Source organism: Equus przewalskii, chromosome 32, assembly GCF_037783145.1.
Source record: "Equus przewalskii isolate Varuska chromosome 32, EquPr2, whole genome shotgun sequence".
In the NCBI taxonomy this organism is placed as follows: Eukaryota; Metazoa; Chordata; class Mammalia; order Perissodactyla; family Equidae; genus Equus; species Equus przewalskii.
Window position 1 is genome coordinate 8,417,753 of NC_091862.1, and position 141,528 is coordinate 8,559,280.

Here is a 141,528-nt window from a genome sequence, read left to right on the forward strand (position 1 = left end):
CTCCAGCTCACTTTGATTTCCCATAAACATTCAAGCGTACTCAACCAAAGCTGATGAGGCCGAAGGATTTTTAACGATGTTTCGTTGTGCCGTTATTTTGTTTTATGTGTTTTAAGGAACGTTTTTGGCTTTCGACGTTTGCCTAAGAGTAAACCATTCTGAAGGGTACGCTTTGCTCAAAAGCATACATCAGTAAGTCAGTGTGATAATGACATTTGCGTTAATAGCATCCTGAAATATTTATCCCACAACTCGGAACAAGGGTTATGTTCGTTATTTAGGATGGTGATGGTACAAAGCTTGCAAGTGCTAATCGATCCAATATTAGGAATGTTCTGGTTTTTAATGTGTTAGCAATTAGAGTTTATTTGTGCTGTACCCAAAAGCCATATGTGAGATCTTTATCCTTCTAAAAACCCAAGAAGAATTCTTTTTTTTTTATGTATTCTCTCTTATTTTTTTTTTTAAGATTTTATTTTTTCCTTTTTCTCCCCAAAGCCCCCCAGCACATAATTGTATATTCTTCGTTGTGGGTCCTTCTAGTTGTGGCATGTGGGACGCTGCCTCAGCGCGGCCTGATGAGCAGTGCCCTGTCCACACCCAGGATTCAAACCAACGAAACACTGGGCCGCCTGCAGCGGAGCGCTTGAACTTAACCACTCAGTCATGGGGCCAGCCCCCCAACAAGAATTCTTATGCATGAACATTTCGTTCCCGGTCTCTGAGCAACTCCAATAATTCCCTCTGAATGCACAGAATATAGTTTGGTATGATTGAATAAAACGGTCCCCGAGAGCATAGAACTGGAATTATATTTATAGACAAGTTAGCTACCACAGAAAATCTCTCTCTCTTTTTCTAGTGTCACCTTAGGATTTGCCAAAAACAGAATTCCTCAGCTTTCCACAAGTCTCCTCCATCAGATTTGAGTTAGGACGTCTGCTGCTCCTTTTGCAAAGTCAGATCCCTAGGAAACAATGAAGATTTGTCACTGCAGAGGTCAGGACTGTAAGTGGATGTGTTGTGGCCACATGGAAGGCAATTCCAGAAGAAGGATTCCCAAAATACTCTAGGCCAGGGGTGGCAAAGTAGCTGCCACCAAAGCTAGCCCCTGCTTGTTTTTGTGCAGCTACAAGCTAAGAATAACTTTTCACATTTTTTAACGTTTGAGGAAAAACAATGGACAATTTTTACAACGTGAAAATTACATGAGATTTAATTTTTAGTGTCTGTAAATAAAGCTTTATTGGAACACACCCGTGCTCGTTCATTTACATATTTCTACAGCTGCTTTCACACAGAAACAGCAGAGTCGAGTCATTGCAATACAGACTAGATGGCCCGAAAAGCTGAAAATGGTTACCTTCTGGCCCCCTGCAGTGGCTTCATTGAGACTGTGTGGGGCAGCTTTCGAGGAGATTACACTCATTCGAAAATACAGATTCTGGGATGTGTTATTTCATTGCCCTCCTGTCTTTGGGCTCTCCCTGGAGAGAGTGTCAGCTCCACATCCCCCAGAGCGACAGAGGAAGTTTGTCTTCATTCTTTGTCATCAACACTGTTGGCTTGGTGCCCATCACTGGGCCAGATGCTGTCAAGCATGCTGAGAAGCATGGCTAGGGTCTTGAAAGACTAAGAACTAATGTTTTTTTCCTTAAGATTGGCCCTGAGCTAACATCTGTTGCCAATCTTTTTTTTTCTTCTTCTTCTCCCCAAAGTCCCCCAGTACATAGTTGTATATTCTAGTTGTAGGTCCTTCTAGTTCTGCTATGTGGGATGCGGCCTCAGCATAGCCTGATGAGCGGTGCTAGGTCTGTGCCCAGGATCCAAACCAGTGAAACCCTGGGCCGCCAAAGTGGAGCGTGTGGACTTAACCACTCGACCACAGGGCCAGCCCCAGAACTAATTGTTTTTATTGCGGTTAAATATATATATAACATAAAATTTACCACTTTAACCATTTGTTTTTTTTAAGATTTTATTTTTTTCCTTTTCCTCCCCAAAGCCCCCCCAGTACATAGTTGTATATTCTTTGTTGTGGGTCCTTCTAGTTGTGGCATGTGGGACGCTGCCTCAGTGTGGTCTGACGAGCAGTGCCATGTCCGCGCCCAGGATTCGAACCAACGAAACACTGGGCCGCCTGCAGCGGAGCGCGTGAACTTAACCACTCGGCCACGGGGCCAGCCCCCCCACTTTAACCATTTTTAAGTGTACGGTTCAGTGGCATTAAGCACATTCACATTGCTGTGCACCCCTCACCACCATCTACCGCCAGAAATTTTTCATCTTCCCAAACTGAAACTCTGTACCTGCGAAGCACTAGCTCCCAATTTCCCCCTCCCTTCAGCCCTTGGCAACCACCCTTCCACTTTCTGTCTCTATGAACTTGACCACTCTAGGAACGTCATGTAAGCAGAATCATACAGTATTTGTCCTTTTGTGCCTGGCTTATTTCGCTTAGCATGATGGCCTCAAGGAATAGCTAACTTTTGATTGGTGTCTCCTAGTTTACAGAGTTTCACATCCTTGATCTCACTTACTTGGCACAGCTACTTTGGGAGGCAGGTTATTTTTATTCCCAGAGAGTGGATGCTGTCAGTCAGCCCCGAGGCCACCTTGAGGTCACCTGCAGGCACGCCCTGCACCTGCCCACAGCTCCCTGACCCACTCTGCCTCAAGGTGTGCTCACCATGGGCTGTGCTGCACCTGAGCACAGGGCACACCCAGAAGAGCTGGAGGGCGTCACTCTAAGAGTGACCTTCACCTATGAGCCAGGAGGTGGTGGCTCAGTGCCGCCTTCGTTCCTCCAGGAGGGCAGTTCAGAGGCGGGTTACATGAGTCTCTCAGAGGATCCCCACTGCCCTGGGCCCCTATGTTCGTCCTATTTTGGCATCTTCCCTTTCCTATCTGAATTCCCCCCTCCTCCTATATAAATTACTTGCACCAAATCCTTGCCTCAAGATCTGCTTTGGGGGGAACTCCAACTAAGTCATCATTTACGTAGACAAATAAGGGTCAGAGAGATTAACACTTGACTCTTGCACAGCTAGTAAGTAGAGAGTCAGGCTTTTAGTCCTAAGTGCAGTATCCTTCCCACTGCTCTCCTTCTGGAAAGATGAGGTCTCTGCCTCAAGCACGTACAGTCAGGCATGGGCGGAGGTTTTCGAAAGGGAGTGTTTGCCTGTAACTCACTCCTTCTCTACAGGGAGCACCCTGGGGAGTGAATGACCTCAACCAGAACTCCTTGCAAAGATGCTAACGTCAATCAGACTGCCTTGTAAAAATGTTCCACTCAGGGAACTAGTCCTATTTTCAGCGGGATATACCTGATCTGTCAAGATTGGTAATGTAACTAAATTTGGAATTTTTAGACTTATGGGGCACAGAAGATTGGAGAAGCAGGAATAGTCATGTACACAATTTCGATCTGTGTAACTAACAGAATACAAAATGTAAGGGCCCCAAAACTAAATACCTTCCTTCAAGGGCAATGTCTACATCGAGACCCTGTCGACGTTGCTCAAAATTCGTCGGTTGATCTGAAACTAAAATATGTTCTCATTGAGGAGAAGGGGGCATTTTGGGAACTGCATCTCAGTTTTGGGATCCTCCAGAAAAGAATGTTCCATTGGTGCCTGTACTTGCCTATATTACTTGAATCATTGGTTTTCTGTTGGGTAAGATCTATGATTCACGTTGAATCTGCTTTGGCAGCTTAATCCTTTGTGTTAACACTATGTACACATTTAAAAATAATAATTAGTGCAAGAGAAACTCGTTGTCCAAGGATGACTAGTTTTAGTAAAAGTTCATTAAAAGGGAATCTTAAAATGAGGACCAAAATTTCATAGTAAATCTTGAAAAAAAAAGCTTAGTATATTATTTTGAAAGGTGAAATTAAAATTATGAAAAAATTCTTTTATTTTGCCTTTATCAAAACTTATTGCAATTTTGACAGCATGCTAACTCTTTTAAACAATAGGAAATCAAGAGTTGGTTTTGGGCCTCTCAGAAAAGCTCATTGTCAGGAGGGTTCCTCTCAGGGCACAGCTGCCATGTTGTAAGAAACTCTAGCCACATCAAGAGGCCGTGAGGAGGCGCTCTGGACACCTCTCCAGCTGAGCCCACAGTTGCTGGTCAATCAACCACGTGAGTCCGCCATCTTGGTGCCCCGCCCAGTCCAGCCTTCAGATCATTGTGGTGTCAGCCAACATCTGACTGTGATTGCAAAAGACCCCAAATGAGAAACCCCCAGCTGAGCTCAATCATCCCACAGAACCTTGAGAAGTGACAATACCTTGTTGTTTTAAGTCACAGAAATGAGTTAATTTTTGGCATAATTTTTTTGTCAAAATTGTACAATACCATGACATGATATCCTTTATTTCACCATTAACTTTTTGGATATCAAAAAATAGATAATTTTGGGGAAAATGCCTGTAGACTTCATCAGTTTTCTCAAGAGCGTTCCTCACACATTTGACATGAAAACTCCTTTTCTTGGAAGCTCTTGTCTCATCGCCATCCTTGTTGATTTTCCTCTGATTCAACCACTAACTGGCCTAACTCTGCCCAGTGCTCTTTTGTCAATAGTTTGGAGTGTTATTTCAGTAGTTCAACACCTCTCTTACCAACTTCACGGAACCTAGAATATTTTGCAAGGTTGCCAGTTGAAATTTGCTGTCAGTTTGCATTGTGTTTGCACTGACTTTCAAACGTTGCAAGAGTGACCCACAAAAATGTTGGTGAGACAGGAAAAGAGAACTTAGTGCTAAGCAGAGAGGGAGACGTGGTGGGACCAGTTTTATAAGTGATCTATTTGGTAATTAATGTTTTCTTGTTTGGGGGATTTTTATCCCCCATACAACCTTGCAATGTTAGGGAGTCAAACGTGGAAGAAAAAGAAAGGAAGCTTCTTGTGTGTGGCACCAAGTGATCTAGTACTTTGTGGCCCTGCCTCCTCCTTTCCACACCCCAGCCACCCGCTCCCCGTCCCTTGATTCAGCAGCCTTCGTGCCTGGGTGTCCAGTCTTGGAATGCTCCTCTCTGTGAGGAAAAGCACAGGACGGGTTATGTACAACTTGGTATGTTATCCCTCGGTAAACTATCCCCAGAGGTGGTTGGTAATTGAACAAGGGGTTAAGTGAAAAGTCAAAATTTAACCTAAAGGAATTATTTCACTAGTGGTGAAATTGTAGGAATCCCATAATGCATCTGACAGATGTTCTTTACAGAACCTCATAAAGGAAACTAACTAGTTCGAGTCAGTCCACATGGGGCCCAGGGAAGGGGAGGGGTCAGGTAGACTGCTGGGCTCTCCTCTTGTTATCAGCGCGCAGTGTCGTCTACAGAGAAACAACTGGCACGTGTGGTAGGGGCCATGAGGTCCCCCTCAGGCCAGTGAGGCAGTTCACCAACCGTCCCCCATCCTGCTTCCTGAAAATCTGTCCTCTGTTGGCCTGGACTGAAACTGATGATGTAGGACAAAGCGGGCAGAATTGCTGGAGCCATGGCCTTGAGCAGGCAGTAGGAGGAGGGAGCTGTGCGTGGACGTGGGGTTCACCTTAGCCAGGAGCACAGCGGGCTCCCCCAGAAGGAGGAGGGGAGAAGCCCACGTGCAGAGAGATGCAGCTAGATCAGTACACACGAAGATGTAAGGTGTGGAAGATTCTTCTGGTTGCCTCTATTCTTGTGAAAAGGGAAGCAAGCCATCAGCTGAGAGTGAGGATGGGAAAGAGATATTGAAAGACTGGGAAAGAGAAGGTGTGAAACGGTCCTCCAGGAACGCAGGGTCCAGGAAGATGCTCTTGAGTGGCTGATGCCTGAGCTGGATGTAGATGGATAAATGGAGTTTGCTAGATGAAAAAGAAAGAAAGGCAATCTATGTCAAGGGAACAGCATCCCTTGGGTGACAGGTGACTAATAGTGTCATCCACTGAGAAAGGACTATAGGAGGAATGGTGGGGAACTGGACAGGCTGCATTTGAAGTGTTGGCGGGGCATCAGGTCCAAATGCCTTTTAGGTGGTTGGATATACAGGGCTGGAGCCGAGCAGAGAGTTCTGTCAGTCAATGTAGATTTGAGGGTCGTTAATTTGTAAGCGATTATGGATCAGGATGCCCAGGGAGAGTGTGCAGGAGAGAGCAGAGGCCCAGGCACTGCATCATGGAAAACACGGTCATTTAATGGAAGAGCAGGGAAGAGCGCTGGAAGAGATGAAAAGACTCCGAATAGGTAGAATGGGATTAAAAATGAAATCCAGAGGGAAAAGTGACTAACTAGAAGTCAAGAAAAGAGATATTTTCAAGAAGAGTATGGTCAGCCATGTCAAATACCCCAAAAGATATAGGTGGAAAGCCCATCAGACATGGCAATGTGGAAGTCACTCATGTTCCTAGCTGGGCCAACCTCAAAGTGGTGATAAGGTCGCAAGACAGCCAGCCAGGTGTGGAGGGTGAATCATAGTGGACAGTGAGAGTGGGAGAGCCTTTCCAGAAGGTTGTCTGTGACGGGAGGGAGAGAAGGGCTCGGAGCTGAACAGTACTGTGGGGAAGGTCTTTCACTTTTTTTTAAGATTTTTTATTTTTCCTTTTTCTCCCAACGCCCCCTGGTACATAGTTGTGTATTTTTAGTTGTGGGTCCTTCTAGTTCTGGTATGTGGGACGCCGCCTCAGCATGGCTTGATGAATGGTGCCATGTTCACACCCAGGATTTGAACTGGTGAAATCCTGGGCCACTGAAGCAGAGTGCTCAAACTTAACCACTCAGCCACTGGGCCAGCCTGTGTCTTTCACTTTTCGACTGTATTAAGATGGGAACATCTGAGCCTGTGTACGTGTGGAAGAGAAATCTCCCAGAGACGGGAGTGGTGGTTCCACCACCACAGCAAACAAGGAGCCCCTGCTCTTCCAGGTGCTGGGGCCGCAGCCCTGACACAGGAGAGGCCCCAGCCTCCAGGAGCCATCCTCCAGAAGGGACCAACAAGCAGATGGATATGCAACATGGTAATGGCGACGAGCGCTGCAGAGAAACTGAGCCAAGCAGGGAGGGGAGGAGAGGAGGGTGGTGACTGAGTGTGTTGGGGGGACAGAGAGAGCTTCCCATTGCAGTGACATCTGCCCAGAAGCCTGAGGGAAGAGGGGAGGTGAGCAGAGTCCCGGAGGGAAGCCGTCCAGGTAGAAGAAACATCAGGAGTAGGCGTGTATTTGGCATTTTCACAGAATTGTGAGGCAGAGGTTGTGGCTGGAGGAGGGAGCCGTGCTAAGCCTGGAGAGTCAGAGGGGCCGAGAGGCAGACAGGGGCCCGATCACGGAGAACCTTGTAGATCGCTGTAAGGACTTAGTTTTTCACTTTATAAAACCCCGCGACTTTGGTTGCTAATACAGGAGTAAGATTATTGTCTGGGAAGCCAGTGGACAGGAAATTTGGAAGAGGAGGAAAATCCTCAGGCAGGAGAAAAGCAGGAAAGGAGCGGTGTGGATGAGGTCATCCGAGATGGCGGGGGGATCTCAGAGCTGTTCCTAATGGTTTAGTTTTGTTCAGGGGTCTAAGAAGCAAGGTAGTGAGGACAGAGGAACAGTGAGGGAAAAGGTACCAGGGAGGGAGTTGGAGGAGACAAAGGGAGTTTGGAAGAACTGTCCATAGGATGGAGGATGAGGTTCACTGGGCCATGAGGGGGCACCAGTCTGTCAGGACCACGACTGTGCAGAAGCCCTGATCTGACCACCGTGGGAGTTCTCTGCGCTGCTCAGCAGCCTGGTTGGGGGAGGAGGCAACAGGGGCCAAAGAGCTAGATGAGAGAGTAAGGACAGCACAGAGCAGGTGACCAGACCAGGGACACTAGGGCTCTGCTTGCACAGGGACAGAGAAGACGCTGAGGGGACTTGACACCCTACAAACTCAATGGTCAGGCAAGAGGTCTCAGTGGCGTAGAAACCCAGGGCCAGTGGGAGTAAGAAAGCGCATGATGTAAAAGACAGGACAGCCTGGTCCGAGGGTTGGACTGCGGGATTTCAGTCTTCAGAAGTAGATTGGGTTGAGTTGCAATAAGGTTCAGAGCGGAGAGGAGCTGAGGGTCACTTGAGATGATACAGAGATGGAGGGCAGTGGGGGACTTGTGGAGATAAGAAATTAGAATGGCCACACGTGGCATGGCTGGATGATGGTGAGAGTGGTTGCGGAGAGGAGGCCTGAGGGCCATATTCCAAGAAACTTGAAGAGTGTGGTGCCAGAAAGCCAAAGATAACAGCAACAAGAGAGAGGAGGGGGTTGACGAGCTGGACCACACGAGTCTCCAGGGACCACTTCGCCAGCCAATCTGCAGACGTGAGAGAAACTGGACTTGCTTCTCCTGCACTGTGTGTCCTTGCCTTCACTGGTGCCTGCCCTCTGCCTGAGTCCCCTCCCTCCTTAGTCTTTTGAAATTCTACCTGCCTTCAGGCAACCCAAAGGGCACCTGCATGAAACATCCTTTTTTACTACAAAAGATGAGATTTCGCCTTTCTGTTGGCTCCCACACCACTTTGTTTAGAACACTCTAGTGACATTGATGTGTGTGCAGCTTGGAGCCGTAGATGGCTGTGTACGTCTCCCTCTCCCACTCTAGACCACAGGGGCTTCCACTCGCTCATCTGGGCCTTGTTCACATCACGGAGTTTGGCAGAAAAGGCCACCCATGAACATTTGTGGCATGAATACTACAAATCCTCCCCCTTCGTCAAGGACAGGTCTTATACTGGAACAAACTCGTCCCCATGCCCAGGGAATTCTCAGAAATGGCACCTCCTAACCTGGAATGACTTAGGCAAATTGTCGAAATGCCCAGTGGGTATCAATCATCAAGTCTACTCTGCCTATTTGCCTATTTACTTAAATCTTCCTATTTTCGTTTTAACCTTATATTTCACTTTGGGGGATGGGATTAGGTGAATAAAGAGAAGAATTTGTCCCGACAATACTGTCACGTTGAATGCTACCTCGCTGCAAGGCATGACTCTTTACGAGGTCAGGAGAATTTCTCTATTCATTACCACATTCGATTTCCCCACTTTATCTGCAGAAAGGTAATAACTGGGGCCTTCCCATTAGTTCACCATATTTTCCTTGGGTGAAGGAGTCTAAGAGTCTTTCAGAACCTCTTCAAGACCAAGATCCCTTTGAGACGAGATGAGGTTGATCCCTCTTTCACTAACCCGGAGGCCAGCGAGGCACCGGGGGAGTTGACGGTAAACAGAGGAGAGACGTTCTGATCTCCGTATTCTGTTCTTTCCCAATGATGATGCTCTGTTTTCAAGCAAAAACAAGATCGTTCTAAATGTCATTGCTCCACACCCATCTGGGCTCCTGAAAGCAAGCTGCCTTGTTTCTGAATCAGATGTCATCACCCACCAAAAAGCCGCCTGCATCCGAGTTTGGCTGGGCGGGAGACACTCGCTCACTCCCCCAGCGAAGCTGCCCTCCGGGCTGCAGGCGATTGTTTCTTTTGAAAGGAGGAGGATGGAGAGGAAACAGGCGACAACAGAGAACCATTTCATCACGGTTCCTCTGACCCTTCAGAGACACTTAAAATAAACACTAATGGGCTCATTTGTGGGTGAGAACATTTTACTCCCCATAGTGCCACAGGAAGCATTGCCATTTTTATGGGGTGTCCAGAAGGGGCAGAGGGAAACTAAACATAGTAATGTAGTCTGTGGGCCATGATGGGTTTCCCAGCTAAAACCCAGGACGTGCTGTTCAAAGATGTGGACACAAGTCACGGCAGGTGAGCAGCAGAGCGCTAAGAGGCTCAGAAAGTCCTGCAAAGGTCTGTCTGGGGAGAAACATCCAGATTGCCTCTGAGATGTGGTCACGCTCTCACTAGCCATGCCACTGAGCCTCCTTCCAGGAATGACACAAAGAAATGCTCAGGAGGAGAGGAGGCCCAGAGGTCCAGAAACTCCCCTGGCTGCAGGTGAGAACTTGGTGGCTATAAATAACCCATCACATCATGGGGGCGGGGGAAGAGGTTCCAGAAGCACGATCACTCTCATGAACTTGCAAATTAAATTCCATTCATGAAAATGTATATCAAGCAAAGGATTTCAAAAGAGACTTTCATTGCATCAAGCATTCCCACAGAGGGAAGGAAGCCGGGGGAACCTGCTTACTGGTGGTCTCTCTTCACAACCTGAAATAATGCTCTACACACAGCTGGGTGGACGCCATAACACCTGCAGATGTTTTCCATAGAGGTGACGTGCCATGAAAAGCTTTCATGCTGCGGGTAGAAAGAAGACCTTCATAAATTTACATTCCACCCTTAAAAGCATATGACACTCTTTGTACGTGACAGAGCTGTGTGTGTGTGTGTGTGTGTGTGTGTATGCTTTATAAAACAAAAATATGTATTTCTTCTTCTGCTTAAAGGAGTGAAGAGAGACCGACGTTTATTGAACACTGACATGCGCCAGGCGCTTTGCATCTCTTAACTTCCCATTTCATCTTCACAACAAACCCAGGAGGGATGGACTGGGACTGTCACCATATTATAAGTGAGGAAATGAGGCTCCAAGAGGGTAAACCATTTGCCTGAGGTCACAAGGGCAGCAAACGACAGTCAGCCTGATTCCCAAACCCATGTTCTTCCCGCTACGTTTCTCTGCCTGCTCAAGTCCCAGTAAATACTTTTGTTACCCTTTCCTGTACACAGCCTTAAACCTTCCTGCCGGGGTAATTTTTATAGTTCATGGGAAAATGCTGCCGGAAAATCAGAGGAGGAAAAGAAAGAATTTTTTTGATAGGTACGGAAATGACGGAGGTCCGACACGTATTCAGGCGTTTCCAAAAGATACAATACAACCTCGTCATTGATTAGTGTCTCATGCATATAGGGTGGGTGTCCTTCTGAATCGTGTTTAGGGGATACTTAAGTTGTCTTTCAAGCACAAACCACAAACTATCTGCGTCCCACAATTTTTGTCCACCATGTCGCCCCACCGTCCTCAGATCACAGTCTCAACTGTGGCGGTATTACCATTGTCCTCCTGGCGCCTGGGTTGCATTTCGTCTTTGAAAGCCCTGGTCAGAACCACTTTTAAGGACTCCTTGAATCGCTTCTTCTTACTGCTGCCCACAAAGAAGTAAATAAAAGGGTTGGCACTGCTGTTGATTGTGGAGAAGAGGAGAGAAATGTTGTGCAAGTTCCCGAACGTGGACCAATACTCATAGTACAGCAGGTAAAGCAGTCTCATGGGCATGGCGAAAATGAGGAAGATGATGATGGTGACCATGATGACCATGAACAGCTTCGAGGAATGGGACGTCCACGTGTTCTTTCGGATCTTAACTACGAGGATGGTGCTGGAAACCACCATGAGCGGAGTGAAGACCAAGAAGCTCAGAATGGCTATAAAGATAATCACCGCCCTGCAGTCACTTCGGGAGTGTCTCTGGCCTTCACTGTCAATGCACATGACATATTCCATGGTGGTCACTAAGCAAGAAAGCGCCCACAGGAGGGCACAGACGAAGGCCGACTGGTGCTTGGGGCGATGACATCGGTACCAGATGGGGTACAGGACGGACAGGCACCTCTCCACACTAATGGCCGTCAGCAGATAGAGACCCGTGTTGTAGCCAAACAGAAATGTCACTGATAATGTGACAATCGTGTAGTAATAGCCGGAAGAGAGCTCATAATCTAAAGCATAGTCGACAGACAGAATAAAAATACAGAAGAGTAATGAGATGTCCGCGATAGACAAATGGGTGATGTAGACTGTGAAGGGGTTTCTTCTCATCCGGAAGCAGAGGAACCAGAGGAGAATTCCATTTTCAACGAAGCCCACTGGGGAGATGCTCATAATCACCCAGTGCACGATGGGAATCTCCCGACGCAGGTCCCCGACGGAGGTGTTCCTACTAGTTGAGGTGTTCGTAGACTCCTCCACAAATGATGTCGCGTTTGACTGATCCATGAGGAGGCCTCAAGCTGGGGTTCTTCAGGGAATTTTCTGTAAATAAGTTTAAAAAAAAACATGAAAATGGATGAATTGGAAGAAAAGGGAGCATGTCCATGATGGATCATAACCTTCATGTTATACAAAAAAATGTTAAATAGACTGTACAATTCTCTTTTTAATGATGATAAAATTAGACATTTCAGCAGAAAAGAGAACTGACTTAATAACTTGCACATCCCTTAGTGCCCCTAATTCTGTATTATTATTTGCTTATGTTTCAGCGCCAAAAGGGATCCGGAAAAGTAAGTGGGTCTGAATTCCTGGTGTCCGTTACTGGTGTGGCCCAAGCTTTCAGAATGGGGTTTTGAAAATCATTTCATCTTCTGTGCCTTCATCTCCTGGCCTGAAAACCAGGTTAATCGCATTAAAATGTGATGACAAAATAGATGTTTGGGCAATGTTGTCATTTTTTTGAAGAAAAAGAAGATTGTCCCTGAGCTAACATCAGTGCCCATCTTCCTCTGCTTTATATGTGGGACGCCTGCCACAGCATGGCTTGATGAGCAGTGTGCATGTCCCATGCCCGGGATCCGAACTTGTGAACCCCAGGCCGCCAAAGAAGAACACGCAAACTTAACTGCTACGCCACCGGGCCGGCCCCTCATTTTTCAATGCATAAAGTGCCATAAGCGATGGGTAAATGAGAGAGAGTAGCTAGCAAAATTATGTTCAATAGTGTACCAATATTTTTGAAAGTGTGAACAATTAGAAGACCTTTGTTTCACGTCGTCTCAATATCTGTGACAAAGCTGGGCACCTACTCAGACTAGCTGTGCCGTGCAAACCAGGACTCCGTACCAGATGGTGAGTCTCCATAAGATGTGTTTATACATCCACATACCGTAGACCAGACTAGGCAGGAAAACACTATTGACAGACACTGAGCAAAGCGCTAACCTGAAACCCAAAAAAAGTGCTAAACGTTTGAGACTGCAAAGCAAAGATTCTCAGAAACTCTTACACATTACAAACTGCAAAATAAATACATGCCCAGCTCCCACCCTCTTCCTGTTATGTAGCAAATATATATATGCCACATCCGCCTCTGCAGAAAGGAAAAAGGAGGCAGCTGGCAGAGGTCATCGCCCTCGTCTGAACGCTAAATTGTCCTTCACTTTTTTTTCAGACGTTGTGTTTATGTGTGGTGGTAAAATACTGTTTTTTACTTTTCGGGGTGGGAGGTTTGTTGATTGTTTTTGTTTTTGTTTTGCTGAGGAAGATTCACCCTGCCAATCTTCTTATTTTTTCATGTGAGCTGCCACCCCAGCATGGCCAAGAGTGGTGTAGATCTGTGCCTGGGAACCGAACCTGGGCTGCTGAAGGGGAGCACATCGATCTTAACCACTAGGTCACTGGGGCTGGCCCTGTTTTTTGCTTTTTGATCTTCGTCCTTGCAGACCAGGGCCCCAACATGTGCAAAAAATTATTAACCTCTAGGAAGTTGACCAAAACAATATATACATGTATTTTTTTTTTTTTTTGAGGAAGATTAGCCCTGAGCTAACATCTGCTGCCAATCCTCCTCTTTTTGCTGAGGAAGACTGGCCCTGAGCTAACATCCATGCCCATCTTCCTCTACTTTATATGTGGGATGCCTACTACAGCATGGCATGCCAAGCAGTGCCATGTCCACACCCGGGATCCGAACCAGCGAACCCCGGGCTGCCAAAGCTGAATGTGCGAACATATCTGCTGTCCCACTGGCCCGACCGCAAAACAATATTTTATTAGTAGATACCTGCCTTTTCCTCACAAGCTCATCTGAAGCACCACAATATGCCGATGTGATATTTTGTGCAGCTCGAATGTCTCTGATGATGTTAGACATTTCTAGGATTGAGCCAGCAGATCGCCGGCACCGGCCAGGCTCTGAGTTTTTACTCAGTACAGCTGTGCCTGAAACCTGGACTAGCAGGCGGGCTGGTGGAAAGGGTAGTTACCTCCCCAGTGGCGTGATCCAGGAGCCCACAGAGGTCCTTGCCTCCACTGTTCCCACTAATACTTCCCTCAGCTGCTCTGAGGAGATACTGGATATTATTTTCACGGGGGAAAATTCTCCTTTCATTTCACAATTAGACAGAAGATATAGACCCCAATACCCCCAGGAGCCCAACACAAGAACCAGAATTCACAATACCATGGCATGGCCGACCACAGATCTACTCTAGAGACCAGCCTTTGTTGTAAGTTTGTAGGTAAGACAGCCATGTGCCCCCAAATCCCTCATCAAATATTTAATCAGAGCCAGCTCCACACCAGGCACTATTCTAGGCGTTGGGATACAGCAATAGATGAAACGGACAAAGCACCAACCTCTTAGCATTTATACGCCATGGAGGAGGCAGTCAATAACCAATGACAATGACAACAACAACAAAGAAATAGGTGTCAGACCATAACAAGCGCCAGAGAGAAAAGTAAAGCATGAACCACATCATGGACCGACTGTGGTGGTGGAGGCAGTAAGGCAAGGGTGGGCTCAAGAGGCTGAGTCCACCCATGATTTGCTGATGGATGAGACATATGCTATTGTACAAAGAGAGGATCTGTTTTTAGCCATTTGCTGAATGGACAAGGCACAGGTGGAGCAGGTTAGAAAGGGATATACGGAGTTTGAGAAGCCTAAGTGACAGCCAAATGGAGACGTCTAGTAGGGTGTCAGCAGGTGAAGGGACGGATGTAGGCTGGGAGTGTAAATGTGGATGTGGTATGCAAACAGGTGGAATTTAAAATCATGAGGTCAAACGAGATCACCTATGAAATATGGGTAGTCAAGAGGAGAAGGGGTCCAAGGACGGAGTCTTGGGGCATTTCAAAGTTTCGAGGGTGGGGAGATGAAGAGAAAGAAGCATCTGAGACAACTAAGGGAGAGTGGTACCCAGGAAGCAGAGAAGGTGTTTCGAGGAGAAGGGAGTGTGATCAACTGTGCTAACATCGCAGCCAGTTCAAGTCAGATGAGCCGTGGAAACTGACCATTACGGGAGAGTCATTGCTGACCTCGATGAGAGCAGTTTTGGTAGAGTGGAGAAAATGAAAACCCGATTAATCAAAGTGAATTCCAGAGAGGATGGGTGAAGACAGTGAGTATGGACAACCTTCTTGAGGATCTTGAAAGTAAATTCAAGCAGAAATGGAGCAGTAACTGGAGAGGGCTGTGGGGCTAAAGGGGAGTTGATAAGCTAAAAAGAATTATCCAGTAGAGAGGAAACAACTGATCATCCCTAAGCGTAGGGGTCTAGAGCTCAGGGGAGTTGCTGGTGTTATGTAGGAGCAGAGGATCTGGTTAAAGATGCAGCCAGGTGGGTAGAGTGATAGCAGGAGTATTAGAAGTTAGAAGTTCGGGGCTGACCCCGTGGCCGAGTGGTTAAGTCTGTGAGCCTCACTGCAGGTGGCCCAGTGTTCCGTCGGTTCGAATCCCGGGCGTGGACATGGCGCTGCCCATCAAGCCATGCTGAGGCAGCGTCCCACATGCCACAACTAGAAGGACCCACAACTAAGAACATACAACGATGTACGGGGGGCTTTGGGGAGAAAAAGGAAAACAATAAAAAAAATTTTAAAAAATAAAATAAAATAAATCCCCTAAAAAAAAAAAAAAAAGAATTAGAAGTTCCCTTCTGAACATACACTATCTCTTTTTCCAGAAAAGTAAGGAGCAAGGTCATCAGCTTAGCAGTGAGGAGAGGTTGAGGGTGTAAGGAGAGAGGGCAAGTTGTGAAATAATCAAGTGAAAGAGGGAAAGGACTAGGGAAATACGCAAAGAGCAGGACGGCCAGGCCAACCTTTGCGCAAGTCTAGGCTGGTGCTCATGAATTTAGAGAGACAATCCAGCACGATGTGGGCTTTTCTCCAGCCCTGGGTCAGCTGTCCATACGTGAGCAAGGAGAAAGAGGAGAGCTGGATTTAACCAGAGTTGGGGTTTTACCAGCCTGGTGCAACGTAGAGTCGGGGGCAAAGGAACTGGACCACATGGAAGGGAATGGTTGTGATGATGGACTGCAGAATTCAACGGGGTTAGGAGAAAAGTGAGGTCTTGCGGGAGGTGATGGACAGTGAGCAGGGGATAGGAGCCATCTATTGTAGATCTCAGTGGTGTCCAAGAACTGCTGAGGTCCCAGTACTAGAGGTAGAGAATCGGCAAATGGGAGGTTGGGGCTGGAGAACGAGATGCTTGGAAGTGGGATGGTGGCGGTGTGGTTTTGGGGTTATTGGTATTGACAAGTGTAGAGCATGACCATGGGAATGAGCGGCTGAGGGGGAGTGAAGGACAGGTCATGTGAGGGGAGAAGGACCTGGAGCCAGGGCACTGGAAGAGTTCCCTATATGGACATTGAAATATCTATATGGACATTGAAATCGCTGGGAGATAGTGTTGGAGTAGAGGAATAGCATTGGAAAAAACTGACTGTGATCCAGGGGCCAAAATCTTCAAGGAATTAGAGAAAGCGACCCACGGGTCTGTAGATAGTCAGAGCGAGGAGGGTGGTAGTTGACATAATTTGGTGGCATGTGCTTCCGAGTTGGGTTTTTCTTGTCGCTGGTGGTGGTGGTGGTGTTTTAGGGAAAGAAGAAGAAAAAAGAATAATCTGGAGTACAAAAAGGTAGAGGGTAAGAGGCGACTAGATTGGTACAGTCCAATAGAAATATAATGTTTGCCACAGGTATGATTTAAGGTTTTCTAATAGCCACACATAGAAAAGTAAAAAGAAACAGCAGAAATGAACTTTAATAACATATTTTATTTAACCCAATGTGTTCAAAATATCATTTCAACATGTAATCAATATAAAAATATTGTGAGCTATTTTACGTTCTTTTTTTCACCTCAAGTTTTCCTCTTACTGTTCCTCTCCCTTCAGACCAGCACATTCCCGTGCTTACTAGCCCCATGTGGGCAGCAGCCACCATATTGGATGGCTCAGGTTGAGAGCCATGAGAAAACCAAAATCCCTTCTACGAGGAAGTCAGATGTCTTCATCTTTTAATAACAAACCTAAATCAAAGACCAGAAATGTAAAATCAGGACCTAATCAGAATTTTTAAGAAAATTGACAACAGCATCTTTCTGACCCGGCCCACATCCTTGAACCACAACATCCTTCAGCTTTCAGCTTCTCATTGTGCACAAGAGAACTCTCATGTACTCCTCATAAAAATCAGTTGGGGGGGATGTTTCAACACACAAGATCAAATTGTATTTTCCTTTTAAAGTTAAACCGAGTAACCAAGTTCACTTTCTGAAGATAGATCATCTTTCCATTTTCCAACAAACGTTAGGTTTCAGCACCGTGCTAACGGTTAAGGAAATAAATAAGACCCAGTTCTCTGCACAGGGCGAAAGAGAGAACTAAATCTAATTCAGTATGGGAAATGGAATAAAGGAGACCTTGACCGCGAGTCAGAATAGCACACAGCAGGAAACGATGTCTCAGGGTTTCGAGGAAGGCTTTACAGGGCTGGGCATTGAAGGGTCAGTAGGAGTTTGTTAGCTGAGGAGAGGAAGAAAAGTATTTTAAGAAAAGAGAACAGATGAACAGAGGCATGGAGGCAGGAGGGCACGGGACGTTCACGGTGGGGTTTGAGGAGCCTGGTGGACCTTGGGTGGAGGAAGGACTTTGCAAAGAAATGAAGGGCTGGACTGAATTCAGCATGAACACCAGGTTACATTACGCCCTTAAATGTCACACTTATTCTACAGGCTGTGCTCATCCAACGTTAGTGCTTAAACATTACCTGGGGTCGCTTATTCCAAAGGCAGATTCCAGGGCCCCACAGTTTCAGAAAGCCCTGGAATCTGAATTTTCATAGCCCAGGGGATTCTGATGCCGATGGGGCCTGGGTCACGGTTTGCAAAGCACTGCCATTTGCACTCTGGAGCCACTAAAGCTTTTCACACAGGGCTGGGATGTGACTTGAACTGTGTTTTGGAAACGTTATCCTGGTTGAAGTCTACAGGCTGGATGAAAGGGAACAATGGATGGAGCAAAGAAGCTGGTAGGGGGCTGTTGAAATAGTCCTGGTGAGGAATAATAACTAGGATAATGGCCAAAGGAGAGCACGGATTCCAGAGGCATTTCAGAGAAGACTGGTCAGACCTCAGGCCCCAAGAAGGAGAAGGAAGAGGGAGGAGTCAGTGGACTGAGGTTTCCACCTGATGAGGCTGTGTAGATAAACTACTAATGACTGAGATCAGGAACAGGAGGGGCAGTGATAGAGAGAGTGGGAGAACAAAGAAATCGGCTTGTGGCCCATTGAGAATGAAGCATCGGGAGACAGGCATTGGGCAGATTCCAGATGCTCTCGTCTGTGAATTCCCTGTTCCTGAGGGCCTACATTTTTTAATAAGCAGGACTTCATAAAATAAAGAGTAACACACACATATGAGATCTTTAGAATATTATTCATTACTCTGCTTTTGCCTGAATGTAAATTTCAAATGGAGAAGCCACCTAGACCGCAGGCTCCTCTTCTATTTCCATGTCTGTTGCCTAGACTCTTGGGATGAGGCTCCTCATCTCCTGTTCTCCTTGTTCCCTGCACCAATCCATCCTTCCCAGCCTCTCACACTGCCATCCCTTCCTTTTCCAATACTCCGTCCACCCACTCTGGTGTTCTTCTTTAGTTATCTCCATAGCCATCACATTCCTTCTTATAGAGTTAAAATTATATCTCCCCCACTAATCTGCAAACTCCTCGAAGACAGGAATTTATCTTATTCATGTTCATGTCTGAATCTCCAGCACTTGTAGGCAGTCAATAAATACTCATTGAATTATTTAGAAGAACAAAGCCCGTCACAACGGACCTGAGACGGCACTCTGGTTACCCACGAAAGAAAACCACTACTTCAAGCCATCACAGTTAATGAAAATAGTTCTCAAAGGTTAGCGCGGAACTCATAAATCGCATAGGAGGCAGATTTTGATCACGATACGGTAAATAAAATTCCCATTCAGACTAATTCTCGTTAAAAATTAACAACTCTCCAAACTGCTTTGTTCTAGTGGGGTTTCATTTAAACAAACACATTGCTAAAAACCGCATTCCCAGTCTTACCAGACCAGACTGGCTTTCAGCTCCTCCAGTGACAGAGCCAATGGCAAGAAGAGCCTTGAACACAGCTGGTCCTACACGCTCACCACCCCCACACCCAGGCTCCTTGGTCATTTTGTATATGAGTCCTCTCGGTCGGTGGGTGACAATGATATATGAGGTTGGGAGGGTAAGGAGACTAGAAGGGTAATTGCTGCTAGCTGACAAAACAGTCTGGCTCAGAATAATTCTGTTTTGGCTCAGCACATAGTTGGGTTCTCAGAAAGCAGTGGAGACAAGGGGAAGCAGGATTAACCACAGTGAGCGACTTGTCTCCCTGTCAACCCCGTTCTAGCACTGTGGGCTCTCTGTCCAGACACGCATACCATCTCTTTTATACAGCTCTGTTTTTACACAGCAATTGCATGCGCGTGTTACCTGGCGGTGACTGTCCAGGGTGGAAGGAGAACTCATCCTAACAGTCCTCTGTGCCCCCACTGTGGTTGGTAACAGCAGGCGGCAGGGGGAATCTCAGTTGGGAACGGAGTACAAAAAGTCGAGTGGGTGCCGGCATCGTTATTGGGAAGCGCTCCTGGCAGCATCGCAGAAGCATCTTCCCACCCTGTCTGCCCTCTTCTTCCCCAGAATCCCCAGGGAGAAAGCAGTGTGTTGGAGCATGTGCATGCCACTGTGTGGGACTTTAGGATCCAAAGCACCTTCCCTTCACAGTGGCCTTGGATCCTTCCATCACCTTGGGAGGCTGAGAAGGAAGACATTGCCCCCACTTTCTCGGGGGATAAACTAAGGATTAATAAGCAGGCCAAGTTCAGAGCCACTGTGTCACATCACTACACAGAGCCCCACCACTCACCCTTCACCACGTCTGGTGCTCCCTGGACCCTGCAGGGCGTCAGGCCCTGAATGCCCACGTGGATCCTGATGGCAGAGCCGGCCAGGGCAGGGATCCAGGTGCCCTGACTTCTAACTCAAAGCTGAGCCAGCCTCCCACTTAAAAGGTCTGGAAACCACTGGTCTAACCAAACCCTCTCGTTTTATAGCCCACTAAATGGAAGCTGGAGCGACTGAGAGATGCACACATTCATAGCTAATTTGAGGAAGCTGTGCAGCTGGGAGCTTCTGGTTTCGCCCTCCTGAGCGCTTCCCATTCTGCCCTGAGGCCTGATCCTATTTTTAAGACCTTACCTTTTATAGCCCTTCTGTTAACATGTTTCCAATCTAGGCTGCCTCTAAGCCTTCCTACGTAAGGAGCTGAAGGCATCATATTCCCTGATATTATAGAGAATTGTTTTTTCCCCCAAAGACTTGTTTAATTTCTAATTATGACTTTGCCAATGTAGGACCAGGGTCACTGTGTGCTCTCCGCGTTCAGATGCCGCTGCGATGGGAACTCGCCCCGCATACAGATGAAGTGGCCCTGCTGTGCATAAGGGCTCGTCCCCCGAAAAGATGCTCGCTCACCCCAACTGGCTCATTTTACAGTCTGTGTCATCGTGACACAAAGTGGGGAGATTTTAAATCCTTTTCAAGGCCTTTTTTTCTAATTACAGAACAAGATGTGTTCATTGTAGAAAATTTGGAAAATTCAGTGGGAAAAAGTCACACATAAAAACCACTACTCAAAATTAACCTGACTTAACATTTTGGGGATATTTCCTTTTAGCCTTTTTTTCCATGTCTCACACACGCTCTTTTTTAAAATTGAAATTGCGTTTTATAATCTGCTTTGGTATCCTGCTTTTTTTCACTCAGTATCATATTGTAAATGTTTTCTCTGTCAGCATACACTTTAAAAACATGACTTTAGGGGCCAGCCCCATGGCTGAGTGGCTAAGTTCCCACACCTCGCTTCGGTGGTGCAGGGTTTCACCGGTTCGAATCCTGGGCACAGACATGGCACCCCTCGTCAGGCCATGCTGAGGTGGCGTCCCACATGCCACAAATAGAAGGATCCACAACTAAAATATACAACTATGTACTGGGGGTTTTGGGAGAAAAAGCGGAAAAACAAAAAAAAAACGTGACTTTAGGGGCCAGCCCGGTGGCACAGTGGTTAAGTTCGTGTGCTGTTCTTCAGTGGCCCTGGGTTCACAGGTTTGGATCCTGGGCAGGGACATATGTATGGCTCATCAAGCCACACTGTGGCAGCATCCCATATACAAATTAGAGGAAGGTGGGCCCTGATGCTAGCTCACCAAAAAAAAGTTTTGTAAAAAATCACATGACTTTAATAAGCACTCTTTGGATGGACCATAATTTTTTTTTTTTTTTTGAGGAAGACTGGCCCTGAGCTAACATCCATGCCCATCTTCCTCTACTTTATATGTGGGACACCTACCACAGCCATGTCTGCACCCGGGATCCGAACCAGCAAACCCCAGGCTGCCGAAGCACACTGTGTGCACTTAACCACTGTGCCACTGGGCTGGCCCCGGACCATAATTTATTTTTAATAATCCTCCAACCTTGGACATACTGGTTGCTTTTGATTTTCTACCATTATTTTTTTTTTAAATAAAGCACTGTAATGAACTTTCTTGGATGCAAATTTTATGCGCATCTTTAATTAGTTCCCTAGGACATATTTCTATAAGTGGAATTGCTGGATCAAAGGGTATAAATATTTTTCAAGATTTTAAAGCATATTAACAAAATCTTCCCAAAAAACTGTACCACTTATGCTGACATCAACAGTACACGAATGCTTTTTTTTCACAGCATATATATGCTTTTTTTCCCCTGTGACAACTCCATTTTTAAACTTTCCCAAATTTGATAGGTGATTAAAAAGTACTTTGTTTTAATTTGCATTTATTTGATTGCTCATGAGTTTGGATATTCTTTCATATTAACAGTCACTTGTATTTCTTCTTTGATGGATTGTGTTTTCACGTTCTTTCCCCATTTCTTTTATTGAGTTGCAAGAGTTCTTCATAAATGTAACAATTTTGTCATATATGCTACAAATTCTTTTCGCCCAGAAACTGGGGTATGTGAAAGAAGATGTAAGGGGATGCCGCTTGGACTTTTCTCAAAAACCTTTCCTTACTGTCACAAGTCTGCCTGTCCTCTGTGGATCATTGAGGCTCAGAAGTGGAAGGAATCATGCAGATAACACAAACCACCCTTTATTTTACAAATGAGGAAGCTGATCCGTGATGAGCCCAAGATACTTAGTTAGCAGCAAAGCCAGAGTCAGAGCTTAGATTAATGAGGTCCAAGTGGGCACTATTTCTACCCCTCATATAAGTCCTTTGTTAACAGTTCATTTACGTGTGAAGTCCACTCACCCAGATATGTGGCTAGTACAACTTTTGGGACATTTAACAATGGCCTTAATGTCACCAGAAGTGATCACCACAATCAACTTGATTGTCAGTAATGATTTTTATTAAAAGCCTCAAAGGATGGGCTTTTTGTTTATTAAAGGGTGGATATTATTTATTAGAGAGTGGATTTTGACTTATGAAGGCCCCATCTACCTAGGGCCAAACCCCTAACAACAATAAAAACCAACAGGGACGAATTGTTTTATCAGTTTCTTCTGATCCCACTTTCTTCTGTAAAATGGAGTGAGCCATAGACATCACCACTATCAGCAAACACTCCTATTGAAACATAATTAAAGCGAGTTGGTCCACTCATCAGCATCATGCTTTTGGACAAGTCCTCTGAAAGGGAGTAAGATGTGATCCTGTTCTCATCTCCCCACATACCACATACAAAGTGTGCTATGGCGTCCTGCTCCGTGTCTCCTTGCTGGGGTCTCTGAGATGACACCATGGCCTAGACGTGCTTTCTTCCCTTGGCTCTCCCCCTGCCTTCCTGCAGTTTCTTCTCTGTCTCCTTTCCTGGATCTCTTCTTACACTGCCCTTTGGGCCTCAGGGCTCCATTCCTGGCCCTCCTCCCTTCTCAGTCTACAGACTCTCCCTGAGTGGCCTCACCCAACCCCTCATTTCAACTCTGACCACACGGACATGAAATCCAGACCCATGGCTCTAACTCAGACATCTCCCAGAACATCAGACCCCTAACCAACAGCCCTGATATCTCCAGCTGGGCCTCATATGGCGGCACAGCAGCCTCAGCTGATCCGAAGCAGAAATCAGGCCTTCCCTGCTGTTCCATGCTCCCTCCCGGACTCCCAGCCTCTCCAGGCAAACAACTGGATATTTTCCCAGGTGCTACTCATCTTGTATGTTCCCTGCACCAGTCACTAGAATCAACCATCTCCCCAAGGAGCCCTGGTTCCTTTAAGTAGAGAAGGGTATTTAGAAGCCAAGATCTGGGTGATGGGGGTACCCCTTGCCACTGGGGTGTCACTGCTCCCAGGCCCTCTCAGTGGGCAGAGCTGAGGAATATCTGTGTATGAATACACATGCACAGTCATACATACATACACTGACATCTATACTTCTATATCTTTCTGTATATATTGAATACCAATAATTCACACCAACATTTCCAATTTTGATTCAACACCACTGAGTTCAGTTTAGTTTTCTTCCTCTCTGTATTTGTAATTCTCTTCTCTCATGGTAAGACACCTGGCTCCCATTATCTGTGATATATTTGCTTATTTGATCAATCCACCTGTAGATAAACAATGTTCTGGTCCACCATGCCTGTCCTCGCCCCTGCACAGAGGCCCTCCTCACTTTGCTGGGGTCTTTTGCCTTGTGAGAGGCCATCACTGCCCCTTTCCCCTGCCCTGGGACACACTCCTCACCCAGCAGAAGCTCTGAACCAGGTACCAGGTCCCCTCCGCCCCGCTCCTCGCAGAGGGCAGGCACCCTCCTTGCCCTGCCATGTCACCACCACCAGCCCTCAGCTGGGCTGCCCCCACGTGGGTGCTCCTTCCCTCCTCAGGCTCCAATGCCTCGCACCAGCCCTGGCCAGCCAGGCTGACTATAGTGGAGGGTACACTTGACACTCACCACCTTCCCACAAAAATCAAAAGAATTGTAGGCAGTATGGCATCTGCATGCAAAAGAGATATTTGAGGGGCCGGCCCCATGGTGTTAAGTTCTGCACGCACCACTTTGGCAGCCTGGATTTGCGAGTTTGGATCCCAGGCATGGACCTACACCACTCGTCAGCCATGCTGTGGCGGTGACCCACATACAAAATAGAGGAAGATTGGCACAGGTGTTAGCTCAGGGCAAATCTTCCTAAGCAAAAAAAAAAAGAGGAAGATTGGCAACAGATGTTAGCTCGGGGCAAATCTTCCTTAGCAACAACAACAAAAAAGACAGAGAGATTTTGAGAAGAGAGGTTTGACATTGTTCAAATCTCATTGCAGAGGTGACTGCCTATTCGGCCTGTGGCTAAGGCTGCTTTGCCTCTGAGTCATGCTTTCAATCAAACTGACCACGAGATGCGAGTCCTCAGCAAAGCAGCTTAGCCCCTCTAAACCTCAGCTCCTTCACACAGTTGGCAGTTTAATGTATTTCAGGAAGGCTGGGGTGTAAGAAAAGCCAGAGATTGAAAAACACTTTGCCAATACCAGTCTCTTGGAAGTGCCAACCTGAGCTAAAGAGTGGGCAAGTGGGGAACACCAGCAGGGGGTCTCCACAGATGTTCAAGGAGGTGGGCTTTGCAGAGCCTGAGTCCTGGCAGGTCAACTTGAAATTGCCCCCTGTATTTACCTCTCAATGAAAGTGAGAGGAGCTGATGGACGATGGGGCTGACCAAAAAGCAAGGAGAATCAAAGAAAGAGAGAGTTGTGGGTGTTCAGCTTTACTGAGGTACAGGCAGAGCTTCCAGAGCTGTAAGGCTGTGCTCGCTGAAGTCTTCTCTGGAGAGCGAAGAAGCAGACAGCCCCGGCCATGTTCTCATTCAGTTGGCCGCAGTCCTCCCCCGGTCCTGGGTTCTCAGTCTTAGAAGAAAGGAATGAAGGAAGGAAGGGAGGGAAGAAGGAAGGAAGCAGGAAGGAAGGAAGCAGGAAAGAGGAAAGGAGGAAGAAGGAAGGAAGCAGGAAAGAGGAAAGGAGGAGGGAGGAAGGAAGGAAAGAAGGAGAAAGGAAGGAAGGAGGAAGAAAGAAAGGAAGGAGGAGGAAAGGAAAGAAAAGAAAAGAGAAGAGAAGCCAACAAAACTAGCGTTCCTGGGTGGGCCATCTGAAGCCTTGTCCTGTTCCTAGGCTGCCCAAAAGAGAGCCCGGACCCTGGGCTGGACCACCCAGGTGTGCAGCTCGGGAGAAAAGGACAAACCCTTCCCTCTGCATGTGTGCAGTGGCCTGGACAAACGGAAGCCCACCTGTGAGATGGAATTTCCGAGGCAGGTAGGGGCCTGCTGGGAAGGCGCAGGGCCAGGACGCCTGTCCCGGTGTTCCACGCCTCGTTCCCAGCTTCCTAACATGTGAGTCATCTGCGTGCAGAAGCGGAAACTTCTCGCTGCCTTTCCAAGGGTACAGCAGCATCAGCTCAGAGCACTGGTCTCAAAAAGGGGAAGGGAGGCTGATTTTGGCCCCTAGGGGATATTTGGCACGTCTGGGGATTTTGGTTGTCACACCTGAAAGGAAGGGGCTATTGACATCTAGTGGGTGGAGGCCAGGGATGCTGCCGAACAGCCTATAATGCACAAAACAGCCCCACTATAGAGAATTATCTGGCCCCAAATGTCACTGGTCCCGAGGTTGAGAAACCCTACTCCAGAGGCAGGCTCATTATCTCCTTCTGATTGCTGTCTGCAGAGCAATTGAACAACATTCTATACTTTCCCCCACCGATTTACACTGCCCCCCCCCCAACCCTGCCTGGGAAATATTGTCAAGATATTCACATCAAACATCAAGACTGAGCAGGAGAGCCCTCTTAACAGACACCTTGCCACCCATGGGCGGCACATCTGGCTTTATAGGCAACAGGAGCCAGTACTAATGTTGCTGCCACTGAGAAAAGGCACAGAAAAATCCATCCGGCTCACCTCTGGCCCTGTCCCGCTGCTTCCAGCCCAGTGACTTCCCCAGAGGACTCAACTATGGTAACATCTTTTCAAACCTGACTCCTTTACCATTCGCAGCATCTAGTTAAATAACCTTGAACACCTCCGAGTCCACCAGCAGATCCACGAACTGATCCTAAGATTCTTGCCCCGGTATCACGAGTCAAAAAGACAAAGCGAACGCAGAAGTTTCAACCCCGAAGTTGAAAAACAGTGTTTGAAGACAGTTAACCCAGCAGAGAAGCAAATTTTCCGAAACGAAGGCAGGAGGAGACCGAGTTTTTTGCCAACACACACCAAACATCGAACACACCGTGAAAACAACCAGCACAGAAAGAGTTCCCAGGGAATAGCTTTCTGAAGAGGGAAAATCTTACTCTGATTGTCAAGGACGGCTGAACAGTGAAAAACTCTGCAGACTCACTAGGTCGACGCGCTCAGGGAGGGTCAGAGGTGGCAGCGGGGAGGCAGCCCCTTCGCATCCCGCGGCACCGCCGGCCCGCCAGCCTGCAGGGTCTCCGGTCCCAACATCTCCTCCAAGGATGCCCGCAGCCTCCCTTTGCTGAAGAAATCAGAGCCGCTTTCCCACTGCCGAGAATATTTGAGATGTGCCAAGCAGATGGTCCCACGCTTATCAGCAGAAGCCGCGCTTCAAATGGCATCATTCGGTGACACACTCAAGTGAAAATCTTCCCGCTGATCCAGAGTGGGAACAGGCTGATGATAACGCGAGGTGGTTGACCCCCTTGAACCATTAGGGCCAGCCAGGACTAAGGAGAAAGACGACCCCGAGAAACGCTACATGGAAGGGCAAAGCCACCAGTGTAGTGAAAGATAGACCAACTCAAATTCCTGAGTCAGCCGTAACTAGCCATGTGATCTCCGCTAAGCTCCTTAAGACTCAGTTTTCTCACCTGTAAAATGGAGCTAATCGTGTTACCACAAAAGGTTGCGACGATTAAATGAGACGTATGTACACACTTGCACAGGGCGGGCCACATGGCTCGACAATTATATATCCGTTCCTTTCCTACCTACCACCCAACTTCAGAGAATCTCGTGCCCACTTGACTGTGTGAGTACGATGTACTGGAGGAGAGAGAGCCCAGGAGCTGGGTTCCAGGACATCCAGGCTCAGATTGCTTCTCAGCCTGGTTTGGAGACCATTCCTGGGAGAAGCTGTCTCTGTTACATGCAGATTCTCACCAATGCAGTCAGGTTACTTTTTCCCCTGAGCCCTGGGCCCCTTTTCAAAGACCCACTGTAAAGGCACCAAGGCCACGCAGGAGAATTCTGGATGGTTTGAGCAGCCAAGCCCTGCGGTGAAGACCCACCCCCCATTCATGGCAGTATTTCTTCTTTTTTGAAAGTTTTCCCTCACGGTTACTGTGTCAAAGCAGTGACGGACCCCTGGGACTGATTAGATCAAAACGGGGCGAGAAGGCAGTTGCAGATTCTGTGGGAAAGCAGACTTAGGAAACCATATATGAAGCTTTCCTCAGACTGTTTTCACAAGCAGCGAGACCAAAGGCGAGCCCAGCTGCTCTTGTGGGAAGCCGGACCCGCGCTCTGTCCTCCGGTAGGGAGAAGAAAGGGGAGACCAGGGGACTTCTCCTAAAGACCTTCAAGCCACAGGCAAAATAAGGTGAGGGTCAGGGCAACTACCGGGTGGGTGGGTGCTGAGCAGCGAGTCGAGGTGAACTCAGTCCTGAGAAGCCGTGTGGGAAGTGTGTTTTCATTACCTGGTTTTTGACGTTCCAACGGAAGAGAAGGCCAGCTTTCTGCAGAGCTTTACATTTCCCGGAGGATAACCAGAAACGGAAAAATAAACCAGGACTGTCTAAGGCCAACTGCAAGGCAGAATACAAGGGGATCAGACACACGGAAGCAAATCCAGTTAGGAGAGAAGTAACAGGCTGCCCGGGAAGGATCCAGAGTCACGGTCGGGCAGGAAGAGACCCCCGAAGGAAAAGGGGAATGAAGGAGGACCAGTGGGAAGGAAGGGTCTGCTCTGCTCCTCTGCTCCACATTCGCTGCTTCCCAGAAGCTCAGGGACTGTCCAGATTTTATGAACGTTTCACCCTGTCCCTATGGGGGCTGTGAAACCCTGAGCAAAGTGACCAACTGGAAGGAAGGCTCCAACGTCATTATTTAAGTCAACAGAACAGAGAGCCTCACCAGTTCGCTTTTTCCGGCTCCTATCAGAACAGAGACGTCTGTCCATCCTGACAGAGAACAACAGGTTGCCCAATTTGGAAATTGCTAACAGTCACAAGGTGGATGAGGAGCAAGCCACCAGGAAGCTGGAGGGGCCAGATGGTACATAGGTAGGGAGACAGGACCCAGGGGGCTGGGGGCTAGTCAGGGGGAGCCTGGAAGAGATGGCGCTCTCTCCCCCAGATTGAGTGGGTGCTAGAAGGTGCCAATTGTTTTGTGACTAATTGGCACCACTAACCAAAGCAGGAACTATTGCAGATGGAGCTGGAGTTTCATTTGTGGTAGATAATGATTTAGACTTAGAGAAAATACAGCAACTCTTTGTAAAAATAAAACTGCTTGCATTTAAGCCACAAATAGGTTGGCTATTTCGGTGCCTGGCTTGTCTTTGTGAGTAATCATCCTCCTCTTGAGAGGTAGGGAGATTTTGGGGGGGAGGGAGGTGTAGAGAGAATGGGTAACGGAGTCAGTGGAGGCTGGGGAGATGAAGAGTCTGTGGTCCCCAACGTCCAGTGCGGAAGGAAGTGCTAGCTTTTACCTCCACGAGTCAAGTCAATACCTTCCGAAGCTCCCCAGAGAAACAACATCCTCTTTCTCCCACCAAACAATAGGGAAGCATGGTGGAGGGGGCCTGGGGAGGGGCTTGAGGGGAACAAGGAAGGAGGAAGCTTAGTAAACCAGAAGGCCGAAGAGTGGACCCATTAGTGGTAGACCCGTCAGGGGGTAGACCCCATAAGTGGTAGGACCCATTACTGGTAGACCCGTCAGGGGGTAGACCCCATAAGTGGTAGATCCATTAGTGGTAGAAACTATGAGTGGTAGAACCCATAAGTGGGAGACTCATCAGGTGGTAGATCCCACAAGTTGACCTGTAACTGGTAGAATTCCTTTCTCCTATCAGGAGTTTACTCTTAAGCTCCAAACTTTCTGAATGCTATGGGGGCTTTGCTCAGTGCTAAACCCAGAGACACCCAGTGAATTCCAGTCGCATCCTAGAATGCATTCCTCATCTAGAAGGAATTCTGCTTTACTAGTTGTTGAGCCCATGAGTATGGAGAGAGAGCCATCAAGCGCTTCCCCAAAGCCCAGCAGCCCCCTCAACATTAGAGAGATCCCAGGGCTGGAATGGCAAGGGGGTGGGATGCTCATGCCCAGAGAATGGCGGTGGCTGCGGCAGGTCCGAGTGCCCATTTTCATAGCAAGAGGACAGGCCTCAGAGTCAGGGCTGGAAGCTACAGATCCTCAGAATGGCAGACAACTAATTTAGTACAAACTGTCTTGGTTCATCATTTGGGAGCAGAACGACTTCAGGTCTGCTGGAAATTTGGACTTGCAAACTCGACTGGAGTGATGATGGATTCTTTATCCCATCCATTTGATTGACAGGGTCTAGGAGCAGGGTGGGCCCCGCCCTCTGCCCTCCAGTCCTGCAAAAGGGATTTCAGATCTCACTGGCCAGATAAAAGTCCAAGATAAAACCCTGAGAACAGAACTCTCCCAGGCTAATGTGAATCCCGCCAGCCTCTGGGAATCTTCTTCAGGCTTCTCCCAGCCTACCCTGTCCCAGGATTGGTTGAGGATCTCTCAAGTAATGATCTTTACTTGCCGGGTACATTTCTTAAACACTAAATCTTGAAGAGAAACGGCATTTTCTCCCCCTTGTGGTTTGCTATCTTCCAGCTCGACAGGTCCACATGGCGGGGCAGAAACGGTAGCAGGTACAACAGGGGGAAGGAAACCGACAGCGGGGTGAGGGAAGCAGCCCTCCTGAATAAACCCTGGGAAGGGTCCCAACAGAATGAGGCTGCAGATTGGACCCAGCTGTGGGAGGCCAGGTCCCCAGCCCCGTGTCTCCTCTGACCTCCCCACATCCCCAACTTGCATTTGGAATCTGCCAGAAAGATGACTTTTCCGGCCCAGCACAAGTGCCTTTGTAGAGTGATGAGGAGGATATGAAGTGATACAAAATAAGGTGAGCAGTCCTTGAGCAAAGACAGCTCTGTGCCCGAGGGGCAGTGGGAACACTCACCGTGTGGTGTGGTGGCTGTCCATATAGACACAAGTATTGGGCAGGTGCCTTAATTTTAATAAGAATGTCTCCTTGTCTTGCAATTAAGCACCTGATCGGCTTTACAGCCACCCTGCCCTCCAGATTCTTTACCTAGATTGTAACCATGTGCTCTCCCTTGCCCAAACATCGTGAAAAAATCCAGTTGTGAGAAAAGACTATTTTTGGAGTGTTGCCTTGGGACATGGAGTCTATCTGTCCCTCTAGATGTTCTAAATATTACCCTGTGCTCAGCCCTGCATACTTGGCCAGCATTGTCTTGGCCCTTCACAAAACTGTAATTTCTAAATTTTCCTTTGGAGATATTCATCAGCTAGCCTTTAGAGGCTCTATAAAAAAAGAGACATAAAAAATATCAAAACTGTGCTCCTGTCGCATGGCTAGCACCCTCCCCACTATACCTACAGTCTCTTCTTGGAGAATTCTGCATCAGGAGTAGCTCAGTTTCTCCTGAGGGGCAGCCAATTTGTCTATGTCAATGGAAGACCATAAAGTGTGTAACTGGGGTTTTTTATTTTCCTGCTGGGACGCCTGAAGACACGTACTTGACCTGCCTTTGGAAATGGACCGCATGGCTCCTTAAAAGAAAAATGTTTGAAAGGACTAATTTAGTCAAAGGTCCAAACTGGACACCATTAAACTTGTATCCATTGTCCTTTTTCTGCCAATAGCTGTGGATTTTGGCAAACAATATTTTTTCACCTGCAATATCCTTAAGCAGACTGAAAAACATAAGTCACCTTCAAATGATAGCAACTTACACAGGAGGGCTACTTCAAATAGCTCACTTAAATAGCAGTCACTCTGGATCCATGCGGAAAAGAGTCTTGAAATTCTATGATAAGCACCTACTAAGTCATATGATTAGAATTACTTGTTTATATGTCTGTTTTCCCCATTAAAAAAAAAACGCCTTACTCATTTAGCACTGGAGGAGCAAAAGAGGAAGTTGAATAAATCCACTGTGCTTAGAACTGGTACCACAGTTTTAAATATTGGTTGTTTTATAATTGCTTCAAGAGTGTTAAGTCTAATTTCCCCAATTAAACTGAAAATCGTTGGGGAAGGAACCACACCTACACCTCCTTGTGTGGCCTCATATGGTGCTGAGAACGTTGGGGTGGACACAGATAGATGACAAGTCTGTGGCTCCGTGTAACTGACAGGAAACATGCGAGAGCCCAAGGCTGATATTCGGCTGAACCAACCTGTCTCTACCAATCGTAACCAGCACCCAGAAAACCCTTCGTCTGAATGTAACACCACGTTGTACTAGTGACTCGTGTTGGTTTAGGGGACCTCTCTGTCGTTACTGCCTGTCATGTTTCAGAGGGTAAGGCCTTGCTAACTCTCTTTTGTAAAACCAGAGTGCCTTATCACGGTCTCACATGCACTTACTGGACGATTTTGGTGGCAGATTACAAAGCGGACAGTGTATGCCCCGGCTGGCTTCAGTTGTCTGAAAACAGCTTGTCCAACACCCAAATTCCACACCATTCACGGGGCTCATTGTTGGTAAGTCCATGTCCATATGTTGCCCTAAGGAGGAACACTCAGATCTGCAGGCAAGAAAATAATAGTTAAATATTTCTGGCAACTGTAGCTCCTTTAGAGCTGCCCACCTACTCTACGCTTAGATACAAAAATTGTATCAGGGGCCAGCCCGGTGGTACAGCGGTTAAGTTCACACGTTCCACTTTGGCGGCCTGGGGTTCACCAGCTCAGATCCCAGGTGAGGACACGGCACCACTTGGCAAGCCATGCTGTGGTGGGCGTTCCACATATAAAGTAGAGGAAGACGGGCACGGATGTGAGCTCAGGGCCAGTCTTCCTCAGCAAAAAGACGAGGATTGGCAGCAGATGTTAGCTCAGGGCTAATCTTCCTCAAAAAAAAAATTGTGTCAGACAAAAGCAAAAATGTCCAGCCTACAACAGTGTAAATTAGGCAAAATAAATAAAATCAACCTTGTTAATTTTGTCCCAATTTTAGTCACCGCTCAGGGTAAAGAGGAATGTACAGTCAACTTCCAGGGGTTCAGACTTGACCACTTGGGGTGTGGCTCTCCAAGTCTGTGACCTGTCAAGGTCAAGTCCTTCTGTCAATCTTGGCTCTTTCCTCATTTCCGCAGACCCCTCACCACGTAAAGATGAGCCAGAGAACCAAGATAGGGGTAAGCCCTCCACACTCGTGTTCTTCTTATAAGAATGTGCTAGAGAAGGAGGTTGTACTATTGGCCAAAAAGAGATTAAGGGATTTTCAGTATTTTCCAGGGAACATTCTCTCCCTGTGCTCTGCTGATGAGGATGGTTCTGGTCACCTCAGGTCACCATCCCTGAGTCAGAAGATGCTGGCCTTTACACGTCCTCCAAGCCCTGAGGCAGGAATGGAGGGAGGGAGTGGTACAGAAGGTTCCTAAGTGCTGAGAAGAAAGGAGTGGATGATGAAGAAAGCAGGCCTCCACACACAAGCACAAATTAATGACCCCTGGGAAGTCCACTTCCACCCCTCAGGGAATTCCTGGAATCCATGGGGAGAGGTCAGGGATAGTGGGCAGACCTATTGATACAGGTCAAGCCAAGTCCAACCTAAAGCAATGTCATCATTGATCAGAGTTACATGCAAATCCCTCAAATAGTTCTGATACCCTGGAATTGCAAAAGGAATAACCTGAGGTGAAGGTTCTAGAAAGTTCTAGAACAGGGAAGTTCTAGGATCAGAAGCCTTTCCTGACCAACTCCACAGGCACGGATCCTCCCACCCTGCCCTCTCCTTGCGTCTGGATGCACAGTCTCCACGAGAGACCATGTCATCCACATCATTGCTTCCCCAGCAGAGGTGTCCCCTCCCCGGTAGCTGCCTTGCCACAGACTAAATCTGAGGGGTTTTCACTATTAGCCTTGGAGCAGGTGACACCTGACTGCCTGCTATTACTGGAAAGTGGGTCTTTAGATGCCGCACTCCTGAAATTGACTCGTTCGTGCTGTTTATACCTGCATCAAGAGACAATCCATTACTTGCACAGGGAAGCCTCGTTTCCTGTATCCACCTCCAACCAGACCTCAACAGCATCAGTTCCTGTGGACAAGGTGAGGACTCAGTCAACATTGCACAGAGTAAGGGAAAGACGGCAGCTAGCGGGACGAGGGGCCCACATAACACCACAGGCTATGTGCTCACACCATCCAGGGTTTCAACACCAATCCCATTTCCCCACTGTCGACCTTGAGCGAGCTACTCAAGTTCCATCAGGTCCTTCCTCGGTGAAGTGGGGCCAACGCCGAGCTGCCGAGGCTGTGTGAGGGAGACGCAGGAAGGTCTCGTAGTGACCTTAGTAGCGGCTCCTACATCTTCGCCCCTGTTTTGTTGCTGTTGCTTCTGCTGCTGTTGTGGGGTACGCCAGTGTAGCCCAGGGAACGTGTCATTTGAAATTCAATCTAAATTGTCAATAAGTCAGTTCGTTGTTTATAAAATACAAACTGTAAAACCTAGGTCTCAGCCAAGTCTCCTTGGCTGGTGGATGGAGACAGCAGGGTGGGACAGCATGGTGGCTGGCGTGGTGTGTGCACCGTATCGGTTGCCTGCGGCCACTGTGACAAAGTACCACAAACTGAGGGGCTTAAAACAACAGAGACTGATTCTCTCACGGTTCTGGAGGCCAGACGTCAAAATCAAGGTGTCGGCAGGGCCGCGCTCTGAGACTCTGGGGTAGAGTCCTTCCGTGCCTCCTCTTAGCCTCTGGTGGTGGCTGGCCACTCTTGGCGTTCCTCAGCTTGCAGCTGCCTGACTCCGTCTCCGCCTCCACCGTCACAGGGCATTGTCTTCACGTGGCCGCCTGCTTATTAAGACGCCAGTTACAGAGCATTCCTCCAACGTGACTTCACTCTGGTCCAACCTGACCTCATCTTAACTAACTACATCTACACTGACCCTATTTCCAAATAAGGTGACATTCTGAGGTTCCAGGGGTTAGGACTTTAACGTATTTTGGGGGGATGCAACTCGGCTCATAACAACTGCTTTACAAAGTTGAATTTTATTGCTCTGCCAGGTGCTGGATGATACTGGAAAGTGTCCTTCAGCCACTGCTCAGGTAACGCTAGGGGAGCAACACCCCCATACGGGTGGCGTGGGGCGACCTGTGTGCCCTCTGAACCCCAACCCAGCCTTCTGTTGGCATGTGCTCAGGGGGAAAAAGGCATTTCAACATTAATGAAAAATCTCATGTGTCTGTTGAGGGGTGGTGACTAGGGAGAAAAGTGATTTGTAAAGAAAGAAAGAAAACAGGCTTCTTTTGCTGCCATCCTTTTAAACTGTCTGCTTCCATGGAAACAAGCTAAGTGCCCATTAATGGATGAATGGATAAAGAAAATGTGGTCTATATATATGCAATGGAATATTATTCAGTCATAAAAAAGGAAATCATGCCATTTGCATCAACATGGATGGAACTTGAGGGTATTATCTAAGTGCAATAAATCAGAGAAACACAAATATCATACGATCTCACTTACCTGTGGAATCAAAAAAAAACCCAAACTCATAGATACAGAGAACAGATTGGTGGTTCAGAGGCCGGGGGGTCGTGGAAATGGGTGAAGGTTGTCAAAAGGTACAAACTTCCAGTTATAAGATAAATAAGTTCTGGGCATGTGATATATAACATGGTGACTATAGTGAACAATATTATATTGTATATTTGAAAGTTGCTAAGAGAGTAGATCTTAAAAGTTCTCATCACAAGAAAAAAGTTTGTAACTTTGTGAGGTGATGGATGTTAACCAAACTTATTGTGGTGATCATTTTACATTGTATACATATTTCAAATCATTATGTTGTACACCTGAAACTAATAGAATGTTATATGTCAATTATATCTCAGTAAAAAATGTCTGCTTCTGTATCTTGAAGAGGGTGATGGTTATATAGGTGTGTATAGTTATCAATAGTCATCAACCTGTACACTTAAAGTATGTTAATTTTTTGTATGTAATTTATATATCTATAAAAGTGATTTTTAAGAAACTAACACACAAACAAAATGTGCTGTAAAGAGAAAGCGTGAGAAGATATAAAGCTTAGGCTTCATGTTGCCCTTTGGGCATTTCCAGTGGATGCCTTTGCAAACAGCGAACATGTCATTGGTATCTGAATTGAACAGTCACAGAGAGGCACTATTTTGTCCCCCTCAAGCAGGGCTAGGAGTTTTCCCTGCTTGCCTTTATTAGTCCAAAGATGTCCCAGTTTCCCACTCTGTGCTGGAGGGCTGTGGAGCAGAGAGCCACCCACTTAGCAAGCGGGTGGCAGAGCTGGGCAGTGTCCTGGGCACTGGTAGATGAGTGGCTCGCAGTGCTATGGACAACAAGCTGACCTCAGGGACAAGACAAGACAAGAGCATGGCTCGGAGCGGAGTCTTGCCCAAGCAGCCCCCGACACCCCCCAGCACATGCCCCCCGCCTCTCTGGTCCACAGGGTTCTCCTTCTTCCCAGTCTGGCAACATTTATCCTGTCAATGTCAGGGGGAATATTGCTCTGCAGATGTGTGCCTGAGTTTTCCATCTTGGGCAAACTGCAGCCTCTTTTTTTTTCCCCCTGTAACTACAGTAGAGGACGATGCTGAGCAATGCAGCCTGAGGCTGGGGAGGTGCCCTCAGGGGACAATGGGGAGAAGGAATATCAGAAAATCTGCGCGTCTTATCCCAGGTTTCTCCCAACCAGAGAGAAGCTGGGAGTCTGTCCCCAGCCTGTTCCTCCAGCAAGGTGTTGTTCTAGGCCCCCTCACAAATCAGCAACAGGCTGTGTGCATGACCTCTTCAACTGTGCCCCGCGCCCCATGCCCACCCCTGAGGCCAAGGACTCTTAGTCCTGCCCTTTGCCTGCATGGGCTCTGGCTCCACTTCCTGAGGCAAGGGTGAGACCCCCCCTAGGCGTGCTTTGTCCCCACTGCCCCCAGTCTCCCATCCAGACTCCCCAAGGAGGGGCAGAAGACTTGACCTCCCAGGAAAGCTGTCAGGATCTCTGTCTGGCCAACCCTGTCTACACTGGCAAGCACTAGGGATGCTCCCTAATGGGCAATAGGCTTTTTCATGTGGATTATGATACCTTGCCTTATTTCATTCTCCTCCCCTACTTTACACATGGGTATATTGGTTTGATAGGGCAGCCATAACAAAATACTAGAGACTGGGTGGCTCAAACAACAGAAATTTACTTTCTCACAGTCCTGGAGGCTGGAAGTCTGACACAAGGTGTTGGCAGGGTTGGTTCCTTCTGACCCTCTCTCCTTGGTGAGTAGATGGCCACCTTCTCCCCTGTCCACATGGTCATCCCTCTGTGTGTCTGTGTCCTCATCTCCTCTTCTTATAAGGACAACTGTCATATTGGATGAGGGCCCACCCAGATGGCCTCATTTAACGTAATCACCTCTTTAAAGACCCTCTCTCCAAATACAGTCACATTCTGAGGTACTAGGGGTTATGGCTTTGACATACGAATTTGGGGGAGCGCAGTCCAGCCCACAACAATGGCCAATTACAGTAAGGTCCTAAACTGTCTCGGGACAAGAAGGAGAGGGGCTTCAGCAGTCGGCCATTTTGTCCCTGTCCTGCAGCTTCTGGCTCCAGCATCCAGCCATTGCCTATTCCAGTCTGAGGTGCTCTAAGACATGTCAGTGGCTCCTCACGGCAGTTCTTGGGTTTGGGCCTGAAAGCAGCTGCCACTGGATTAGGTTTCCTGTGTCTCGACTCTTCCCAGAGAGACATGGGCAGCTTAGGTTCCCCCTCATGTTCCCCGATGTGAGAAATCTGTGGCATTCCTCCCAGAGACATGAGGGACCTGCTGACGTCCAACATCTTTACAAGTTCAGTTAAATCTCCCTAGCTGAGGCCTCCTTGGGAGTGGCTGGTGGACAGTTCTGGATTTCCGCCCTTCCCCACCTAAGGTACATGCCGTATGCATCATCCTGACATGAGAGGATTCTAGCAGGGGGCCCATGCCTGTCTGAATTGATGGAATTCCAGCCCAGGGTGGCCTCCACTCACGCACTATGGGTGACCTGGCAGACACACCAGGCTCACGCTCCCGAGTTCCCAGGACAAATGGTTTGGGGACATTAATGCCCATAATGTGTTGCTTTGAAGAGTCTACAGCCAAGTAGCCTGGAGGTCAATCGTGCTCCTCTGGATACAGCAGGCCCCAGGCACTCAAATAGAGTTGCCACATCCTGCCATCTGGGACCAAAAATGTGCCTTCCCAGAAGTCCATGCTCATCATTTGATGCCACTAGAATCATGAACATTGATCAGGAAGAAAGACTTGCTGTTTCCCACCCACCATGCTGGACACGGCTCTGAAGTGCCCAGGTCACTCTAGTTTCACTCTAGTTCAACAGGAAAACGTTGAGGCCCTTGGAGACAAAAGCTTTACTCTTCCCACGTACTAATTCCCTCAGCTCAGGACCATCTGCCTGCGTCCTCCTCCATTTCCTGCCCTAACCGAAGTGGCACAGAGCTACCAGGTGCCATGGAGTTCTGGGCTTTGGGAGGTGGGCTCTCAGCCGTGAGTCCTCAGCCAGACTTCCAACAGGAATATCTGCTGACATCTTGGAATGCCAAATCTCTTGAGCCTTCCCGGGGAAGACTTAGTGACCCACATACGGGACCTGCAGGAATGAGCATCCAGATCTTCATTGCTGTGGCTCCATCCACACTGAATCCCGAAATAATGGTTAGCAAACATGGCTGCCCACCTCAGACCACCGGCATCTGTTTTGGTCCCAGGGAGCAGTTTTGTGAGGGGGCCATTGTCCATCCTTACCACAAAGATGGCCCCACACACATACTCCTGAAACCAGTTTATAGGGGCTGCCTTGAGGACCAGTAAATCTCATTTGATGTAGGGTTCAATCTCACTGTCAGACAGCCTCTTTGGAGGACATCTCTTAAAATAATTTTTATATTAAAATATACATAACATAAAAATTTTACTGTTTTAGCCACTTTAAGTGTACCATTCAGGGTATTAAGTACATTCATTCTGCAACCATCCCCACCATCCATCTCCAGAACATTTTTCATCTTTCCAAACTGAACTCGGTCCCCATTAGACGCTAACTCCCCATTCCTCCCTCCACCAGCCTCTGGGAACCTCTCATCTGCCTTCTGTCTCTATGACTTTGACCACTCAGGCACCTGGTGTAAGTGGAATCATGCCTCATTTGTCCTTCTGTGTCCGGCTTATTTCACTCAGCATGATATCTTCCAGAGCCATCCATGTTGTAGCACGTGTCAGAACTCCCTTCCTCTGAAGGCTGAATAATATGGAAGGGGATGTGTACGCAACACATTTTGTTTATCCTTTCATCCATTGATGGACATGTGGGTTGGTGGAGGACATCCTTTTTGAGATGCTGCCCTGGGGGGACATGCCACAGATCAATGCCCAAATGCCCTTCTTTCCATCTAGTTTTCAGGAACCCCATTGAAATCAATGGTCTGGTATACTTCACCTAAAACTACATAGAAGGTCCTTTGTAGGTACTTCTGGCTCTAAACTCCACTTGTGCCAAGGGACCGGTATCAATCAGGGTTCTTAACCGCAGACAACAGAAATAGACTCCAGCTAATTTGTGTAGGGAGGGAATTTATTAAAAGGATGTCAGCTAGCTCACAGAGTCTCCAGGAGGACAGAAAAAGCCAGGCTAAGCTGGGATGCCAAAAACAATTGCACGATGCTAAAATAGTGCAGCAGAATTAGCTCCGGCAAGATGCTGCTGCTGCCCCCGCCAAGCCACGGATGCTTCCCTCGCTCCCTCGCTCCCTCACTACCACGGGGACCCAGCGCCAATGGCACATTTGGACCCTGGTATTCTGGGCCAAACAGCACTGGGCCTGCTTCCAGGGCCTGCACAGGCCTTGTCCCTGGGTCCATCCCACTGAGGGTCAACTACTCCCCTGGGGCGAAGGGTGGCCAAATTGGGCTGTTTGTAGCAGATGTACACAGAACTCGGATGTGCTGGAAGGGTACCCACACGTGTGAGCGAAGCCCCCCATGGTGAGGGACAGGGCCAAATGCAGGAGCACAAGCGGGCTGGACAGGGGACATGGGCCATCTCTCCCCATGCAGCGATGTTCCAGCACAGAACTCCAAGGAGTCCAGGACTTCTAAACTTGAACCTGGCCTTCCAACGGTTACAAAGGTGTATTTGTCAAGGTGGAAAGAGAGAAGATTTTTAACGTTTGGTAGCTTGTTTTTTAAAACATACATCAAATTTACCATGTTAGCCATTTTTAAATGTACAGTTCAGTGACATCAATTCCAACCATCCCCACCATCCATTTCCAGAACTTTGTCATCTTTGCAAACTAAAACTCTGTCCCCATTAAACATGAAGTCCCTGTTCCTCCCTCCACCAGCCTCTAGGAATCTCTCATCTGCCTTCTGTCTCTGAGGCTGACGACTCAGCTACCTCATGTACATGGAATCATACAATATTTTTCCTTCTGTGTCCGGCTTATCTCACTCAGCAGGATGTTTTCAAGGTCCACCTATGTTGTAGCATGCGTCTGAATTTCCTTTTTAAGGCTGAATAAATAACATTCACTGTATTTTTCTACCTCGTTTTGTTCATCCATTCATCAGTTAACAGACACTTTGTTGATCCCCCCTTTTGGCTAGGGTGAATAACCCCGCTATGAACACGGGGATAGAGTCCCCGCTTGCAATTCTTTTGGGTGTATACCTAGCAGTGGAATTGCTGGATCAAGCGGTAACCCCATGTTTAAGTATTTGAGGAACCACCGAAGTGTTTTCCACAGCGACGGCACCATTTCACACTCCCGCCAGCAACATACGAGAGTTCCAGTTTCTCCACATCCTTGCCAACACTTGTTTGTGTCTGTTTGATAACAGCCATGCTAGTGGGTGTAAAGGGTAGCTTGGTTTTATAACATTTAAATATTTGGACATAGTGGATGTGGGCCTCCTCTCTGAGCCCTGGAATTGCTAGGGTCGGACCCATTCTGATCACCATCATTATGTTAGAGAGCTGTGTAAGCTTCCTAGGGCTGTGGGAACACATTACTACAAACTGGGGGGCTTGAAATAGCCCAAGTTTATTCTCCCACAGTTCTGGAGGCCAGAGGGCTGAAACCAAGGTGTCAACAGGGCTGTGCTCCCTCTGAAGGGAGAATCCTTTCTTGCCTCTTCCAGCCTCTGGTGGCTCCAGGCATCCCTCAGCTCGTGGCCACATCGCTCCAATCTCTGCCTTCATGGCCTCCTCCCCCATGTCTCTGTGTGTCCTTTTGTGTCTCTTATAGGGACGGTCTCATTGGATTTAAGATCCCTAATCCAGTACAATCTCGGCTTGACCGTCAATTACACCTACAAAGACCTTATTTCCAATAAGTTCACATTCTGAGGTCCTGGGTGGATGTGAACTTCGCAGGGGGATGCTATTCAACCCACGCCAAGAGGTGATTCCCTTCCCCACGCTCCACTCCACCAGCAACACAGAGCCAGCCCACCGCTCTGGTGCCCTAGAGGTGAGAGGTCGCTCAGGTGGCACCAGATCCACAAGTCAGAGCAGCCCAGACAGGTGTATGTGCAAGATTCACTCTGACTCAGATGGTGTACAACACTATCTTTAATTTTCTAGATCTGAGCTTATACCTACTTTGTTCTAGAAACATCCTTAATCTTGGCACCCCAATATTACTCACCTCTAGTTTAAATGGTTTCTTTCAGGTGAGCAGGCAATAAGAGTTTCTCTTTTTTTTTTTAAGATTGGCACCTGAGCTAACAACTGTTGCCAATCTTTTTTTTTTTTCCCCTGCTTTTTCTACCCAAACTCCCCCAGTACGTAGTAGTATATTTTTAGTTGTGGCATGGTGGACACCACCTCAGCACGGCCTGATGAGTGGTACCATGTCCGTGCCCAGGGTCTGAACCAGTGAAACCCCAGGCCGCTGAAGCGGAGCGCGCAAACTTAACCACTTGGCCACAGGACTGGCCCCGTAAGATTTCCAATTCAGTCATTTCGAAGTCCCACTCTGAGTTGTCCCCTCCCTTCCCGCTTGCAGAGCCGCCTGCAAGGACAGCTAGGGGACCTCCTGGTATTAAGAGTTGTGTGAGCCGGGTCCTCCCAGAGGCAAACCCCAAGGCGGGAGCAATGTGCAAGGCCAATATTTGGGGAACAGCTGTGCGAGAGAAAATGGGAAGAGGGCAGCAGACCAGGAGACTTCCCAGACTGCAGTGCAAGTCTGACTATGCGGGAAGGGGAGGGAAGGATGGCTGGTGGACATGCCTCGGCCTGCCTGAGAGATGCAGGAAGGTTCAGCAAGGCCGATGGGGCACCCTGGAGCCCAAGGTGGCTGTCAGTGGGGTTCCCTTTGCTCCGGCATTCTGTAGGCAGCCTTGGCTGGGAGCGGCCCCTGAGAAGCACAGCCTGGGGCACAGGCAGAGGTGGATTCTACGCTACTGATGCAGCCCCCCTCTCCAAGCTGTCACCTGATTTGCCAGTCTGTGCAGCACCCTCCACCTGGCTCTGGGACATCTCCTTGCTCCATCCCACCTCCATCCCCAGCACTAATGTAAGTGCTTGTTCTCAGTCCCCACAGTGAGGCAGGCCGTCATCCAGGCTGCTGTGCGCCATGCCACTCCACCCGCCTTCCTCACCACGGCCCCCCCCGCTACGTGCAGGATGCCCCAGGCCCCCCACCCAGGGTCCCAGGCAGGAAGCCCACAGAAGTTGGAGCTTGCTGTCGAGTCCCACATTCTAGGCCTCTCTCCTCCCCGGGCCCCACACCCAGCTCTGCGAGGGACTTCACGGCAGGCATCAGCCCCAGAATGTCCACGGTCCGTCTTAAATTAGACGCTCCAGGTTTCAGTCCTCCAGGCCAGACCCACTGACATTTACAGCCTGGCCTTCACATCCCCCGGGAACCTCTCCTTGTTTGTCTCAGCAATCAGGTCTTAAACTCCGGCTGGGCAGTGATGTCTGTCCCAGGCACGGGAGAGGGAGTCAGGGGCAACAAGCTCTCTGGAGAACAAAAATACAGCAAAACATATTTCCAAAATAACACCCCTCCCTCACATTTGGGGGGAAATGGAGTTTTAAATGACTTCACCAGACGGCGGGGAGAAGCCCTTCTGCGTTTCTTATTTTTTGGTGCCATCAAGTGGTGATTTAGGTTTTCACAAAATGGAAATCATTCTAATGATTCCTTTTACTCTTCTGTTTCCCTGCTTCTGCAGGAAGTTGGATTTTTATCTCTTGAATTGTTACTTAAGGGGCATTTTTCCCAAAGGACAAGGGAAGATCCCTTTACCTTAGCAGACCCCAAATTAGTTATTAAAAAGTCAGTGAGGGGCCGGCCTGGTGGCAAAGTGGTTAAGTTCACGTGCTCCACTTCAGTGGCCTGGGGTTCAGAGGTTCAGATCCAGGTACGGACCTACACACCACTCATCAAGCCATGCTGTGGCAGTGCCCCACATACGAAATAGAGGAAGATTGGCACAGATGTTAGTTCAGTGACAATCTTCTCAAGCAAAAAGAGGAAGATTGGCAATGGATGTTAGCTCAGGGCCAATCATCCTCACCAAAAAAAAAAAAAAAAAAATAGTGAGGGAGATATTGCAAATTGCTAAGAGGCAGCCCTCAAAAGGGATTTAATGAAGTCCCTTCATTTTCTGCTCAAGACAACATTATGATATTCAGATATCACCCACACTGCTTCCCTCGCCCTCTCTCATCGATGTTTCTCCTTGTAACTGATCCAAAGAGCCAAGTAGAGATGGGTGCACTGCCCCTGCTTACAAGGGTGGACAAAGGCTGACCAGCCCAGCCACTGCTCCTCTCCCACCAGGTGACCTGTCTCCCTCTCTTATGCCCCAAGATGACTGACAACAGTGCCATCCAATTACAAGCGTCCCTCTCTCCTTGTGGGGCACTGAGAGGCGGGCTCGTTGTACGGCATGGATAGAGACCTGACAAAATGGCATGCACGCTGAAGTTGTCATGACGCAGAGAAAGCTCTAAAGACTGAAGAAGAGCTCCGTTCTTGTTCCGGTTCGTGATTAGAGCTCCCGAGGGTGACCTCCAGAGTACGGCACAGCCCAGGCCTTGCTGGGCCCAGCTCTCCCCGGAGGAGAGAACAAGGAGGAGGTTCTGTCCAGTGGCCCATGAAGCCCCAGCCTGCTTCTGTCCAGGGTCCCTGGAACATCCGGGGCGACGGAAAAATTCAGAATGATCCTGATTAAAATTTTCACACCCAAAAACCAAACTTCTTACATTTATCTTTATTGCATTTCTCAGGCAGAAAACACAAAAGCAGAGCATCTGGGTCAAAAGTAGCCACAGTGCAGTCTGAAAGGGGAGACCATCCCAGTTTCTTCCAGGGGTGGGGAGGCAGAGCCTTCGGGCCTGGGGCAGTCAGGACTCCACATGGCCAAACCAGCCCAGGGGCCTGGGTGGGCATGTCCATTAGTCCCCTGCCTTCTCTTCCCCCCTCATCGCAGGGACTCCCTTTGGCCCAGACCCATAGGAATCTTAGTTTCATTCCCATCACAGTTATATTACTGCAAGCAACAGAAAGGGGCAGCCAGTCAAGCCTAAAGACATGCAAGGAATGTCCTTCCATAAATATTTGTTTACTACCTTGTTTTTATCCGTCTTAATCACACAGGACATTTGGGATGACTTAAAGGAATGCTTACAATAAATGACGTAGATGAAATTAAGATCTTAGAATGTGGTCAACTAATATTTGATAAGGGAGCCAAGAACACCCAATGGGGAACGGAGAGTTTCTTCAACAAATGGTGCTGGGAAAACCGGATAAACACACGCAAAACAATGAAATTGGACCCCTATCTTATACCACTCACAAAAATTAACTTGAAATGGATCAAAGACTTAAACATAAGATCTGAACCCATAAAACTTCTAGAAAAAAACATAGGGAAGAAGCTCCTCAACATTGGTCTTGGCAACAATTTTTTGGATGTGACACTGAAAGCACAAACAACAAAAGAAAAAAATCAACAAGTGGGACTATATCAATCTTAAAAGCTTCTGCACCGCAAAAGAGACAATCAACAAAATGAAAAGGAAACCTATGGAATGGGGGAAAATATTTGCAAACTGTGTATCGAATAAGAGGTTAATGTTCAAAATATATAAAGAACTGATATAACTCAATAACAAAAACCCAAACAATTGATTAAAAAATGGGCAGAGGAATTGAATAGACATTTTTTCCAAAGAAGACATACAATGGCCAATGGTACAAGAAAAGATGCTCAATATCACTAATCATCAGGAAATGCAAATCAAAACCACAAAGAGATATCACCTCATGCCTGTTAGAATGGCTATTATCAAAAAGACAAGAGATAACAAGTGTGGGCGAGGATGTGGAGAAAAGGGAACCCTTGTGCACTGTTGATGGGAATGTAAATTGGTGCAGCCACTATGGAAACCAGCATGGAGGTTCCCCAAAGAATTAAAAATGGAACTACCCTATGATCCAGCAACTCTACTTCTGGGTATATATCCAAAGGAAATGAAAACAGGTTATTGAAGAGTTATATACACTCCCATATTTATTGCAGCATTATTCACGATAGCCAACATATGGACAACGTTAAGGGTCCATCAACGGATGAGTGGATAAAGAAGATGTGGTATATGGATACAATGGAATACTATTCAGCCATGAGAAAAAATGAAATCCTGCCATTTGCAACAACACGGATGGAGCCTGAGGACATTATGCTGAGTGAGATAAGCCAGACAGAGGAAGACAAAGACTGTGTGACATCTCTTAAATATGGAATCTAAAAAAACTGAACTGGAAAAAACAGAGAGTGGAATGGTGGTTACCAGGGGCTGGGGGCGTGGAATCGAGACATATTGTTTAAGGGGACATGCTTGCAACTAGGAGATAAATTAGTCCTGGAGATCTAACATACAGGGCACCGATTACAAACAACAAAACTGTACTGTGAACATTAAACTTGATGAGAGACTAGATCTGAACTGTTCTCACACTAGAAGAGATGATAATTATGTGATGCAATAGATGTGTTAGCTAACACTACAGTGGCAATCATAGTGCAATATAAGCGTATGAAATCAATCTTATGCACTTTAAACTTATAAAATGATATACATCAATTATATCTCAATTTTTAAAAAGATAAGTTCAGGTAAGATGAGAGATTTAGTTGAAAGGAAAAATTAAAGTGTAGATATCCAGACTGTAGTCCCACAGAAATTAATATGAATTAATATTTACATATTTTGATCTGAGCTTCCAGGTGGTCAAAGCAAAAAGGGAAATATGGTAGGGTACATGATTTGCATTCTACAAAAGAAAATATAGTAATGTTTCTTAGTTCTCCTTGCACTTGGATCTGAATAAAATTTCTCCCACGGTCTTCTTTGGAATAAGTTATGAATGATTTTGTAGCATAAAAATACTATAGTACATATTTACAAGCTACTTATCCGACAAAGGATTAATATCCATAATATACAAAGAACTCACACAGCTTAACAACAAAAAAACAAACAACCCGATCAAAAAATGGGCAGAGGACATGAACAGACATTTCTCCAAAGAAGATATAAGTATGGCCAATAAACACATGAAAAGATGCTCATCATCACTAATCATCTGGGAAATGCAAATCAAAACTACACTAAGATATCACCTTACACCTGTTAGATTGGCAAAAATATCCAAAACCAAAAGTGACAAATGTTGGAGAGGTTGTGGAGAAAAAGGAACCCTCATACACTGTTGGTGGGAATGCAAACTGGTGCGGCCACTATGGAAAACAGTATGGAGATTTCTCAAAAAGTTAAAAATAGAAATACCCTATGACCCAGCCATCCCACTCCTGGGTATCTATCCTAAGAACCTGAAATCAGCAATCCCAAGAATCCCATGCACCCCTATGTTCATCGCAGTATTATTTACAATAGCCAAGACATGGAACCAACCTAAATGCCCAGAAACTGACGACTAGATAAAGAAGATATGGTATATATACACAATGGAATACTACTCAGCCATAAAAAAGGACCAAATTGTTCCACTTGCATCAACATGGATGGACCTTGAGGGTATTATGTTAAGCGAAATAAGCCAGACAGAGAAAGACGAACTCTATATGACCCCACTTATAGGTGGAAGTTAACATATAGACATGGAGAACCGATTGGTGGTTACCAGGGAAAAGGGGGGTTGGGGGGAGGGCACAAAGGGTGAAGTGGTGTACCCACAACATGACTAACAATAATGTACAACTGAAATCTCACAAGGTTGTAATCTATCATAATCTTAATAAAAAAAAATACTATAGTACAAGAACGCAGCTTTTTAGAGGTCTATGTTGCAACATGGATAAAACCTACATTATCCAAGAACAGACTGACTGACAGCCTTCAAAATATATTCCATAAATGTAGATTTTTCCAGATGGGTTTCTGGTAAAAGTTGATCATTTTCCAGTAGACCAAGTTTCGGATGACACGAAACACAGCTTACATGAAATCTATCACCTTCTAAATTTACAATTTTAAGTTTTTGTTTCATGCTTAGAAAGGCCTTCCTCATCTTCAGACTAAATATCTTTCATTTCCTTCTATTATTTATATGGTTTATCTTTTTTCAGCCTTAAAATCTAGTGCATATCTTCAACGTACTTTGATACAAGGACTAAAGTGAGGATCGACTTTATTTTTAAATGGCTAACTCCCCCAAATTGTCCGATTCATCTTCGCCCCAGATTTAATATGCCACCATTATTGTAGCAAGTTTTCCACGTGTACTCAGTCTACCTCTGTACCAATTTCTGTCTACTACTGTGCCAGTACCGCTACGCATGAATTATAGCTTTACGATGCCGTTGTTCCATCACCTCTGACATGCAATTACAAGACGCACCACTTTGTGTACATTAAGAAAAACGCTGCCAGTTAAAGGATGACACACCATTGATTGTGAGTGTCCCCATCTTAACGTGAAGACGATAAAAAGGGCACAGCTCCCATCAACGCACTCCAATACGGCAGGGAGGGGAAGTCACCCTGGTGATTATTCTTTCTCAGAAGTTTCTGGATTATTACCCGTTTATTTTTTCCAAGTGAATTTTTTTAATTTGGCGAGTCATCACCATCAACCCCCCCCCCACCACCACCACTTGGAGGTTTTAATTAGATCGTACAGGATTTTCAGACAAACTTATGGAAAATTACACCAAGGATGCTTAATGGTTAGAAAGTAACAGGCTTTATTTTTCCCCTTGTCAGAAAGGATTTCAAAGTTTATCATCTCCACCACATTTTGCTCAAGAAAACTACTATTGCTGTCTTACCTAACGTGCTATAAAGACTACGGAGAAAGATGAAAGCTCTTCACAGACCCAATGAATGACTCTTATCTCTCGTACAGCAAAGGAAGTGTAGTTGGGGATATCAAGGGAAAGGCCGGCTCATTTTAAGATGATCATGTTAAGATTGCTATTTCCAGTCATCCTCTTTCTCACCCTCAAAATCTCATGGAAATAGTTTAAACTACAAACACGCAGCATTCAAAATTCTAAGAGCAAGGACTGGAGTCTCATCACCTCTCGATGGTCAGGACCCAGAGAGTCAGGAAGAACCGTGGGTGGGGAGATTCCCGGCTGCCACGTGTCCCTTCCCTCTGCTGCAGAGGCAGGACCACGCCAATCACGCAAAATGATGAGACTGGCCCCATCTTTCAGGTGCCTCAGTGAGCAGCACCGAAGAATTCAAACCCCAGTCCATGTAGCACTTGGTGTTCTAACAGGGGCAGGATGCCCGATCCCCGCTGGGGGCATCGGGGGGCAGTGACGATCCAGAAGCTGGAGGAGAGGCCAGGTGAACTGAATTCCAGGCGAGCGGAGTGAGTCAGGTGGAGGGAAGAAGAAGAGGAAGAGAATGGTACTCAGTATGGCCATCGTCCCGGAGCAAGCAGAAAGGGGATTTAGGTACCAAATCCACAGGAGGACCTTGGGCAGGAGAGATGACCAGATGGGCCTTACGTCCCTCTTACATCTGTGAGGACCACAGGAGAGAAGGGTAAGAAAGAGGCAGGCAGGGCCATCAGAAGGCTCTGCTCTCATCCCAGCCGGTGTGAGGGGGTTGGGACAAGGGCAGCAGTAGCGAGACGGCAAGGAGGGCTGGGTGGAGGGAGAGGTCGAGGGTGGGTGACCAGTTGGAGCTGGGGTAGTGAGCTGGGAACTCTGGGAGCTGGAGCTGCCAGGGGGGCAACTGGAGGGACAGTCACTGCCTGCCTTCATCGAGGGAGGCCACCTGGGAGCAGACACAGGTCCATTCTGCCCCCGCCAAGTCTGGGGCACAGGTGAGCTGACCCAGAGAGACGTCAGCTGGAGAACAAACTTCATCACCCCAGCCCACTGACCGTGCACAGCCCTTCAACACGGACAGAAGAGGAGCCTCGAGGGGTGTTTGGGGGGACAGGGAGGGGGCGGAGGCCAAGCTGCATGGTCTACGAGCCAGTCAACGGAGAAGGAAAACATGGCTGGAACGTGGGGAGCAGGGCCAGAGGCACCAGGGAGGGGGCAGTGAGGGGAGACGGGCAGAGGGCCCAGCTTCTCTGTCTTTTGCTTTGGTGTTTTCATGTAATGACAGGAGAACGAACTGCATGAAGAGAGCTGATGTGAAGAACGAGACCAGATGAGAGGGCAGGAGGCAGGGGCAGAAAAAGGCCAGACGAGGGACCCGGCAGCCACCAGCACCCAGGGCTCTCCCTCCAGGGACACAGGGAGCAGGGCACTGGCCCCACTCAGCACTTCCGAGTGTGCACACAGATAAAGAACCCATGGTGAATTTAGTAAACAGAGTCCCGCCTTAGCCATGGGCTTTCCGGTGCCACCGCCCTGTCATGCTTCCCCCAGGGAGGCAGTGTGGGCCGTACGGGGCCATGTGGTCAGCTGGAGTTCCCACGACAGGCGGCAAGATGTGACCAACAGCACGGACACCCCACTGAAGGCCCACACAGCAGGGGCTCGAGAAAGATAAGAGTTAAATGAACAAGGTCCGATCAAGTCCCTGCAGGCTCTCCCTCACTCAGAGCCACACAGAACGGCCTGCAGTGCTGGGGGCCTGCTCCAGCCCGGGAAGTCAAAACGGGCACTCAGCGCCCTCAGCTGGGAAGTTTGTGGTCACTTTTCAGATTTGTTAATGCAGGGCTCATCTAAGCGTGTTTGGGCCCCAAAAGCCCACTAAAGAAAAGGCATTCTTGGGCTGGCCCTGTGGCTGAGTGGTAAAGTTCGTGCCTGCTCCGCTTTGGCAGCCCAGGGTTTCGCCGGTTCAGATCCTGGGCACGGACATGGCACCGCTCATCAGGCCATGCTGAGGCAGTGTCCCACATGCCACAACTAGAAGGACCCACAAGTGAAAAAAGAAAACATAGGGGCTGGCCCGGTGGTACAGCAGTTAAGTGCGCACGTTCTGCTTCAGCTGCCCGGGGTTCGCTGGTTCGGATCCCAGAAGCAGACATGGCACCGCTTGGCAAGCCATGCTGTGGTAGGTGTCCCACATATAAAGTAGAGGAAGATGGGCAGGGATGTTAGCTCAGGGCCAGTCTTCCTCAGCAAAAAGAGGAGGATTAGCAGCAGTTAGCTCAGGGCTAATCTTCCTCAAAAAATAAAAAAAAGAAAATATACAACTATGTACTGGGGGCTTTGGGGAAAAAAAAGGAACAATAAAATCTTTAAAGAAAAGAAAAGGAATTCTCAGTGTATACAGGTACACCCAATGAAAATACAGACAGTCTCACTAGGACGCTGTTTGGGCAAACGGGTAAAACCTCCCACCCCACCACCTGAGAACCTGGTGTCACCAGTCTGACCACGAGCTGCCCCGAATCTCCTAGGGACAGCATCCCATTGGTCACTGTGCCACTCACATCCCCCAGGACAGGGATGAGACTTCCAGAATGGCAGCTCCCAAACTCTCCATCTGGATGGCTGCCACCACTAAAGCTTCTGTTTTTACAGAGAGAAAACCTCCCCACTGAACTTAAGGCTTCGCTGAATCCTTAGGCTCAAGGCTGAGCGAACAGTCAAGTTCAGCTGCCGATGAAGCCAAGTGAAGTGCGGATGCTGCAGAGGAAACGACACAATGTGATCACACCTCGGCTTTCAAGGTAGACACCTGTGGTATGGGTCATTATTTTTGTTTCTAAAGTGAATATTAATGTTTTATGGTTTATATTACTTACGGAAAACATCAGCGATGCAAAACCTCCTTCAGACTGATCTCAAGTCAAGACAATGGTTTTTTGGAATTGACACCAAAAGCACAGGCAACAAAAGCAAAAATAAGCCAATGAAACTACATTAAACTAAAAAAGTTTCTGCGCAGCAAAGGAACCAATGAAAAATACAGCAACCAACAGAAGGGAGAAAATTGCAAACTATATATCCAATAAGGGGTTAATATCCAAAATATATAAGGAACTCTTACACAACTCACTAGCAAAAAAAACCAAATAAATAGATAAATGACCTGAATTTTTTTTCCAAGAAGACAAACAAATGGCCAAGAGGTACATGAAAAGATGCTCAACATCACAAATTGTCAGGGAAATGCAAATCAAAACCACGATGAGATATCACCTCACACCTGCTGGAATGGCTGTTATCAAAAAGACAAGAGATAAGTGTCGGCGAGGACGTGGAGAAAGGGGACTTCTATGCACCGTTAGTGGGAATGTAAAATGGTGCAGCCACTCTGGAAACCAGGATGCAGGTTCCTCAAAACATTAAACATAGAAACGCCACATGATCCAGCAAGCCCACTTCTGTGTCTGTATCCAAAGGACATGAAATCACTATCTCGTCTAAGAGAGATATGCACCCATGTTCATTGCAGCATTGTTCACAACAGCCAAGACACGGAAACAACCTCAACATCCATCGCTGGAGGAGTGAACAAAGAAAATGTGATGTGTTATAAAAAAACAAAACACACGTCACCAACGCACATGCGCATTTAGCTTCCCTTTTCTCCTTTCCTAAACTTAGAAAGGCTATTTTTCAGGCCTAAATCCCTACCAGCCAATTAGCCATTAATGTCTCTCCAAGAAATGACGTGGCCTTTTGTCCACTTCGTGTCCAGATCCCATCCTAACTGTCGGTTCATAAGGCACTCCGGAAGACGAGCTGAGGTCCCCAGAGGTGGCGACTTCTCCTGTGTCATTTATAGACAGAAAAGCTTAGGCCACAAAGAAATCCTTGGATATGGTAACTTTATTATTGACAGTATTTACAGAATTTCACATTCAAGACATAACAAAAGTCCTGGTAAGGACCACACAGATCCACCTGCAAGTAGAATAGGATTCACACAAACAAAATCCAGGCTGGCCGTTGGAGAGAGATGCAGAGACGGACAGAAGGACAGAGGCTGTGGGCGGCCTGCTGCGTTCAGGGGCCAGGCCTCCCGAGGAGGAACGCGAGAAGGGCCCAGGTGGTGACCACGCCACAGACTCTGAAAGACAATGACACAGGTCAGTGGGCACGGGCGTGGGTAGGCTGCATGTGTGATTTGTGACACGGGCCAGCGGCCAGAGTGTGGGCAGGCTGGGTGTGACCTATGACATGGGTCAGCAGGCCTGGGCATGGGCAGGCTGCATGTGACCTATGACACGGGTCAGCGGGCCCGGATGCAGCAGGCTGTGTGACCCGGCAGGTCTAAAGCACTGACCCACAGGGTCGCCCTCCTATCGTCCTGGCTTTGTTCCCCCAATGTCATTTTCTTTCCCTCGTTCTCCCAGTGCCAACATGGAACTCCTGCCTCTTTGGGTTAGAATGGCTCTGGGACACAGACAAGTCATATTTCCCAGTGATCAACATCAGAAGTTGACACAAGGAAAAAGGACTGCCTAGTTGACGTTTTTCTTCAAAAATGCTGTTTTCTGTTGACATGGCTCCTAAAAAGCAAGCCAAAACCTTTATAAAGCCCGATTAATAGCAACTCCACCTTTCTCGCTGCCCAGGCCCAGAAACTCTGGCCTGCTCCAGGCTGTCAGTGATGCCACCTTGACCACCCCCACTCTGCCACCAAGGAGCCCAAGCCACAACCGAACTGTGACTGCTGACTCGCTGGCTTGCCGACTCCCCCCCTCCCCGCCCTCTGTGGCCTCCACAGCCGGCCTCACCACAGACAGGGCACACGTGGTCCCTCCTCGGCTGAAACCCCTGGACGGTCTGTGTCTCCGCGGCAGTCCTGACCCCCAGCCCTCCACTCGGGCGGGACCTGCCTGCTCCTTGAGCCTCGTCTCCGTGCTCGTTTATTCCATCAGGGGCCTTCTCTCTGTCCCTCGACACACCAGGCACCTCCCACTCGAGGGCCTCTGCCCTGCTGCCCCTCTGCCTGGACGCTGTCCCCCGATCCCTCTGCCTGGCTCACTCCCTTACCTCCTTGGGGTCTTTAACGAGGGCCCCCCATCTTCTCCTTTGGCTGGCAACCTCCCCTCAGGTCCCCCAGCTCCACCTCCTGACCTGCTCGTTTTTAATCAACACTTACCACCTAATGTATCACCCACTACACCTGTCTATTTATTGTTACCTCCCACTGGAATGGGAGCCCTGAGAGCTGGGATTTTTTTGGAAATTTTTCTTTTGGTGAGGAAGATTGGCCCTGAGCTAACATCTGTGCCAACCTTCCTCTATTTTATGTGGGATGCCGCCACAGTGTGGCCTGATGAGTGGTGCTAGGTCCATGCCTGGGATCTGAACCTGTGAACCCCGGGCCTACTGAAGCAGAGAGTGTGAACTTAACCACTACACCACTGGGCCAGCCCCCAGGGATTTTTTTTTTTAGTTACAGACGAAGCCCCAGACCCTCTGACAGTGCCCAATACAGCAGATGCTCAATAAATAGTTGAGTGTTACTGAATCAGGTTCAGTTTGCCATACATGTCAACGACTCCTTTCCAACACACACCAGCTAGTGGCCTGTGCTCGACTCAGACCAAACTGGGAGCACAGGACGGGCAGACGGACAGCCTCGGGCGGGTCACTTACTGTAACACGCAGTTGACGCTCGGGGAGTGTCTCCAGTGCCGGTAGAGGGAGACCTGCAGGGTAGGGTGGCCCCGGTACTCCCTCAAGATGGTGCGAGCGCTGCCAAAACAAGTTCTTAGGTCAGACCTGCGGCTCTGAGGCGGCTCAAGGCGGCCGCGCGCAAGGAGGCGGGGTGGCTGCAGGGAAGAGGGGACAGCTGGAAGCCAAGGCACCTACTCCTTAAACTTGTTGGTCAGCAGCAGGAACTGGCTCCGCGTGAGCCGCCGGACGTCGAATTTGCAGAGATTCTGAAACTCCCGGTAGACTTGCTGCTCGCTGAGCCCAGGCCACCTCCTGACACGGAGGATGAGGATGGGAGGGCGGATACTCGGGTAATCGGGACCAGAAAAATTCTAGAAGACAGGGAGGAGAGCAGCAGAGATTTTCCACGATTCCTACTGACAACCTACCAGTGTGAAAACTCTGAGAGAGACACTAGGAAAGGCTCTGTCTGGGGTGGAGGTAGGCAGGGGAGAAGGAAGGACCGAGCAAGTCCACATTGGTTCTGGCAGGAAGACATAAGAAAAAAAGAACAAGCTTAGTGGGGCACGAGCATCCTCTCCAAGTCTGATCTTGGTTATGGTCAGGATCCCTCTGAGATCTCCCAGAGAACCCAGCTGCTCCCCAGCCCAAGCCTCTGAATAGGAGCAAGGAACAGAAGGAAGGTACTCACAATCTTAGGGACGCCAGCTCGGATAAGATTCACCTGGTTCACATAAGGGGCCAGCACATCGAGGTACAGAGGGAAGGAGAGCTCCGGGATGGAACTGGCACTACATGGACAGAGAAAACCCCAAAGGACTCAGACACACAGGTGGTTATGCACATGTCCCCGGCCAGAGCTCAGGGCCTGGGGACAGAACAGCAGCAGCGGCTGCCTCAGACAACTCTCCCTCCCTCCCTGCACAAGTCTTGCGGCCTGTGTCTGTGTGCTTCCCCCAATTGACCCATCCCCAAGAGCTCTCTCCACGGCCCAAGCCAAAGCAGGGCTTCCAGGTGGCCACCTCTGTTGGCGAGTTTGAAGACGCCGCCGCTGAGAAATGTCAGCAGGAGGCTCAGAATCAGTGAGAGGCCACCGCTCAGAGGAAGGGCCAATCTGTCACCCCTTGACAGGACATCACTCGTGATTCTGGATGGCTGTCCCCGCTTCCATAGCCCCGCCTCCATCCAGATACTGCCACGCACCTGAGCGCAGGCCTGTGAGAAAGCACAGGCCTCTGAGTCAGGCAGGTCTGGGTCACTATGAACTTCTCTAAATCCCAGAGGGTTTTTAGATCATGAGGATTAACAGAAAGAAAGGCTTAAAGGCCCAGTCTCGGGGCATTAAGGGGCTCCCCCACTGTCAGCTGCCTTCACCATCCAGCACACGTGTACCACCCAGAGGGCACTTAAATGCTTCAAAGCACAGGAAAAATGGAGCCAGGGCGGCAGACCTCTTATTTAAGTTATAAGCCTCACATCAACATGTCACAGACTGTTTCCATGCATGACATCCAGTACCAAAATGGACAAATATAGGCAGTACCCAATTCAACAGATTACAGTCCAAAAACGTTTCCAAGTCAGCCCCAAAGAACCCACTGCAATTCTGATTAGCTCCTTCGCCTGGCTTGCTGAATCCTATTTAACAAAGTGTACACCAAGAACGGTGCTACAGAATGCACATCTCAGGTGTGGAGTTGGTGTCCAGGAGCCCAGCGCTGTCGGCATCAAGGACCATGGGGCAGTGCATTCAAGATTCCAATGTGGGGTTCTAAGAATCCGCCCCTGTGTGCCTTATTCCAAGTCACTACGCTTCTCCCCAGCCTGACTGAGGACCCCGAGGATGCATCATTTGTCCATCTGAACGCTTTATCCTCCTACCCCGCTGTTATTTACGTGGTTACGAGAAAACAAGTGGTAACACAGCATGGAAGCGGGTGGTGGAACCTAAGCCTGACTCCACTGCCTCAGCCTCCTGACACGTGAGTTCTCCCAGTGCTAAGGGGCCAGGACCAGCACAGGGCCCAGGCAGGGGCGGGAAGGAGGCTGCGGCCCCATCAGGGACCATCTTTACACACCGACACTCTGCATCCCCCCTTCTTTGGGAGAGCCGCAGGCGCCCAGAGGTCTGGGCTTACAGCAAGGACCTGACAGATCCCGGCCACAGATGGAATCACAGGACGGAAGGAGAGAACACTCACCCATGCACCCTCCACAGGAGCAAGTGTGCCACTTTCAAGAGAACTGGAAAAAAGAAGCTGGAAATGTAACAGACGTTGAGGCGCCAGCGGATCGCCTCATCAAAATACGCAAACTCATGCTTGATTTCCGTTAGGAGACACCCGCCTGGAGAAAGACGGACAGCCTAGGGATGGGGGGCGGTCATCACGAGTAAGATGTGAGTCTCCTTTCAAAGGACAGCGAGCCTCACCTGAGCCGCAGAGGAAGGCGTCGTATGCTGCTTCGTGGGGGTACTTGGTCTCAACTGAAGCATTGTTCCAGAAGCAGGAGAGAGTCAGGCAGCAATGAGAACACAGTCCTGGAAAGGAGTCTCTCCCCCTACCTGGCTCCATACCCTCTGGCCATGCCTAGACCACCATCCCGCCCCTGCTTCCACATCCGCGTCGGCTGCGTGTACACACAGCCACCAAGTATTCCTCCAGAGATGTGCTCCCTCCTCCCCACCCACACCCCATCGTCACTCGGTCCTCCCCATGGTGGCATGAGACCCCCAGGAGGAGGGAGCACAGAGCCGAGAGCTTCCCGACAGCTTCCCGACAGCCTGACCACCACGTCAAGGGGGAGCAGATGGCCCCCCGGGACCGCCAACACACGCTGGGATTACCCCTTTTGAGGGAGGGGGTACACGGAGCACGGCACAGGAAGATGATGGAGGAAACCCCCACGGTCCCCTCCCAACACCTGCCACACGGGGAGCCCAGGCCTCGGCTCTGGCACGTTGGTGCTCCGCCAGCTGAGCAGGAGTGCTCACGGGGACGTACCGTATTTTTCACACTTGCTTGCATGAATAATCACAGGCCCAGAATTCTTGCTGGGATTCAAGTCACTATCAGAGAAGAGGAACAGGATAAAGAACGTTCACGGGAAACACTCCCTTCTCATTCTCCCCTCATCCTCTTAAGTTAACACTAATAAAAATGTCCTCAGTACCACGATCCCTTAAAAAAAAAAAAAAGCCCAGATCTATGCATGGGCATATGAGGTCGTGGTGACCAGGCCATAGGACAGCTGAGAGAACAGTAGCGCAAGAAGCTCCAACCAGGCCATTTCGAACATCTATCAAACGCTGAACCTGAGCCTTGGGACCAGGATAAACTCAATGCCGGCTCTGACCTCGGAGCCTGCTGTCCAGGGGCCTGAAGGACGAACACAGAGATGCTCACGCCTGCATCCTAGACACGCAATGCCCGAGGCGTGAGCAGTGCACTCCCGGATACAGGCTGCAGGCATTTGGGAGGGAAGGCTTCCCGGAGGAGGTGGCACTACAGGCGAGTCCTGAACCACAGAACTCACTTGGCTGACATCACATGGGGTGGTGTCAGGCATTTCAAGCTGAAAGTAGAGCACGCAAAGACAGTGAGGGACAGCGAGCAAGGCTGACCCGGTGCTTCTGAGAAGCGACACGTGGCTGAAGCCCCCATGTGAAGGGCAGGGGCCGATGAAAGAGCTCGTGTGACATGTGGGGGCTTCAGGAACACCAGGAAGACTGACCAGACAAGTGGCCCAGGCAGTTCCCATTTTAAAAGACCCCTTAAGGGGCAGTAGGGAAATGAGGCGGGACAAGCCACCAGGGTACCAGGTAGGGGCTCCCACAATCACTGGCATGAAAACTTAAGGCCTGGATGAAGGCAATGATCATGGGGGTGCAGAGAAAGAACCAATTTTAAGTATATTTAGGGAGTAAAACTGACAGGACTCGGCCACCTAGAAGATGCGGGCGGCTCGGTACACGGTCCCAGCCTATGAGGGAAGCAGGAGCTGCTCTTCCTACAGGAAGGTCAAGGACTGACTGAGACATCAGGATCACTCATTCATGCAAATGTGCAGTGGACTGCTGGAGGCCCACGAGAAACCTCAGGGTCTGAAAGAATAAGACCCTGCTCCCGTGGTGGCTATCACTCCAGCAATCAGAAACAGATCCAAAGAAACCAAAATGTGTCCTGCGGAGTGAAATTGCCCTGACTGAGAAGCCCTGCTCCATAAGCAGCACCAAAGCGATGCCTGCCTTACCTGTTGAGGACTTCATACACTTCGGAGAGATTTGAAACCCTTGGGAAATTCAGTTCCTATAATTACGGGAAACAAATCAGTGACAATAAGATACTTGTGGTCGTGTGTGTTATCTGTGTCAGGTATCACCAAATGGCCATTAAAACGACCTAGAAAACGCTAACTCCTACAACCTCCCCTTTCTCTTCAAACATACAGCCTTATTCCTTAATTATGACATCAGGGTACCTAGAATCCTTGGGTTTCCAAAAAAGGACCCAATAACCCAGGCTAGAAAAAAGTGCCACAAACACAACTCATACCACCTTCCTTCAAAGGCCAGTGTTTGAAGGGTTTTGGAAATACAGGGACTCCATGGTACCAGACTGTGGCCCAGGACACATCTGCAAGTGGCCAAGCATCCTAAGGACCCAAGGGCCTTGGGCAATCCCAGGTCACGGAGTCTTAGAGCTTGTCTCGTCCTGTGAGGGAAGGAGCACACACTGGTCCCCTGGATCAGCACCGGGTCCTTCCGCTCCATCTGAGGACTCATGGAGACCAGCAGCATCACAGGATGCCATCAGAGCGAGAAACATGTGAAGTACAACAATAAAGGCGTCTCTGGACAAAGACGCACCAAGTAACCCAGTCCCACTTCTGTGCTCCCTTCTCGAATACAGTCACGCACTGCATAACAGCATCAGTCATTGACAGGCCACAGAGCTGACGGTGGTCCCATAAGATCCGTCCCATAGAGCCTGGTGTGTAGCAGGCTGTATAAGTCGTGTAAGTTCACTGTGATGGTTGCACAGTGACAAAAATCACCTAATGACGTGCTTCTCAGAACAGATCCCCCTTGCTAAGCGGCACACGACTATAATTAACTCTGAGTGATCAGCTTAAGCCTTTAAAACATTGATCCGACGCCTCTTTCTGTTCTTCAGTTTAACTTCTAAGCAGCATTTAAACCAGTTGGCTGCTTCTCTTCTCCATGTGTCGTGTACAACAGAAGTCACTGGGAGCTTTAGAAATACCACCTGTGGCCCCTTAACCAGAGGAGACGCTGCCGGGGGGAGCCCAGGGCTCAGTATTTAGCTTCCCAGGTGACTCTGATATGCTGTCTGGGTTGAAACCCCATGACTTTAAGGTTCAGGAGAAATGTTTTCAAGGTTTGTCAAGAGGGGACCCCACCCCCTACTCTCACCCCCCGCCCTAACCCTGACGCTGTAAACATTTACTAGGTATGTATCAAGCTGTGAGACAAGTTTTCTGTTGTCCCATCTACATAAAGACACGAACTACACACAAATACGTCAAAACATGGGAACTTGAACGAGGAAAAGAGAAAAAAAAAATCACATATGAGCTGATATGGTGCCCCAGGGGTGCTAAGGAAACAACAGATGCTGGTTGTAAAACATGAGAAAAGGGTTCAAGGAAGAATTTTTTTGAGAGAGAGAGAAAGCTAAGTGTCGCTGGGACAGATAAAGCATGTCTTAACCCAAAGTGATATCCACAGTACCTTCCAGATATCCTTCGTCACGTTCTTGGTATCAATGAGAACAGGAAACAGGTTGTGGACGTTCAGCTTAAACTGCTCGTAGCTTTCTGCAGGGAAAACCCAGAGCGTCAGAAGTGAGTTTGTTGGTAAAAACGGGAAGGAAAGTTCTCCAACCCAGCTTGTGACCAAAACTGGTTAACCAACAAAGCAAACAAAATAAAATGGGAATTGAAAACATCCCTACTCCTAACCATTGAGGACTTCTAAGTCTCAAACCATCCTGCCATCACCATTTGTAACAGTAAAAGCCAAATGGGGTCTCATCAAATTGAGGACACTACTGCCAATATTAGTTAATGTAGTTTGCAAAGCGCTAGCTGATAGAAAAAGGAGAAAGAGGTATTACTGGAATGGGAGATATGAAGTCACTTGTAAACGACTGCTCAGAGAAAAATCTAAGAAAAATCAACTAAATATCACTATAATGAAAGTAAAGACCTCTGACAAGGGAAAAAAATGGGAACTATTAATTGGGATGTTTATCAAAATTATGCCTGCATGTAGTTTAAAGAGGTTTATTGCAAAACCAATCAACCAACCAAAAAAAAACCCCTGTAATCCTCTTCTCACCAGCCTCCCACTTCCTACTCCCCAAAGGCAACTACTTTCAGGTGGGTTTTTTTTTTTTTGGTGTTTAATCCCATTTCTCTAAACAGTATCTTTATGTTGCTGGTGATTTCCCCAGTTTTAGGCATTTAACTCTTGACTCCTCCCAGGTAAGATGATAATCACCTCTCTCCTTCCACCTCATTGTTACAGCCACCTGCACGTCACTCACCAAGGAAGGGCTCTGCCGTGTCCTCCAATGACCTTCCTTCTTGCACAGCTTTTGTTCTCCCAGCAATTTTTGCTTTGCTGTTTTTTCAGTTTTTTGGTGAGTGATTACTATTACTTTGACCTCTAATTCTCCCCCAGTTCTCTCAATATGCTCAAACTAAGGTTTTATCAATTCATCTCTTGGGGAAATCTCTCCAGAACCTTCTCACCCCTTTTAGTCTAGACTAGTGTTCTCTGTACATTAGTTCATTTAATCCTCAAACAACTCCACATTATTGGTACCATGACCTCCCATTTTACAGGCACGGAAAATGAGAATAGGTATGTTAAAGGAACTTGCTTGTGATCACACGTATAACAAGGAGAGGAAGGAGGACCCAAGCATGGCTTTCCGGTCCATGCTCTGAACTGCTACATGACACTGCTGGACATCCAACAACGGCAAGTCATGGGAAAGACGGTACAGCCATAAGACAAGGCCACACGGCCCTTAGAATGATGTTAGGTTAATGACATAAATAAGTGCTTTCAGTAAGTGAAAAAAAGCCCACATGTAAAATGAAACACTGGGGCCAGCCTCGTGGTGTAACGGCTAAGTTTGTGAGCTCAGCTTCAGCTGCCCAGGGTTTGCAAGTTTGGACCCCAGGCACGGACCTACACACTGCTAATTAAGCCAAGCTGTGGTGACATCTCACATACAAAATAGAGGAAGACTGGCACAGATGTTAGCTCAGAAACAATCTTCCTCAAGCAAAAAGAGGAAGATAGGTAACAGATGTTAGCTCAGGGCCAATCTTCCTCAGCAAAAAAAAAACCCCAAAAAACCAAAAACGAAACATAGTGTATTCGAAGACGTAAACACAACAGAGGAAAAGCAAAAAGTGCTGCTGATTATGGCTGGGTTAAAGAAGGCTTGTCTCCTGCCCACATTTCTGATTTTGCTAAGTTTTATACAATGAAACCAAACAACTTCTACAATGGGGGAGGGGTATCAATGCAACTGTTTAAGTTTTTCTCCCTGAGAAAGTCCCCTGATCTTCCACTCCTGGAAAATGATAACAGGCACAGAGCTTCCTGATCTGTCCGGAAACATGCAGACCCTGGGGAGGGGTGTACATGGAGGGGACACCCCGGGAGCACGACCCTGGAGCAATCCCCCTGCCAGATGGCAAACCGAGGTCAGAGGAAGGAGAAGGCGGGGCTGGCCCTACCTGGGAGGGGTCTGAAGAACTTCTCATGCAGATGCAGCAGATCCATCATCATATTATGTCCCACTAAGGGCTACTTGGAGGAAACCGACAGGTGAGAGAAATGAGTTTTTAAAACTAAGAACAGACACCATTGACCCGGAGCAGGCTCTCGCCAAGCCTGCAGCTTTAGAGCCACCGCAATTCTGATGCCGCGGTAACTCCACCCCAGCCCTCGTTCCTCCCCGATGACAGCAGCCCAACTGCTGAAAGGCCAACGAAGAAGACAAGCAGTGAGCAGAGCAGGAGGGCCTTGAGGCCGGGCCCACCCTGGGACTCTCAACACTGAAGCAAATACACGTTCTCCCCCAGGAATTTCAGGTCAACTAGTACTGAAGTGCCCGTGTGCCTGAAGGAGCAAGGAAACAGTAACGATTCAGACGGATGGTCTTTCTCCAGGCTAATCTATCAGGATTTGGTGAAAGTCAGGTTAGAGCCACAAAGCCCGTTGTCAACAAGGCATCACTTATTTTAAGGCATCGTCTTACACTCTGGAAGGGGCCATCAGTATCTGTGGCCAGAAAGACAAACGACTGCTAAAGACCAAGAAGACAGAGATTTTCTCGTACCTTCTGGGCTTTCACCAGCATCTGGAAAAACACAGAGAAACCCCTGGCAGAGAGAAGAATCTTCTCCTTCCAACAGCTCTCTCGATCCCCAGACGTGTTCTCAAGGTACCAGCGATGCTGTTTACTCACTTTCTTCACTACCACCTGAAACGAGAAGTAGAGACAGGCTCCCTGAACCCTGGGCTCCTGGGATGAAGCCGAGAAGTCATTCTTCATGTCGAGAGGGAAGGAGGGTAGGAAGGAGACAGAGAAGCCATTCACAGAGGCCAGATTCAGGTGAACGCGGGAGAAATGATGGAGCTGCTGAGGATGCCCCATCCCAGGGGAGAACTCACCCCTTGGTCTCTGAGCACCGTCCAGATGTCGGGGAGGGCCTGCCTCAGCACCAGCTGGACCTCAAAGGCCTGGAAGCCTGCAGCAAGGAGAAACAGGGCTTGCATGGGACCACCGAGACCCTGGAGTGGCAGTCCACCTTCCCCTCAAGAGAAGCCCAAGAGATGGATGAACCAAATGGGAAAGCGGCTCTTGGGTGAGACTAAGCCCTCAAGGCCATGTGACAGGGATGGTATGGCCTGTCATGGCATGATCTAGGGCAGCATTCTCTTAAGTTTTTGACCTCGGGGGCCACTCTTAAATTGAGGTCCCCCAAGAGACTTTTTTTGTGTGGGTTATAGCTCTTGATGTCCATGTTAGAAATTAAAACCATAAATTAAAACTTGTAAAAGTCTCTTTTAAAATAAACTCATTATACATTAACATTTTTACCAAAACATGTTTAAAATAACATTTATGAAAAGTAACTATTTTCCAAAACAGAAAACTTCAGTGAGAAGAGTGACACTGTTTTACATTTTTGCAAATCTCTTTAATGTCTGGTTGGGATCGGATAACCGCTTCTGCATTCAATCTGTTGTGATATTTTGTTGTTGAAGCACAGGAAAAAATCCACAGTCAAACAGATAGGCAGATGGAAAGGAGAAAAGAATTACTAGCCTTATCAGATGATTCTGGATAGCTTTCTTCAAGACTATGCCGAAATTCAACGAGTGGTAGTTTCTTAAAGGTTAGTTGCAACGTGGGATCGGAAACCGTTGTTAATGAGCTTTCTTGTACCAGCACAGTAAAGTCCACTGGACTACCTTCCCCCTTTGAATGGATCTTTTGCCTGTGATTTTGTAACACCATGCCTCGGTTTTTTGGAAAACACTGGTTTGCTGGGCTAAGCAATCATCCAAATGCTCACACGTTTCATTAGACAACACCAACAAAAGACACTAGGAAATGTGGCCACTGATGTCAGCAGAAAGGTCTCAGCATTGGGAAGCTGTCAAGCTTATGGTGGCAGACACAAGTTTTCCAAAATTCCAGTCTGCGACTGAAAGCTGGAATTTGATCACTAGCAAACACTGAGTTACACTCCTTGAAGTGACAGGCTTACGTTTTTCACTTGGAAAAGATTGAAAACACCCAAGATGAAATAACCACAGTCAGTTCCTTCAGGTAAAAATGCTATTCCACGAAGGAAAAAAAAAAAAGCAGCTAATTCAGCTCTCAGCTCAAAAGCTTGCACAAGCGCTCTTCCTCAAGACACCACCAGCTTCGGTCAGCAGCAGCAACAATGTCTTATGTATGCTTATATTTTTGCATACTTATTTTGACACATCAATATTTAAAAAGATGAGCGAAGATTGAGAGTGAGCAAAATGAAGGATTACTGCTTCTTCACCAAGGAGGTTCGTAAGGAAAACTGGACTGCTTTCAACTGAGCGTAAGCGGTAACAAAGAATACGATTACCAGCGTGGCTGACCCTCCACCTTACCCTGCAATCTGTGCTGAGGTGCTGGCGGGCTCACCCACCAGTGCTTCAGTACCGGCAGTGCAAATGGCACAATGACAATGGCGAGTGGTAGCTGAGTGATAGCCTGACAATAGTTTTGAACTTGTGGATCCCTTGGAAGGGGTCCCAGAGATGCCCAGGGTCCACTGACCAGGGCTGAGAACCACTAATCTCGAGATGTTCATTGTGATGCCAGCTTGCACCATCGGGGAGCAATCCAGAGATTAACAAAAGCAACTAAGAGAGGAGTACGTGGGGCACTCAGGATTGGGACGAAAACGATGGCTTTGAATGGAACTTTGCTTCCTCAGCCTTAACATTAAAAGTAGGTTGAAAAGCCTTCAACTTCCGAATTGAGGTCAGAGCTTTATCTAACCACAAGGACCACATGTCTGTTGAGCCAATGCCCAGGATCCACAGGAAGAAGACAGTATGCCCCCACCCCCTGGGAGGGGACAGTGATCACCTCCAACACTCCCAGGTAGGGGGGCAGCCTTCTGCTTACCAGCAATACCAGGGAGAGTCATCCAGTCACCTTCGGCTGCCAGGTCCAGCCACCGCGTCACCTCATCAATCACCACCTTGATTTGGTCTTTATCCGGAGAACTGGAAATGGGCACATGAAAGCAGAAGCATTAGAGGACACCACCAGAACCGCAGGACGACGGTAACGGGGGAGGGGTTTCTGAGGCCACCAGTTTTAACACTGATCTAAGCAAGAAAAGGGACCCCAGGGGCTGGCCCGGTGGCACAGCGGTTAAGTTTGCACGTTCCACTTCGGCAGCCCGGGGTTCGCCGGTTTGGATCCCAGGTGTAGACATGGCACCGCTTCGCAAACCATGCTGCTGTGGTAGGCATCCCACATATAAAGTGGAGGAAGATGGGCACTGATGTTAGCTCAGGGCCAGTCTTCCTCAGCAAAAAGAGGAGGATTGGCAGCAGTTAGCTCAGGGCTAATCTTCCTCCAAAAAAAAAAAAAAAAAAAAGCGACCCCAAAAAGACCAGTAATTTTCCAAGTCTTGTTCTGTAATAAGAAGTCAAACACCTGGCCCATATTCTCCCACACACTCACAGGAACGCACCATCCCTTTCTGTTTCACAAGGACACTGAGGGAAGAGGTACCAGGAGCTAGCCTACACTGAGCACTACTGCCGGCCTGGCTTCTGAACTCAGCTTTCAGAGGTGATGAAGCACCAGCTGGTGAAATAAGGAAAAGACAGCACCTTGGTAAGCGTGTCTCCTCGCGTGTTAGAAACAGAAGAGCAGGATGTTATTTTGAGATAAGGAAAGACTTTTCTCCAACATTCGAAAATAACAGAAGATTAAGAATTCAAATTGCTTTTCCCTTACAAAAAGCTACATTTTTAAAGGCCAGCCTAGTGGCATAATGATTAAGTTCATGCCTTCCACTTTGGCAGCCCACGGTTTGCCAGTTCAGGTCCCGGATGTGGACCTATGCACTGCTTATCAAGCCATGTTGTGGCAGGTGTCCCACATATACAGTAGAGAAAGATGGGCACGGATGTTAGCTCAGGGCCAGTCTTCCTCAGCAAAAAGAGGAGGACTGGTGGCAGATGTTAGCTCAGGGCTAATCTTCCTCCAAAAAACAGAAACAAAACAAAGACAACTCCAATATTACATAAGATAATTATGTGGACCAGATAATTATAACATTCCAGTGTTAAAACCTGTCTCATTTAACCCCCTTCCTGATAAAGCCGAAGAATGTACAGGCCAAAGAGCTTAAATGACTTGTTCAAACGATGCAACTAGCTGACAGCAGGGACTGCCTGGCACCGGGTGGCCTGCTCCTTCCACCACACAACACTGCCACTCACTCCATCACTCCTGTCGCCAGCTCTACAGCAGTTCCAGGTTTTAAGTATGAGGACAGGCACTGGAGGGCAGAGAAAAAAGGCAGAGCCCCTGCCCTCGGGGAACACAGCAGGATCAAGCATGGGGGGCTATGTGTCCAAGCCAAGGTGTGTGACCGCACGGTCATGGTTACCCATGATTCACCCCTGAAAAACCCCTAAGATCACATTGAAAGCCAACATGACATCTCACGATAAGTCCAACAGAGCAATTTTCCTCCTCCAGCACTGGAGTGGAGTTCCTGCTTCGAGTACCTTTTCCTTTTTCCCCTCCACTTTTAAACACTAAAATCACACTCAACACAGTGATAGGCTTCTCTGCTCAGTCACAGGAATGGAATCACCAGCACTTCGAGCTACTGCCCTGGGCTGAGCGCATGCCACGGAAGCCACCCCAGCTGAAGCTGACGGCATGAGGTCACCGTGCATGCGCTCAGCCACCCCAGCTGAAGGTAACAGCATGAGGTCACCACGCTCTGGAGACAGCACGCCTACCCATGGGAAACGCAGAAAAACACCAGTGACAGAGAAACCTGCAAAGCCCCCAGAGCTATAGGCCTCACCTGTGAACGCTCCAGTTCCCAGTGAGGATGTTGTGTTTAATTTTCTTCTCCTGTTCTTCATTCATATACGGGATTCCGTTTTTGAGAAACTAAAGACGGGAACAGACAAGAAGACTAGTCAGAGGCATCCTTTGTGCTGGGTAGCAGAGTGAAAAGAAATCTTCCTTGTCTGGTTTCACGTGGACAAGGAGGAAAGGGACAGGAAAGAGGACTCAGACCAGAGGGACCAGATGAGCTCTCAGACCTCCCCGCTTCCCCGCTCCGATGCTGTACCTTGTTGTAGTCGAAGCCGTACTGATTCAAAAACTGAACACTGGAAGCCTGGAAAGAGAATTCCGAATCCAAAATCCCAAACGTTGTAGGGAAGAGAAAGAAGTTACATGAATGGGCTACATACCTATTAAAAAAAGATAACCAGAAAAAGCCAAAATCGTTTTTAAAACTCTGGCTCATACAGCAGACTTCAGCGTGGGCTCCTCCTTTCACTGGAGGAGGATGTGAACGTCGGCGTTTCCTGTACCATGATTGGCACCGGGGGCAACGAAGAAAGGCAAAGATCCCGCCCTCGGGAGCAGAGCCTACCCCCCCATCCTGAGCCCAGGAGCCTGCCTGTCGGTGTCTGGGAGATACGGCACCCTCACTGTAGCACTGTGTTAACTGCCACCCCGAAGGCAATAACAGAAATGGGGAAAAGACACCTAAGATTCAGGGCAGGGGTGTCGGGGAAGGCCCCCCAAAAGGTGCTGCTTTGAGAGAGACTTCAAGGACAAGCAGGAATCTGGGCCGGAGGGCAGCAGTGGAAGGGCACAGAAGCAGGAGAGCATAGGGAATAGCCAGGGCCAAGGGGGTCAGAATTTGGAGCCTGAAGCAGAATTCGGAAGGAAGCAGGTGGAGAAGACAAATGGGCACAAGCCGGGTGTTTTGCAAAAGGTCTTCATACATACTTGTTTGACTCTCCTTCAATACTGGAGAACACAGACAATCCTGGAAGAAAGACAGTGGAGGCAATGAAGACCAAGATTAGCTACCAGCGGTTAACTCCAAAAACAAAACATTTTAGACAGTATTTTGCATCCAAAGACAATGTGTTGGCTTTAGAATAGGATAACCTCTTTGAACAAAACAAACGAAAAAACAGAAAGAGACAGATCCGAAACATGAGCACTGTCAACTGTAATTCACACTGAAATTACTAAATTGTGGCTGTGAATGGTTCTTCAAACATAGAAATAGTGACATTTTTGTAGTTTTAAAACTAAGCCAAGGAAGTAGTAAAAACCATGAAGATTTATATATTTAATGGCTTTAAAGTGTCCGTACTGCTAAAAAGACCACACCCCAAGTGAAAAAGACTTCAGAGTAGGGGGAGAGCAACAGAAACATACCTGAGTGCTGTTTCCCATATTTTTCAAAGAGGTCTTACAATAGGAAAAATAGAAAAATAGCAAAAGACAAGGATAGAGAGTAAAACACACACACACACACACACACACTCACCATCATTCATAGGAAAAGCAAGGGTCAGTAAAATTTCTCTCACGACCTGTTTTTGGAAAGTTTTATTGGAATACAGCTATGCTCTTTCACTTATCATCTATGGCTGATTCCCTATTAACGGCAGAATTGAGTAGTTGTGGCAGAGACCACACGGCCGGCAAAACCTAAAATATTTACTGTCTAGCCCTTTACAGAAAGTTTGTTGACCTTGTATTACAGATGTAAATCAGTAATGATTAGATCGTTTTCCCTCTACCAGGTGGGCAAAAAATTTAAGACTGACTGACGACGCCCTGAGTGAGTGAAGGAGACAGGCACCTTCACGGCTGTTAGTGAGAGTCCCACAACTCTGTGGATGGTTTGTAGGGAGAGGAAGAGTTTGGCAACACAAACCACTATTGTAATGCACACCTCTTTTAACTCCACAGTTCCACTGCTAGAAGTATATCAAACACACACACTCACAAAAGGACCGTAATACATAAGTATCGAGAGAGTCAATGCAACCTTGTTTTATTACACATAGGGGTAACCAAAGAATGCATCATTAAGAGACTGAATCAACAGGTACCTTCACAGTCTGGACTACAACACAATTGTTAAAAATGAAGAAATCTGTATATGTTGATAGAGAAAGATCTCTAAACCCCATTAGTGAAAAAAAACAAGATGCAGGACAAATTGTTTATAGGATGATCTTGTTTGTATAAGTTTTCTTTAAACACAAATCACACACACGTTTCCTTGAAAGATGGTACAGGTTCCTTAAGGCGATTTATTCTGGCATAGGAACAACACTGGAAAATTGGGTTTCTGCTTGTTCCGAAGTGTTAGGCCCCATAGGCATAACATGGCCAAAACCAAACAGGCACATAAAATGACAGCCAACATCCTTGAAAGGTGTCAAGGCTGTTTTAAGAGTAAGAATCACAAAGACAATAAAAATACCTCCTTCAGTTACTGATGACAAACGGCTGAAGATTACACTCACCGATCTGGCAGATGGTGAACTGCTGAACGCTCTGGCGCGTCTTTAGATACCACTCGGATGGCAAGTCAAAAAGACTGTGGACAAACAGGCATCTCATCCTAGAGGCAATGAGACGGCACCCAGGCGCCACCCCCTCCACGCTGGATCAGGACCTTTCAACCAGGGGCAGCATTTTCCCTTGTTACAACAAGGAGGGAACCCTACCAGCATTCAGCGACAAAGGCCAGGGCCCCAGCCCCCATACAAAACGTTGTCCTGCCCGCCCGTGCTAACAGAGTGCCTGCTGAAAAGCAACGCTGGGTGGCCAGGATGCTCGGCAGAGCAGCCCCCGTGAGGGCGTCCAGCTGGGCTCAAGGCAGCCTCGCTTTACCTGATCTGCTGGGGTCGAGACAGGTTGGAACGAAGGCCGGTGAACTCTATGTCCAGACCTGTGGGGGAGGCAAAGAGGACAAGAGTCCCCTGCTGCAGACCATCGCCACTGCTCTTCAAGCTGTAAATGCTGCAGGTGGCACACGGATCCGGCTCGCCTTCTTGGTGCTCAAGAGCCCAGGGGAGGTGAGAAAGGGAAAACGCAGGCAGCCACGGCAAGGACCAGCCAGGCCACCTCGTTTCCTTCCGCCCGGCTCCACCGGCTCTTAGTGGGGTCAAAGGGGTAATTGCTGCTTAACGTCCCACGGCCCAGGCCCGGGAAGGACTGTCCCCGTCCCTCGGAGGGGCCCCCTTTGAGCCTCCCGCGGCCTGGCGACCGTCCTGCCTGGCCTCGCCCCGCCGCCCCACCCATCCCACCCGCGCCACCCCCGCCCCAGGCTCGACCGGGCCTGGGGCTCCGGCCACAGGGCCCGCGATGCCGGCGCCTCACCCACGAAGTCCGCGCCCAGGACAAGCTCCTGCAGCAGCGGCAGGCTCTGCTCGAACTCGTCGGCGCCCACGTCCATGGCCACGTCGCTCGGCCGAGGCGCCCGGTGCGGCCACGCGCTTCCGCCGCGCCGCCGCCTTAAAGGGCTCGCGCGGGAAACCGGCCGCCCCCGCGCCCGCCAGCCCCGGGGCGCGGCCACCTGCTCGCACGCCCACCCGCAGGTGCTGGATTTTACACCTTGCCCGCTGGGGCGAAGGGATGCTGAGGCTCCGGCTTTGCAGTCGGAGCCTACTGACCTTGCTTGGCACTGATTTGTTTGCAGTCCCTATATAAGATAAGAAGGTTATTTATGTAGACCTAGAATGTTAAGGTGCATGGTAAGACAAAGTAGACCGGTAAACAGCACCTGAAGGAGGCACAGCGAGGAGGATATGGAGGAAGCAAGGCCTGTTTTCTAAATCGGCACTTCCCAACTTCGCCATCATTGCCAATGTTGGTCTGTCCCCATCCCTCCCCGACAGCCCATCTTGTTCCACACTTTATCAGCATCATTGCTGTCTACACAACACTTTGTATCAAACTTGCCACACAAAGCCTCCAGAATTGCCCATCAAACTGGGAGTCCTTGGTGCACACAGCTGATCTAGCACAATCATATTCTTTGCAGAACAGATTCCTACTTACAGCATCACTTACAGGTGCATGCTGTTTTTGACAATTTCCAAAGCCACTATTCCAGTCTTCTTTATATCCTCCCTTGAATTCTAGACTTGTTTGAACAGATTTCTAGTGCCGTGGTCCTCAAAGCAAGATGCTCCAACTAATCTTTAAGATGAGGGAAGAAAACAGAACTATAATATCCATTTTTATATGTCTCCACTGGGGTATTTATTGATCAAAAGGGGATTACTACACAATTGCATTCCAAAGGCCTCTCAGAATCAATCCTACCTTTTAAAAATGTTGGTGCATACATATTTATCTTTTAAAAATAATGTATTGAATACTCAGATTGACAGTAGTGGTGTTATTTCACGTGTACGTAAATATATAATAGGGTATACATTTAAAAATGGAAGGGAAAATGCTCTGGAAGCCACCTTAACTGCTTACAGGTTCTTCCGCCCCAGATTCGTCTTAATTGCCAGAAAGAGTTAACACCTTACTTTGATTTAATCAACTCCTTTAAGAGAACTGCCCTGATTCCCACCTACCCCAGCTTCAATTTTAGATCAACTTCAATGCCCCTCAACCTCCACCTGTTATCTAAGAAATTTTCACTTCGTGGCAAATTTAGTATCCACTAACTCTGTCTGTCTCCACCTCCATTCTCAGTTCCTCACTGCTCCCTTGCAAATCTGGTTCTGTCTCGTAGGATCCAGGAGCCCAACTGAGATCAGGATTTGCCCCTTTTATCTTCACATTACTGTTTATAATAAATTGATTGATGGTGACGTTGCCTATCAAAAAACCACCTGTAACCCTGAGCAGCAACAGCTATCATTTATTGAGAGCACCCAGAACGAGGCCGACACGGTAACAAGTGCTTTGCATCAGCCTCATGCTTGTGTTACAGTGAGCTCAAAGGCGGAGAAAATTCCATGTAACCAGAAGATGAGTTCATAATGTGCCTTTATTCTCTAACTTATAAACAATGTTTAATTTGTTCTTCAAAAGTTAATTATAATTGGTGACAGCGTTTCTCAGATACATGTCTCATGTCCAAGAGAGGGGAAGAATTTAGCCCTTGATTTAAAAAAAAAACACAAGGCGAGGACGGGATAACCTTAACTACTAATAACATTCCACCATCACATTATCGTCTAAAACTTCCAAGCCGGGTGTTCCTCCAGATGCTCTCTTCCGATGGACGTAAGAGCCAACAGCTTTACAGTGACCCGTTCCCAGCACCACTTGAATTTCCTTCATAGATTCTCCGAGGCTCCTGCAGCACCACGCCGCCTTCTGTCATAGCACTCTGCAGTCGTTTCAGCTGGTTTTAAAGAGCAGGAAAAAGGAAAAGATCAAGTCAGCACCACCAGTGAGCTGCCGATCAACAGTTCACTTCCCCAGAGGAAGAAAAATAACAAGGAGCAAATGCTCCGTGGCACCACCTCAGGCTACATCAGTTTTTCAGAAAGAGATCTTAATGTCACAGATATGAAAAGAGAATGTAGAGATGTCAAGGATTAGCAGCATTTAAAAATATGATATAGACAAGACGTGAATATACGACAGCGAAGTAGAGTGGTTGACACCATGGCTATAGCATCAGTCACCCTGTGACTCTGGGCATGCCAGCCTCAGGGTACTTCCATACAGAACAGGAGAACACCAGTCCTGACCCATGGGCTGCTGTGAGGATGAAACAACAGAATGCAGGTCAGGATACTCACCTCAGGGTCTGACACACAGAAAGAACTTGATAAACAGAACTATTATTATTATGTGAGTATCTGATGTCGCAAACTCACACACCACCTTTTACACAAGTACATGAAAACTAAAATACCGAGTCTGAGGCTGCCTCCCAGGGAGTTGGTTGGTAGACCATGAAGTTGATTCCTGCCTCTAAGCATCGCTCTGCCAGCACTCGTCCTATACTCTCACAGGCCACCACATTTTTGGTTCGATAAAGGTGCTTTTTAATAGCCCATTCGCGCGTGGATGCTGAAACCACAACCTTGCCACTGCGATGCTCGACAAGTGCCTCTATGTGATGCTGAGTCTTTATGACTCGCAACCTAAAGGAGGTGAGAAAAGAATAAAATCAGAAAAGAATCCTAAAGATAAATGACCTCAGGTGAATAAGCCTAAATCTTTCTCAAGACTGTAACCTTTGGTTCATTTACTTCAACATACTTAACCTGGATTTTACAGGAAAAGGTGCTTTTCCTCTGCATTTACGAGGACATCCTCAATAATAATAAACCAAACATTTCCACCTCACCTCAAAAATCCAGGAGAAATTCGGTATTTCTGAAAGCTGAGATTTGTTTATACAGCATCTACTTCCCAAAGCATTTGAGGAGGCAGAGCTAAGTTGCTGATGCTTAGATGCGTAAGGATATGCTTACTCTATGCTTTTACTTCCCAGCTAACACCAAAATAAACATACGATGGATCAAAAGTTTAAATGTAAAAACTGAAATCGTAAGAATACGAGAAGCCGACGTGGGAGAATTTTTTGAGAGTTTCAAAGTAAGGCAAGCCTATTTAAATATGACAACAAACCATGTCATATGGCTGTTGTAAAAGAAAAGATTGACAAAGTTTTCTGCATGATACAAAACAAAAAAACCAACAGTAAAATCAAGTCAAAAGGCAAGCAATAAAACAAAAATTTTAAACATATATTGTTCAAAGGATTAATTTCCAAAATATGTAAAAAACCTCCGACAATCAATAAGAAAGTGACAAATAATAGAATAGGCAAACGATTTGAACTGACTATTCATAGAAAAGGAGAATATTAATGACACAAACCCATGAAAATATACCTAATCTTACTGATCAAATGCATGGACAACACAATTCATTGCAACACTGTTTGGAATCATAAAAGATGACCATCAATAGGGAGCCAGTTAACCAAACCATCCACGCAATGGTATTCAACAGTTTCTAAAAAGAATGAAGTAGCACTTTATGACTATGATGATGCTAACATTTATTGAGGACTTACTGTGCCAGGCACTGTCCTAACTATTTATAGGTATAGCTCATGTTTCAAAATGATCCCTTATTATTTTCAATTTTTTTTAGGCTGCAGAAACTGACAGAGAAAGGTTAAGTAACTTTAGCAAGATGACAACCAATGGTAAGTAATGGAGCTGGGATTGAAGTCCAGGGGTCTGGCTCCAGAGCCAATGTCCCTAACCAACACAAAGGACGTCCAAGACATATTTTTATGGGGGATGCAGAACAGTATACGTGTGCTAAGATTTATGATTTAAAAACTACAATTTATACTTATGTGCATAGATTATCCCTAGAAGATCATATAAGAAACAGTATTCCTTTGGATTTTATAACACGTGTATATATATCACACATTTAAAAATTAAGCTCAATTAAAAAAAACACTGGAATTAGAGATTACACTAAGATTCTTAGTGTGAAATAGGAAAAAGAGCATTAGATTTAGAAATGTGGGTTCTACTCCTGGTCTTGCCAGGATCCCTAGTAAAAATCACAATTTCTTAAACTTAAGGGATCAACAAAGTGTTTCTGTGAAGGGTCAGAGAGTAAAGATTTTGGGCTCTGTGGGCCATCTGGTCTCTGTCGCGACTGCTCCACTCAGTTACAGCAGCACTACAACAGCCAGGTGACAACGAGTGTGTTCCAGTACAACTTGCTTTGTGGATAATGAAATTTGAACTTGATGTAATTTTCACATGGCACAAAATATTATTCTTTAGATTGTTTTCAACCTTTTAAAGAAAACGTAAAAATGTTTAGCTTGCAAGCCAGCATTGGCCCATGGGCCATAGTTTGCTGATCCTTGACTTAAACCATTTGTTAAAAAAAGGGGACGGACTCATCACCTCTAAGGTCACTTGGTACTGTAAATGCCAAAATTCTATACTGATAATACTGCCAATAGGGCAGATAGGAAAAAAAAGGGGGAAATAGTTTTCTAATTATTTAAATGATTCAAATATTAGGTAAAAGTAATAGGTTAAGTGTGGGAAAGAATTTTAGACTTAAAAGCTAGATTATTTAGAACTGAACTGCCTACTCCTTTCTTTGACTCCTCTCTGTACTCACTAAGTAAACACGCATCAGAGTGACTGTCACACTTGATTATCCCTATTCCGTCTTCCACTACAAAACTGTTAAAACTTTTGCTGACGGGCTGACATGACATCTACTTCATCTTTGCATCGCTTGCATCGAGCACAATGCCCATGAGCTAATATTGGCCTAATGTTTGCTGAACAAATCTGTCACACTGTTATGATTTTTAACTCATCCTCATATGGGGAAAATTATTGTACCTGCTACATAAAGTAGTTTTAAGAATCAAATGAGAAAAAACACATAAAGCAACTAGCATAGCGCCTGGCAAATAGAAAGTGTTCAATAACGAACAGACTCCTGACTGGTCTTCCTACTTCTACTCTTGCCCCCTTAAACTTCTCCCCAAGGCAATCACAATGATCTTGCATTCAGGCTCAAACTTCAAATCCTCTCCTAAAATCCCACTGCAGTGAAAGCGAAGTCTGTAATGCTTACTTCCCTTACAGCGCTAACGATGTGTCTCCTACCTCCCCCTCCATTTCCATCTTACACCCTTCGCCACTTTGCCCACTGGGCTCCAAGTACGCAGGCCCTTTAGTTCCCAAACACAGCAAGCTCATTCCCACCCTAGCTGTTTCCTCTGCTGGGAAGGCTCTTCTTGGCAGATAGTCTGGCTTCTTCCTATCTTTCAGGGGGGCCTTAGTAGGCAACACAGTCAGCCCCCCATTCTACATCATCCCCTTTAGATTTTCTCCGTGACACCTATTTATTTCTTGCTTGCCCCCCTGCCCTCCGCAGTCGGGCTCCTGAGAGTCCCCAGCAGCACCTGGCCCGTGCGCCGAACGAACAGATGAGAACTCCGCAGGGCACCGCGCACCGCTGTCCATCACTGACAAGCAGCCTGCGTTACCTGTGCCAGAACTCGCGGGAGGGCCACACTGTCCCCCAGCCCCGCTCTTTCCTGGCTACAGCCAAGAGCTCCAGATTGCGGGGGTTCCGATTGGTGAACTCGGGGGCAACCGCTTCGTTGTCCAGAGGGTCCCTGTGAGGCTTCACGGCCGGCGTGGATCTGGTGGAGAGCGCCGCGACCCCGCACCCTGCGGACGGAAACCACCGCACGGATCTTAAGGAACGACGAATACGGACAGCGCGAGAATACGATCTACTACCCAAACCCACCCACCCCCAATCTCCGCGCCGGGAAGGGGGACAGAAGGGATGTTCGGTCACAAGCTGTAGTCCTCGCTCGCAGACCTTGGTCCTTAGCTGTCTGAGACGATCATCGTAATGCGGCTACCCCGTTTACTTTTCGGTGGGTATCCCGAACACAAAATACGACCTAATATGCATTTATTGTGCAGACACTGGGGGGTCATCTGAGAGTTTAAGTGAAGCAAGATTCATTACCGGGGTTCCTGCAAACCGGCAACAACTCCCACAACCGCAACCGAAGCGCCATCGCTGGGGAGATCGCGGGCAAAGTCTCGGAAAAACCTCGCCTCCCCTCCTCACCGGGGTCCCTGCGACTCGCCGGCCGCAGCCATGTTAACTCAGGGAAGGTCTGCGGATCGCAGAGAGCATCGGCGCCGCGACCAGGGACGAACAAGCCCCCTGCCGCTGAGTGGCTGAGAGGGCAATCTGTTACCTCCGCTCCTCCAATCACCGCTTACGCTGGGGGCACGCAGACGCTGGGGGCAACCAATCAACTCGCAGTAACGCACTTGCGGGTGGGGCGCGACCCGTTAGTTTGAGCAGCGGCCTTCCCGGAGTTCGGCATGTAAGATGCTCGTTAACTTCCCTTTACGATTGTTTTTGGGCCATCTGGTCACAAAGCCTAGACCGACCATTGTCGGGCCCACGCACACCCCAGATGGGCACTGGGAGGAAACGGGACAGCGCACGATGCACAGTTTTCAGACACGCCGGTTGTCTTCCCGTATGGCCCGTGGGAAACCCTGGCGTGTCCCACCCCGGTTGAGGCCTCAAGTTTATACTCGAGAGCCCAGAACAGAGCCTGCGACTTGCCGCGCGCTCTCCACCAAGCTGCGACATTGAAGGAGAACAAGGAGAACCCGACCACGCTAGACTCAGAGGCTCAGCTCAACCTGAGAGAAGGGCCCGCCCCCTCCTGTCACACCCCAACTCCAAGCCCCGCCCTACCCACCACCTTTTCTAGAAGGCACTAGAATGCGCAAAGGCGCACGCGCAACCCATGCCTGGGGAGAAGCCTCAGCCCAGTGCCTCCTTCCCGCAGCGGCCCCAGATCCTGACTTCCGTTCTCCTCCCTTCGCGCCCTCCTCATCCGCTCTCTTATTGGGCGAAAGTGCTGGACCCGCCCTCTTCCGGCTGCTGACTTCCTGCCCACTCTCACTTCTCACCCCGCCCCCTGTCCTTTCTTTCCCGTCCTGCCCTGCGGCGGGCCCGGGGAGTGGGAGCGGTGTTCCCAGCAGTCCCCGCGGCGTCGCTCGGGCCCGTTCCACGCTGCCGCCGCTGCCGCCACTGCCACCGCCGCCCGGCCTCGGGACCGATCCGCTCGTTGCCTGCGGTGTGAGCGAAGCTCGACGTGTGCCCTGCCGCGAAGATGGAGGGGCCGCTGTCCGTGTTTGGGGACCGCAGCACCGGGGAGGCCATCCGCTCCCAGAACGGTAAGGGCGGGCGAGGCCTGAGTGGGCCGGCGGCGGTGTGGGCCCCCAGCCCGCCCTGCTGGGCCTGTGGCTGCCGGGCTTTCAGTTTCCTTCTCTTTCCTCAAAAAGGCCTCCTCCCGGGGCGGGGGCTCTCCGACCCCCGCCGGTCTGGCCACCTCGAGGGGGCGCGGCGGCCCGTAGGGGAGGGATGCCCGGGGCGCTCCACGTTTGGGGAGCTGCGCGGGTGGCGGGGTCGGCCGTGCAGGTCCAGGCGCTGGTGTGGGAAGAGCGCTTCCGGCCTGGAGAGCGAGTCCCGCGCCCCGGCACGTGCCGGCCACGCCGGGAGGCCCCCGCGGTCCGGTGCCTGTGCCCCTTCTGTTCCCCTTCTAAGCGGGTGGAGCGCGTGTCCCGGCCACGGGGCCTCGTTCTAGGGCCATTCACCGGAAAAGGCTGGGTTCAACTGCTCGTTTCACTGGTGGGCAAATGGCCGCCAAGAGATGACTTGCCCGTTGTCCGCCTTCCACTCACCCCCGCCCTCCCCCGGGATCATCTGCAGTGGATGCGGGTCCACATCCAGTTCTCACCCCACTTGTCGCTGGCAGCTTTTTGTCCTTAGCTGCCAAGATTTTAGTTGCATGTTAGCATGAGCGGTGCTTGAGATGGATTTGTCGACGTAAACCTTAATACGAACTAAGGCATTTGTGGTGGTTGAGCCTCTCGAGAGCGTTTACCCGTTGAAGTCATGGATGCCTGTCGATCTTACCGTTGTTTGATAGGTTCTTAATTTTTGTCTTGGGCGAATTTGAAGTAAGTTAGAACCTTTGGATGGCCGATTTTTTGGTTCACAAAGACCATATTGATTTTAACAGTATAAAGGAAATAACTGTCAAAATCTGAAGGGAAAGGCTGATATGGATCTTTTTTCTTTTGCGTGGAGGAGTAGCTGGACCCGGAATTATAACCAGTAGATGACTTTTATTCTATGGGGCAATGAAGTGGATACTTTTATATTAAAACACTTGGCATCCCATTTTAGATGAATTCCAACGGAATTTTGCTAGTCTTCCCCTACCCGTATTGGACTTTTCAGTAGGTAATTTTTAAGTAATTAGGGTAGACTTGTAGATTTGGAAAACTCACAAGCTGTTGGATGTCGTTTACTTTCTTTAGGCCAAAACGGTGGCCTTTTGGAGTAGTGGATTTTTCTAATTTCATTTCTTTTTTTATTTGTACAGTTATGGCTGCAGCTTCTATTGCCAATATTGTAAAAAGTTCTCTTGGTCCAGTTGGCTTGGATAAAATGTTGGTGGATGATATTGGTGTAAGTACACCTAGATGTTTGTTACTTTAAAGAAAAAAGGTAGTTTTAAAAATATTTTACTGTCAGATTATTTGTTTTTGTCAGAATGCTGGTGTGGGAAAGTGTAGTAGAAATGAATCTGTATCGTAATGGGGCTGTGTTAATGTAGAGGCTGTCTTGTTTTTCCAGGTGACTGTTGTCTTTCTTTCCTCCTCTGCAAATTTTTTAGGATGTAACCATTACTAATGATGGTGCAACCATCCTGAAGTTGCTGGAGGTAGAGCATCCTGCAGCTAAAGTTCTTTGTGAGCTAGCTGACCTGCAAGACAAAGAAGTGGGAGATGGAACTACCTCCGTGGTAGGTAGTCACCGAGTGGGAGAGGGTAAAGCCTAGTGGTTGTCCTAGAATTGAACTTTCAGAAAGGGAAACTGAAGTCAGTCCTTTGCTTCTGTGTCAGAAATAAGTTCCATCCTTGAGAGGCAGGAAATTTAAGTTGTTGCTTGGGTAATGATTCAGAAACAAAACTTGAAAGGTGATGGTTATAGCTAGGTTGCACAAGTTAGGTAAAAAAAATAAAATTAAGAAAGAATAGTTCCCTCATTTTAAATGTTGATTTTCACAAGTTTTATGAGTTTTTTCCCCCCTCAGCTATGACAATATTCATAGATCACACAAAGGTTTTTTTTTTTTTAATAGTCTCTTTTTTATGTTTTGTTTTCTCATCCCCCTTTATGACCTGAGGCCTGGAAATTTCTAAAGCCTTGTGTTTATAATTATCTAGAGAAAAAAATGTTACCAGTTTTTTTAAAAAAAAAACAAAGGTGTTTTTATATTTTAAATGCTGACAGGCAGTCTCATGCGTTCAGAATGGGATTGCGAGAAAGTCAGTGAACATGGGCTCAATAACACGCTATAAACTCTTTAAAGATCATCCGTAACACCGATGTAGTAGAAGCACTGTTATTTGGTAAAGAACACATAATTTGCTCTAAAGAAACAAGCAGTGGTTTGTGGGGAAAATATTTTTTAGTGTCCTTAGGAGGATGATTTTTTAAAATAAACCAAGTAATAACTTAAAATAGTACAGGTCTTTGAGTACTCAGACTTTTCATTGAGCTTCTCTTGAGCGTTTAATCTTTAAAGGTGGTGGATGTGTAGTCGTCTGTTGTACCGCAGAACTGGCTTTATTAGAGCATTTTTTTGGCTCCATCTAGTTTTGGCCATTTGTGTGTAAAACTGCAAAGAGTTTCCTTTTTTTGTTTTCTGATAACCAGTTATTCGTTTCACCACCGTCACCGTTCTGGTTAATAACATCTGAATCATTTTAGTATTCTTACATATGCGTTGCACATGTTGAATGTCAGAGTAACATTAGAGCAATGGATGTTTTCTCCACAGGTTATTATTGCAGCAGAACTTCTAAAAAATGCCGATGAACTCGTCAAACAGAAAATTCATCCCACATCAGTTATTAGTGGCTATCGACTTGCTTGCAAGTAAGATTCTTTGCATTCAGCGAGAATTTTATATTATTTGATATCAACAGTGTGTTCTTTAAATGTTTTGATTAATGACTAAATTTTGTTTTGAAAGAGTGTGTTTTATCACTCAGGTAGTAATATTTGAAGTAAGTGGGACCAGTATCCTTTTTTCCCAGTTGACTACCACATTTTCTCCTAAATAGATTTTAGTGGCTATGCTTATGGGATAGACTAAAATTGCCATGATCTGAAGAGGGAGGATTTGTTTGTGTCCTCCTCCTATATGAAATGGCTGGACAAAGTTGGTGCCTGTGACATTTTGACACTGACTTAAGAAAAGTTTGAGTAGTGGATTTTTAAGTGTTTTCTCTCCCACATGTTAAACAGGGAAGCAGTGCGTTATATCAGTGAGAATCTAATTATTAACACAGATGAACTTGGAAGAGATTGCCTCATTAATGCTGCTAAGACGTCGATGTCTTCCAAAATCATTGGAATGTATCCTTGTGATGGTCCGGTCAAGTTTAGGCTATAAAGTTAGGGGAAGCGTGATATAAAGTGTGGGTAAAAGTCATATGTGTTATAAATAGTGATAAATAGGACTCTAGCATTTTGATGGTGTAAATAATGCTAGTTTCTTTGATGAGATTGCTAAGAGGAACTGCCTTTGAATTAACCTTGATTTTCATGTGCATCCATTGTCCAAGTTTCTTGTTCTCCTTAACTGTTGGCTTAGAAATGGTGATTTCTTCGCTAATATGGTAGTAGATGCTGTGCTTGCTATTAAATACACAGATATAAGAGGCCAGCCTCGCTATCCAGTCAATTCTATTAACGTCCTGAAAGCCCATGGGAGGAGTCAGATGGAGAGTATGCTCGTCAATGGCTATGCGCTCAACTGTGTGGTGGGAGCCCAGGGTAAGGTTTGGGATTGGGTCGCGTAACAGGAGTACGAAAGGGTAAAATTTGCTCTCTGTGGACTGCATACTGTACATCTTCAGATGAAGTATTCAAGACGTGCGCCTGCTGTTCTTTAATGAAGCCCAGGGGGGAAAGGAAATTGTTTATTGCATTGTCAGTTTCTCTTTTGTAGCTTAAGTGCATATAACTTAGGAAAAATGCAAGTTAAAAGAAAGTACATGCGTTTAATGCCATAAAAATTTGTTTCTAAGGTTAAAAGTAAAATCTAAATTTGTATATTTACATATTACATGGTTTTTCTGTGCTATTTATTATGTTTGAGTTGTTTTATAAAATGTAGTCTTATAGTTACTGTAAAGGAACTTAATATTATGTTTAATTATAGGCATGCCCAAGAGAATAGTTAATGCAAAAATTGCTTGCCTTGACTTCAGCCTGCAGAAAACAAAAATGAAGCTTGGTGTACAGGTGGTTATTACAGACCCTGAAAAACTGGACCAGATTAGACAGAGGTATGTTGAGAGATTATTTTTGGCCTTTGAAAGGGGTGTTTGTAAATCACCCTTCTGTTAGAACAGGTGATAGTTAACTGGAAAGAATGAGTGCTGTATCTCATAGATGATGGCAGGTAACCAACCAGTCACTAGGTGGCAGAGTATGGCGATTATGCAACTGGGTTTTTTTAAGTGTGAATGTCTTGGAGGATTTTAAAAATTCACGTTTTTAACCAAACTATTTTCCATAAATTTCCAGGAAAATTAGAAAATGTGATGGTGTTTAAAGAGATTTGGAGTGATAGAACTTACATGAAAATTGGGCTTTTTGTGGAATTTTGGTTTTATGGGTGGATTGATATTACAGATAGATCCAGGAATGTGCTTCCTCCAATAAGCCTTACAGGAACCCAGCAGTGCAGTGTTGACTGACACCTGCTGCCCGCCAGGTCCTAGGGGCACAGACGGTGCGATTCATTGGTTGGCACGCCAGAGAGCTGGTGTGCACTCGGTCGGCTACCGCTCTGCACTTTGCCTAACACTTGACCCGTACCATTCAAATAGCTTTTTAAATGGTTAGTTGGTTAGTTTAAAAAAATGAACAGTGACTGAACTAAATCTACGGGAAGTCTTTGCCAAGAGTCAGGAATGTTGTCATCTTTTAAATCTATCTGTATGTGTATACTTTCCTTCCCTCCTTCCTGATGTAACAAAGTGTCCTTCCAACAAAGGCCCGTCCCTCTAGAATAAGTGTTCCCAATCCTCTTGCCTCCTGCCTTGAAGTCTTGTTTCATGGATTGTTCTTTCTCAGCTTCTCAAGTGCATCTTCAGCTACTAATTCTCCTCTTCATTCCTTTCTAGTTTCCACTTGTAGCTCTCTTATCTTTCAGTAGAAGCCTCTTGCTCACATATCCTGCTCCAGTTACTCTGCGTCCTTCTCCAACTCTTATAGCCAGGTGTCCCGAGTGATTTACACAAAAACTTCCCTGGTGCTTTACTTTTTCTTCTTATCCTCTTTTCTGTTCTGCTCTCCAATGGAAGGTCACTTGTTAAGGTCACTTGTGACCGCTTAGTGTTCACTACACACTTTCAGCTTTCACTTGACCTTTATCAGACCCTTGACTACTTGTTGAAAGACTTTTGGAGGGAGGAACGACTTTGTGATGCTGCCTTGTCAGTATTCCTATGCCTGGGCGGCCACCATCTCATTCTGCTCTCCCCAGGATAACTCATCATTCCCATGACTTCAGATACTGTCTCTATGCTGGAAACTCTAAAATCTAGTTCTCTGAGCTCCAAACATACCTGTGATTGTCTAATTGAGTGCTGCTTAAGCATCTCAAAATTGGCGTGTCTGGAACTGAACTTGTGCTGATACCCCCGCATCTGCTCTTTGCCCTGTTAGTGATGAGGACCCCTCTACTCAGGGAGAAAACTAGGAAATAGCCCTAACTCCTCTGTTTACCTAATACACTTTTCCCTTCTCATCTGTCACCAAGATCACTTGATCTCTGTCTTCAAATTAAATCTCAAAATCACCTGTTTTCCCTTTCCATTCTCTCGCTCACGCTATTGCAGAGTCACCCAAACTGGGCATCTGGGTTTCACTCTTGTCCCCTCCCAGGCGGTCTTCCACACAGCAGCCAAGTTGATCTCATCACTTCCAGGGCCCTTAGAAGGTCTCCCATTGCCCTGGGATAGATCTTTTAATTCCTTACGTATTCTTTTCACTGTGGTCCAGCCACAGCTGGGACTGGGGTCCACACTTCCTCCGCGGGCCCCTAGGGAAGTTCCTGCCTCTGCCTTGAACATACTCTGCCTGCTTGTTGACTGGTTAAGTTTTTACTTACCCTTTAGGTGATCAGTCTCTCAAAGCAGCTTTTCTTTCTCCTTCGATCTAAATTATACTCTGCCGTGACTCCTATACTCCACCTTCCATCGGCTGCCCTGCAGTCTCTAACCCTGTGTCTGTGTGGCTTTGACTGTAAGTGCTAAAGGTAGACTGATTCCCCTGATTTTGGAGTCCTGTCCTTAGAGTGTCTGGCACACAGTCTTTGTCAGTATATACAGAGAGGTTTATTTTGAGGTTCATCTTTAATTCGTTTCACTTTAAAAATTCTTTGATCTCATTGCTCTTCTTTGATAAGTGAAATGGCTTTAATTCTCTGTATATTGACTATTTTTCAAATCTGTGTCTCTTCCGTCAGCTTGCTGGTGATTTCCATGCTCTATATGAGTGCCCCTTGGCAGCTTCACAGACTAACGCAGGGACCAAACTCATGTTGTCGAAAGCTGAACTGTACTTTCTCATCCTGCCTCTAACCTGTTAGTATTTATTTCACTCCAGGAGTCAGTGGCTGAACCTCCCAGCTACCCAAGCCGTAAACGTTGACTTCTCTGTTCAGGCCATCTGTTCTCAGCGCAAACATTCCTGTCTCTCTAATTATTGCCTCCTTGCCTTTAGTCCTTCATCTTTCCAGTGAGGTTTCCACATTAACATTGGGATCCTTTTGAAACACAGATTCAATACCACTACTATTCCTATTTAAAAATATTAAACTTCTTACCAGTCCAGACTCTTTGACATCCCTACAAGGTTCTTCATTTTCTGGTACTACTGGGAATTTCAACTCTTGGCCCCTCTCTCAACTCCAGACTTTCCTTGTTCCACCTGCCAGGCTGGATTTATGCCTCTTGTATGCTTGTAATCTGCATTCCACTGTAGTAACCCTTGTCCCTGGGTTGCAGTTGGCAGTCTCTCCCCCTGCCAGATCCTGGAAGGCAGGGATCCTGTTTCCTTTCTCACCACAGTGCTTGGTTAGGAACTCAGATTGGGGTAAGGGAGAGCTAAGTGGTAATTTTTAATTCCTTGAACTTTTCTATAAATTGTCTGATAGATATTCTGGTCATAGAAGTGGAGGAATGGTTAATATGACTTAATCTGCAATTTTGTGAAAAATACTTAATGGAACTTAGAGCTATATTGTATAAAAAACAGAAGACAACTTTGGGTTACTCCTCAAATACTTGATCTCTGTAGAGAATCAGATATCACCAAGGAGCGAATCCAGAAGATCCTGGCAACTGGGGCCAACGTTATTCTCACCACTGGTGGAATTGATGACATGTGTCTGAAGTATTTTGTGGAGACTGGTGCCATGGCAGTTAGAAGAGTTTTAAAAAGGGACCTTAAACGCATTGCTAAAGCTTCTGGAGGTATGTCTTGTGCCAGCTCTCAGATACAATACTTCATGTTACTTTCTGTGACTATGTCTCTTTATATTGGAATGTTAACGCTTAAGCAGCTTCAAAAACAGAACAGTTTTTACTCAATGCTTTGTGCTACAAATACATTTATAGAGCCTTTTTTTTTTAAATATAACTGGAAAAGTTTTTTAACTTAATTTCACCTTAAAATGACAGTTTCATCTTAAGATAAAAGGACAATTGCTTATCTGCTGCCTAACTGTAAACCTTCAACTTGTATTTATATATCAGTTTTATCATAAATGTTTCTGAATCTAAGACAGGATACGAAAATATTCATGGGAATATTGTTTACAGATCTTTGTAATTATCTTAATAGCAACTATTCTGTCAACCCTGGCCAATTTGGAAGGTGAAGAAACTTTTGAAGCTTCAATGTTGGGACAAGCAGAAGAGGTGGTGCAGGAGAGAATTTGTGATGATGAGCTCATCTTGATCAAAAAGTAAGAGCTACTTAGTAAACTATAAAGCTGCACAGATTTTATTCATAAGAACAGATCACCTTCCCATTGATTTGCTGCTATAGTCTCTCAGTGATATGAGCAGTTATACGCATGGGATAAAATAATACTGGGCCATTGTAAATTGAGATGGAGTAACCATTTCATCTCTTCTGCATGGCCAAGACATGGCTTCTATGTCCAAATGTCCTGTGTAAGCAGGATTTAACCAGGACACTTAACAGTGAATTTCTGTGTAGACTTACTTTATGAAAGAATTAAGAATTGCACTTTATTTTTTTTAACAGCACTAAAGCTCGTACATCTGCATCAGTTATCTTACGTGGGGCGAATGATTTCATGTGTGATGAGATGGAGCGCTCTTTACATGATGCACTTTGTGTAGTGAAGAGAGTTTTGGAGTCAAAATCAGTGGTTCCGGGTGGGGGTGCTGTAGAAGCAGCCCTGTCCATATATCTTGAAAACTACGCAACCAGCATGGTAAGAACATCTAGAGACCCGTGTTCTTTTCGACATGGGCCTGGGAGGGATCATCTTGGGCATTTTGTTAATGTACCTCATCTGAGACCTTAGCTGCTGCTTTGGGTGTTAATTTTTTCCTTCTGTGAAGATGGCTCATTGTCTGTCTTCTTAGGGGTCTCGGGAACAGCTTGCTATTGCCGAGTTTGCAAGATCGCTTCTTGTCATTCCTAATACGCTGGCAGTTAATGCTGCCCAAGACTCCACAGATCTGGTTGCAAAGTTAAGAGCTTTTCATAATGAGGCTCAGGTTAACCCAGAACGCAAAAATCTAAAATGGTAAGCATACAATCTCCCTGTCTTTTTCATTGTCATCTGTATAGCATCTATGGTAGTTTTGGGGTTTTTTAAAATTCATGAAGGATGACTAGTGATTATATTAGCATTGGTGTGTCTGGTTAACAACCCTGGTTCCTAAGCTCGCCCTGCCTCTGTGGGTAGAGTGACCTCCCCTACAGGAGGGTCCCACAGAGACAGGGGAGGTGACTTTTGGGTGAGCCATAGCCATTTTGAAGCAACTCCTTTATAAGATAAGTGATGTTTAGAAACAGTTTCTTTACTGCTATCTAGGCCTTTCTACAGCTCTTTCAGTGCTGGCTTTGTTATTCATAATCAACTACTTGAATCCTAAAGGGGCCTACCATGAATAAGGTCCCAGCATTTCCAAGCTTAACATTTGGATGAAATAGCCTTTAAAGGGATGGGATGTGTGTGTATTATGTAAGAGGCCATTTAATAGTTTTTTCCTAAAATTGCAGGATTGGTCTTGATTTGGTCAATGGTAAACCGCGAGACAACAAGCAAGCAGGGGTGTTTGAACCTACCATAGTTAAAGTTAAGAGTTTGAAATTTGCCACGGAAGCTGCAATTACAATTCTTCGAATTGATGATCTCATTAAATTACACCCAGAAAGCAAAGATGATAAGCATGGAGGTTATGAAGATGCTGTTCACTCGGGAGCCCTTGATGGCTGATCTGATTCTCTTTTATTTATAACAATGTTAGATGCAATTGTCTTGTACCTCGAGTATTACATAATTAAAGTACAACAAGCTGTCAAGCCTGGGTTCTTGTGAGGTGGGAGATGGTTTCCGTCCTCACTTTGGTCCTCTGACTTCACATATTATAGCTTAGTATCTTGTTTAAAAACAAATAAGGTTCAAGGTTAGTTTAAGCATGACATTTAAGCAATTTCATCCTCTCTGAACACACATTGCTATTCCCATCCCACCCCCAATGCAGAGGGCAGCAACACCACGATGGCCGCCCTGTCTCTCCAGTGTGTGTAACAGAGTAACAAGAATCCGACAGCCAGATGCTCCAAGAGGATGGCCCAAGGCTATAGCCCCTCCTTCAACGTTGACCTAAGGGGAAAAGATTTATATCATTTATTCTGTGGGCACAGCGTTCAAATCCTAAACTACTACCTTTCCTCTTAATGTTGTACCAGTAAACTATCCTTTTAAGTTCAATTTTTAACTGCTTAGGAACTGGTTTATACCCCTGTGACATCCATCCCAACTACCTCCCCTTCTTCTTAGTTTAAAAGATAGAAAAATGCCCTGTTCGTGTTGGAAGTAAACTAGTGCAGCCTCAGTCTTTTACCTTGGGGAGCAAGATGAGTGAACTCCGCGTCCCAACAGGACCTTAACCCAGTACCCACCACTGCTGCCTGGCCGGCACCAGGGCCGTGTCCTCTAACTGCACAGAGCTGATGAAACTTAAAATTGCGCTGTGAATGGTCATTTGCAGGCTCTCCTCAGGACTGCGTGCTCATGCTTACCTTCTCTGGGTTTAATCCCAGTTCTTTAGCTATCGCAATGGAGAGGGCTGCAAAGGCTTCATTGATTTCGAATACGTCAACATCCTCCAGTGACCAGCCTGCTTTTGCGACCTAAAGGAAAGATGAACAGTCTAAAAAACTTGAGTGGAACCAGTCTTCACTGAAGAAATAAAAGCAGAATATAGTGTAGGATAGTGAAGGGTCTCTTAAAAACTGTCACTTTGGGGGCCTAGTGATATCACGCATTTTGCCTTGCTAACACCAATTCTAAAGGGTTAAGGATAAAACTTCCCTTGGAAATTCTAAACTCTCTTAAATTTTGAACCAGTAACATCTGTTCCTTGTAGGTGAGGTGAGATAATAGAATCGGTTCTAAAAAGCATATGATGGGACTGGCCCAGTGGCGTAGTGGTTAAGTTCGTGCCTCACTTCTGCAGCCTGGGGTTTGTGGGTTCAGATCCCTGGTGGAGACCTATACTGCTCGTCAAGCCATGCTGTGGCAGTATTCCACATACAAAATAGAGGAAGAGGGGCCAGCCCTGTGGTTGAGGGGTAAGTTCGTGCACTGCGCTTCAGTGGCCCAGGGTTTTGCCAGGGCCCAGGGTTCAAATCCTGGGCATGGACATGGCACCGTTCATCAAGGCATGCTGAGGCAGCATCCCACATACCACAACTAGGACACAACTATGTACTGGGGGGCTTTGGGGAGAAAAAGGAAAAACAAAAGTCTTCAAAATAGAGGAAGATTCGCATAGATGTAAGCTCAGGGACAATCGTCCTCACCAAAACCCCAAAAAACATGATGCAAATGTTCATGGCTGCTCCTTGTAGGGAAAGAAAACTAAACATACAACTAAATGAATAAGCTTTAAGGCTAATGGAAAGAGTTTCATAAAAGGGAAAGAAAGCAAATGAAACCTGATAGGAATAAATATGAAAACAAAATCCAGCTCAGTCTTGGCATTTTGGAATGGAAAGGATCTGAGCAAAGGTTTAAAAAGGGCAGAAGTTAATATGGAATTAGAAGTTACAAAGGACAAGTGCCAACATTCAGGATTAAACTCACAGCTTGCTTTATTGCTGGAATTGGTCCTATTCCCATAATGGAAGGCTCCACGCCTGCTTGTGACCAGGAAACTATCTGTGCTAAAGGGGTAAGCCCACGATTATCAGCTTCAGACTTCTTCATAAGAACCACAGCTGCAGCACCATCATTTATTCCTGTAAAATACGAATGTCTTGATTTCTAAAAAAAAGTTCATTAACTTCACTTAGGTACCTATGTCTACTTTGTAACACCTGAAGATGTAGGTTAAATTATGCTTAACATCTTGGCAAAGCCATTTGCCATAGTTCAGAAAACAGTGTAATTACAAATGGTAAGTTTGGCAATATGACATAATTGACCCCAGAACATTCTAATGGGAGAAGGAGTGGAAAGATTAAAGCAGTGGGGGAGGGGAGATTAATGAAAAGAAATGGAAGAAACAGTCCAGATGGCACAGGAGGTAGTGGGAATTTGGTTTTGGAAAAGTAGAAAGGTGGTAGATAAACTTGTGGGTTCCTAATTTGCTTTTTCATCCATATGTCTTGTTAGGATGCTGGGAAACCAAATCCACTCTTTCAGTGTCTATATAGGTTCAGTCAGTAATCAGATATGGAGAAACTACGTTTTTCCCTAAAGCAACTAAGACAAGGTTTTAGAATAATTTGCGTATAAGTAAAAAATGGAATGAAAGAAGGCATAAACTTGGTAGACACAGAAGATGGTACACCTCCCACTGCCCTTCCGAAAGCCTGACCTGAAGCATTAGCTGCAGTGACTGTTCCTGTGCCATCGGTGAGAAAGTAAGGCTTCATCTTAGACACAGCTTCTAGGTTGCTCCCATGGCGAGGAAACTCATCTGTTTTAACTTCAATACGACCTAAAAAAGGAAAATCAGTTACCCAAGATAAGTACAGAGATGGCAGTCAATGAGCTAGGAATGGTGGATTCCTCAGATACAATACAAGGATTCATATTTGGAGAAAGGTTTATTAAAAAATATTTTCATTCCAACAGGAGGAAAGTACACACAAAAATCGTATGTTAAAATCTTTTATGAGCGCTGTCTCCATGAGACTTGGAGCGTTTCCCATATTCACAGCCCTGTGTGAGGAAGGCTGCTGTGGTTTGGGGCCAAGGACTTGGCTGGTGACAACTGGCTGGATGGGGGAGAGTCAAAGCCAATCTCATAGGGACTGGACACAGATGTCAGGGACCAGTAACAGAACTTGACTGGGACACTCCATTTTACACAATAGCAACGTGACCCCAAAGATCTACCCTCAAGAAATAGGAAATGCACACGGAAGCCACAGGAGGTGATGGATGTTCACTTCTGAGGAGATGTAGCCTGTAGGGGCAAAAGGTCAGCCGCTGCCTCCTAACAACCGTGAGGCGACGCTCCAGTTTCTCATGAGACCAGCTGCACCCACATAGCCATGAGGGCACTCTGGGACCAAGAGTCTAAATGCTGACACGGCTTCCCCTCACCCCATAAACACCCCCTGCCCCATATTCAGATGTATCCAGGACATGGCTTTTCTTTGCAACCTGAAAGCCATAACTGAGACAATTTATAAACATTCCTATATATTATCCTTTTGGATATTACCCTTACCTATAAATAGCCACGTTGATGTTTAAACCATTATGATGTATATACCCACCTTTTCTGGAAGATACAAAAACTGGTACAATCTCTTTGTCAAAATGGCCGGCTTTCTGTGCATTCTCTGTCCTGTTCTGGGACAGAACTGCAAGCTTGTCCTGTTCTTCTCTACTCACTTGCCATTTTTTGGCTACATTTTCAGCTTTTAAAGAAAAAGATAATAAAGCAAACAAACATCAGAGGCTTTCCTTTCCCCATTTCATCACATTGGTACTTCTGTTGAAAATCAGTATTTCAGTTTGGGTCTGTTTCTGAGCTCTGCACTCTGTTCCACTGGTCCACCTGCCTATCCTTAGGCCAAAACCACAGTTTTGAGTACTGTAGCTTTATGCTAAGTGTTAAAATCAGATAGCCTAAGTCCTATTTTCTGCTTTGTCAAAATTGTTTTGGCTATTCTAGGTTCTTTGCATTTCCATATAAATTTTAGAATCAACTTGTCAGTTTCTAAGAAAAAGTCTGCTGCAATTATGATAGGATTGTACTAAGGCTATAACTCTGCACATTTTTTAGTGACTGTGGGATTACAATATGTACCCTTATCACAGTCTGCTTAGAGTTAATACTGTACCTCTTCACATACAATCTAAGACCCTTGTGACAGTATAGTTCTGTCTCCCCCATCCTTAGTGCCAATACAACCACATATGTTGGAAACCCTACAATACAGGGCTATGTTGTTGCTTTACACGGCCATATGTTTTAAAGAAATTAAGAGAAAAAAAGACCACCTTTTATATTTACCTGCATAGTTATGATTTGTGGTGCTCCTCATTTCTTCCTGCAGATCCAAGTTTTCATCTGGTGTCAGTTCCCTCCAGTCTCGGGAACTTCCTTTAGCATTTCTTGTAGTGTAGGTGTGCTGGCAACAGATTCATTTTTTTTAATCTAAAAATGGTTTTTATTTCACTCTAATTCTTGAAGGATGTGTTGACGTGATGTGGAATTCTGGGTCGACAATTTCTTTCAGTACTTTTGTCCCCTGGCTTTCACTGTCTTCGATGAGTTATCTGTCATTCATATTGTTGTTCCCTTGCCCATAAATATGTAGTTTTTTTCTGGTTGATTTCCAAATATTTTTACGTTTAGTTTTCTTTTTCAGTAGTTTTACTGCAGTTTCCCTAGGTGCAGCTTCTTTCTTAACCTTCTTGGTGTTTGAACTTCCTTTTTCATGAGATTTGGGAAACTTTCAGCCATTATTTCTTCAATATTTTTTCCTGCCTCGTTCTCTCTTCTGACTCCTATTCCACCCATGTTGTCCAGTTTATTTTGTTCCACAGGTCACTGAGGCGCTGTTTATTTTTTCTGTGTTCTTCAGGTTGTATATATATTGCTCTATCTTTAAATTCACTGGCCCTTTCTTCTGTCCCCAATTTCCTGTGTAGGCCTTCCAGTGAATTTTTCATTTCAGATCGTGGATTTTGCAGTTCTAATGTTCATTTGGTTCTTGTCCATATTTTCCCTTTTACTGCTAAGATTTCCCCCATCTGTTCCTCCACTAAAGTCATGTTTTCCTTTATATCCTTAAACATAGGTAAAATAGCACCTTTAAAATCCTTGTCTTCTAATTCCAATATCTATCACTGTAGGGGTCAGATTCTATTGACTGATTCCCATCCCCTTCCTGGTTATAGGATACATTTTCCTATCTCTTTGAATGTCTAGAAATTTCTTACTGCATGCTGGACATTACAGTTGCTATATTGTTGAACATCTGGATTTTACTATCTTTAGCAAGTATAGAGTTTTGTCCCAGTGGTTTAGCAAGTATATTGAGTTTGTCCAGTGGGTTCAGTAAGGTCTCACTCTGGTTGGTCAGAACTCCTATGTCTCCCAGCAATCTAGGAAATCTCCATTTGATTCACAGCTCCCTAGCCCTGTTTTCTTCTAAGTTTTGTGGGGTGTTACCCTGCACGTGCACAGTGAAGTATAGGACCAAAGACTTATGGGGACCCACAGCAGATTTCTGGAGCTCCTCTTCTTTGCAGCTCTTCTCTCCAGTACCCCACCCCACAAACTCCAAGCATCTCAGCAGCTCCAAACTCCAATCTCTGCCTCCCCAGGTCACTGTGGCCACAGTTCCCCCAGGGAGAAAGCCCGTGAGAGTGGGGCTTTCCCTTTGTTCAAGAATCTCAGCCTTACATGATTGTTGGTTGACATGTGAAAACAGTTGCTTGATATATTTTGACCAGTTTTGTACTCGTTTCTAGTAGGAGGTCTGGTCTTCACTAATTACTACATCATGGCCTGAGCCACTATCTTTTTTTTTAAGCAACAGGAATTTATTTTCTCATAGTTCTGGAGGATAGAAGTCCAAGATCAAGGTGTCAGCAGGTTTGTTTGCTCCTCAGGTCTCTCTCTGTGGCCACCTTCTCACTGCGTCCTCACACGGTCTTTCTTCTGTGCCCACATCTCTGGTGTCTCTTCCTCTTCTTATAAGGACACCAGTCAGATTGCATTAGGGCCCACATTAGAGATCTCATTTTAACTTAATTACCCCTTAAAAGGCCTTAACTCCAAATACAGTCACATTCGGAGGTCCTGGGGGTTAAGGCTTCAACATGCAAATTTTGGAAGGACAAAATTCAGCCCATACATCTTGGAAAAGCCTTGAGAGCTGAATTTTTCATGACCATCTGTGGTGATGCCGAGACAGTTAGTTGGACCCACACTCTGACAAACTGCCCTAGAGCTATGACAAGTAAGACCCTGGTAGGGCACACAGCACCTTCCGTGGTCTGCCCACAATCTCCAGCCTTCTCTGCTGCGGATCTCACTCACACAGTGATGGAGAGGCCTTGAGCTTCTCACTGTTCCCACATCTCCAAGCTCTTCCCTCCCTCCCTGCATTTGCCCACACTGTTCCCTCGGCTTGGAATCTTGCCCTTCCCCCCCATCCTTTTCATATGGTTTTTATTCCCCATAGGAGCAAAGCCATTGCCACACGCATTTGAGCAAGATGCTTAACTCTAAAATTAAATGTCCCTTCTGTTAAGTTTTACGTTTACATGCAGTAAAGACATAAGTTCTTTCAATCTTCCAGTTGCTTTCCCAGTAAACCTAGACCACAGGAGCTTTCCAGATGGATGCCTAATGAAGTCCTGATTGTGTAATGCAAAGAATACAGCTGGGTACCAGAAATACTAGTTTATCTCTGACATTGCCTCTGCCACAAAACCACTATTTGTGGGCTCTTGTTTCTTCACGTGGTCAAACGAGAGATGGATACAGAAGAACTCTGAGGTGCTTCCCACCTCTAACATTCCCTGATAATCAAGGAGTCACAAAGGAGAGAGGGGCTATTTCCTCATTTCATTCATCAAAGGGGAATCGTCTCTGTCATTAGGGATACAAAATGATCAGGACCTGGTTGCTGCCCTTGAAGAGGAAAGCCCCGCAAAGCGGATTATTATCTGATCTTTCTAACCTTTTTACAGTCCGTATGTTTTCCGCTATATCTGCCTTACCTGTAATGCCCATATGATAGTTGTGAAATGCATCTGTAAGCCCGTCGCAGAGGATACTGTCAGTCAGTGGCGTTTCTCCCATCTTGACTCCTGTCCTCAAGTGAACCAAGTGAGGAGCCTGGAAACAAGAAAGACAAATGGATTTAGGCTTGGATGTAACCAGCCCTCTCCTTATGTTCCCACTGAAATGATCCAGTGGTTCCTCCGTCTTCGCCTAGCCCCCTTGTGACTCCGCAGTTCTGGCCCATCCTCCGCCTCCTCACCCAGGGCCCAGGGCCTGGGGCCCCGGAGTCAGCTGACTACTCCACCCTGCCTACTCTTGGGAACCTGTTACTCTCCTACCTACCCATTTCCATTTTTCATCAGACCTATCCATTCTGTGTCTTACTTCCTTAAGAATTTCATTTATTCTTTCCAAAGAGGCGACTTGTTACCTGTTAAATGAAGAGTTCATCTAAGGCCTTAAGTGATGATAACAATGTGCTACTTATTTTGATGGGAGACATAATGCCTACAGTGAGAGTAACCAGGTTGCCTAATTAAATGATGGGAGTGATTTCTCGGTAGGGGGTCCTCTTAACTCCTACCAATTCAATAGCAACTATAATAGAATGGAAAGTCTTGGAGTCACAAGATCTGTACTCGAATCCTGGCTCTGGGCCTCAGTCTCCTAACTTATAAGTTTGGAATGATGCCATCTACCCCGTAAGGGCTGTTGTGACTGCACGTATGAAAGCACCTCATAAAGAACCACAGAGATAGCAGTGTGGTCCCATCACTGTCACTCTGAAGTGTGTGCCGCCTTCAGCCTACCTCTTCCTGGGCCTCAGCAAAGGCTGGGCTGGACCGCCTCTGCCTAGGGCATCCCCCGCTCAGACCCTGCACTGCCTGTAGGAAGCAGGGCATATAGTTTTTCCTTTCCACCACTGTGCCAATTTGAGGGCTGGAACTTGGTGAAACAGATTGCACCTGGCAAACCTACTGGAGAAGGGCACCACTCAGTGGTCCTCTTTCCCATGTTCTACACCCCCAAAAGGTCAACCAAATTTGGTCCCTAGGTCCCTTGCCATGTGCAGGAAGGTAAATGGCAACATCTGTTTTTGACTTTTCTTCACAAAAAGAAAGAAATTTAAGACCAAGGATATCAAGCAACTAATGCTATAGGTTTAGTTCAGAAAATATTTTACACTTTGGTAACATTTTCAAAAAAATATATTGTGTTCCAATCACACTGGTTGACAAGCTTTTTCTTCAACCTGGATTTCTCATCCACTTTGAAGAATAATTAACCTTCGGGTAGGGATCAAAGTTGAACCCATTTTCCGTTGATTTGCTTACTGTTGGGCTCCAGCTCTGATATGCGTCAATTAACTCCGCGATGGCAGGGACACGAGTTTATCAGCGAGAGGTCAGGGACAGCCATCTCTTCAGAGGCCTTACCTTGCTCATACTTTCCATGCCTCCTGCAACCACAATGCTGGAGTCTCCGATCGCTATCGACTGGGCTGCAAGGCACACAGCTTTCAGGCCTGACCCACAGATCATTTGGCAGCTCCAAGCTGGAACAGAGTAGGGGATCCCTGCACCCATACTGGCTTGTCGAACAGGATTCTGCCCGCAACCTGGAAGAAGGAACACAGAGGCCTCTGAGCAACCAACGAGAAAAACAGCAAGTACACACAAAATCCGGAGACTGCCAACTGAGTCTCCTGCCACTACTCAGCCAAGCCACGTTCCCACGAGAGGCGAAAAGGCGGGTGTACTCTCTACATATCACAGTCTAGCCTTTGAATACATACTCTCTTGTGCTGTTCTACAGATATTTTATGGATATAAGCTCTCTTCTCCACAAAGCTATGAATACCTTAAGAAGGAACTGTCCTCTTGATCTTTCAATAGGATGTGGAAAAGCACACACTCCCTCATACACACGGGGCAGAACTTGGGCATTGTTCATGTTTCTAACTAGGGCTATTGCTTCCATGATCGTGGCTTACGACCCCTGGGAAGGTAAAGGGTTGTTTACATATGAAATCCTCTGATAAGAATCACTTCTTTGGGGGGCGGCCTGGTGGCATAGTAGTTGAGTTCACACGCTCTGCTTCAGTGGCCCGGGATTACAAGGAAAAATAGGGAGATCTGCAGAGCTAACATCTGTGCCAATCTTCCTCTGTTTTGTATGTGGGATGCCACCACCACATGGCTTGATGAGCAGTGTGTAGGTCTGCACCCGGCATTGGAACCCGTGAACCCCAGGCCGCTGAAGTGGAGAACGCAAACTCAACCACTGTGCCACCGGGCTGGCCCCTCAAGGTTCCTGCTTTTTAAGCTACAGTGAATTACATATGCATTTAAGTAAATAATTCCTTTATAAAAATTTTATGTATATATTCATAATCCCCATCTTCAGGTACTTAGAGTTGAGAAATGAGTGCTGAACATGATTAATCAATACTCCTGCATTTAGCAGAATATGAGCTCCATGAGAACGAGGATTTCTATCTGATATGAACATTGCTTATCCCTAACTGACAGAAGAGTGCCTGGTGCACAGCAGGGGTCAGTGAATATTGTTACATGATTGTGGAGGGCACCTGAACTTAAAGAGGAGGACAGATGTGGGTTCAAGTGCTAGCTCCACTTCAACCTGTGACCTTGGATAAGTGACCTGACCTCTGAAAACCTCACTTACTTCTTTGTAAAGTGGAGATAATATGATGCAATAGACTTACTGAGAGGATCAGAGAGAAGTCAACACAGTGCTATAAAGGCCCAGCACTTAGCAGGCCCTCAATAAACAGAGCTATGATATTTCTTACAATTATGTGGAGATACTGTAGAGGTGAGATGTTGAAGAGATAACAGAGAAACCAGAGGTGGAGCCCCCTGGGGCCACAGACTAAGTCTGAGCTTCGGATGTGAGAAGGAAGAAAGGAGAGGCCGCCCGAGGCAACCGCCGGTCTGAGCGTGTTTCTCATGTTTTAAAGCCTTGGAGAGTCACAAGAAAGTGGCATGCTTTGACCTTAATGTCCAGAAGGACAAGTTGAGAAAGGAAAATGAGGAAGAGCAACTACACAACTAAAAAATAACGACACACAAAAATGGGCCAGGTCTCAGATAGGGTAAGGACAAGAGTAGGTTATAAGTGAGCATTACCAACTGTCACTATGAATAATCAGAATTTATGCCTCTGAGTGAGCATGAAACTAGTTATTAATAACTAATTAGGAATTATCAGAGATCGATAGTCCATAAACCCAGTGTGACTCAGAAGTGGGACTTGGGCACTCTGGTGACTCACCTATGCCCACCCAGGGAGTGATAGCCTGAAGTGCCACCTACCTTACCAGCTCACGAGAAGTGAGCCTGATGGGGCGAGGGCCTCCGGGTGCTATGGAGCCCCATCCCCAGCACCTAGCACAGGGCGAGGCACAAAGGAGGAATTCGGGACACTTCTAGTGAATGTGTGATCCCTAGGGAAACAGGGAGGGTGGTGCAGACTCTGCCACGTGCCTGGCTGGCCCTGCTTCTAGACATGGGAAGGCAGTGGAGGACGGCGGTCTAGGTTCCGCAAGAACAGAAGTTTCCGCGTGTGTGTTTGGTGATGGGCTGCTTCTGAGAAACCTCATCTCTGTCCAGGTCACTGACCAGTTACCTGCTGCCAAAACGTGTCCAAAGATGACCTCTGACACGTCTTCAGGGGCCACGGCGGCCCTCTTCAGGACTTCTTTGATGACAGTCGAGCCCAAGTCATGGACGGGCACGGTGGACAAGGCACCATTGAAGGAGCCTAGGACAGAAGGGAAGGCGACAGAGGAAGAGGGATACCCCCGCCCAGGCGCCCGCGCAGCTCGCAGGGGTGCAGAGCGGACCGAGCAGCTGACTCGCAGCAGCCGAGACCCGGGCCCGGGGCCCCCAGAGCGCGCCTGGAGGCCGCGGACCCGCGGGAAACCCGCCCATCTATTCCCCAAGTCCCAGCGGACGGGCGCAGCCCACGCTTCCCTAACAAAGGGGGCGACCCTCCCGCGCCCGCACGGGCTTTGAAATGATCACAGCACTGAGGAGATGGAGGCAATTCTAATCTGGTTCTACCAGCGCAACCCCTCCGAGCGCCACCGCTCGGACCACCCAGCCGCCCGGCCGCGGCGGCCACACGGCTGAGGTGGCGCCCCACCGAGCTGGCCAATCAGGGGCCTCGCGAGAGAGCGCCTCTCTCCGCCAGCCAATGGGAGAGTCGGGCGGCGCGGTGGCTCAACACGGGCAGCCAATCAGAGCACGCGGAACGGAGAGGGTCTGACCGGGTGAGGAAGGGGCGGGGCTGTCCCGCAGGTTTGAGGAGGCCCGAGGCGTCGGGTTCCGGGGATCCCAGGGGCCCCAGGGGTCCCAGGGTCCCCGCGGCCAGGCCGGGCCCGCGGCTCAGACCCCGCGCCAGGCCCGCCGGCCACTCACCAATGATGGTCCGCGCCGCCGAGACGATGACCACGGGGTCTGAGCCTGCACTCATCCTGCCGCCCGACTGCTTCTCGTGCTGCTGTCGGCCCCGCGTCGCTAGCGAGTGAGGCAGAGCCCCGCCGGGCCGCGGGCGGACAGAGGGCGGAGCCGCCCCGCCCACCGCCTCCGCGGACGCCGGTGCGCAGGCGCGGGGGCGGGGCCAGGCGCGGGCGCCGGGGCCGCGGGCAGAGGGCGGCGCCGCGGACCGGGGACTAAGACAGGCACGTCCCGCCACCGTCTCAGAGCGTCATCTGAGTCCCCCGGTGTGGTACCTTCTGTCCTGATGTTTTTGTTTTGGGAGAGAGTTGGATTTTTTTGAACTTGATGTTTTTTGGAGCAGTGAAAAGTGGGGGGGGGACAGAAGAATGTCCCGCGTTCGGCCGCGGCCTCGAGTTCCCGGGGCGAGAGTGTCGGGAGCGAACGCGGCTCCCTGCAGGCCTGCGGGCTCTCTCATGGGTGCCTTTGCCCTCGGGGCTTCCGAAGTTCCTCTGCTTCTTGCCTGGGCGCCTAGCATCATTCACTCGCTTAGGGGTTCACTCTGTTCTCCACGGTGCACACCCCCGGGAGGACTCCGCGCCCTTCCGTGCGGTTGGCACCACGTGCCTTTCTTGTCCTGGGAGCTCAGCTCTAGCGGTGGCTGTGCGGGGAAGCCTGAGTGTCGTCGTGTCCCAGCGATCCAGAGGTTTCCTGTGCTTGACAGTTTGGACAAGCTGAAAGGAGAAGAGCTGTAATAACAAGTTGGGTCACTCTTCTGTTTAAAACCCTTAAAACTTCCTGTCCCCTTCTGGGCAGAGTTCAGCATCTTTCAGAGCGCTCTGGGAACCTCACGACCTGGCCCCAGTCCCCTTCCAGCCTCAGTTCTGGCTGTTTTCCCCGGACACACCCCATAGTCTTGCTCTGTCTTATTCTCTCTAGCATCTAGAACAGTGTCATGTACATAGTAGAGACTTCATTAATGCTTATCAAATAAATGTTAGTGAATTTTCATGATATTATTCAAGAGCTCTAACAGTCGCCAAGAGCTGCAGGAGGCCCCATACAGAGAGGCTAGTCAGCCACAGGTATGGAGTCTTACATAAGTTTGAATAATAATTAACATTGAACAATCATCAATTACCAATATTGGTAAGGTGTGTTTGTGTAAAGGGTAAACACCTGGGTGGGGTGATCAGTGACGGCTGGAATTTCATCACTATTTAGAATAGAGGAGGGCGCCGGGTGGCGCAGAGGTTAACACACGTTCCACTTGGGTGGCCTGGGGTTTGCCGGTTCAGATCCCTGGTGCAGACATGGCACTGCTTGGCAAGCCATGCTGTGGTGGGCGTCCCACATATAAAGTAGAGGCAGATGGGCACAGATGTGACCTCAGGGCCAGTTTTCCTCAGCAAAAAGAGGAGGATTGGCAGCAGATGTCAGCTCAGGGCTAATCTTCCTTAAAAAAATAAATAAATAAATAAAAAGATTCCTTTATAAAAAAAAGACCAGACAATACTTTCCACCTCTTTCCCTGGAAACAGTTACAGTGATCCATTCTCAACGTCCATTTGACTCCAAATAATTAGTCTTAGTCCTGGCCAATGGTTTCAGAATGGACACATGACCCAGTCTTGGCCACAAAAGGTGAAGGGAAGCTTGCTGGGTGGCTCTGGGAAGGGTATTCTCACTTCTAAGAGATACAGAGAAGTTGGATCCTTTCTCCCTTTGGACGGTGTGGTGTCTTGGTGTGAGGGTTAGAACTGCTGCACCCACCTTTTCAGCATGAGGGGAGCCAGCATGACTGTAAGGCCAACACATTGAGGACAACAGAGCAGAGATGGAAAGAACTACGGTCTTTGAGGACATCTTTGAGGATAACCGTGGTGTCCATTCAACCTCTGGTCTTCCAACTCTGTGAGATCAATTTTCCTTATTTGTTTAAGCCATTTTGAGTTAGGTAGGCTGTTCTGTTGCATGCAACTGAAACATCCTGATTCATCCGGGCTCACTTCCTGGCAGGAAGAGAAGATTTTTAGATGTTCAGTAAATCAAAGAGAAACAACCTAATATGCTAGGAGGGAAAGGGTTTCTAGGCAGGCATGCAGCTTGTTGAGAAGAACACTGGAGCAAGAGAGCTGTATCGCCAGGTTGTGTGGACAAGGTTGACAAGCCTGGGGAATCCTCCTGAAGAGCTTTCAAGTAGATTGAAAACTCGTTAGGTCCTGGGAACCTGCATTAGGACTTGGCAGAGATATGTGGATGGGCCACAGACAGCAGAGAAGATGGCTAGAGCTCAGGCCCCGTTGGTGGGCTGATAGAGAAGTTTCGAAAAGCCTGGATAACTGTTTCCTTGGGGAGAAGCCCTTTGGGTCTGGCATAGTGATGGGGTCAGCAATGCTCCCTAAGAACTCAGCAGCACACTCTAAGCGTCTTCTGTCTAGAACGTGTTCCCTGTCCCGAAACACGAGAATCCAAGGAATTTCACACACTTGTTCCTAAGCTTCATGCTCTATTCTAGATGTAAAGTCCCCTTATATCTCTGACCACCCCTTAGTCTCCTTCATGGACTTCCTTCGACTACCCCTTAATATATCTCCCAAGGTTCTTACTCTGCCCCAGCACCGGGGTAATACCAGTCACTGCCCTGGCTTCAGTTACCACCTATAGACTGACAACACTGAAATCTCTCTAACCTAGTTGTCTCCTGCGCAGACAGGCCCTCTCCATTAAAATCTCCCACAAGCACAGCAAATTGAACACATCTGAACTCATCCCAGCCACCTTTTCCAGCCTTTATTGTTTCTCCTCTATTCAAAATCTCACTGAGCAGTGTTAACTGTCTTCTGTTAACCAACCTACCCTTTGTAGCACTCCTCTTAGACATCACCTCCTCCAGGAAGCCTTCCCATCTCCCGCATTTGGTGCCCCTTGGTATCTTCTCCCTATCTTTCTACTTACCATGGGTTAAAATTCCTAGTTTCATCTGTCTCCTCTACTAAGACTGTATAAGCTTCGCAAGACAATCTTGTACTGCTTTATGCACAGCTCCTAGCACATTAGAGGCATTAAATATGAATGAATACTAATACATTTGTTATGCCCAGTGCCTAACACTGGATGAATATGAATATATCCTTCTGGATGCAAGAAACGTATTCACGTGTTTCCGACCTGGAGGCTCTGTCCAGAACCAACTTAATAGGAAAAATTGAGAGTACTGCTTGCTTTCGTTGTGTGGCCACACGGCCCCTGTTCTCTGGGCCAGAGTCTTCATTACCACTGTTCTTCACTATCTACTCAAAGCTACGTACAGGCCAGATGGGGACTGTGAACAATGAATAGCCGAAAGAAGAGGAAAAGAATCATTTTTAAAAGTACATCTGCTTCTAGGATCATATGCTGCGTGGGCTGGTGAGTGAGTGGCTGCGTAGCCCCCGTAATCTCTAGTGCAGAGGAGGGGCCCCCGTTACAGGAGTGCTCCTGAGCCAGTTTCTCCTGAAGCGGCCTTGCCACTCTTCTTGGTTGTTTCACAGCGTTGCAGGCATCCAGCGCGGATTTGAGCCAGGCAGAATTCACCAGCCAGCCGGGTGGCAGACTCCCTCGTTAGTCTGCAGGAGCAGTCAGTCCATCACCAAGTGGACTTGCCACAGCTGGAGTTTGTGGTGCTTACAACACGGGTGGCCAACACTCCCTTGGCACAGCTCCCCCAGGATGGGACCAGATCAAACGTAATGACATTATCCAAGGTTGTACGAAGTGTTAATTATAACCACGGGAATAAATGAAGTCCCATGAATGTGTCATCAGAGACATTGGCAATGATTGAGTACAGGGGACAACTACTATTAATGAAATCAAAGGAAGACGTGAGAGAACACTGTCACGAAGAATGGCTTGGCATTGTTTCCAAGTGTCCCAGAAACCAGAGTGGCCAATTGCATCAAATACAGCTGAGAGGCCAAGGGAACTATCTAGTGAGCCCTGTGACAAGCACTTACACATTTCTGTTCTCACTATAATCTTCCTAGCAGTAGCATCCACTGAAACTTATGTGAATTGATGGCAACTGGTACATCCTCCACTAATGCCAGGACTTTGCCTAATGTTCTCATTCCTCTTGTGCACAAACTGACACCGTTTGCGTCAAAGGCCAAATTAACCACTTCTAAGACATGATTCTTAACTACCCCTCTCAGCTTAGCCAGCGTCTTGAACTATATACCTAAAATGTTGCTAATTTGCTTTTTTCCCATCACTGCATTGCCATTTCACGTGATTGTTTCCAACTTGTACGTTTTTGGCACAGCAGCCAGACTGCTGGTGAGATGCCATCCGCAGCAGCTCAGAACATTTCTTCCTCGTCTTCGAGAGGATGAAAGGAGGCAGAATGACACGGCGCCGAGCCCAGGCTCTTGGAATCAGATGTGGTTCAGCTGCCAGCTTTGAGGTGGGTACTGGGTGTTGCCTGCAGACCTTTAACAACTGCAACCTAGAGGGCAGCTCCAGCACTGACTTACCCTTTGAAGCCCACTTCTTGTTCTGTAAATGGGGCTAACAAGTGCCCATCACATGGAGTGATAATGGGAACAGTAATGCATATAAAATTCCTGTCGGTTTCTGGCATCTAAGTACTCAATGGATGTCAAGAAATGGTTAAGGCATTTTTTACTACCTTCATGGTACAACTCTCTCTGGAATAATGCTGAAGTAGAGGCATTGAAACTTTCTTACTAACCTTGGGCTTTATCCAAGTTGACTGCCCTTAAAACTAGCCATCTCAGGAAGTACTCCTCAAGCTTTTGCCAAATGCTGGGTTTCTTTTTTCAGGAGTCATCTCCTACTTGTCCCACTTAAGAAGTAATACACTTTTTACAGAGACAGGAAGTAATCAGAGGCAGCTTTGCACTTTGACATTGAAGACATCACAGTCCGTTTAATTAAAGCTATCTTTTCTCTTTCAGTGGAAACTAGCCAAACGATAAAAATTTACACTTGGAGTGGTTTGACCCAGGGAGATGGTCTGTCATCAGGACTGGAACTTCACTTCCAGGCAGCAGTAATGGCTAACGTTTACTGAGCAGTCACTATGAGCCTGGCACTGCTGTAAGCACTTCCCATGCTTTAACCCATTTAATGCCCTTTACAGGGAAAAACGGAGCCACAGAGGGATAAAGTGGTTTGCCCAAGCCGTGAAGCAGGTAAGCGGTAAAGCCAGGATTCAAACCCATCAGTTCCAGAGGTCACTCTCAATCTGGAGTATGACTCAGCACCTCTCCTATCAGTCGTACCAGCAAATAAAGCACCCAATTCCAGAAATGAAGCCTACTGACTGCACAGTCTCAAGTTCCCCCTGCCCAAGTTATTCACCGATCAGTACAAACTCAACAGAATCACGAAGACTGGCAATGACGCAGAACAGGGCTATATTAAATTCAGTCATGAAATTATATCACCACTTAAAAACTGATTTCTTATTGCACACCAATGATTACATAACACCAAAAGACAGATTACATTTTTGTTTGACCTGGGCAAGTTAAAAGGATGTACATATCAAAAACCAAAGCCAAATCAATAAATCAACAGATTATTATTTAGTATTTTAGTACACACCAAAATGTTTTTCATAAGCACATTTAAAATTGTGTAGGATTTAATACTGTACAAAAAGTTAATCAAAAGATAGGAAGTGCAGTATTTTAAATATACCACTGACGACCAGATATCCTTGTATGCCAGTTGGACAAGCCAAAACACTGGAGTTATTTTCAAATAAGTTGTACGTCAGTTTTAAGAGTCATAACTCCACCTCTGAGGTTCCTTGATTATAAGTAATATCTCAAAGTATTATGCTTTCAGCAAAAATCACATCTCATCTCAACCACGTGTGAAAACCTCGAGATTCTAAAGCCCTTCAAGACCACAGACCTCGAGAGTTAAGTGTTTAAAATGGCAGACAATGAAGCAAAGCTGAGTCTTCCATCTTAAGAACATTTTCTCCTTCATCCTAACAGCCACAGCCTTCCTAGGTAGCATTAGCAGACATGCTCTGAGTACAAAGCAGCAGCAGTGGCCATGTTTTAAAACAAACATCACTGGCTGCACAGGTACCCTCATTACCGGAACTACCCAATCAGCTGAAATCATTTCAGAAAAACAAACTCTGCTTTTCAATTAAAACCGAACAAAGAGTTAGGTAACTATTTCCTTCTTTATGTTTTTCTGTATTTTTGAATATTTTCTAACAATTATTTTTACAAGTCAGGAAAATGAATTTAAAGTATAGCCCTAAACTCCAAGTTCATTTTGCAAAACATGGCATAAATTAAAAAAAAAATTAAGTGCACGATTAAAACTGATGCATAGACCTAAGTTGCACCTTTGTGGTATGTTGAAGGATAACGAGTAGAAATTCAGCAATCCAAAGAAAACGAATGACAAACGCTAAACACACTAACCAAAACAACAACAACAACTCGTGCAAGGAGTTACAATAAAAATCTTTATTTAGGTTTGGTCAGTACAGGTAAGATATACTGGAGTCACAGAGCAATAGGCATTAACAGGATACAACAGTTCATAAAAACTGAGTAACTATGCACACAAATTTCTTAAACATTCAGTCACCTAAAGAGAAAATGCACAGATGTATGGTGGAAAAAACTGTATCTAACACTGAAACTACTAGAGGACTCCATCAACAAGTCCAACTTTTAGTGATAAAACTACTGTACTGGGCAAACTTGGCAGTCATACACCCACATCTACTCTAACAAGTCTGAATGGTGCGCGAGTCTAAGAGAACAGCACGAGTAGGATGCCCGTACACAGCACAGGCTCTAGGAGAGACACAGATTTATACAGACATCATCGTGTTATACTTTAAGGAAGGATTTCCATTTACAACTTCACATTAACTCATATAAAAATAACTTGACCCTACACAAAATGTCCTTTTAGCAACATTCAAAGTAATTAACTATTACAATTTCCAAAGTGGCAGAGGTATTGAAGCAAGGAAAAAAAAAAAAAAAGAAAAAACACACACACCCACAAAAAAGGCAAATTGTGACAAAAGTATGCGTTAATTTTCTGGACAGTATCCTCTCCCAAATTAAATGACACTGTATAAAAATTTGCTGGAAAAAATATTACAAAACTGAACCCTGTACATTTACACTTGAGTCCAAGCCATTCTGCACGTGGCGGGAACCCGCAGTTCGGTTACCTTTCCCACTCACCGGCTTCTCCTCGTGAGGGTCGTGGTTGGAGTCTGTGTCATTGGAGTGCTGTGTGAGAGAGTTTTCACTGCCCGTGGGAGAGTCTACACTTTCATAACCCGCACTGAGTTGGTTTACGTAACTACTACCTCCTCTGCCAGTTCTCTCCTCCGAGGTGTTGGAGGCCTTATTACCATTCCCTGGAGAAGAAGGAAAGTCATCTTCGGTTGTGTCCCCCTCCCTGTGAAATCCAGACCCAGACGTCCTCTGCCGGGAGGAACTGCCATTACTTGGTCCATTGGCCAGACGACTGCAGTCTTTACCTGCGGCCTCTGCCTGTCCTACGGGCTCAGAAGATGCAGTCCTGCTGGTACTTGGGGCTGGGGCTTGAGACTGCTGCTGTTGGTACTGAGCCAACTGCTGGCGTGTCTCCCTCAGTTGCTGCTGAAGAACTAGAATGGTACTCTGCATACCCTCTACTTCTTCGTCAAGCTGGATGATGAAGTCATTCAGTTCTGTGCAAAGGAGAGTCAAACCTACTTTAATATTTCTTGTAACATATTTTAAACTATTTCTTAGTGCCTGCCACAAAGCCAGGCTGTCAATAAATGTTTAAGTGAACAAATATAATTCTAAAATCACAAAATATTTCAAAATTTTGCCTGGAATTTTAAAATAGCCATACGAGAATAAGTTTGCTTTGGGGGGAAGACAGATGCTTGGAATAAATATATTAAAGCAACCAAGTTCAAACGGACTCCCATCATCTAGCCGCATACGACTGGTCACAGCCCACAGCATCTGCTCCGACTCCTCGCCCTCCAGGCAGTGTGTCTCAGCTCCACAGCAGGTCTGGCTCCAGGCAACAGTGTGGCCCTCTACTCTAACACGCCAAAGAGGCCTACGCTGTAACCAAGGACCATTCCACGTAAGAATGAAAATCAGAGAAAATAACCTTTGCAAATTGATAAACACACGTCCATTAAGTTCTAAAAAGGCTTTGATGTCACCACTATACAAAATCTCCTATTTGCTATGTGTACAAATAGAGGAACTATCACTTTGAAAAGGTAGTTTTCAAAGATATCACTTGACTACTGATCTTCTTTGCAACCGTCAGACACACTAATTCTTAGTTTAATTTTTACAGTTAGGATATTTTCCTTACTATTAATTTCCTCACAAAGAAGAGAAACAAAATGGATGCAGTGTCACTTGGCAAAAAAAAGGGATGGCAGGTGACAGCTTGGTTTGTCTTAGGAAATTTAAATATTGCATCTTATTCATAAAATAGGACCTTAATAGTACAATCAATTATATATTTTTAGACCACTGGAAATAGTCAAATACTTCCAAGATTTACACATAGAGAAATCGGTTACATGAAGATATTTCCCCTTTTAAGCACTGAATATAAATTTGGATTTCCATGTAATGCCTTAGTAATACAACACAATTTCACCAAATCCCACCCCTGAAAAACAAAAACTTCTTATGAAATTGCATAATAAACAATTAGGAGAGTGCGGGGAAAACACTAAAATTAAATGGCTTTGTTTGCTGACTCAACTAGAAATGTTTCATTCATGATTTTATAGAACAACTGGCAGAGATGAGCATGTACAGAATCTAATCTATAATATTCATGCCTGGCAGGTTTTTAAAGCCAGTGCAAAGTCAACCAAACTTTTCAAAAAACCCCTTACCATCCTGACTGCTTTTAAGCTCCTCACTATATTTCTTCTGTAAAGCCAACTCTGCTTCAAGTTGTGCAATACGGCCCTGGGACAGTTGCCTTCCAAGCTCTTGATTCTCCTGGATAAGCATTCGACACTTCGCCATTAACTTTTTGCCTGTTTGGCTGCAAAGGAAAGAGCCATCCATCACAAAATGAAAACAAAACTCTCTACAATCTTCTTTGTTTGCAATGATTACAGTGATAGATGTAACACATACAGAACATAACTACGTCACAGCAGATGCTTCCCTGTAATTACCACCTTCTTTTCTGGAACACATCCATCTTCCCCATTTCAGTATTTTGCCAATACAGCAGCAAAAATAAACTCTAAACAAAAAGTGCCCAAACGGCTACTTTTTGTTTCTATTACATTAATAATCGATTCTGAAATCTACATTAATCACAAATTATCATCTGAGGTAGAAAAAGGCCAATTAACACATGCCTGGGATATACTAATATTAGTAAAATACTAGAGTACTTGGCTTTATGGAACAGAAAAATTTTTGAAAAGGTAAATGCAACATCAATCACAAATGTACACTTCTTTAAAATAGCTAACATAGGAAAATCAGTACTTGTAAATACAAATGAATCAGAGTATATTTATTCTTGCTAGAACAGCATTTAACAAAGATGCCTCAGCAGTTCTTACAAGAATATTTACTGTACTGAGGCATGTTCAGTAATTGTTTTTAGAGAGCTTTTAAAAAAAGCACCTTAAGACTATTTGTCTTAATTCCTCATTTAACTTTTTTATATGATATATATTCTTTTGAGGTGTCAAACTGTGAGGTAAGTTTTTTTAAATTTAATATTGATATGTGGTTATGATTTTATTCATGATTATCCTTAGGACACAAAAAAAGACTGGGGTTACTTATCACAAATAATGCAAATATGTAAACATTTGCCAAATTAGGCGTGTCAGACTTTCAACCAATTAACTACCAAGTGCTAGTGCAACATATTATAGACACTACATGCGTATACACAGCAATTACAAAAATGCCATCCTAAGCCCTAAGAATAGTCTCTCAATTAAACTACTCTTGTGCTTTAGCCTCAGCAATAACAAAAGGCAGGATCACTTTAAAGGGATCCAGTTTAAGTACGTGACTGTGCCGTCACCTCTGAGCCTTGGATAGGGACAGCTGGATATTCTTCTCAGTCAAGTTCAGAATGACCTTACTGGTTAAAAACACTTTTTCTGCTGACACTTTCCATTCTTTCCTTCTTTTAGTGGGGCTTTCAGTTGTCTAATATGTTATTTAAGAATGTATCTAACCCTAATAAGCCTTAGCACTTTTAAAATGGGAGCACTTGATAAATGATTCTCAGTCTTGGACTCAGTGTTGCAAGGTTCTGTCACCTATAAGCACATGTTCCAACCTAAGTGGAAGTCTTTAATTTAAGTTTCCTTACACAAATTTATGGCACAGTAAAAGCTGGCTTACTACTGCTCAAAGGAGCCTCGGGTGAAAGCCGTGAGTCGGCACGTGGTAGGTTATGGCAGCTTTACTAGCTGGTGTCCCTGTTTCCTGCTGCTGTAGCTCCAGATATCCCCCTTTCCCCTCAGCAACCCCAGACTTCACCCTCTACCAAACAAGAGTTTAGAAATCAAATGAGTTAAGAAATGGGCACCACTGTCAAAGGTAGTGGCGTTCCTCCCACTTTACTGCCTAGGCTCCCACAACTTTGTTTTCTTGCAAAACATACAGCATTAGTGGTTTCCAACTCAGGTGAAAAATCTCCTTTTACAGGAATTTACTAAAGATTAGAAAAAAACAGACTGAAAAATCAATACATTAATTTGTGACCTGAGAACTTCCTATGAAGTATCACAAATTCTAACGCAAAAAATCGTTCATTTATAAAGTCATATCATTTTTTATAACTAAATGCCTGTTCTAAGATAATGCTAACACTTCTGAATTTAGTGATTACCAAAACAAATCATTCTGTAATTTTACATCATTTTACTATGTCATATAAAATTTGTGTCGTGTCCATCACATCATAAAAAATGACAAGAATTCAATTATAAGTAACTGTTTTGGGAATAATTTTTTAAAATAAAAAAAAAACCCAATCCACTCTTAAAATCAAATAACCCACAAGGAAAATATAATAGGATAGCTCAAGAGAGTAAGAAAGGATGGCCACTGAACATTGTTACTGAGGGGAAGGAAAACAGCATTTTGGAGAGGTGTACACACAATTACCTAAACGATTCAATGCAAACTGAAAACTGTCAAAATACTGAAATATAGCCCTCTAAATAACTCTAAAATATATGCATTGTCATATGCATGAAATATTTCAACCAAACTGCCCAAGATAATTCCAGGAATCTTTCTCTCTCAAAATTAAAATAGGAAAGCTAAAAAAAAAAAAAAACCCACCACCACCAAAACACAACCCGTTCTATTGAATTATTCCAGTCAGAGTATTGACTGAGCACTATATGTTTCAAATTAATGATGTATTCACGGTACCTGCTATTCTCTGGTTTAAAGACTTTTTTACAGAACAAAAGCCCATTTATAGGTGATTAAAGTAAATTATGATTCATTGATACAATGGAAGTATTATGTAACCATTAAGAATGAAGTAATCTAAATGTACTAAAAAAGGGAAAAATGCCCAAGGGATAAAGTGGGGGAAAAAAAGCCAAGCTGCAAATCATCTTTATGTATATACGTTCACTTCTATTTAAAATCAGTACATATAAAATGACTGCGTATGCCTAGAATTATCTTGATGATATCCAAGAAATTTAAGTGGTTACTGCTGGAGACCAGAATGGGCAAGGGCAAGGTCACATCCACGAGTCACTCATTTTCATCTCCACCTTTCTTCATGCTATTTCCATTTTACACATAAGCATGTATTATCTTATTAATTAAAGAAAAATTTTTTAACAGTAAGAAGAAAAAAACCCTAGAGACCTCAAAGTGACTGTTACCTAAGTGGCAAAGAAAAATGCTGGCTAAATTTGAGTATATGTTAATAATACATTTTATGAATTATTTCTTGACCTACTAAAAATATGTAAGCCATTTCTACTGTGATCTTAAAAGGCATAAAGTACATACAAAAGCCTTAACGCGGGCACAATAAACTAATTTCAAACAGATTTCGTTACTTACCCTCCAACCCCCACATGTGGTGAGAATTTTAGATTTCTTGCTGTAGTCAAACAAACCACTTCTTCAACCCACCCTCTGCCCCACAATCAGTTCCCTAAAGCACAAACATACAAGATACTTACAATTGATTTGAATGATTAAGAGAGAACTTAAGTCACCCTTGTTAAAACTGCACTTAAACCGTTGGGACAATCTGGAACATTTATCTTCCACTCATCTTAGATTCCATTATCACCAAGGGAAAATTCGAATTGGTGACTTATAGAATGATCTGACGAAAAAAATTCACCTCCAGGATTGGATGGAAGCATGAAGAACAATAATGCCTCATTTATCTAAATGATCAAATGAATTTGCTAGAAATGATCACTATATCTTTTTTTCAATTCACAAAAAGTCTCACTTAGGCCAGCCCGCAGTTCCAATACATATTTCCCCAATCTTCTGGCAGGCACCCTGTGAAGCTGTCCCACGTTAATTTCTAATGCAAAATCCTGGGACAAGGTGTCAAAAAGTAACAAGTGTCAAGTCTCCTTGTCTTTTATGATACCAGCTGGAAAAAAGTAGGTCTTTTAAAAATGAGACACAGAGCCTTTTCCTTCACTTTGAAGAGCACAGCAACAATTTTTCCAAAATCAGTCTGCTCTCCACAGCCCCCCAAAATCAAAATGTTAAAAGTACAACAAAATCATCATAGTATTCCTTGAACTTTAAAAAAAAAAAAAAAACCAACTATTTCAAGGCACATTTAATTTAATATCAAGAGTGCAATACAAAAGGCCCAAATACAATGAAGGAACACATTCCCCCATTAACACCAACGACAATGCTCTTTCCACATGTGCCTGTTAATGGAATGGGGATTTAGCAAATTTCACTACTGAAAAAATATCGCAGTGAGTCTCATCACAGCCAATATCCTTATACAGTCTAATTGTGAAATGAATGTTAGAACGCTCAAACAGTTTAACCTAAAGTTTGATAGCACACCTTCCAGTTGTACAGTCCTCAGTGAGAGCATCCACAGCATTAGCAACCATTCAAAGAACAAACCATTGATTAAAACCACATTGACTGAAGGCTCAAGTGAGTAACAGAGCCCCAAACTAAATGGTAAATATATGAACTACTTGTACTGACATCTATTATTTGATTCTCTCAGGACTATTAAGTTGGTTCTTACCAAATAAACCCTTTAAACGCAAAATTCACCTCATTGGAGTTTTGACCCAGAAGTTCAACAACAAGCACGAAGTCCACAGTCTTATTGGCAAAACTGCTATACAGTGTCTCTAAGTCACTATGCTCAAGGGCAAGAGCGATGCATATTCCATGTTTACATTTTACTGGAATTTTACATGTTCAACTCATGATTTTAAATCTCTAGGTTTTCATTCCTCCAAACTGTCTGAAGACACAGTGTGCCACAGACTTAAGACTTGTGTTTCTCCCTCTATTTTCTTCAAACAGAAACATTTCTCAAGTGTCTACATGTTCTAGAAGGGGAATTTTTCGGAGGTGGCCACTTCTTCGGAATAGTCCGACGCCATCAGGCCTCTGAAGCAAGGGGAGGGGGAAGAGAAAAAAGCTGAAACACAAGGTTCATCTGGTAAGTTTTACATTAACCATTACAAGCTGGATAGTAAAAGAATGTGGCTTTTTTGGCTCAAAAAGTCTGAGTCTTGGTGTGGAAACGAGTACTTGGCTGTCCCACCACAGCTTTCTCGTAGTGGGACTGTCAGGGAAGTCTTGACTGGGGAGTATGATTTGTTTACCTATCAGGCGTAAACTTCCAGGCACTCAGTTCATTTTGGGCTTGTTCCAGTTTGTCTTTAGTCTGTTCCAGTTCACCTTTCATTTTTAGGAAAAACAAGTTGATCGCTGGGTCTACCATTGTTGATCTCAGTTGGGCAACGCTAGGCTGCTGGACTTGCTTGAGGTACTGAATCTGAGTCTGTGCAAAGCAAAAGAAACAATTACTACCCAATCAAAGGAAACATATTGAGAAGGTGGGGTAAAATCCCTTTCATCCACTGTATTTACCAACTTGTTTATTTTATTTTTTAATTCTTTTTTTGAGGAAGATTAGCCCCGAGCTAACATCTGCTGCCAACCTTCCTCTTTTTGCTGAGGAAGACTGGCCCTGAGCTAACATCTGTGCCTATCTTCCTCTACTTTCTATGTGGGACGCCTACCACAACACAGCTTGCCAAGTGGTGCCATGTCCACACCCGGGATCCAAACTGGCGAACCCCGGGCCGCCAAAGTGGAACGTGCGCACTGGACTGCTGCGCCACCAGGGTGGCCCTCCAATTTGTTTATCAAGCAGACTGCTGCCCCCCGCTTTGATCTTAAAATCCTCTAGATAAAGTACAAATACAAATTAAAAACAACTGTTTAAAGTTATTCACATGGGAATTAAGGCTGCTTGATTGTATTTCCATATTTGGAAGCTTTAAATCTTACTTTGCAACCAAAATGATACCAAAAAATCAATGTTATATTTACTAAAAATGCTGACACCCACTGGAAAAAGCCAAGTTGAAACTATTAATTATATAAGAGTACAGTGATTTACTCATTCAAATTTGTGCCCTCAGCAATTATCTATGTACAAGTCCCCTAAAAATACAGGTACAAGACTATAATTTAAAACAAATATTTGCATTTCTAAATTTAAAAATATATAGTACTTATATTTACATGAGTTTGGCATTACAACTTTATAAATGGCACCTTAAGCCAAAATAAGGTGTACGTTCATTTTTTTTCCTTCTGATATTTCAATCACAGAATTGTAAAGCCGGAAGGTAACTGACCTAGTCCAAACTGCTTATTTTGGAGAGTAAGCCAATTGTGCAAGAATACAATTAGTTCAGTGCCAGAACTGGGACTAGAATTCTAGTTCTCAAGCCTCCTCACTCCCAGTCTAGGGCTTTTTCCACCATACAAGAACCCCTCTACTTACATATGAAACCTTCAATTTTGACTTCAGTTGGACTATTTACTAGCACACTAAAAATACATTTCTAAAATATGAAATACAGTTTATTAACATTAAATGCATCACCTTCTTCACACCCAAAATAGATCTGGTTTAAGATCCTGCTTCACACTAAGGCTTGAATAAGATTAAACTTAACATTTCTTTTCTTTTTTAAAGATTTTATTTTTCCTTTTTCTCCCCAAAGCACCCCAGTACATAGTTGTATATTTAGTTGTGGGTCCTTCTAGTTGTGGCATGTGGGACGCCTGCCTCAGCGTGGGCTGATGAGCAGTGCCATGTCCATGCCCACCCAGGATCCAAACCGGCGAAGCCCTGGGCCGCCGAAGCAGAGCGCATGAACTTAACCACTCCGCAGTGGGGCCGGCCCCAACATTTCTTAAGCAGTTAACTTCTACCATAAACTTAGTAAAAGACACAAATACAGTAAGTGGACTGGGAATATACTTAATTACCATTTCACTGAAAACAGATCTAATTTTTATTTAGCTCAGGGAGATTTTTTAAAGTAAATCATTTTAAACGAAAAAGTCCAACTGCTTATTCAATGTAAGGCCAGTTGCTAACAAATCAACAGGAATAAAGCATGTCACACAGTATAAACCATGTACTCACTATCATTAAAAGAAACACTGCCTCTCCAGGACTGACATAGTTACTATTCAGATTTACAAAGTGAACTGCCTTCATCTGCCACGTATAATCTTGCCCTTTCCTCGTGCTTTTGTTCCTGCTGCGCTTTCTGCAAAACCTCACACTGTATTTTAACCGAAAGAGCAGCAAGTTGTTCAGCTGGCCTATGCAGGGAAGAGCTGTAAAAAAATGTGGCTGGAAAAGGATAGATTCTACTTGAAATAACCTTAAAATCTAGGCTGAGACAACAAAAGAGTGATGAGCCATCACCAAAGGCTTTGATCGGGCATGATACGATCAAAACCACCAGTGTTTATAGGACAGCTAGAGAATCAGGACAGTCAGTAACACACAGTATCTAGGCAAGAGGTAAGAAGTACCTGAGCTAAGATGTCAAGAGCAGGACTCAAGAAGAGTTCAAGACACACTGGTGTTATGAGCTATCCATCGGCACTATTAGGTCACACTCCCTCCACCAGGTGTTAGCACTCTGCAGGTAAGATTCATCCTTGGCACGTGTGAGCATCTAGCACAGTGCCACGCAAACGGGGAGACCTAAGACTATTAAATGAGTAAACGGCAGAATCTAGAATCCTGAATACCAGAAAAAGTAGAGAATCAAATGAGAGAATTAAATGGTTCTGAAACTGTGAACTTGAGAGGTAGGGCCTACTCCATTAGATATCAAAATCATCAAAGAAAAAAAACTTTTTTAGAAAGTGGGTATTACATAAATAGAAAAATTTACATTCAAACTACTGGTGAGACTTACTGGAACCAAGTGTTCAGCCAAAAAAACAGCCAAAGGTGGGGGCTGGTCATTAGTTGAAAATACAGAAAGTGACGGCTTATGAGTACTGAAGAAAGAAAGTTATTAATACATTCATTAGTGACCTTACAGAAAAAATACCAGTGGTAGTAAAGATGGAAACTAAACTGGTAGAAACAAAAGGAGAAAAAGTGATAAGAAAATGACAGAGGCTACTCTTTTCTTTAGCAAAGTAATAGGTGAGTCATCATTTTGAAAAAGTGTAGGAAGAGGGATTCAAGACTTTTGAGGAAATGTGGACAATCTCTGCATGGGAAGTCAAAGGACTGTGACTGAGCCCCATATATTACGGGAGTCTCCAGTAACCAGAATATTGCGTTATACTTTAGGTTTTAATAAATATCATCAAATGAATAAAGATTACACAGAAGAATTCAAGAAAATTTCAGATTTTAAAATTAGAAACAATAGGGATAGAGCTGCCTCTGTTTTATATAACTTATATACACAAAAACCAAAAAGGAATGGCTAAGACTGTTGAAAACATCAAATTGAATCTAAATTCAACCAGAGCTAAACAATCAAATATGTCACTAGATTTCAGATCTATGTAGACATGGCAAATAGCACAAAGGAAAGCTGTAACCATTAAGAAGGAGACATAGTAGAAGTTGCTGATACTAAGAAAAAGAGTTTTATGCACAAAGGGGTAAAGACAGCAGAGGAGAAACTAATCAGATGGCTTGCTTAAGTAAAGCGCAAATGCTCCTTATACCCTCACATACCAAGATACTGAAAAATATCTGAATCAATATACTAATTATCATAAACCATGGAGATTTAAGAGAGTAACTTAAAACTTCTGACTTCTTGGCCACAAAAAATATTTTAAATCCGATGATGAGAAAGGCTATCTACCAACTTTACATTTAACATATTTACAGCTCAAAGTATATTTACCTAAACAAAATGTGCATTTATAATTAGCATTAAGCATACAAAATTAGCTTAATACTAGTTCTATTGTTATTAGTGCTGTCAAGTTGATTCCGACTCCTAGTGACCCTGTGCACAGCAGAGCAGAACCCTGCCCAGTCTTTCTGCATCATCCTCTCCCCTTCCGGGGCTACAGCAGACAATGTTCTGCAGCTATTCACAGGATTTTCACGGCCAATTTTTTCCGAAGTGGGTGGCAAGGTTCTTCTTCCTAGTCTGTCTTAGTCTAAGAAGCTCTGCTAGAACCTGTCCACTCTGGGTGACCCTGCTGGTATTTGAAATACTAGTGGCACAGCTTTCAGCATCACAGCAACACGGAGCTGCCACAGTATGACAAGTGACAGATGGTGGTGTGGTTCCCCGACCGGAAAATGAACCCAGGCAGCGGGGTTGAGAACGCTGATTCTTAACCACTAAGACCACCAGGGCTGGCTAATTAATACATGTAAACACAATTAACATATGCAATAACATGGACTAAAGACCAATTCTTCAAAAAGACTTAAAACATTTGAAATACTTACAGTACACTCTTGCATCTCTTGTTCCTTGGTTGCTAGTCGCATTACAAGGATGTTTTCCCTGCGTGCAGACTCTTGCTGTTGTTGCTTTAGTTTTTCTTCAGACTCCCTTAAGCCAGTTACATCATTAGCTGATGATTAAAAGAAAAAAATTCTCCAAATTATGAAATATAATTTCAAAACCAAACTGAATTAACCAAAAGAAAGTTCTAATTGCCTTTGTCAAGGATAATAAAAACCAGGGTAAAAAAATTCATCAAGTCTTTAGTTTTTATCTTAACTACTTTTATTACAAGGAAATTTGTTCCTGATGCCGAGTGCTCTTTTAGGAGGTAGTGGTGTTATACTGGTCCACAATCATCTAATACTAAACAGAATTAAGTTCTTAGAGTCTAGTCTGTTCCCAACAGAACACAGGAAACTTCATTAATATTTGCATTTGTTGATACTACAGCTGACCCTCCGCATCCGGAGTTCTGCATCCGAGGATTCAACCACTTCGGATGGTGGAGGCAGAACCAATGCCCCCTGCAGATATCGAGGCACGACTATATATTTTTCACAAAGTCCCGATTAATATTGTTTTTAACATAGTCAATATAAATATGGCAATAACCGCATGGACAATTATTACTTTAAGATTTCATAAAGTTCATAACTTCTACAGATTATCATATAGTCATATAATAATTGAAATTTCAGGGTATTAAGCTCTCTGGACTTGGAAAACTATATTGGGTTGGTTTTGCGTGCGTGTGTGTGTGTGGGGGGGGGGGGGAGATTGGCCCTGAGCTAACACCTATGCCAATCTTCTTCCACTTTGTATACTGGATGCCACCACAACACGGCTTGATGAGTGGTGTGTAGGTCTGCGCCAGGGATCCAAACCTGCAAACTCTGAGCCTCTGATGCAGAGCGCACAAACCTAACCACTACACCACCGGGCCAGCCCCACTATATTGGTTTTTATACTCAAAAATAGTATGTTACTCTAACTCAGCAAAAAGTGACAAAGATGGGGCTGGCCCCGTGGCCAAGTGGTTAAGTTCGCGTGCTCTGCTGCAGGAGGCCCAGTGTTTCGTTGGTTCGAATCCTGGGCGCGGACATGGCACTGCTCATCAAACCACGCTGAGGCGGCGTCCCACATGTCACAACTAGAAGGACCCACAACGAAGAATATACAACTATGTACCAGGGGGCTTTGGGGAGAAAAAGAAAAAAAAAAAGTGACAAAGACTAAAATGGTTTGAAATTATAAACTTCATTGACTTTATTTTGACCAGATTTTTAAAAATCTGTAAATATACACCTATACCCTGTTGTTACAATTTAAGTTCTCATAAATTTATTACTGCTTGCTTTTACATACCTCCCTTCTAGATAATTCACGCTTCACTTCAAATTCCACTGTGGAAGGTGTCAGGGACAGATCAAGCAAAGTTTCAAATAGCTGTGCATTTCCCTAACTGTGCTCTCGCAGAACCTTGCATACAATTCTTCGAAAACAGTCATGCTACGATTATTGTGTGTCAATCTTTCCCAATGACTGGGAACTCCTCAAGGAGAGAGATCATGTCTCGTTCATCTTTCTCTTTCCTAGCATATACAGTGCCTGAACATAGTTCTTTAATAAAATACTTGAATAAAAGTTACACTTGCTTATTAGTAAAATCAATTACCCCGTATCTATCACAACAATCTAAAGGGAGATATTCATATAGTCTTTAAGAAGCTAAAAGTCAAACTTACAGTTAAGATCTGTGTACTTGCCCTCCAAAGCTTGCACATATGCTTCATACTGTTTCCATCTAGGACAAAAATAAATTCATATATTAGTTGTTACACTGAAATTGCTTTTATTAAATATACTACAAAATCACATCCATAAACTTATAAATTTAAGTAACACTGAGAATTCCATTGCACAATTTTTAAGGTCTCTTCCATTTTGAGATAATTATAAATGTAGTTCAACCAATAATAAATTAGTCACATCATTATTCCTTCTCAACTTATAGGAAAGCTAGGCAAGGGGAAATACAGAGAACAGCATTCTCTGCTGAGAAGATACCAAGTGTGCTCCTCTAGGTCCGATCACACACCATAGAGGACTTTCTATCATTGATGCTCAACACGATGGCTGGATTATAGAGGCTGAGTGAAAAACTTTCTACTACTTTCAGATACAGTCCACTTCAGACAAAAGACATATAAGAAACGTGCCTAATTATAAAAGACTAAATGCTCTTTAACTTGGCTTTTTTTGGTGAAAATACTGGGTGACTCTCTCAAAGCAATATTTATTTTTACCTATAAGAAAAGGGGAGAGAATATACTATTTTTCAAGACTTAAAAAAAAATCATATCTAATTGGCAGAAACAACTTGTCTAAAATGCCATATGCTCTCAGAGGGGGACGAGCACAGCTGGGCTCTCAGAGCATAAGGGGACCTTTCTTCTTCATTATATTCCTCTACCCACAAAATATGGGCTACATTAGCTGCTCTTGACAATTACTGCAGATAAACAACAAAGCTTTTCTCAGTCTTTTGTTTAAGCAACTGCTAATGGAGAGGAACCTGCCCTGAAAGCTTGCTATCTTGCTTTCTGAAGAGCTATGTCTTCAACCTGATCTTCAGTTACAGCCAATCAAAATGTACTTCAATTTCAGAAAATCTTTTAATAAGCTTACAACTTTTAAAAATTGACAGGTTTGCTATGAGATTTATTAATATTACAACATAATGAACAAAAAATATTTCATAATACCAAGCTAATGCACCTTCTAAATAAAGATTACTGTTCAGCCAAGGGAATGCTCATTTTTATGGCCCCTACAACCTAGGACGCAGACAGGAATTCATTCGATGTTTGGGGATGAATAAAGGTCGTTTGGGGAGACTTCGTAAGAACTATTTACACAACCAGAAGGACCCACAACTAAAATATACAACTACGTACAGGGGGATTTGGGGAGAAAAAGCAAAAGAAAGAACTATTTATTTTAGAGGAAGAGAAAAATATAAAAGCTCAACCAAGAATATCACTATCAAGAAGACAGAAAACAAAGACTAGTTAAATAGGTAGCAGGTGATTTAAAATCACCAAGAGAATGAGGAGGAGAACACACTTAAAAGTCATAAATGCGAATTCTCTAAAGAAACAAGTTAAACTGACCCCAAGAATACAAACTGCACATGATTTAAAAACCTTGAAGGTAACTTGCTTATAGTACTGATCTTGCCCCTACAGTTAAATCAAGAAAAAGACTGCACGTACTAACCAGAGGAATTACCTAAGAAGGGATCAAAGGCAAGGAATGTACTATATCAGAGGCACAAAGAGAACGTCAACATGCGAGTGGCAGTATATCACAAGCGTCTACCTCAGCAGGAGAGGACAAGAGGGTCTTAAAATACTATAGATTTAAATTTTATGAGCAAGAAAATAAAAATATGCAATAAAAAAAAAGGTATGCAACAAAATAAAGTCATACATGAGATTACGGCAAAGGAAGATAAACAGCACGTCCACAATAGAGTAGCTCTGAGAGTGAGGGTGGGAAATTATCAGACTCTAGGAGATAACGAAACACATCATCCATCTCCCCCGTCTTACAAAACACCTCCCCTCTCACCCCCTACTTCTAGCCTGTTAAATTTACTTAGTTCTTCAAGTAAAAATTCCTTGAAATTTCCAGGAAAAAAAGTTCAATGACCTTGTAAAGGTTGCCCTGAAAAATATTCATTTTTATCTAAAAATCATGTAAAAATGATAATTTCACCAACCATATTAAAACAAAATGCATAAAGAATATACTTAAGTTCTAAAACACAAAACACGTGTGATCTCATTTTCTGATTTCTTATCTATAAAAAATGAATACTATAATGCTGTACTTGACAATCTGCTTTTGCAAGACATTTATAACATAAGCACAGAAATTCAGAGCTGGAAGTGACCTTTAAAAGTAATTTAATCCAACTCTTTTAATTTGCAGTTGAGAAAATGAAAGATATAAAGTTAAACGAGCTGACCAAGGTCACAGCTACGAGAAGGAATAACTTTGATTCATCAGTAATGCATTTCCTCCATAACTAGAAGTGTATCCTTTAGGACTACAACTTTTTCATGTTAAACAGAAAAGGAAAAAACAACTACATCAAAAAAAGCCTACTTAGTGGTTAAACTGAAAGCTTTCCAAGAGCAGGGTCTTCCCTACAGCAAGTCACACACATGAAGTACAAATGCTTTTCAAGTTAAACTTCTGAGTATGTTCCCTTGGAAGGAAAAAGCTCAGGTTATCTGTTCGTCTACAAGTTCCCCAAGCTGGTGCTCTAGTTCTTTCAAGTGCTATGCTTTCCTCATTCATATATAATGAAGAAACAGCCCACGGGAAATAGGTTCAAAAAGTACATTAAATGATTTGAGGATGCATTAACATTAAAAACAAAACAATATCTGACATAAAGATAAACATTATAGCATAGAATGACAATATAATGTTCTATAGAAAGATTTTTACATTTTTGATAAAAAAATTTTACCTTAGAATTAACTCATCTCGTGCCATAACTTTGAAGTCTGTTTCACTCAGTCGAACCTATAAAGAGAAGAAAATTAAAATATGAACTGAGTGCTCTTCCTAAAAATGTTAAATACCACCGCCACTTATGCTCTTCATCTTCTTATGAAGACTGGATCATAACTTTTAATCCCTCAATTGCTGGTTTCTGTTATTAGGAATTCCCTCACTACTGAAGACATACAAAGCCCCTCCCAACAGGAACTCTGTACTAAGACACATGAAATGTCTCCAGTCTGAGACTTAAATGGCTCAGTACACATTGCCATTTTTTAAACAAAAAAATCTTATTTTTTTGGAAAGAAGTTTTAAAAAGCCGAACTATTTGGTATCTTTAAAATGAACATCATTATTAGGGAAATGCAAGTTTAAACCCCCAAGAGTTATCATCACACACCAACTAGAATGGCTAAATAAAAAATAGTGGTAACACCAAATGTTGGGTGAAGCTGCAGAGAAAATGAACTTTCATACCCTGCTGGTGAGAATGTAAAATGGTACAGTTGCTCTGGAAAAGTCTGCTCTGGTTCCTTTTAATATTAAAAATGGATGTGCCCTACAACCCAGCAGTTGCACTCTTAAGCACATATCCCCAAAAAATGAAAATTTATTTTCACACATAAACTTGTACACGAATGTTCACAGCAGCTTTATTTGTAATAGCCCCCATCTGGAAACTACCCAAATATCCTTCAACAAGTGAACAGTCAAACTATGATACATCCATACCACGGAATACTACTCAGCAATAAAAACAAACAGACTAATGATATACGCAACAATTTGGATAGACCTCAATGAAATGAAACTGAGTGAAAAAACCCATCTCGAAAGGATACATACACTCCACGATTTCATTCACATAACATTTGTGAGCCAGCATAATTCTGGAAATGGAGAACTGATCAGCAGTCGCAGGGGGTTAGGGATGGAGACGGAGGGGATGGGGAGGCACAAAGGAGGCTCGTAGTGATGGTGCAGTCAGCTTTTCTGGTTGTGGTGGGAGCTACACTGTTACACACGATAAAACTGCAGAGCTACACACACACAAAAACACAGAAAGCCGTATAACCAGTGAAATCTGAATATGCTTTGTGGATTGTACCAATGTCAAGTTCCTGGTTTTGATATTGTTACACAAGACAGTGACAGTGAAGGAGGCTGAATAAGAATGCACAGAACCTCCCTGTACATTTCTCTGCAACTTCCTGGGAGTCAATAATTATTTCAAAATAAAAAGTTAAAAATGAAAACCAAAAGACAAACAGGCATAATATTCTAGAGCTAGTTGAAACTGCTTTGTAAATTGAGAAACATTAAGTGTTTTCTTTATACCAAATGAAGATCGTAAAGGTGAGGCATCTCTCCTACTTGAGTATAATATTAAGGCTTTATTAGTCTCCATTATAAGATAACTAAAAAATGTTTTTCTTTACAAAAATGTTTCAACTTGTAACATTAACCAGTAACAGTAGTGTTATAAAATTAAAGAGGGAAAATCATTATACCAGACTATATTAAAAGTCTAACAGCACACAGTAATTCTCAGATTATAAAGCACTGTATAATTATTTCAAGAATAATTTGACTTCCAAACTTAAGACAGATATTTCCATTAACACTTATTATCTAAATTGCTCACTTAAACATTCATTAGTTAGTAAACACTTACCCTGCTTTCCCAATGGAATTACAAATTCCTCTTAGAAACTATGTTATTTCTTCAGTAACCTCCTTTGTGTGCGTGCAAGAATGACTAAACTGAATTAAGGCAGGGAATACAGAAGAGGGGGAAAAATGGAAATAGAAAACAAAACTTCAGAGGAAAAGGCAGAATCTAAGAACTAGCTGGCTGTAAACTTTTCTTGAAAAACAGAGAAGTGGTTTTACATTACAACCAAAAGGATTTAAATTAGGGAAAAAAGAAAATAAGTAACTTATAGAAACTTGCCAGTAATCTCTTTTGACATTATTTGTAGTTATGTAGCTGGAAATATTTGTATAACAAAGGCTAAGAGTAGTAGACCATGGGGATGTCATTATAATAAGTTTCCAAAAGCTGAAAATATTCTAAAAATACATTGCATATATGCTGTCTAGCACATTAGACAACCACAACACTATTTTTGTTCTAAGGCAAAAGTGAACAATAAGCAAATATAGTCCCTTCAATTCTATTATCCAAAAAATAGAAGAAATGGAAGAAAACAAACCTTTTTCGGAAGAGGCTCCTCGTTGGTCATCTTGAATCCTAGAAAAAGGGGCAGAGAGAAGACATTTAATTGATTTTCTTCCAGTTAAGGTAGGAACAAAAATAGTGGCCATTTTCAAACCAATTTATTAGTGAACTGAGTTATGACCAAATCATTAGGTTATTTTTTTAATTTAAATAAGCCTTTTGTTTTAGAACAGTTTTAAATTTACAGAAAAGTTGCAAAGACATGACAAGGTTCCCATTTACTCTGCACCCAGTTTCCCCTTTGTTAATATCTGTTACTATTGTTCTTACGTTACTTTTAAGAAATCTTTTCTAAAAAAATTTGATTTTTTTTTTTTGATGTTGAAATATAATTTTTCAGTCCATTCTTACACCTGCCCTCTGAAAGACAAATCTTATGGCAGGAATGATAGCTTTGTGCTAACGTCAGATACTGACCTCAGGCAGCAGGCCTGGCATCTTGCTGAAAGGATACAGAAGGGCAGTACCAGTTGCTTAGCCTTTCCTTTTACAGCATTATGCTGTTATACTAAAATAGAATCTATCATTGTCATAATTCACCACTGTATAATGCCTGTATGATATATATACTCACACCTTAATAAAGTATTTCTACACTGTTTAATTTCATGTCACAGGATAATCTGTATCTCAGAATTAGTTTCTTTATACAAAATTCACTTACCCTTATTGTAAAAGATAGGTTAATGAGAGAACTACTCTCATTAACTTTATTATGCTTACTGAAAACACTTTTTCTTTTTTTTGGCTGAGGAAGATTCGCCCTGAGCTAACATGTGGTATCAATCTTCCTCTTTTTGTATGCGAGTCAGTGCCACAGCATGACCACTGACAAGACAACTGGTGTACGTCTGTGCCTAGGAACCTAACCTAGGCCACCGAAGTGTAGTGTGGGAAACTTAACAAGTAGGCCACCAGGGCTGGCCCTCACTTCTGCTACTTCTTAATATTCAAATTTAACAAGGAGACAAGCTAATTTAAAGTTATTCCTAGGGGCTGGCCCCGTGACCTAGTGGTTAAGTTCGGCATGCTCCAACTTTGGTGGCTGGGTTCAGTTTCCGGATGCAGACCTATACCACTGTCTATCAGAGGCTATGCTGTGGGGCAGCTCACATACGAAATAGAGGAAGACTGGCAACAGATGTTAGCTCAGGGCAAATCTTCCTCAGCAAAAAAAACCCCAAAAAACAAACCTTAACCAAAGAATTTATGGTGTAAAACTGAGTTTTTAAAAGCTACTTGATTTCTTAGTGAATACTTGACACTCCTCTAAAGGAGATGATCTTCCAATATCTTTTTTTTGGTGAGGAAGATTTGCCCTGACCTAACCTCTGTTGCCAATCTTCCTCTTTTTGCTTGAGGAAGACTGTTGCAGAGCTAACATCTGTGCCAATCTTCCTCTATTTTATGTGGGATGCCACCACAGTGTAGCTTGACAAGCAGTACTAGGTCCACGCCCAGTATCCAAACCCATGAACCCTGGGCTGCTGAAGTGGAGCACATGAACGTAACCACTTAGCCACCAGGCCAGCCCCCCAATGCCGTTTTTTTTATGTTATGCACAATCCCAACTCTGTAAGTCAGATATTGTAACCACATTGTCACTAAACCCTAATTTTCGGATTAGGTACATTGTTTTGAAGAAACTAGTATGTTTTAGGAAAAAATCATACATCATATCATAAAATTACTGACTTAGTTCTTCCCTCTTTAATAATCTTATCATTGGATGTAGTAAGCAAAAACCTGAGTCTATCATGTTTCTGAGCTGATGGAGTTGATCAAGTCTCTCTGACCAACCAACACCTATGAAGACATGACCATATTTCTGTGATTTTAAAGTCTGCATATTTTTCTGTTTTTTCCATTAAATCGGTCCCTGCCTACTTTAGGCCCCCTGGTGCCCAGTTTATAATCTCTCTTGCAAGTTAGACTGCTGTTTAGTGACTATCCTACCGTGATATCAGCGATTCCAATCATTTGGAAACCACCCCCCAGTAAGTTTCATCTCCACAAAGATCTGACTACAGCACTTCTACTCTAGCATGGCTTTAACGTGCATGCACCCCACGGGACTGCAACCTCTTGGAACCCAGAAGTATGGCATTTCCTTGGAATTTCCCATTTGTCCAGAGCTAAACAGAATAGGTAAACAGTAACATATGTAAACTAGAAAAAACCCTACAAGACAATTTTAGCCATTTGAACTTTTAGCCATATTTAACTAGTATATAAATGTATATGTATGTATGTCACTATTCTGGTTAAATTCTTCTAAAGGCTTCCCATCTCACTCAAAGTAGTGCCTGCCAACCCCTTGCTCTTATTCCCTCATACCAGGGTCTTTTTTCTTCACTGCTCTTGATCACAACTTGACAGTTTATATTCCGACCTGTTTCTCCCAGTTACAAACTGAGAGAATTGTTTCATTCATTGATCTACATAGTAGCCACTCAAACATTTCCTAAATGAAAAGTATGAACAAATGAATTTGCTTCAGTTACTATTAATATCATAAAGAGAGCTAAGTCAGTCTAATTCTTACGCAAAAATCAACCAAAATGACCACACTGTAAAATTGTGAGAATGTGAACTTAATATAACAGGTACTGTGATAGACACCTATGAGTGAATTAGAAAACAGCTAAATTTACCACCCGAATAGGTAGTCTACCTGTTATCTAGTTAACTGGGCACCATAGCTACTCACAATTTTAGTTATAAAATGTAAGCATCACGGATGTTACTCAAAATAGATTAAATTCCAGTTTATAAACTAGTATATACTTCTACAAGCTGACACTCTCCCCCAGGTTTATCTGTTCATTCTTTTCTTAATACACAGTTATTCAGATTCTGATGCCATTAAAATTAATTAGCAACAATTAAGCTAAATTTAAAGGGCATTTAAAGGACTGAGAAACACATGAAGGAAGTTCTAATAACCCTGCTTTTCTAGAAGAGGACGGCAAGCTCTGAAAATAACGCAGCAGAATCTCTAAGCCTCAGTTTCCCCATCTCAGAAAAAGTTACTGCCACCAAGACTCAAAATTATTTTGCTATTTTTGAAGATAAACATTAGTCTTTAGCATGGTAAGCGGCACAAAATAAGCATTTAATTATTAGTTTCTTTCTCCCCATCAAAAAAACAGACACTCAATCCCTACCTATTGAAGAACCTGAAGGGAGAATTCACAGCTTGAGGGTACCAGTCACAACATGCTCCTGTCTTTGTTTCTAAGCCCTACTGTAGAATCTTGGTGATCTCCAATTTTAAGCATTCTTAACAGCGAGTTACTTGAATTTTCAACATTGGTTTACGTTCTCTTTCCTTTTAAAAAGTCTGATGCCAGGTAGATTTTAATTGCACACTGCTTAGAGGATATCTGTATTTTCTTTATAAAAATAAATTTCTGGCGCTGGCCCTGTGGCTGAGGGGTTAAGTTTGTGCTCTCCGCTGCGGCGGGCCAGGGCTTTGCATGTTTGGATCCTGGGCATGGACATGGCACCGCTCATGAGGCCCTGCTGAGGCGGCCTCCCACATGCCACAACTAGGGGGACCTACAACTAAAAATACACAACTATGGACCGGGGGCTTTGGAGAGAAAAAGGAAGAATAAAATCTTAAAAAAAAAAAATTTCTAAATTTGTAACGCAAGTCAGGGACAAATACAGGTTTTGTATAAATGTTTGTGTTTCATATGTCGACTCTCACAGTCACAGGTTATTCCACGTTATGGGATCTGTGACTTGGGAATTCAAAGTATAAGCATTTAGAAAGAAATTCTTCCCTTATCTTTAGCTGACGAAAACTCAATCTTTCTTTGAGAGCACAAGATATGCCACAATAGTTAAAGGGACAGTCGACAAAAGCCAAATTAGGAAAAGGTTTAAAATTTAAAAGCATCAACGTTTCAACTATAGACAAAGATAGAACCTGTTTTTCAATTTTGTCTTTCACATTGCATGAATGTGCTAAGAAATTTATTATTCCCCAAGGCAATTTTTTTTAGCACAACTGACAAGAAGAATAACCATCTAAAGCCACGTCTAGATTCACAGACAATGGATATCCCATGGTCTTGGAAGAATCTATTCTCATATCAGAAAAACGGAACGACTGAAATATCATTTGGATTTGAACCCTGAATCTTGAAGGAAAAAAATGAATGAATACTCAGTGCTATGAGCCATTTATTTAATAATCACAGCTTTTCAAAGTCAAAGTTAGTCTCTATTTTCCAGAAGATGAAAATGATTATGAGTCATTAGGTGATTAACACAGATTAAAACAGCTAATTAAAAAACTGGGGGTTTGGACCCCAAATTCAGTGCCTCTCCAAAGCCAGTAACTGATGAAGATGGATAATTCTTCCATTTCTCCATCCTCAATAAAGATTAAACTTAGCTAAAGTAGAGAATGCAAAAAGGCAAAAGAGAAAAAATTCAAAATTGGCCAATGTAGCTACCTTTTAGCAGATTTCAGATTGGTTAAAACATGGTTTTAAAATTATGTAAAGGTTTCAGTTAAGCATGTGGAAAAGTCAGAGATAATACTGCTCTCAAGTTTAGAATGTCAGAACCATCATCTACTCTTGATGCCTTAACACTGAGAAACAGCTTATGATGGAGAGTTCAGTTTCGGTTGGTTGGGTGCCTAGCACCCCAGATCCCAATAGTTCCCTGGCTCTTAGCATTATGATCCTGAGAGGCAAGCACTGGTTAACAACCTCAGCGAGAAAGCATGTACCTCGCTGAACCCAAACATAACTGAATGCAAAAAACTAATGTGACACTATAGGAGGCACAGTACTAGGCAGGAATTGGAAGACTACCTTTCCTGACTCTTGTACATATGTCATGCAGTCCTGAGCAAGTCACTGAACTCTGAGCTACAGCTTCCCAATCAGCCAAAGAGGATACCAATTTTGCCTGCCTCACAAAGTGTTGTAAATCTCAACGTGCTTTAAGTGCCATAAAAATGCTATACCAAGTACTTTTCAAATAAAATACTGACATTAACATAAAACATCATTTTAATGTGCATTTAGGAAACATTAAATTCCACCCAACTACACTTTCAAGAGTGAAGAATCTTTATTTACAGCATTGAATTCTAGTCTGATGTATCACCTCACTACCCAATAGGATATATACAGTTATAGGAATATTGAAAAGCTTTTCTCTGAGAAGCTTAGTAAAAGAAAATATTTAGAGGCAGAAAATGTGGGAGGTAATTTTAAAAAATAAAACCAAATACTACCTAGGTCTTGTTTTGTTAAAGGATCTACCAACATAAAATTTTTAAGAAGAAAAAAGTTTTTTCCAAGAGCAAGATAACACACAATTACATGAAAACGATCAAGACAGCTAAGAATACTTTCAAGGGGATTCTACACTACATAGATACAGGGCTCTAAGAGACTTGGAAAGCCACAATGTGCTATGCAAATGTAATTATCACAACTCTCATCGCTACATTATACAGCTGCTACAGATTTTCTGTATCATATATACCAAGTCATTTCTAACAAATAATACACAAAAAGGTTCCGAACAAGCGTGACTCAAAATTGAACTGGGAAAGCTAGACATTATTAAGTTCTATGCATTAGTGCCTGGGACACACATATTATTACTTCCGTCCTCTGAGCCTTAGAAATGTGGGTAGTTTGCCCAAGTTCCACACTGAGAAGTGAAAATACCCATCACTTAGCTATAGCTGTCTGTTAAGACAACGTAAGATCTAAAAAAATCTGTAAAAATACACCCGTCCAAACCCTTAAAATTTAACCTCATCCTTATCACAAGCCACCTTGTGGACTGCAATTTCTTTCCCCAACTTGCCTAACCACATGCTACCGAAAACATGAGTAAATAGATAAAATTTAGCCATCTTGAAAAGATTTTCGCACGTAGTTACTTTTAACGGGGTTTTAAATGCCTACGGTACGTTTACTATAGGACACTTGACTGTCAAAACTTAAAAATCGATAAAAGGGTACAACTTGAAGTGACAAACCTGTGACTTCCACTTCTCCTCCTAAGCAATGGAATTAACGACATTCTAAGAGAGGAAAAACTAGACGGACAACCTACGGCTAGAACACGCTCATGGAAATATTTTTCCACCTCGGGCAAAAGAATCACTTTTTACTTTATAAACACGGTTATTTAGGATTTTAACAGAGTCCTTTGGGATCACATATCCAACTGACTTCATCAAAACAAGAACCTGGACTTTTCCACTCTGTGTTCCCCACTGACTAGTGAAATACGGTTGGGGGTGGGGAATCAACGAATAACAGCCTGACAGGGATGCAAGAGGACACTTTAAAATTTCGCGAAAATCGCCAAGTAATTCAAGAAAGAGTTGGATTTTTTCCTGCCCCCCGCAGAACGCAGGCGATCATTTAAAAATGGAAGCCTCCGGGAGGACGCAGCTGAAGGCCGGGCCGACTGCGCGATGGGAAATCTGAGCAAGCGGCGCGCCGCCCTCCGCGGATCCGGCCGACCGGGTGGGAGGGGGCGACACCGAGGCGGGGACAGCACGCGCCCCGAGGGGGCGGCCTCCGGGCTCGCCGGCCCGCCTGCCTCACCCCCGAGGACGCAGAACGGAGATAAAATGGCCTCGGGGAGGCGGAAGTGTCCCCGCAGGGGGGCCGGCGGCGCGGGAACGGGAGGCCCGGGCGCCCCGAGCCGCCCCTTCCTGGGCCGGGCGGCCGCGCCTCAGCCCTCGGGTCCCGGAGGTCCTCGCGGCCGCCCCGCACCTACCTCTCCGGACGGAGGCCGCGCCGGCGCCGCTCAGTCACATAGGCCGAGGCCGCGCCGCCCCTGCCGCCCGCGCGCGCTCCGCCGGCCCCCGCGCGCCTCCGCCCGCCGCAGCCCCGACAATCCCCTTTATTTGCGGGTCTCGCTGCCACAAAATGGCGCTGAGGGAGGAAGCGAGGCCCCGCCGCCCCACCCCCTTCCCGCTCCTCCCGCCGCCCCGCCCCGCCGCCCGCGTCCCCGCCCCGCCATGTTCGCTCCGGCGCCCTCACCGCCGAGTCGCCCCCCAGATACGGCCGCGCCGCCGGGCCCCGCCGCGGGGAGGAAAGGCGAAGGGACCGCGCCCGGCCGGCGCCTCGAGCGCTCAGGGAGGAGCTACGTGTCGGCGGCACGCCCCACGGCCGCCCCGGCGCTCCGAGCTCGGCGGGGGCGGGCGGGGAAGCGGGCCGCCGGGAAGTGGGGGGGGGGGGGCCGCGAGGTCGGAGGTCAGCCGCGGGGCATCACGGGAAGGGCGGCGGGGGGCGCGATTGGCGGCGCGGAGGGGACGCGCTCGCCGGGCCACCTGCGGCTGCGGCGCGGCCTCTGGCGGAGGAATCTGGGCAAGGGCGGCGCGCGATTGGCCTCTCTGCGGTGCAGCGTCCGTGGGTGATGCCTCCGCGCGCGGGTGGGCCAGGTGCAACCTCCGCGGCGAGGCCGTGGGCGGGGACTGGGGTCGGTTTAGGCTTCGCTCAGCCTCGCTGTGTAAATTTTGAGAACTTAGAAACCGAGCCTCTCCCTTCCGTCGTGGAGAGCAGCCTCCCGGCCGCTTGGTTCGTCCCCGCCTTGACATCTCGAGGCGAAACGGAGGAGCTATTGTTTAGCAGATGGAGGTTGTGCCTGTGTCAGCTGCGCTAGGGGCACCTGCCAACTCAGAAGCGAGGGCAAGGCGAACCCTGCGAGGTTTTAAGGAACCCGGTACAATAAGCTTTGTAATTCGAATATGCTCCCCCATGCAAGACTTTGTGTCATGCGGACCATTGCATAAGAACGATGGAGTTACCTGGTAAACGTGGAACGGGCTCTTGCACTTGCTGCGGGGGGTCAGGTAACGCTTTTGATTGGCCTGCCTTTATCCGCTTACCCGAACTCTTTATCCCCAAAGGAGGTGTCCTGGAATGAGGTGATTTATGAGGACTAGATTATACTCCAGATGGTCAAAGGGATCGTGGTGTATTTCCAGGAAATCAGATCAGTATGGAGAAAATATTTGTAACTTACATCACAGGAACTCTTAAAAGAGTGAAAAGAAAAAGACCAAAATCCGAAGGGAAAAGTGGGCAAGGATGTGAAGAGACAGTTCACAGAAAAGAGTAGCAGTGGTCCTTAAACGTAAAAGGCTGTTCCTCCTCCTTATAACGGAAATGCACATTGAAATGACAAGGCTCTGGAGAAACGGTGCTCATAAATTTCCTGGTGGGAAGGGGAAAATCTTTCAAGCCCTGTGGAGTACCAAAATTATATGTGCGTTTATTCTTATATCTTGCAATTCCCCTTCTAACCCTAACCTTATTCTGAAAATACACCTCCAGAAATAGAAACAACACTTAGGCAAGGTTATTTGTTGCAGTGTTATTTGTCATAACAAAAGTTTGGAAATAACCCAATGTCTGTTAATAGGCAACTGGTTGGACATGATCCATCCATACAATGGAATATAATGCAGCCATGAGAAAAGAATGAGGATGATATTAATGTGTTGCTTTGGAATGAGTCCCAGGTTGCGTGGAAAATTGGAAGGATATCCTAGAAACAGTAAAAATGGTTACCTGTAGAGGGCAGTGGGGAACGGTGGAGGGGAAAGAAATAGAAGAAAGACTTCTCTGAACTTTTAGAGTTTTACATAGCTAAAAGTAAATAAAAAAGGAAACAAAGTAAGCCCAAAGTTGAAAGCAAATGGCAACAAATGAACTTAACTCTAAGTAAAAATGGCAACATAACTATGCCGTTACACAGAGAAGGGGTATATTCTAAGGATGAAAAAGAACTGCAAGGGAATCTTCCCGTTGGCTCAGTAGTTTATAATTAATGGTAGTATGGTTGCTGTGGTTTTGAAACTATGTAGGATAACACAAATAAGTATTTTAACGTGATAACATACCCGACCTTCAGTGTAAGAGAAAATGAGATACAAATATAAGATCAAGGAAGTTCAGGGAAAAAACCTGTAATATGTTTAAATTGGAAATATCAATTTGAGCACATGATTTTTAAAATAAATTTTTAGTTCTGTGCACTGAAAGGGCCTAGAAGCATTAAGGTAACAAATTGTCCCAGTTTGCCGGGGACTGAGGGGATTTCCCGGGATGCTGGACTTTCCATTTTAAAACTGAAACTGTCTCAGGCAGAGCAGCATGTTTAAATCACCTTACAGTAATAATGAGCACACTTGGCACCCAGATCATTGTTTCTAAATTCCATTTCCCCCTAAATAGATCTAGAGGTGATTCCAGTTCTGAGACAGGGAAAGTACAAGATGAGTTAGACATTTTTTTGTGGCTGAATGCAAAGAAAGGGCTTTGGCTGATGAAGATCTGTCAACAGGACTTAGGAGAAAAGGCAACACTAATCTATAGTGATAGAAGTCAAATCTGTGCTTGGCTGGGAGGAGAAAGGAGCAGAAATTGGAAAGGAACATGGGGAAACTTTGGGGTGATGAAAATCTTCTATATCGTGATTAGGATTGTAGTTACCCAGGTGTATACATTTGTCAAAATTCATCAAACTGTACCACTAAAATGGGCACATTTAATGTAAACTATACCTCATATAAGTTATACATAAATTGTACTTAAAGTGTGGAAATAAATGACTAACCAAATGAGAAAAGCAAAGGCTATTTATTCAGAGCTGGCTATAGCAAGAGAGTCAGCCACCATCACTTGTCTTGGCAGAGACTGGAAGGCAGGCAGAGGAGTGGGAAAGCTTCCTAGTGGAGGAAAGGGACGACTTCAGATGTGTCCTGATGGAGGCTGTGGGCACGAGAAGCTGGAGGCAGCCAACTAGAAGCTAGGCATCCACGTGATTGGTTAGGGGTGCGTTTTCTCTGTGTGTTAGGGTTTTCTCTGTTGGTTCAAAGTTGGAAGTGGGGACAAACATTAGGGAAGCTGTCACTTTCTGATAGAGTCCTGGCCGTTTTGAGCTGATTGTTACAGAGTTATTGTTTAGTTTCCTGGATTGTTACTTGTGATAGCAGTCTGGCTTCCTCCAGGTTTGACTTATTGCAGTCTGGCTTCCTGGCCTGGTTATGGATGAGCCGGCTGGTGTCCTGGGCAGGTTGCTGAGGTTGGGGCTCAGAATTCTATTTTTATATGTGGCTATGTCTATTTGTATATTCAAAAGTAAATAGTCTTCCAAAGTAAATTTTAAAAACACACAGGAGCCAGCTTGAAAGGTCTCCCACAGGCCAAATTTAGGGCCATTTTAGCATCAAGAAGAAAATGACAATATTGAATAGGTAAGCTCTGTGACTCTATAGTTAACGCTTGATGGGTAAGAAAGTGGGGCGGGGGACTATTTTTCCGTCGTTGGAAGTGACTATCACACCAACTTCTTACTCTGAAAATTAGTTATTAAAGGGAAAAAATAGTATTTGCCCTGTCTTTTTAACAAAAGAATTGGGGTTCACTTCCAGTTGTTGAGGAAAAACTCTTCTTTACAATAGGGTGCTAGCAAATAAGTGTAGAATAAATGATATAATTAGAAAAGAACCATTATGTAAATCCTAAAGAAATCATTGACTCAGGCAAGGATCATCAAGGGACTTCAAAACCTTTAGATGACAGATTGCTGGGAAATGGGATTATTCCTGTGGCGCCAAAATAGGACTCCACTATTTTATTAGGTAAATAAAGTGAGTTATCTAATTGTAAAGAGAGCACCCTTGTATAGTGGAGCCATCTGGTGGTCACCACCTGAACCAAGTGATCAAATTTAAAATCTGTGATTGTGGGACAACCTCCAGTTTACAGAAAATACGGGAGAAAGTGGTAGTGCAAATCTAACAATACTAGCAAAATTAATTATTGCCCCAAAAAGCTTTATGAAACTAACAAACAGTAAATATTTATTGAGCACCTGAATTAGGCCTAGCACAGTCCTCAGTATCAATATCCGTCCAGCTTCAAGCTACAATTTCAAAGGAAATATCCAAGTATGATAAAAATTACTTACATATGACTCTTTTAAATAGCACATACTATTGAGTTAGATTGATGTGAAGTAAATTGGCTACTTCTTTCCCATCAGCCTACTACTTAGCCTGTAATTTATATTCCTACTACTTTCATTTAGGAGCCACCTAATAAAATATTAATAGGCAGACCAGAGGGAAGAAGAAAGAGGCATTTGGAGTGAGTCTGGCCTTTGTCATTGGTACCCAAGAAGTCAGGAGAGCTCAGAGCTGGTATGACCATGACCCTGAGCATATCATGCTCTTCATAAGTCTGTTCCTTTGTTCAGTCCATATTTTCTGTCTGCAGTGCTCTTTCCACTCTTTCTTACGAGATTATCTCCTATTCCTCATTAGCAATTAGCCTTAGAGACATTATTTGCTTAGCTTATTATGTGTCAAAGCTAGAGATATGTGGTTTTACAGCTATGGGAGCTAAACCAAGCTTCCTAGATTAATTTTCTCTTTCTAAGCTGGTGGCTTTTTTTGTGTGTGCGTGAGGAAGATTGGCCCTGAGCTAACATCTGTTGCCAATCTTCCTCTTTTTGCTTGAGGAAGATTGTCACTGAGCTAACATCTGTGCCAGTCTTCCTCTGCTTTATGTGGGATGCCACCACAGCGTGGCTTGAAGAGCAGTGCTAGGTCCACACCCAGGATCCAAATCCGGAGACCCTTGGCCTCTGAAGCAGAGCACGGGAACTTAACCACCATGCCACCAGGCCGGCCCCAAGCTAGTGGCTTTTACTCTGACTTTCTTGTAAAATTTTTCTGTGAGCAGCAGTGCAATATGCCAACCCAGTGTATCTAATCTTTCAGATTTAGGTAACATTTAAATTTTTTAACCACCCTTGAAGCTAATGATGTGTAATGATTCATTTTCTTTGCAGCCCACAAAGAACTCCACTGGCACTCTAAAAAAATTTTTTTTAAATAATATAATTAGATTTCTGTCATAATTTTTACTAGTACTATTTTTTTAATGCTATTCTTTGCAGTTGTCTCCTTGAATATAATGCTGAACAATTTTCCAGGCTTTGTTTCCTTGTGTGTTTTTTTTTCTTTTGAAGATTGACACCTGCGCTAACAACTGTTGCCAATCTTCTTTTTTTCTTTTCTACTTTTTCTCCCCAAATCCCCCCAGTACATAGTTGTATATTTTAGTTGTGGGTCCCTCTACTTGTGGCACGTGGGATGCCGCCTCGGCATGGCCTGACGAGCGGTGCCATGTCCGTGCCCAGGATCCGAACCAGTGAAACCCTGGGCTGCCAAAGTGGACTGCACGAACTCAACCACTCGGCCACGGGGCCGGCCCCTCCTTGTGTTGTTTTGAATCAATGTATTTGTCATATACCCAAGAGACATTTACTAAGTACCTGCCACATTGTATTAGGTACAAGCTTTACAAAGGAGGTTTTATTCCCCAAATAGTGGCTATACAGTTGGGTTTTAATCATTCTGAATCCTTGGTGGGAGCAGGGAGCAGAGATAACAGAGGTGTGGGGAACTCAGAGTCACTTGTTCTTGGAAACAGCCTTGTCTGGTTACTGGGAGATCCTTTCATTAAGAAAAATAAAGGCAGCCCTTGGAGATAACATCCCTATCTTGATCTCTGTAATTTTTTTCCTTATCACCCATTCAGTGCAAATAACAGCATTCTCTGAAAAGAATTCAATGTACCAGCATGACTAAGCATCTCTGTTCTCCATCCGGCTTCCACCAGGGTACCATGGCACACCCTGCTGGGAGCCGTGTTCCTCTTCTTGCTGATGGTCCCCTGCTTGTGTTTGAGTCATATCTTCAGCCCAGGGGATGAATTATGGCTGGTACAAGCCAATGTTTCTTAACAGGAGTGCTACTGGTATTTTGGGCAGAATGAATCATGTTTTGTGTGCAAAAGTGTTCTGTTGCATTTTAGGATGCTTGTCATCCCTCGAGCAACCCACTAAATGCCAGTCGCACCTCTCTATTTGTATGACAACTGAAAGTGCCCCCTCTCTATTTCCAGTACCTCTGGATGGGCAGGATGCCTCTGATGAGAACCCTTGATTGGTTGTGGGTATCGTGGTCTCCTTTACCAAATAGTGATGCCGAGTCTTGCATGCAGAATTGGCCAGTGGACCAGTTCTGGCCAGGACCAGAGGAAATTCCCTGGGGCTGCTGAGAAAGATTTTCCTCTCTAATAAGAGAAATTTGCATGAGGAGAAAGTGCTTTTCCCCTTCTCCCTTCCTTCTTGTTAAGAGGCTGGGAGAGGCTGTGATGCTTGCATAAGACACCATCTTATGACTCTGAGGCACCAAGTGGGAAAACAGAAGCCAGCCTGCCGAGAAGCCAGCCTGCCCAGAGGGTGGAAAGTCCCTGGATCCTAGATGACATTGTCAAGCTTCCAAACTAACCAAGGGAGTGCCAGCTGTTGGGCTTTTTATGAAGTAAAATAAAAATGTCCTTATATTTTAAACCACTGTGCATCAGGATTCCTATTACTCATTGCCAAACTCACTCTGACTTACACAGTTAGAGTAGAAGGGTATTTCCCTGATAAACAAGTTAAATAAAATGCAAAGATATCAATAAAGCTAAGTTTTTCTCAGGAAAAAAAAATATAATAAAACAATTCACCTGCAGAGAGTTGAATATTGAAAGTCTCAAGATATGAACTATGTTTCCTTTACTGAACCCATGCTTAAAAATAATTTTTTTTAAAGATTTTATTTTTCCTTTTTTCTCCCCAAAGCCCCCCAGTACATAGTTGTATATTTTAGTTGTGAGTCCTTCTAGTTGTGGCATGTGGAATGCCGCCTCAGCATGGCCTGATGAGCGATGCTGTGTCTGGGCCCAGGATCTGAACTGGCGAAACCCTGCACCATCGAAGCGGAGCGCGCGAACTTAACCACTCGGCCACAGGGCCAGCCCCCAAAATAATTTTTCTTCCTGCGGCATTTTGCTTTATTGTTGCTATTTTTATGTTATATTATGATTAAAAAACTCATTGTCTAGTGATTCGATAAAGCAGAAGTTTAAATACCAGTATTCACTTCCAGAAAACCAAACTTTTCCGTGTTCCTCTCACAAAGCACAACTAAAAACCCTGGACTTTACATATAAAACAAGCAAAAGAAGACCAAAAGGTGGAGAGAAGGATGCACACAAGCTAGGGACCCCAGGACTAGGGGCCAACACAGGGGCACGTTCCCTGGCCTTTCATTTTGCCTCATAAACCCCAGAAGCAGGCAATCTGAAAATACCAACAGGCCCCCCAACAGAAGCCTGCTCCCTAAAACCAAAGGACTGGGGAAGGGGCAGCCCAGCAAGACAGAAAGCTTTAGACAGCAACTGCTCTCTCCAGCTGGACACCTCACCCTGGATCCGTGCCAGCACAGGCTTCTGATCAAAGCACCAGTGAGCCGGGATGTGGTTCAGAGGGGAGACACTAAGGCAGGATTCTCTCGCTCTGGGGCCTTCGAATCGGAGTACTTTGGTACACCTTGTCAACAAATTGCAAAACAGGAAGCGCTTGTCATAGTCTGGGAAAGAGCACCACCTAATGATGAAACGAAAGCAGAAAATCTAAACGCTGTGTCCAAGCCTTTGGTCAAAGCCAAGTCAATGGGGGCCCTTAGCAAATCACTGCCCGGGCCCAGCCTGGGAGGGAGGGGAGAGTGTACTGTCAGAAGGGATGATGGGGCCCAAACAGAATGTACTAGGATGTTCCAGTTCAAAGCCAGGTTTTTCCCTCTTGAGGTGGGAAAAGTCAGTATGAGACATCTCCCAGGGGAGGCCCTGGGGAAGTCCAGAGTTGCAGGGGTTCTGGAGAGGAAAAAGAATACGGGGAAGGATTTAGACAGAAAAATGGGAGATGATGGCTAACACTTTGCTGAGTGCTTAACATACATGATGTTGGTCCTCACCACCAGACATGCAAGGAAGTAAGGGCTTGTATTAGTCCCACTGGACAGATGGCACAGCCGAGGCACAGAGAGGTTAATTAACATCACAGACAAGAAGGAATGAAGCCTCACGCTGGGTGAAATTAAGCTGATTTCAGAGTCCACTCTCTTAAACATACACAACAGGCTTCTCTTAGGGACACACATAAAAACAGAAACCTTTAGCATAATAATTTTACTGTCCACTGAAATTCTATCAGCCCCTCAGTACATAGTTGTATATGTACTGAGTGCCTCTGGTTGTGCTATGTGGGATGCCACCTCAGCATGGCCTGATGGGTGGTGCTAGATCCGTGCCCATCCAACTACTGCAGAGAATGTGACTTAAAGTATAGTTAATCTTGTAGACTGATATGATAAAAGTAAGGGTGCCTTATTTGGGACAGTCTTATTTTATGCCTGTATACCCTGGAGCTGAATAACTAGTCTCCCTTGCAGTAGCAGAAACCTCAGACACGGGGGGAGGAAATTTTGTTCTTGTTCCTTAGGAAATAAATGCTGGATGCAGCCAAATGACCCAAGTTTGAGTTGTGCTTCTGCCCCAAACAGAGGAATAGCCGAATGGTATTGAGGGCAGGTTTGGTGGGAGGTGATCTAAACGGGCTGTGTGGCCACGGGGTCTTTCATAGGGAAAACCAGGCTGTCCAAGGCCATGTCCAGAAGGCCTGGAAACTTTAGGTGTGTGTAGGCAAACAGATGTTTCCAGAGGCCCATTCTCTGAGCAGGGCTCAGCAGTGAGGGAGCCCTGGTGGTGGACAGTGATGGGGGATGAAGCTGGAACCATGTGGTGGCGCCGGCTAGTTTCATTCCAAGTAGGACCCCAGGTGGAAGCCCAAATGAGAGAAGGGGATCCAGCCTCTAGAAGAAGGGCCCAGCGAGGGCCAGGAAGTGTTCGCAGGCCTCAGACATTGAAAATAGGGAATGAGCAAGATAGACGGGGTAAATGCCAGCAGATAAATATGCTTCTGTATAGGAATCTTACTAGAAGCCATTACAAAGATAATAAATATTTGCTAAGTTTTTTAAGGATAAACCATGGAATGGCTTTGACCTAGTAATTTTCCAAAATCCACTATGTACATGACTTCAGCCTTGACTTCTGGGAAGCTAGAGTCAAGTGCTCCCTTCAGTGTCACTTGGGCCATCCCTGACCTTGTGCTAGACCAGTGATTGTGTAAGAGCTTAGCTTATTATCATATTCAACCAGAGCGGTAACATCAGTCATATGATCCATGCATGCTGTCCAGATTATTTCCAACGTCTAGCTAGTCACTAGATGTACCATGAGGTGAAAATCTTCTTAGGTTGTGTGTTCACTGAAATTCTATCAGTTAGTGGTATAAATGTATATTCATTATGCAAGAACTGTAAGAAAGCTAAATACACCTCTCATTCTGTTTAATGTCATTATTTAAACTTATAAACATTTATTTATTTATTTTTAAAGATTGGCACCTGAGCTAACATCTGTTGCCAATCTTCTTTTTTTCCTTCTTCTCCCCAAAGCCCCTCAGTACATAGTCGTATATGTACTGAGTGCCTCTGGTTGTGGTATGTGGGACGCCGCCTCAGCATGGCCTGATGGGTGGTGCTAGATCCGTGCCCAGGATCCGAACCGGTGAAAAGCCGGGCTGCTGAAGCGAAGCGTGAGAACTTCACTACTCGGCCACAGGGCCAGCCCCCTTTATAAACATTTATTGACCCAAAAGAATATAATGTTCTTCCTAAAGTTTTCTACCTAATATTTACTATTATTACCTATTATTAACTTACAACCTATCTTCAAATGTATTTAGCCTTTTAAAAGTCCTTAATAATTATCTTTGTACATAAAATTCATTACTAAATGAACTTTCACAATCCATTAAATATTATGGGATTTGACTCTTGTAGTAAGAAATACACACTTAGACGTCAGCTGACAATGACAGTTGTCATGAACAATGACCTCAGCAGTAATCTAGCAGCTGACATGCTGAGAAATTATTATAATATCAAGTATTTAAAATTAATTTAAATTTAAATTACTACTACTAAATTTTTTTTTTTGAGGAAGATTAGCGCTTAGCTAACATCTGCTGCCAATCCTCTGATTTTTGCTGAGGAAGGCTGGCCCTGAGCTAACATCCATGCCCATCTTCCTCTACTTTATATGTGGGACGCCTACTGCAGCATGGCTTGCCACGTGGTGCCCTGTCCGCACCCGGGATCCCAACGGGGCGAACCCCGGGCCGCCAAAGCGGAACGTGCAAACTTAACCACTGCGCCACCGGGCCGGCCCCTACTACTAAATTTTTAATGAGAGAATAATTTTGTTTATTTTGAATAAAACTTCAGATTTATTCGTGAATTTCTAAGTTTATTCTGTGATGGTGCTATTTGTCTTTGACCAAATACTGATCATAACAATTGGCATTAGACATTCAGTTAAAGTGTGAATTTATTACATTTCTAAATTCTTTAGAAAGTGGCTAATAGAATTAGGTCATCACATTTCTTGATATCCTGTGGATATTAATTTACATTTTAACATTTATTGTAATTACCAGTTGTAAAATCCTTATTTTGTGTGTTTGTCAGAGACTTGTTAAATACTCTCCACGCCCATTTCCTCTTCTTCCTGGTCACAAAGGTGAGCTACGTGGTCCTGCTTCTTGATCAGCCAGGTGTGGCCACGTGGCTGAGTTCCAGAGAGTGGTATATGGGCAGAGGGGATGTGTGGCATTTCCAGGCTGGGCCCATAACAACCTTTCTCATTCTCTTTCCCATCTGCCAGCTGGTGGAGAGGAAGGCAGGGACCATGACTGCGATGGGAATGTCAACCCTGGAGAAGCAGGAGCTTATCTGTCGTAGCAGCTAGCATCACTCTTAACATACTCTTCTAAAGGAATTTCAAGGAGCCTTGGAAAACAGATCAGGAAGCCATCAAACGTCTACAAGAATCTAAGTTGTAACTCTGCCCACTGCTTTCTAAATTTAAAGGTCACGTTTGGGCTGATTGGGGGTGGGTGCTCCTAGGCAAGTTGGTGGCATGAGCACAGGTTCGCCTCTAAAATCCCCACCGAGAGGACCCATGGGACAGACTCATGAGGAAAAAAATCCACATCAGTGCTAGAAATCTGGAGTGCCACTCAAATACCGGGAATATGGGAGAATTTCCGGTAGACATCGTGTTGATGTGCTCCTATCACATGGAGTAGCAATGACTCACCAGATGTGATCGTAAAGTGACTTCCCTTTTGTCACCTACTGTGTCGTTACATTGGCCTGATGGGCTCGTGGTTTTCTTTGCCCCTAGACCATAATGCCAGTCCCATGACCGTTATTTTTCTTTTTTCTGTTTTTTTAATTCTTAGGGAATAGAAAGTCATATAATCATTTAGGTCAGAACATAGGCTCCATCTTAAATGCCCCATCCTGTGTAATAAACTCTGACACTGATAGACAGTCGAGACTCCTTCAGCGCAGGCCGACAGCAAGCTAGCAATGGGAGGAAGGGGTGGGAGCTGGTGGAGTCTTTGCTTCCTGCCTTCTCCTTCTGCTCCTCCTCTTCTAGCATGCTAATCATGGTTTGTGACTTCTCCAGGATGAGCTGCAGGAGGGAGCAGGTGTGGGGTTCCTGTTCATGGTGGGACATGGGGGTATCCTGTTTGACTACTGTTGTCTCGCCTGGCAGTGTCTGAAGCTGATTCTTTCTTTCGTGGTTGTGGAGACCACCGTCACTGAGGATTTCTCACCTAGAGTTCAGTCTGAAAACTGAGAGCCCACATTGTGTCCCAGGGAAACTTAAGAGAACCAAATCTCTGCCTTGGACTTGAAAAGTTTACCCTCAACCTGAAAAAAAAGAGGCCAATGGAAAGTCAAATTTTAACAAAAATAGATGGTATGAATCCAAAGCCCAGACATTTAAACACAACTTCCAAAGTGCACTCACAGAGGTATCTGCTCTTCATTCAGCACTGAGACATGAAATCTTTATATCCCACAGGATCAGAAAACTTGTTTGGGGCCGGCCCCGTGGGTTAAGTTCATGCACTCTGCTTCAGTGGCCCAGGGTTTTGGCAGTCGGGATCCTGGGTGTGGACATGGCACCACTCATCAAGCCATGCTGGGGCAGCAT

At 45.3% G+C, this 141,528-nt stretch overlaps 6 protein-coding genes and 2 non-coding genes across 17 annotated transcripts; 3 read left to right on the top strand and 5 right to left on the bottom strand.

Annotated features, from left to right (window-relative positions):
• Positions 1-1,960: 1,960 nt before the first annotated feature.
• MAS1 (MAS1 proto-oncogene, G protein-coupled receptor) lies at positions 1,961-26,598 on the bottom strand. 3 transcript variants are annotated; one of them, XM_070602689.1, is made up of 2 exons: positions 26,420-26,568; positions 1,961-11,993 (listed from the first exon to the last, which is right to left on the bottom strand). In XM_070602689.1, the coding sequence occupies exon 2, from the start codon at positions 11,955-11,957 to the stop codon at positions 10,983-10,985; it is 975 nt and encodes a 324-aa protein (XP_070458790.1). In that variant the 5' UTR covers positions 11,958-11,993; positions 26,420-26,568; the 3' UTR covers positions 1,961-10,982. The 3 variants fall into 3 exon arrangements, with proteins under 3 accessions (XP_070458790.1, XP_070458791.1, XP_070458789.1); XM_070602690.1 differs by lacking the exon at positions 26,420-26,568 and adding an exon at positions 19,906-20,059 and having other exon boundaries at positions 10,389-11,993; XM_070602688.1 differs by having other exon boundaries at positions 10,402-11,993; positions 26,373-26,598.
• A 24,968-nt stretch (positions 26,599-51,566) lies between these two features.
• On the bottom strand, positions 51,567-69,696 carry PNLDC1 (PARN like ribonuclease domain containing exonuclease 1). Its single transcript, XM_070602692.1, has 19 exons — positions 69,392-69,696; positions 68,903-68,960; positions 68,533-68,606; positions 66,989-67,028; positions 66,318-66,441; positions 66,045-66,133; positions 64,112-64,212; positions 62,104-62,180; positions 61,769-61,912; positions 61,164-61,233; positions 59,137-59,222; positions 57,636-57,691; positions 56,387-56,451; positions 55,816-55,869; positions 55,586-55,628; positions 54,076-54,175; positions 53,580-53,755; positions 53,364-53,462; positions 51,567-51,825 (listed from the first exon to the last, which is right to left on the bottom strand). The coding sequence occupies exons 1-19, from the start codon at positions 69,465-69,467 to the stop codon at positions 51,762-51,764; spliced, it is 1,596 nt and encodes a 531-aa protein (XP_070458793.1). The 5' UTR covers positions 69,468-69,696; the 3' UTR covers positions 51,567-51,761.
• Positions 69,697-71,003: 1,307 nt separating this feature from the next.
• MRPL18 (mitochondrial ribosomal protein L18) lies at positions 71,004-75,677 on the bottom strand. Of its 2 annotated transcripts, none has more exons than XM_008531465.2 (4): positions 75,539-75,677; positions 75,042-75,228; positions 71,901-72,132; positions 71,004-71,381 (listed from the first exon to the last, which is right to left on the bottom strand). In XM_008531465.2, exons 1-4 carry the CDS (start codon positions 75,588-75,590, stop codon positions 71,277-71,279), a joined length of 576 nt encoding a protein of 191 aa, XP_008529687.1. In that variant the 5' UTR covers positions 75,591-75,677; the 3' UTR covers positions 71,004-71,276. The 2 variants fall into 2 exon arrangements, with proteins under 2 accessions (XP_008529687.1, XP_070458800.1); XM_070602699.1 differs by having other exon boundaries at positions 72,050-72,132; positions 75,539-75,673.
• Positions 75,678-75,840: 163 nt separating this feature from the next.
• Positions 75,841-86,260, top strand: TCP1 (t-complex 1). 2 transcript variants are annotated; one of them, XM_008531466.2, is made up of 12 exons: positions 75,841-76,776; positions 77,991-78,076; positions 78,285-78,413; positions 79,455-79,552; positions 79,925-80,035; positions 80,274-80,455; positions 80,844-80,970; positions 83,993-84,168; positions 84,539-84,662; positions 84,968-85,160; positions 85,315-85,478; positions 85,958-86,260. In XM_008531466.2, the coding sequence occupies exons 1-12, from the start codon at positions 76,713-76,715 to the stop codon at positions 86,172-86,174; spliced, it is 1,671 nt and encodes a 556-aa protein (XP_008529688.1). In that variant the 5' UTR covers positions 75,841-76,712; the 3' UTR covers positions 86,175-86,260. The 2 variants fall into 2 exon arrangements, with proteins under 2 accessions (XP_008529688.1, XP_070458792.1); XM_070602691.1 differs by lacking the exon at positions 75,841-76,776 and adding an exon at positions 77,092-77,562.
• LOC139080846 (small nucleolar RNA SNORA29) lies at positions 79,706-79,843 on the top strand. Its single transcript, XR_011535671.1, has one exon. It is a non-coding gene; the product is annotated as a small nucleolar RNA SNORA29 (small nucleolar RNA).
• On the top strand, positions 84,722-84,851 carry LOC139080850 (small nucleolar RNA SNORA20). Its single transcript, XR_011535673.1, has one exon. It is a non-coding gene; the product is annotated as a small nucleolar RNA SNORA20 (small nucleolar RNA).
• On the bottom strand, positions 86,168-99,640 carry ACAT2 (acetyl-CoA acetyltransferase 2). Its single transcript, XM_070602693.1, has 10 exons — positions 99,402-99,640; positions 97,611-98,377; positions 96,817-96,951; positions 94,602-94,783; positions 93,162-93,279; positions 89,696-89,839; positions 88,786-88,908; positions 88,050-88,204; positions 86,984-87,094; positions 86,168-86,564 (listed from the first exon to the last, which is right to left on the bottom strand). Exons 2-10 carry the CDS (start codon positions 97,663-97,665, stop codon positions 86,394-86,396), a joined length of 1,194 nt encoding a protein of 397 aa, XP_070458794.1. The 5' UTR covers positions 97,666-98,377; positions 99,402-99,640; the 3' UTR covers positions 86,168-86,393.
• Positions 99,641-104,107: 4,467 nt separating this feature from the next.
• Positions 104,108-129,853, bottom strand: WTAP (WT1 associated protein). Of its 6 annotated transcripts, none has more exons than XR_011535426.1 (9): positions 129,529-129,737; positions 122,463-122,500; positions 120,212-120,267; positions 117,414-117,472; positions 115,668-115,795; positions 110,925-111,695; positions 106,555-106,709; positions 105,172-105,363; positions 104,108-105,048 (listed from the first exon to the last, which is right to left on the bottom strand). XR_011535426.1 is itself a non-coding variant. In XM_070602697.1 (9 exons), exons 2-9 carry the CDS (start codon positions 122,490-122,492, stop codon positions 104,780-104,782), a joined length of 1,068 nt encoding a protein of 355 aa, XP_070458798.1. In that variant the 5' UTR covers positions 122,493-122,500; positions 129,529-129,849; the 3' UTR covers positions 104,108-104,779. The 6 variants fall into 6 exon arrangements, 4 of the variants coding, with proteins under 4 accessions (XP_070458798.1, XP_070458797.1, XP_070458796.1 ...); XR_011535425.1 differs by lacking the exon at positions 129,529-129,737 and adding an exon at positions 129,263-129,403; XM_070602697.1 differs by having other exon boundaries at positions 111,517-111,695; positions 129,529-129,849.
• Positions 129,854-141,528: the final 11,675 nt, after the last annotated feature.

Coding starts and splice junctions, on each gene's coding strand:
- TCP1 (XM_008531466.2), top strand. CDS start 76,713: ATGGAGGGGCCGCTGTCCGTGTTTGGGGACCGCAGCACCGGGGAGGCC. Junction 84,663..84,967: donor GAGCTCATCTTGATCAAAAA/GTAAGAGCTACT, acceptor TTTTTTTAACAG/CACTAAAGCTCGTACATCTG. Junction 85,161..85,314: donor AAAACTACGCAACCAGCATG/GTAAGAACATCT, acceptor CTGTCTTCTTAG/GGGTCTCGGGAACAGCTTGC.
- ACAT2 (XM_070602693.1), bottom strand. CDS start 97,665: ATGAGTGCAGGCTCAGACCCCGTGGTCATCGTCTCGGCGGCGCGGACC. Junction 94,784..96,816: donor TGGACACGTTTTGGCAGCAG/GTAACTGGTCAG, acceptor TCCTTCTTCCAG/GTTGCGGGCAGAATCCTGTT. Junction 88,909..89,695: donor TTTTGTATCTTCCAGAAAAG/GTGGGTATATAC, acceptor TTCCTTTTTTAG/GTCGTATTGAAGTTAAAACA.
- MRPL18 (XM_008531465.2), bottom strand. CDS start 75,590: ATGGCGCTTCGGTTGCGGTTGTGGGAGTTGTTGCCGGTTTGCAGGAAC. Junction 72,133..75,041: donor TCCCGCGAGTTCTGGCACAG/GTAACGCAGGCT, acceptor CACCTCCTTTAG/GTTGCGAGTCATAAAGACTC. Junction 71,382..71,900: donor GGGAGGCAGCCTCAGACTCG/GTATTTTAGTTT, acceptor CTTTAAAACCAG/CTGAAACGACTGCAGAGTGC.
- WTAP (XM_070602695.1), bottom strand. CDS start 122,492: ATGACCAACGAGGAGCCTCTTCCGAAAAAG. Junction 111,696..115,667: donor AAGAGATGCAAGAGTGTACT/GTAAGTATTTCA, acceptor TGCTTTGCACAG/ACTCAGATTCAGTACCTCAA. Junction 105,364..106,554: donor GCTTAAAAGCAGTCAGGATG/GTAAGGGGTTTT, acceptor TCCTTTGCACAG/AACTGAATGACTTCATCATC.
- MAS1 (XM_070602689.1), bottom strand. CDS start 11,957: ATGGATCAGTCAAACGCGACATCATTTGTGGAGGAGTCTACGAACACC.
- PNLDC1 (XM_070602692.1), bottom strand. CDS start 69,467: ATGGACGTGGGCGCCGACGAGTTCGAGCAGAGCCTGCCGCTGCTGCAG. Junction 61,234..61,768: donor TGCTGGTGAAAGCCCAGAAG/GTACGAGAAAAT, acceptor TCCTCCAAGTAG/CCCTTAGTGGGACATAATAT. Junction 55,629..55,815: donor CGCCTTCCTCTGCGGCTCAG/GTGAGGCTCGCT, acceptor TCTTTTTTCCAG/TTCTCTTGAAAGTGGCACAC.